This window comes from Mya arenaria, chromosome 3, assembly GCF_026914265.1.
Source record: "Mya arenaria isolate MELC-2E11 chromosome 3, ASM2691426v1".
In the NCBI taxonomy this organism is placed as follows: domain Eukaryota; kingdom Metazoa; phylum Mollusca; class Bivalvia; order Myida; family Myidae; genus Mya; species Mya arenaria.
The window spans coordinates 69,591,371-69,735,549 of record NC_069124.1 but is presented as its reverse complement, the minus strand read 5'-3'; the positions used below and the strand labels follow the sequence as shown (position 1 = coordinate 69,735,549).

Here is a 144,179-nt window from a genome sequence, read left to right as displayed (position 1 = left end):
TACCATTTTAATCTAAGTTATAAGTCAATGTTTTTAACAATTTCCAGCATGGCCGTATTTAACCCAAACCGATCAAGTCAAGAAAGCATGTATACATGTGTATACATTTTAAGGTTTTACTCGTTGTGCTTACCCACAAAAGATGATCTGTCTTACTTTTCTGGAAATACCGTTCGTGGGGAAATAAAGTTGTTCAAATTTTAAACAATCAGAGCTCATTTCCGATACGCCTTTATGTTATTTGACTTATTTTACAATGGTCAATGTGATTTCTAGTTTAAGTTTATAATGGCGAAAGGAAATCTTAATTGTATGTTATTCTTTTCCGTGAATTTCACAAGAAGTCAGAAAAAATCGAAATCATGTTTGACATACCACTATCTATTTTAACCATATGGTTAAATATAGAACACGGGCCGCGTTGCAACTTCCTAAATTACCATATTTATGTGCATATTTACGGTTAGACTGATTTTGAGTTAAAGTTTTAGATTTTTTCTATTTAACTGCTAAAAGTTCCGATCTGCTTTAAAAGAGCTGCATTGGATAAAACAATGCTCGACTTCATGTACATAAATTGTCGGCGTCTTGTGGGCCTAGGCAAAAGGGATCTGTTTATCATATGGCAAAAAGCAACATAAACATTGCGTTGCAGGTAAAATCTTTCTTTTTGTACTTAAAACGAAAGTGCGTTTTTGTTTTTTTTTAATTATCACAATGTTGCATCAACCATTTTGATTGGTACTTTGATCACCTAATAAGTGAGTGCGTTAAGTTACGTAATAAATGCGTTTTCTTTTCTGTATACAAATATGAAATAGTATGTAACATTACATACAATATTTATGTTTTATCTGCCTTTTACCACAGGTTTTACTGAGACAGTTTTGTTTGAACGTTTTGTGTGCGGGCCATGGGAGGAACATATAACAGAAAGGTATTTGTGCATAAGTGCAGACGATGTTGTGGAATTGCAGAAGTTACTACTACATGTACATTATAATGATAACATTATACTGATGACAACAAGAAGACGAAAAGACAGTTGCGTGAGGAAAGAGTTAAGGTTTGATAAATCTATATTATAAATGACGTCGCCGTTATCAATTACATGACATATTTCTTCATTTCATTATTATACTAGTGTAAAGACTTTATATGCAAAGTAACGGAATTCATTAAAAAATCAAACAATAAATATGGTTGATAATTTTCTAAATTATTCTGTAGGTGCTAGGGAAGTTACTTGACGACGACTAAGTAAATGTCAAATGATGCATGATGGACTTTGAAGTTGGAACACAATTTAATTTGCTTAATAATAGCATAATTGTTTCAACAAATACTGATAAGCTAATGTGTATTGAACTTCCAAGCGTTATTAATTTATTATCGAAAACCACTTTGACTTGTTCTGCAGTAATCAACCTGAGGCCATTATTGTCTTATTTTTTCCCATAATTGTATGTTTGAGGACTTTGGGCAGCACTCCGCTATGCATTCCCGTGGGCCTCGGTGAGGGGGTGTACATTACGTGCTGTGTTCAGGACATTGACGAGTCTTGGCCTGAAGACTACGTACGATTAGCGGCACTGTGTGTACTGGCTGGTAAGGATCCTTCCTGCCCTTTCAATTCTGCCACCGCAACACATAGAAAGCGAGCTCATTCGTCTTCGAGAAAAGGAAATAACCCTCAAACTAGAAATTATCTGTGAATACATAAGCGATCAGTGGGTGTCGAACTCTTGCTGGACGTTGATCGAGTGATCTCTCTGTCGTTAGTCTGTAAGGAAAAACAATGACTGAAAGGTAAATAAAAATCTCAACACTAACTGGTTGCATACAGCATTCTATTCTAGTAGCTTAACATTCAGTTGCCCCAACTTAAGATTATGTGCACCTGATAATGCAAATTTGATTATGTGCAAAACAAAATATTAAAGTAGAATATAAAACAAACTTGCGATCATTTGCCAGAACTCTTGATTGTTATGTTTATATATACAAATATATACAATGTATGGATGGCATAGATTGATAAACGTTCAAACGGGTCGCATCAATTTGGAGCTCTACATCCTTGTGCTATTGCTGCAGCGTGAAGATGAGACAGTCAGACGCCGAATACAGTTTGTGTTTGAGCACATCTTCTCCCGCCTAAATCGGACTGTATACAGGGATTTAAACGTGAAGCTGCAAGGCATGTTGACTGCATTTGGAAATGGGCTCTTCAGATTTTCTGAAGTCAACTGGGCAATGTAGATTTTCTGAAATCAATTGGGCAATGTATCAACCCATTTGAAAATGCCAAGCTGAGTATCACTTTTGTACATATTAAATGAAGCATATGTACTTATATAAATCAATTTACATTGTAATTGTCACTAACAACTTCACAAGTGTAACTGAAGTAAAAAACACAGTGTTATTATTATCTCGGGGGGGGGGGGGGGGGGGGGGGGTCAAGATAAAAACCCGGAACTTGAAAGAACCGTAACCGATCGACACAGTGGAACTGACAAAAAACAAATGTATTTAAATAAGAAAACAGCATTCCAGTAAACCTCTTCTGTTTCTAACTGCCAACATTTCACTTACTACTACACTTATGCCATGCCGAAATCCGTAACAATGTAAGACTTCAAAAGGAAGAAAAATAAAATTAACATTGTTAAAAGTTTATATACCCATTCATTTCAGATCCATTTGGTGCTTCTCTTAGATACACGAAGAATCGTACGCCTCGAGGGAAAATCAAATAAAGATCCAATCTTTACAAACGTTCAGGTTTATTCAATTGTTAACTCGAATGAAAACCTTCTGTATGATCTTATCATTTGTGAAAGGAAGCTATGTTGAAATAAACGAGCCATGTAACGACTGAAAGTGCGAATAGTTGAATTTAATTGTCAACTTTATCTAAATGATTACCGTATTTTGATAATCATGATTGCTTTAAAATAATTTGAATAATGTGCCGAAATGACTACGCTTTATATTGCCGAGTCAACCAAGTGCCGAAAATGTTGGTGCCGTATTGATATTGGTACCAAATTGTCCAAAAAAATTATTGAAACAGCCGGAAAGTAAGGTCATACCGTCTATATAATTTTATAATTTATGTTACTTTGGAGAGTTGTAAAATGTCATAATTCTCTAAAGTAAAATATAAAGTTAATATGTAAACAACCATACAAATGTATTTCATTTATTTAATATCTAACATTTTCAGCGTTACACCTTCATCTGTTGATCCGCTGGTTTGGCAAAGCATTGCGCACTACAACCACGCCTGGACCTCAAAGGTCGGGAGAACGCTTAGAGGTCAAAGTTTGACATAACACTTGTCCGGGCTGTATTTTGATCATGCATAATACGACACTTGAAAACTTACCTTGATGGCTCTACGTGCTGTTGTTGGGTGTAAAGCATAAACACCAGGTTAGTACCTCAAAGGTCAAGGTCACGCTTAGAGGTCAAAGTTTGAAATTATCCTTGTCCGAGCTGTATCTTGTCAATGCATTATAGGTTCATTTAAATATCTTGCAATGAAGGTTCAACATGATGAGGTGACGAATAAGACCAAGATCTGTACCCCAAAGGTCAAGGTCACGCTAAGAGGTCAAATGCTGTAATGACACTTACTGGACTGTATCTTCTCAATCCATTATAGGGATCAAATTACTTGCCATGAATGTTCAACGTAATGAGGAGGCGTTAAGCTTGATATTATTCTTGTCCGGCCTGTATCTTGAGTATGCATTATGGGATCTTGATAATTATGTTTATATATTGCCTTGAAGGTTTCTCATGAGGATGTGACGTGTCGCACTCAGGACCCCTGTTATGTATCTCAATGGCCAGTCATGACACTTTTCCGGTCTGTAACTTTTATGTTCATCAAGGTAAGGCAGTGTGTCGCGTACAAGTTCCAGGTATTTACCTCAATGGTTAAAGTCAAACTGAGAGGCTAAATGTAAATAAATGAGAATTGTTGACAGAATTAAGGTCCCGACTGAACCTTGTCCGGGCCGTATCTTTTCGATACATACTAGGATTTTCAATAATTTGCCATGAATGTTCACCATAAAACTGGCATGTCGCGAATAAGACCCATGTATTTATCTCAAAGGTCAAGGTCACACTTAGAGGGCAAAGGCTGAAATGATTACTGTTAATAGGACGGTACCATCTCCGGACCTTATCTTTAGCATGTATTTTAGAATTTTCAAGAAAGTTGAGATACATGTTCATCACGATGAGGCCGCATGTCGTGCACAAAATTCAGCTTTGTTTCTCAAATGTCACTCGTGTCAAAATGACAAGGACTGTATCTTGTCCGGTGTTCATCTTATATATGCATCATAGGAGACCCAAGTAGATGGACAGGATTACTATCCATAATGAGGCAGTGAATTAGACCTGAATCTAAATTGTCATGGTTACACTTACAGGTCAAAATGAGTTGTGTTCGGTAACTTGTCCGATCCACATCCAAACCATCCAATATTGGAGTTACTAAGCACAAATGGTCACCATAATGATGCCGTATGTCACATCCAAGAGCCAGGTCTGTACCTGAAACGCCATTGCCACAAAAGTTGATGGTAACTATTTTAGATTGTACTTTACATTTTCGTTGAACATAGAGTTACACGTCTAATGAACATAGAGGTGCACCTCTATTTTATATTTGACAACAAGTAGAGTGTAACTAATTGGTATGTCATAAGAACATGATAGTTTCGGTATCGTGATTATTTCGGTGTCTGTTTTTTTCATTGCGTTTCATGTGATTCTATGTTGCAGTTGCACAGAGGAATAATAAATGTGCGTCAAATTCTCGTTCGACGGGCTCGACATGTCGTCTGTTAGCGTTTATGTTGATATCAAGGCTATTAATTCATTATACGAGAAACATTTTGTTTCGGTTGCCCGATTAATTTTATATTACAGTTTTATTAGTAATAAACTTTATAATGTGAAGTACAATCTTTATCAAAATGCAAATAATGTAATAAACATATGACGCTACTTTTAAATTTGAAGCATATATTAATATTGACACAATGTGTGCATATACGCCTATAACATTTATTGGATGTAAGTGATTTAGTATACAACTTACTTTTTAATTGACAATTTAGTATATTGTTACGCCGACTGAAAGCCAAAATAGGCGTAAAATATACCGACATTACCTTTATCCGTAACTCTCAAAATATCCCAGTGTTCATGTGAAATTTTATTTATGTTTGGTACATACAGTAAATTGTATCTGATTTGAGTACTGTGTATAGTTTCATAAAAAATCATTTTGTGACATCTTCATACTCACATAAGCCCTTCTGCTATCAAATTTTATAATAGGAGAAGGCGGCATAGTGTGTGTGTGTGTGTGCGTGCGTGCGTGCGTGTGCGTGCGTGCGTGTGTGTGTTGAACATGTATTGATGACGAAAATCGTTTTCCTACCATTGCTTTTAAAATGTATTATTAACTTTAAACATCAAACACAGATACATGATATTGAGGCTAAAGAAGTACACAAGACCCGATCTTTGCTATTTGCAGAGTATTAATTGTCCATTGTTGCATTCAAAACTATTGTCGCAAGGCGAAGTTGATACTCTTTTTCCCTCGTTGGGGATATGGCAGTCAGTGGCTGTTCTTGTTTTATATATTATTCATATCCTCAAAATATTGTTTCAAATTAAGTTTAGACTGACTACATAATTCTCTTACTACCGCGATTTCGTAACATGAGAATGCAAGTATCATCCAGATGTATGCGGGCCGACATGTATCGTCAAAAATCAACTGCATGCAGGACAGGTTCGTTCAGCCGAGGTATCGGACTTACAGTCATTTTGAAGACATGCTGATCAATTGTGTGACAGGCGATCCATCTTTCGTTGCTGACATTAACTACGACGTGGAGTTATAGAAGGACAATATTGACAATATCTGTACTCACTCAGTTGGAAACCCACCACTCGGAGGAGGAAATCAGCGACGATAAGTGCTACGTTACAGCGTGGTGTGGAATATGAATCAGATATCTACAAAAGTGTGCCTGTTCTGATACTTGTGCTAGTAATGCCAGCCACGAACGCGACCAGTAAGCGTACGTTGTCTGCTCTCCAAAGAGTTAAGACTTATTTGAGTGCCAGTATCACACAGAAAATGCTGAAGCATCTCATGAAGCTGTATTTTCACAGGGATATGACAGACGAAATTGATCTGATAGAAATGGTAAATGATTTTGTCTGTTGAAGTTAGAAGTGGAAGTGGTAAGTAAGCAGTGCTGATGATGTTACGGTATACGTGTGCCAGTTATTGTTTTTCTTATGATTTTGTATCAACAACAAAAATATAATTACTTGTATGTAATTTTGTATTTTGAGAGTTAAAGGAGAGAGAGAGAGAGAGAGAGAGAGAGAGAGAGAAGAGAGAGAGAGAGAGAGAGAGAGAGAGAGAGATGAAAAAAATGTAAAAAGCAACAACAGTTTATTTATTATGTAATGATATTCATCTGTACTTGTCTTCAAAAAAGATAAGAAAAACAGAAAGGCTCAGTGTGTTACATATGTTTTTTTCCATTTATGGTAGTGACTACAATGTAGTGTACCAAGAATTTGGTAACCAACACTTGCTATAAATCCTTTCCATAAACCAGATTCCATTAAAAAATAGACGTTCTTTATTTTTTCCTGGATCAACCTGGACTCACCCCAGGTCGCCGCCATAAACATTTTTTTTTCTTTTCTACGCGCTTGACCGTACAAACATCTCGACTGACAATGCTGAATACAGGTCCCAAACTAACGCCTCTATTTAAAAGCCCGTTCCCAGTCGCCGCCTCAAACATATTTCGTTACGGATATCACTCCTGACAAAGCTGATTTTAATGCAAATCCCAAACTGACGACACAACTAAACTTCCTGACGTATTACCATAAAGGAAATTTTAACAAATTCCATTTTCTATTCAAACAATTGACTTTTACACAATATCTGAATTTTTAGTGAGATTGGTGTCTAGAACGAAAAGTATAAAAGAGGCGTTTTCAAATAAGTATGATTTTCAATAAGATAATAAAAATAAGTGGATTATATTCATTTCCTGACTAAAATACAAATATCTTTCTTAAATTAGCTGCAATCACAACAAAGCCTCAATACATTGTTGATTGGGTAGCACTGACTATTTTTACACAAAATCATATTCATTTTGTATAAAGACATTCCCGGAAAAATGCAAATGCCTTTAATTAGAAATCTGATATAATCTTCCATCGTAAAATTTGCTTAACTCCTAATTACAGCTACACATGTTGCAACGGAAATGATATTTGTTATGCATGCTAAATATTAAATCTCAAAACAAAAAAATAATTTTTAAAACATATTATTTTTATTGGTCATTCAAACGACTTTTAAATTAAATTTAACGGCCATCCACAATGTAATAGTATGTGTTAAAGGCCAAAAATTAAAACGTTTCAAAAGTTCATGTTTTATTTTGTTTTAAGAAACGTTCATTTTCGGGAGAAATTATACAATCTTTGTGACATGTTTTGGATAGTAAGGAGTTTACAAAATATTATGAAAGAAGATTTGATCAGGTTTTGTATCAAAATGCATTGACATTTTTTTGGAAAAAGTCTGTCGACATAATAACACTGTTTTTATGTCGAAATGCCCTAGGCTACTTAATCAACAATGTCTTGCTCCTGATGGTATCTTTCCAAATAAGGAAGATGTGCAATAAAATAATGAAAAATAGTGGATTAAATTAATTGTCTGGTTATAAAATTGCATTTAACTTTCTTAAAATAGCGGCAACCCTATCACCACATGACCAGTTACACATGTTGCCGTACTTTGATAATATCGTTATACAATGATCAAACGTTAAAGAACGAAAGGATAAACAAGAAATATAAAAGACGGCTACTTGGGGTTAAACCTGGCCCTATGCAGTTTCACAACAGAGTTTCGAGTTTTTATTTGACAAATCGCTCAACAAATTTAAACATATTAAATTCAATATTTTAGGGAATTCAATTAAAGATTACGGAATGTACTTGTGCATGGGATTAAATGTACGTGAAGACCAAGAGTCTTTTGCAGCGGAGCATAATCTCCAACATTCCCCATGACGAAACACTGCTTAAACGCCGGGTCACTAGAGAACATCAAACAAGCACCACCAGCAGCGCCCAGTAGGATATCGTACAGGCAGCGACAGTTATGCACATGAATTGATTGATTGTGTAAAGCTTAACGGCATGTATATATTAAACGTAAAACACCAGGTGGTATTTTAGGTCATACCACGTGCTGATCTAAAACTACGGTGAACTACTTTATTTCTAGTCCGAATTTGTTTTGTAACATAGTTAATCTATGTATGAATGAGTTTTGTACATTGCCTTCTGATGTTTGTTATTCAGTTAGCGTTGATCTTATATTTTGTTAGAAGCACACAGTTAGTAACGGACGTAATGGTTCCTAAATGTATAATGGGAAGTTGTGGGATGCTACCAAACCAAATGATACTTGAATTAGATAATTTGCAGCAGCAAAATAGAGTAACAGTGTGAATATCAATAATGCTGTCAATAAACTTTGAGGGGATTTTCACGACAGTGCCACATCGTTAAGAAGAATTAAACACAATAATAAAAAAACAACAACGAATAAACGCTTCTTACTTAATATAGCTAAGCAACTCTGACCCAAAGAGCTTTTGGAAATATTTGAACTCTGGAAAGCCTAACAACTATTATGCATCATCAAATTTAACAATAACAAGTTATCTTACCAATTCTACCTAAAAGTACATACTATAATGTTCACATTTGCGTAATATATTCTATATCTAGGTAAATAATAAATTACCCAAACCGTATCTATTTGAGGTAACTTCCAACTTAAAAGTATTACTTATGTTACTCAAGTACTCCCCCTTACATATTTTCTTCCCATTATATTCCCTATTTGTCTGTTGTACAGGTCGTTTGGTATGTAGATATCCCTCATCCATAGAGCTGTTTGATCCCAGTATGACATGTAATGGGCACATATCGAATAATGGTCGGTTCTTTCTGCTAGTATCTACTTATTAAATATTTAACTTAGTTTGAAAAGATTTGTTGGTTGTCTTTGCTTTTACTCCTATCCGGTGATGTTCTTGAAAATCCCTGCTCACCTCATCTCTGTCGACCTTATCTTCTGTAGCCTCTACTGCGGTTGATGGTAACTTAAGTAAATAAATTACAAAGGTTTTACAGCAAAAAACATTTTGTATGTTGACTTACATAGCATTGATATCTAAGCCTTTACTAAAATATGGCTCACACCTAACATTGAAACTTCTGAGTTGCTATATCCTGCCTTTCATACTCCTTTTAGAAAAGACAGATCTACATGGAGGTGTCATAGTCATTATTAAATCAATCATGTTTGTATTATAGCGACGTGATATTGAAGTTACTGATGTAGGATGTCTTTGGCTTGAATAACGCATTACTGAACTTCTTTTGGGTACCTTTAACAAACCTCCTAGTTCATTTTCATATGTACTTAATTCCAATACCATTTCCTTGCATGATTTCAATATTTCCCGCCAACATGTTCTTGAATAATTAAATGTTCTGAAAACTTGCAAGGAAACAGGACCGGACTCTGTAGACAGCTATATTTTACGGAAGATAGCGACTGAAATTTCACAACCCCTTCGAGACCTTTTTTGATTACTCTTCAATCTTGGTTGTATTCAGTATGTTATTTAAGTGAATCCTATTTTCACTTATCATTGACTTCATTCACTTTACAGGTCCGTTATTTATATCGAGCAATCCGATGAGCTACAACGTTATTGGATACAATTAAGATTTGTATTAGATACCACCCCTGGTAAAGTATCTTACCAGTGAAAATCGGCTCATGTCTGCGCGATTTTTAAGAACTCAGATCCCCAACATGTTGGTTAATACCGACCAATATCCCTGTTGAGTGTTAAAAGTAAGGTACTAGAAAGAAGTTTGCATAAAAACATGTTCAACCCCTTCCGTCATAACGACTGCTTTAGCCATTTCAGTCAAGATTTGTTCCGAAGAACTACACTGTTAATCAGTGTGTCTCTTTTTCTTTCTGCCTTGCTCTAGGTGAGGGTAAAGAATTATTCTTAAAAGCCTTTAATCGCGCATGGCATGAATGTCTTCTTTTCAAGCTCCGAGAAAGTTTTTTTTCCGATTGCCTATTATCATGGCTTACTGTTTCTTATTTATATAAATGATCGTTCATGAAATAAATACTCTCTTTTACTGATGATACTACCAAACATATAATTATCAATGACCCTTTGTTTGCTACTTAGCTTCTAAAGCATCTAAATGGTGACATAAAAAGGCCCCATCTGTGGGCAGAAAGGTGGCTTGTATCATTCAACCCAGCGAATCACGATTCACTCAATTAACAGACCGTCACCTATATTTTTAAACAACGTTCAAATAGTTACTACTCAAAACTGTCTAGGCATTACACTCTTCAGTAACTGTTAATGGCATGAACATATACAGTCCGTCAAAACCAAGGCCTGGCAACGCATTAAACTCATGCGATCATTCAAATACGTCCTGGATCGCAAATCACTACATTAACCATTAATTTGGCTAATGTTGGAAAATACAAATGTGATTTGGGAAATTTTACGCATGCTGACAAAGAGGATCTAGAAAAGGTTCAGCATGAGGCTGCGCGAAGCATCTCCGGGGCAAAAGGCCTTGTTTCTATTACAAAACTGTATATCAAAACACACTGAAGTTTTTACCTGGACAGGTGTAGTTGGTATAGATGAACGATTGGAAACTGTTTTTTCACTGTATCGGTCATCCGAATTCCCGTCAAACATGTCCGAACCAAATTCAAACTTTGGATAATCACTGTCAAGTGTCATTCACGATATAATTAAGCACTTCTTGCCCATTATATATACGTTTACTTTTAGCGTGATCCAAATTAAAACGAACACATTTGTCCAAAACTGAATCAAACTTTAAATGGTGGTAGAATTGTCATTTGTTGACGTAATTTTCAAGAATCAGGAAATGAAATGTTTTCAATGTTGCCAATTTACTCTCGATCATCTAGACGCTTGGGGTGCAGGACAAAGTGAACCATTGCCGTGGTACCCAGCTCTATTTCATCGATTAGCGAAAGCGGCCGAAGGGCGGGAACCACCGGAACACTCAACGCTTTTCCGATGGTTCCCGTCCTTCGGCCGCTTTCGCTAATCGATTAAGGCGAACCGGGTACCACGGCATTTTGACAGAACAATGTCTGACTAGCGCTTGTGATAATTCGCATTTTGAAGCATTTTCGTCGTATACTGTTTCTCTCGACAAGAATACCGTTTTTAACGTGTATATAACGGGCCACTGCATATATGAGCCAGGTATTTTGTTTGTAGCTTACGAAGAAGTTATAATTTTCGACGAGAATTGGTCTTTGTTTACATTTTCGCCGGGCGAACATTCTTCACTTGTTTCATATTACAGTATAGGGTATTTTTGAATTTTGTCAAATCTCGTTTTATGTTTATGGCAATGTATTATTTTGATGATATACATGTTCAAGTATGTATAAAATATAATTTTGGCTAGTTGAAATTATTTATTGTGACTTTAATGAGCCTTTGTCATCAAGCCACTGTGATTAGAGCGGCTGCATGATTGAGCCGGTGCTTTGATATAAATTGTTACGATCGAAAAACGCGGCTATAAGGGAAAAGGCTACATTCTACTAAACAAATTAACGCTCGTAAAATATTGTTTTTGCTTTTCTGAAGAAATAGGTGCGGGAAATCCAATGAATAAGTTATTAATTTGGTGTGGCCTAAAGTAAAACTTGTAACATTATAACATTAATTTGCTGAGTTATAGAGTAAAATACTTGTTGGTATAAGAGTGGGGCTGTAGTTTTTCACATAAATATTGCAATCGAAATATCATATCCGGTTTAATATGTGGTCAAATGAGTTGGAATTCAGAACTAACTATATATTAAAGTGTATTTTGTGATACAGCCTGGCAGCGAAATTTGAATAACAGTTCGAACGTATATAAACGCTGTTCTCATTCGAAGAAGTTTGATAAGAAAAAATATTTTAATCATAATCAAAGTTTTTTTAAATTCCGTTGGTAACATTGATAATATTGATGAATTATATATAAGTCATACAAAAAACAAAACTAGCTTTCGAAATGGTGTGACCAACTTCATGCCATTTTCATGGCATCTTGCTATGTATTCAATCCTTACGACGATATATGTACAATAGCGATACGACCCAGTGTTGTGGGGTCTTGATAAATAATAACAGTAATCTTACTTACCGCAGAGATTTTGACAATTGTTCCACGTTGGCCACAACTCGTGTTTAAGGACGTTTAGATGTATCACAGTCAAGAATACTTTTTAAGGTAAATTTCCACCACAATATGAGGTATCAAAGTATACCTCTTTTCTCTTTTTAAGCCATCATTGCCTGAACAATGATTATTCCTGTATGTGTAATGCATAACATTTATGATGCATTTGTATATTGTTAATGCTGTTTTTATTTAATTGATTCATGGCTACTCAAGTCATGATTCAATTAAGATTCTCTTTATTCCATAGAATTAGTCACATTTCGCGTACTTTCTTCACAAGTTGTTTCTAGTTCCGACATCCACCAGGCAATGACCTTATTTCATCTAGGTCAGGAAAACACTACTATGTTTGCCATACAGGCCGGCCACCGAACGGCTTATAGGACGACGTCTGACGTTAGCAAGTGTTGTGTGATTCTGTTCATATTTACCGGGTTTCGTAAACGGTAATCAGAATACATGCTACCAAGGTATTATACTATTTTCCAGCGCTACGAATGAGCGCAAAATACCAGGTGCTGACTTTCATTAGACTATGTGACAAGGTTGATGATGAGTAACATGAAGGGCTTTGTCTATATTGACATCAAATAACAGTAGTCGAGGTGTAGGCCGCCCCATAGAAATGATATCAGATAACGGTAGTCGAGGGGTAGGCCGCCCCTAGAGATGACATCAGATAACGGTAGTCGATGGGTAAGCCGCCCATAGAAATGACATCAGATAACAGTAGTCGAGGGGTAGGCCACCCCTGGAAATGACATCAGATAACGGTAGTCGAGGGGTTGGCCGCCCCTAGAAATGATATCAGATAACGGTAGTCGAGGGGTAAGCCGCCCCATAGAAATGACATCAGATAACGGTAGTCGAGGGGTAGGCCGCCCCTAGAAATGATATCAGATAACGGTAGTCGAGGGGTAAGCCGCCCCTAGAAATGACATCAGATAACAGTAGTCGAGGGGTAGGCCACCCCTGGAAATGACATCAGATAACAGTAGTCGAGGTGTAGGCCTCCCCAAGAAATGATATCAGATAACGGTAGTCGAGGTGTAGTCCTCCCCTAGAAATGACATCAGATAACGGTAGTCGAGGTGTAGGCCTCCCTTAGAAATGACATCAGATAACGGTAGTCGAGCGGTAGGCCGCCCCTAGAAATGATATCAGATAACGGTAGTCGGGGTGTAGGCCGCCCCTAGAAATGATATCAGATAACGGTAGTCGAGGGGTAGGCCGCCCCTAGAAATGACATCAGATAACGGGGGTCGAGGGGTAGGCCGCCCCTAGACGTAAGTGAGGATGTAACATTTATGGTGACAGCGGTAGGATCAGTTAGTCCAATAGCGAATCAGCTGATGCATGCTTTCGTTTCCGACATGTACAAGAGGTATCACATATGATCATTTGCATATTCGTTTCAAGTTCCTATTTTTAATGATTTCATAATGGCAAGGTAAAGACGGATGTAACGAACTTACAAGTAATAAATATATTTCTATTTCCTTTATAATATAATTTGGAACAACCTTTTATTAAATTTTCGCTGTTTATAAACAATGTTTGGCAGTAATCGAAGCACCTTCTACAGGTTTCCATGACAAAACTCGTCAATAAATTACGTCTCGTGTAACAAAGCTTGGACCCCTTGAGATACGGAGTGTTGACAAGAACCGATTAAATTTTAACCACAATTTTGATCACGAAATGCATTTATTTAATGTACTTCATCACTTGGATAATAGCATTCATTTTTTGCTTTACAAATGACATGAAATGGAAAGTGTTTACACGAATCGTTGAACATTTAACCATATTCTTTAATTTATTTTGTGAAAATCTTCCATTTTATTTGTTATTCACGTACCAGCATATTTGTATAAAGCTAAATTTCGGTCAATTACAAAAAAACATGAAAAAAGCTTATGATTTGTGTACAGGTAAAACATGTAAGCTATATTTGGGCGTTTATAAACGGGGGAGTGTGTTATCCTGTAGCTATAAATTGTTCTATCGACTTCGAACTATAGCCAATACTTAAGATCTGCGCATTGAGAATTTAAACGGTATGGCAATCAATGATTTATTTTTCAAATATCATTTTTGTTAGAGACATCAACTGAAACCCTGAAATGCAATGTTTTGTTCTATTGTCGGCAATATAGGCACACTCGGAGACGGTAGATGCTTACAAGTCAGTGACGTTGGAGCATGTTTCTTTCAACAACTAAGGTTTCATTGTCTTCCGTCTGTTTTCTTCTTAACCGAAAGTTATGTCTTACTCTCGTGTTAAAAGGATGCTCTCAGACCTAACATTTTTAACGTCAACTGATAATCATTCCGCGCTGTTTTTCTTCACTTATTGGCGCATTGTAGATGCCGTAATTCAGGTTACTACAATCGTGAATACACCTCTTAGGCTGACTTCTCTCCTTCGCCCTTCAGAGCAGGAATATCGCAATAATCAATATTGGGACCACTATATATTAACGACACACTTCGAAATACAAAAACATCAATCAGTCTTTTCGCTTATGACACCTACTTATTTGAGGTCGTATATATCGCTGATAATACTGCTTCTATTATGAATTCCGATATGGGAAGGATAAGTTCATTGGCAGAAAAGTAGTTAGTATCCTTTAATTCACTAAAGATGAATTCTATGGTCATCTTACGAAAATCCCGTCGACCAGTTTACCCCCCTTTGTCCATACGTGCGTGAATATCGACCAAGACTTTATCATCTATTTACAATCTTATGTTGCAAATAAATCCAAATTAAAGTCCGGTTTTAAACTAGGGAAAGCTGTTTCAATTTGGATATAAAATCTCCCGAGAGTCTTTATAGATGTATAGCGTCCACCCTACAGTACAGTGCCCCGCTCCCATTGGCCGTGGTAATCATTACGGTCATTAAATCTTTTAAATTGGTAATAACTAGTCTTGGGTAGATAGAAAAAGCTCTCTAGGATGTTTAAAAAAAGACGAACTCATAGACATGAGAGCGCGCTTAGGGAGGTAATTTTCCATTTTATAGCATTCCTGCATGGTGGCGCATCTGGAAACATCGAACATTGCGACATGCTTGTTAAAGAGCTAATCAAACTTAAGTTCCAATTCGATGCTGACAGCATAGTCTTTGACCGCTGGGGACACGTTGCGCATTAACCCCAACCCATGGTGGTCAAATTCCACAACTATAACTTCTGATAGGCAGTGCTTGTAAAAAAAATCGAATCGGACATAACACCCGATCTAAAAACAATGGCCAAGAAAGTGGTGTCCAATCACCAACGGCGTATCGTGACGCCATGAAAGCAATCTTTCAACTGGTAAATGTCGCCAAAGAGCGCGGACACACCACCTGAATGACTGGAAATAAACTGTACATCAACAAAACGCTGAACTAAAATATGTAAAAGGCAAAACTTGTGACCATGCTAAAATTTTGAGGCACTCAGAGGCTAAAGAAATATTTAACACTGATTTTTTAGGTATATATTTAATACATACTTGCCTATATCTAGATTTTAATTGTTATATATGTGAGCATATAACTGGAAATAAGGCACCTGTCATAAGAAATGCCAAAAGTGGTGGTTTATCAATATATTGTTTTCAAATGATAATAATGATAAATAAGCAAGCATTACGAAACTGTTGATAAAAAACAACATGGTATATTTTGAGTAAAGTTACTTAATGATATTTTCGCTTTCAACGAAGATGTGTATATTTTTAATACGTATATCCACTCAATTAATTCTAAACTGTTAAGATACGACCAATTTGACTTTTCTGTAGAAATAGAATAAAAGGCTTCGAGAACTGTTCCCCGCATGGTAAATGTTTTGTAATTGGTGATCTTAATAGTAGTAACAGATAACCAAACGACAATTAGCTGTCAGTAATTAATCACAATAAAGGCGGTATATGCTGTATAAATCACAATAAAGGCGGTATATGCTGTATAAATCACAATAAAGGCGGTATATGCTGTATAAATTATATAAAGGGCTTTAATAAATTGTATAAATTTTAACCTTCATTTACATGCTAACTACGCGGTTATTTTTGCCCAGATACCCATGGTCTATACTCTGGCCTTTTTGGATTCAAGGTAAACACTGCATACACTTTAACTAATGATAAAACAATTGTGCAGAAGTTTGTTTGCATTTCACCAAAATGTGGGTAATGTGCTTGCAAAAAATGGGGAATTAAGGAACAAAAAAATCGGCCAAGAAACGTGTACAGTCGAGTAACAACCATGAAGTTTAGAAAATAGGAATATAAACATACAAGCTCAGTTACAACTCGCACAGATATGTGATATTTGCCGAAAAATACAAAATATTGTGGAAAAAAATCAACAAGTTTATTTGTGAATATTGCCTCCTAAGCCACAATATGTTCAAAAACTTTTTATATCTCTAAAGTTATGCTACCGAACTAAGATGTCGATTTTTCTCACTTAATGTCTGCATGAAATTAAATTACCTCACTCGCTTGTTAAAGGGTGCATGTCAAAATCAGCATGGTCAAGTGTAGAAGGCCAGACACCATCAATGAATAATTCTCCCCCTTGATTTAAGTGACATTGAACATGCTTATAAATAAAGCACTGAACAGACTAAGGAAGCATGTGTTTTCGTCGTATGTTTCATAAATTGTTTGCCAAAACTTCAAAATTTTCACCCATTCGGAACTCCTCGGCCATTTTTATCGAAAACAAACTCGGATGTATGCCGGTACATCAGTTGAAGTAGTTCGTAAATATTTGAATTATACCATTTATCATATATAGTGTTTTAGAGTTGTATTTATTGATATTAGTTTAAATTGATTGCCTCTGAAGTGTGTCATTTCAAACATAATTGAGATTCCCAAGAGCTTTAGTTATAACGTTTAACTGCTTAATAAAATTACTACGCGATCTACTTGCAGCGGACTTAAACGTACCGCTTTTGAAGTATGCAAACCGTCCAAATACATCCGAGGTTGTTTTCGATAAAAATGGCCGAGGAGCTTCAAATAAATTTTCACCTTTTCTCGGCCATCTTGTCGACTTTCAAAAAGATGATTATCGTAAACCAACAGTTAAAATACAACTGTAATATCAACCGTACAAAGTGACGTATTTAATTTTGGAGGTTATTCGTTGCCAAAAGGCCAGACGTGTAATTCCCACAATGTGCTTCTTAATCGTACTAAATATCTCTTACATTTGTCAATGTAGACGTGCTATTTGTTGTTTCTATTCGTCAGTTTTTTTCCGTATTGATTTGTCATTTGTCATTATAGTAGTCAAAATGTATATTTGTCAGATCGACCCTGTATAAACTCACTAAAACATATATCGTATAACTTGCCTTTAACAATATGATGATGTAACTTAGAAAGCCGAATCATGCATATGTAAAACTGCAATCCTACAGTCGACACTCGCATTTGTCAGGGGGGAGAATCGAGCTTAACCTTAGCATTCAAAAAAGATGGCGGCGCCCAAGTAAAAGGTGAGTTTTTCGGCGATTTAAAATTTTGGAAGCCAGTTTAGACACTGGCATATTGTGAAAAACCTGCTAGAGAAAATACCACACCCATTGGTACTTGGATCTCCATGTAACATGCTGTAGTTTTGTCAAACATTCGGACATCGGCATCGACTCGAGAGGAAAACGAACTAAAAGGCACGGCTAAGGTTAGGATCCCTCGATAATATTGGCCTGTTTTGACGATTAGCAACACTATTCATGATTGTTGTGTCAAGTTGGTGCAATATAAATGTGTATTGATCAAAAGTTATCCGTCTAGAAACCCGTAATGACGTATTTGCTTCAAAATTAGTATTTATGCACAATGCTAAGGAGCAGTGCCCGCAAATAAGTGGCTAAGGTTAGGTGCCATTTATTGAGAGAGGCGTTCATTACCTACGGTAATTTTGTTTCCTGTTTGTATCTGTTCTTTCTGAGAGATTAAAGGTTTCCGTAACACTGTGCGACATCATCATTATCCAGATGAGGTATTTTGAAACTGCCAAATCTGATTTCGCTGTGTTTTCATCTAGATACAGTTGAGAAAAAAACTACAGTGACGCGATGTTGTGGATGAAAATCGTCTATTTTGTAGTTTTTGGTGTACCTGTTTAAATTTGAGGATGCATTAAAACAAGTAATAAAGAAATATTCACATTCATATTTAATCAATCGTTACCAGAAGCGAAACTGATCGCACTTAATTAGTACTTAAATTGTCAATGGCAGATCGGTCTTGTCAAAAATGTTGACAAAAGAGTGTAATGATGATAAAGGTTTAAAGTAGATGAATGATGTTTCCTGTATACTCGTATTTGAAAATAATGTCTGGCTCGATCAAACATAGTTTAAACGGTTACAGGCATAGGACGAATACTTTACAGGTTGTTAAATAGGGCCGATCTAGAACTGTTATGTTTGTTGTGTCACTAAACCCTAGTTTCTCCTGACATGATAATACTCTATTGTTTAGATCTTCATTTGTGATTTAAGACAGTCTTGCTGTACGTAAACGCAAACATGGCTAACGCTATTTAGCAACCCGAGACAAATTTACCGTACGCACAGCTGTCATTAGGTCTAGAAAATGACACAGCAGGATCCAGATAATAAGATTCTGAACTTGTCTCGGAGGCAGAATCGGTAAATGCCTAAAGTCGAGGGAGTGAACTGAATCTCCTTAGACCGAGCCTGGTACTGAACTGTTTTCCTCTGGCAGATTTGGCAAAATTAGTTCAAGGTCAGCATTATCCATTGATGAACTTTCCGCATCTGTCTGGCATTCAGGAGACGGTCCAGATAGAGGACGGGCGACTTTCACTTTTTTCTTTGCAGGTGAAAAATGCCGAGCTGTGTATAACGGGCTCTTGTAGGGAGACTTAATTGGTGTTTTGGTCCATTTGCGCTTAGAAACATTTCATAGATTTAGTACATCGCAAATATATACCTGATGTCCGAAACCGTCTATGTTTTGTTTTTTCTGGTATACCGCCCAAGAGACAACTTCTGGCGCACCATCGTTTACTTGTGTTTACACTGCAAAGAAAAAAGACACGTTTTAACTTATGAGGTTTGGTAACTTTTTTATAGTGTTACATACAAATGAATTTTAAAGGTGGTCTAGTAAGATTTATATTATTTGTTCAAGAGTCTGTTTATTAGATCATTAAGAACCTTCTACTTAAACATTACGGTTCAAAACAGACGATTTTCATCCACAACATCGCGTCACTGTAGTTTTTTCTCAACTGTATCTAGATGAAAACAAAGCGAAATCAGATTTGGCAGTTTCAAAATACCTCATCTGGATAATGATGATGTCGCACAGTGTTACGGAAACCTTTAATCTCTCAGAAAGAACAGATACAAACAGGAAACAAAATTACCGTAGGTAATGAACGCCTCTCTCAATAAATGGCACCTAACCTTAGCCAAATGGGTTATAAATCACCATATTATTTAGTCAAGTGCAGTTGGTTGTATCTTAGCTGGGCTCACGGACCCAGATTTATACTGCCACTGTCAGTTGTTTTTTTTTACTTATATACCCAAGCAAGCAAAAATTGTTCATTTATTTTATTTACAAGTGGACCATGGGCGGATCGTTCAGTGTGTGTGTGTGTGGGGGGGGGGGGGGCTGTAGGGCCTGTGTCCCCCCAGTTGGACCGCAAGTGAACATAAAGGTTATTTTTTTTTGTCAATATTTCTCAGAAGAAAAAAAACTTAATTACGCCATAATGCACCAATTCAGACTAAAAATATTCTAGGGGGAGTACCCGTAAACCCCACTTCCCACATTATAAACATATTAATGTCATGCCCACTCGAGGGATCATGTCCAAAAAGTTTTGCCCCTAAGTAACGCCCCTCTAACGCAAGTCCCTGTTCAAAACCTGCTCCAGCAAACCCACGAAACTTTTGATGGACATCATAATGACATCCACCTAGTTTTTTCTGATGTTATACATTTACTATCTTAATAAGCATGTATGGTGTAAACGTGTAATTTCAATACATCATTGAAACAAAATATACATGTGGATGGAAGAACAGCCCTCCAACCCACTTGTGTCCCCCAGTTATGAATTACGGGATCTGTCACTGTGAACCGTAACAATCAAGTGGGGGATTTCAAGAACATGAAAAATAGATATCGTGAGTCTTAGATTAGAAAAACAAACGCTCGATTTTCCCCTCCAAAAGGGCTAGGTCCGCTTCACCTTAATGTGAAAAAAAGCCCTGACTGTTGAGTGTGGGTGGGGTATAAAAGGTAGCAGCAAGTAATAATTGTTTATTAGCAATAAATTGACTTCATCATTAAAATACTTTATCAATTACCTATAAAATAATATTCGTTACAGTACAATGTACGAGTTACATGAAGTTGTAATCTAAGTGTAGTTTATCCATACAGTTCCAGAAACCTGGGGCATTTTAGTGAATAATTTCAACTTAATGAAACTTTAGATTTTTTTCTTCGTAAATTTTAAATGATCTTATATTACTTGCAATCTTAAACATTGCAAAAAGGCAAGAAAGTGTCCTCTAATGGTAGAATTTAAAATAGTGTTTATAGTAATTTAAAGCTGCACTCTCACAGATTGACAGTTTTGACAGCCTTTTTTGTCCCAGACTCGGCTGATTTTGGCAGCAATGCTTTCTATACAAATAATAAGATTACTCACACTAAAACAGATCTAAATTGTTTGGAAAACTGCCGACATTTTTCATTTTTCTTAAAACGTTACTGTAGTATCACTTTTAGCCATAAAAAAAAATCAGTTTGCGAACGTAAAACTGAAAAACTGTATCTGATCTTTTGTCAGCGGTCTTATACCACTGGTATCCAGACATATACGCAAAAATGGGCTAATTCCAAAACAAAAAAATAAAAATAGTTGTCAACACGGTCAATCTGTGAGAGTGCAGCTTTAAAAGAAAAATAAGACAATGGGACTTTTCATTCTTGAATTATAATTTAATGCTAATGACTTACATTTTGTTGTGTTTGAGTCAAGTATCATTTTGCGTACATCTCATTTCATCTAATCATTCAACAGATCCGCTTGAGGGCGCCTTACAATATTACGTAATCAAAAGATTCCCGCGCCCGCCATTTCGTTAAAGCATTTCATTGGTTAAAACTTAAAAAGAGATTCAGCGTATGCGTAAATCGAGCGCGCAACCCCACCGATTCACTTTCGTTCAGGCAGTCGAACCGAAAGGTCAGTTTTTTAAGAGCTAGGATTGCTATTTAAGAAAAATTCCCTCCCTCCCACCCAATTGCCGTGCCTTTTGCTTCTTAGCTCTTGATTAGTTTATAGTTATGTTCATAAATAGCGGCATGTGTTGCATTTGTCTGCGCCCGTTTTGCATATTTGTTTTCAGCAGAGCTAAAACAACCATGGTCATATAAAGCCACCACGACGAACTTGAAAAGTCGCTGACTACTACGCAAACACAGGTGCACATTCTTCACGCGTGGGACCTAAACTCTCATCGGATGGACAACTCGTGAATTTACCAGCGGCTTGGCTCCTATTAAAATCGTGACATTTTGTGTTTGTCATGTATATAATGCTTTATGAGTTGTGATTAGCGTTCGGCAGCACTTAAATTATGATATTTATTAAGCTATTGGAATTATATAAATACAGACAGTATACTTAAAGTTAAAATGCTAATTTGTGAGTTCCGGCCATAGTACACCTTGACGTAATTTACGTTCAAATACTTAAGTTTATTTCATAATCAAACTCGTAAAGCCCATTGGGGGCTATTCAAAACTGCTGCTTTGCCCTTTGTGGCGGTCGCCAGTAATACGTCAAGTTGGCAGGTGACCAGATTGCTTCGTTCGCTGTTCATGCTTGTGAATTCGTGCTTGTGTAAATAACATGGAGCCTCGCCATTAAATCCAAACTTTAAATGTAAATAAAACAAAATAAAATTTTGACAAGTTATTTGCTCTGTTGTTTTATATAGCAATAACGTATGGTTATGGTTGAACTTAGAGTAAGAGAAGCTAAGCGCTCCAATCGTTCTTGTAAGTTGAGGATTTATCGATAAGTGCGTATTAATTACTCAGACGCGTAGGAAAGAAATTGACATTGGGACCGTGGAACGGGTGGGCACGGGAGGGGTGTCCCCTACCGTCGATATTTTTTTCAATTTTAGGCATTGAAAGACTCAATTTCCAGTGAGTTCAGGTTTTATTTTCATGCTTTTATCTAAACCTTTTTCGGTTAAAATAGTTGAAAGATATAAAACTATTATCGTTTAGTAGCATTTATTCCTATTTGCGCAGTCCCACAATGTATGTTTATTAACAAATTAGCGCAGTTTACTTCTTCATAGTAAAGCTACGAGTGACTTTGGAACCATTGCGAGTTGAGTGCCATGCGTTCAGTTTTCTTAGTGCCAAACATCTCTTCGGAAATTTAAAACTTATAGGCTGATTTGGAACGTCCATTTTAATGTCAAACTTTTATGTGACCAGTTTGAAATAATACATATTGCTGGCTATTTAATGACAATTCATTTTTAACGAGTAATTGCAATTATCACAATAAACTACAGTTTTTGAAAGACCAAAAACGATACAAATAATTACCGGTATTGTCTTATTGCCTCTTCTTATGGAAAGGTCGTGTCAAGCTGTGTGGTATTGTGTATTTGGCTCTGTCCAATTTTAGGCTTTTTAACGGGTTTGTACTAAATTTAAAATTGAACTCTTGGATTCATAAAGTTTTTGCTGGATTTTCTGGATAGTAATTGAGTAAGTTTGATTTACTACAGATACATTTAAAGAAGTTTTTCTTTTTCCAATATACATAATACTTATCAATATGCTCGAGAAATTTGTGCGCCATTTTTACGGGTGAATAACTATGCCATATTAGCGATCGTCTGCACAGATCTAAGTTAACACCTGTTACAGTAGATAATCCCTAAAATACCGAGTACAAAATTAACTCGTTATATTTACGAATCTCAAACATTTTAATACAAGCAATTTCTTTTTGAAACTTGACTAGCCGTAAAGTTGTCTTTCTAGGATTGTTTTTTGTTAATATATGTTTTATTACCTGGTTAGCATAAAGAGCCAAATAGACACGCTTTTTGTATGTAACATATATACCTAACTATACCGTACATGTATCATATGTCGAATTATTGTTCACATACTGTACTGTCATTCTTATAACTTTGTATGGTAACATGGCAACCTCATCAAACAACAAGGGACGGACGACGGCGGTGGAGAGGATCCGGTCGGCTCTCAGCTCTGACTCCTCCATTGACGGCGAGCTTTCGTACCTCGACCTTGATTCGGGACGCGTTACGACCGCCGCCAAGAAGCCGGAAGGTGAAGGGATCACACTTACGACCCCGCAATATGACTCTATGATGTCTAAACTTTCAGTTCTTGAAAAGGTGCTTAGCAATTTAGAGAAATTAGACAAGTTGGATGAAATAGAGATAACATTAAAATCTTTAGATACAAAAGTAGATGACTTTGAACGACGGCTTTTAAAATCTGAGTCTGGCATGAAAGATCTAGAACATTCTGTACAGTTTGTGAGTGATAAATATGATGAAGTGGAGTCGCAACGATAGATGAAATTGTGAAAATAAACTGCATTGAAAAATCTTATAGTGATATTCGTCACGAAAATGATGAACTACGAGCAGCCATGAATGACATTAAACAGTTAAATACTAGTCTGAAAGATGATTTGATCGACATTAAAAGCAGAAATATGAGGGATAATCTTGTATTCACTAACATTGTGTTTACGCAGGGCGAAGACTGTGAAAATGTTCTGTGTAAATTCATATCAGAAGTTACAGATCACTGATAAAATCCAGTTTGAGCGCGTGCACCGCTCCAAACCCAACCCCTCCCGACCGATCCGTAATGGGCAGCCCACTCCAAGACCTATCATTGCAAAATTTAGTTTCTTCAAGGACAGGGAGCGTGTGCGCAAAAGTGGCTTTTTACTAAAGGATACCAACTTTGGTATCCATGAACAATTTCCTGACGAAATCGAGGCCGGACGCCGCCCACTTTATCCGATCCTTCGACAAGCCAAACGCGACAAGAAGAAGGCGGTACTGGTTCGAGATAGGCTTTACGTCGATGGTGTGGAGGTCAGAGCTGAGGCACCGCCGGCCGCTGGAGCGGGCCCCCAACACGGCAATAGGCCGTCCACACAGCGCCCGGGAAACCAAAGGACTTCCGGCCATACGCCCGTTTAGGATAGCCGCGGTGACGGATATGGAACTGTTTCATTCTGTTGCATTAATGTTTGTGGACTTGCGTCAAAATTATTAATTCCGGAATTTATTGATTATGTTTCTAATTATGATATAGTAACATGTTTTGAAACACATCTTAATGATTTAGATGTTATAAGTTTGGATAATTTTGAATGTATTTACAAAAACCGAAAGCAAAAAATATGCGAAAAAATCAGGTGGTATTGCAATTTTAGTTAGATCGACTATATCAAAGTACTGTTTAAACATTGATTCTGATTGTGAATATGTTCAGTGGTTCAAGTTATGTAAAAATCTCTTCAATACTGACGAAGATGTTTTCTTTGGTGCGATCTATGTTCCCCCAGAAAGTTCGAAATATTTTACGCAAAACCTTTACAATCTTTTTTTAGCTGAATACGAACAATTTAGTTGTAATAATAAATATGTCATTACAATGGGTGATTTAAACGCAAGAACTGGTACTTTAGATGATGTTACTTATGTTGATGATAGCATTTTTGATGTTATTGATGTTAACCCCAATACATTATTTGATATCGATTTAATTAATGAGCTAAGACGCTTGAACTTCTCACTAAAGCGATCATCGATGGATAAAACAGTAAATAAGGTTGGCAAAGATATAGTTGATTTTTGCAAAGGCAACGATTCCGTTATATTAAATGGTCGTGCTTTTAATGATAAAGATGTTGGGAATTATACTTGCCAACAAACCTCTGTAATTGATTACACAATATCATCGGCCCATAGCCTTAGATTACAGTTGATGATTTTAGTAATCATCACCTCCCTATTGAAAAGGGGCGATGGTTTAATATTGAACGTAATAATAGGAAATGTCATCTTTGTCAATCAAACGATGTCGGTGACGAATTTCATTATCTTTTTAAATGTACTCACTTTGTTGATGCAAGAAAACGACTGCTACCGCATATTAAAGGTGATAACTGTAACACAATTATGTATAAAAAATTGATGAATGAAACAGATGAAAAGAATTTGATAGATTTAGCGAAGTTTTTTAATATTATACTGGACTATTTTATTAATACACCAGGCTAACTAGCGCTTACCTCAATTTTTACTATAAATTGTTACAAATTAATATAAATATATTTATTATATTTGTCTTAGTTGACTCCAGAAGATAGAATATAGCGTTCTTCTTCTTCTTCTTAGTACCTACACAGCTTGACCGATTTAATTTGTGTATGTTTATTTGTTGTAAACCTCGTATCATATGTATTATAAGTGCAGAGTGTACAATAAACTTTGAAACTTTGATCCACTTTAATAATCCGCCCGGAATGTTTTCACGCCATTCACACGCCAATTAGCTAGATGGTCAAATGTTTAATTATGACATGGTGACCTGTTTATTCAATATCGTGTCAGACTGGTATTGATCTATATGCGCGTAGCTTTATTTAAATTGCGATTATTAAGAAAATCGGTATTTAATATTCGGGGCCCAATTGCCGTTACTAGCCAGAATATTGGGGCCGCGACCGCGGCCCCTGCGGCCCCAGCTCCTACGCGCCTGTTACTATTATATAAGACAAAAACATGTTGTAATATCATATATTATTTTATTCGACATGAAATAATTTATAATCCATCCTGTTTCCAAATCATAGTCCATAATGTCATAATATAGATGATTCGTAATGTCCATAATAACGTTTGCAATGTCCATTGTCCAAAGAATCCATAATTGGTTTAAATAGAGCCGAATGATAGCGGAAATTTCCGAAAGACGTAAGGAGGAGTTAAGACATGGTTAAGGCGGAGTAAAGACATGTTTAAGGCGGGGCTATCTATAAATAAAATTAAATTCATCTCGTTGCGAATGTAAAGTCACCACCATACAATGTACTTTGTAGAACTACGAACTGAAATCTGTCTTCTACACACCGCAATGTAAATCTCGGCATGTGACTTTCACATAATGACTTTATGAACACGACTGAATCGTCTGTTGAATAGATGCAACGGGAATAAAACTCCAATTGGTACAATGAAAAATGAAAATGTGCAGTGTAAAATGTAAACATACAACCGCTGAGTTGGCGGTTGTAAAATGTAAATTGGTAAATCATCAATGTTACAAACCTAAAATACACACATACACGTCTGGACTTTTGGCAACGAATAGCCTCCATATTTAATAGGCTAGTAATTTCAAATATGTTTTAAAGCTGCACTCTCACAGATAAACCATTTTACAACTTTTTTCTTTTTTTTTGTCTTGGAAAGAGCAAATTTTTGCTTAATGTCTGCAAACCAATGATAAAAGATTGCTGACAAAAGATCAGATCGCAGGTTTTCATATTTCCGTTCGAAAATTAATGTTTTATGGCTTAAACCATTACTAACGGTTTAAGAAAAATGAATAGAACATCAATTTTTGAACTTAAATATAAAAATCTGCGATCGAATTTTTGTCAGCAGTCTTATATAACTGGTTTCTATGGATTTTTGCAAAAAAAAATTCGTTCCAAGACAAAATATAAACGAATTGTCAAAACCGCGTTCAATCTGTGAGAGTGCAGCATTTAACGAGGCACACAATTTTCAAAACAGTCGGTAATAAGAAAACAAAATGGCTGCCTTTTAAAATAATCTCCAGCATATTTCTCATATTAGGGCGACTTTCGACAGCCAATGAAAATGGTCCATTTCCCTAATCCTGTATTTGGCGAGTGTTGTAGCCAATCAAAACGGAGGAATCTCATATTTCCCGAGTTTGGTTGATATTCGCTGAGTTTGGTCGATATTGGAAATTATTGTCGACAATTGTCTGGTATTGATACCGCGATTGTACCCGTATCGCTCAAATACGTAATGGTTGATAATTTAAACGGAATAAACATGGTTTGATATGTTCTCTCAGAAAAACATACTGCACAGAGAACGCTAGTAGGGGGAACAAGAAATATCTTTAGAGTGACTCGCTTTTGGTTTGTAAAATGCACTTTTTTAATTGCGAAATAAAGTGTGGCAAATCATAAGGAGTGTTAAAATAAACACACCAAAAGCTGGAATATTGATATTCGCTCAAAGTTCGTCTTTGAAGACCACAATTTTTATTAGAGTTTATAACGCGATTGAAAATTAATTACGGCTGTGGTGTTGGGTGATTGGTTGGCTGACATTATCACGTGATGTTATCAATGTATCGTTAACAGGTCAACATAATGATATCCATCACTTTTGTTTAAGTACCGTTGGCCGTATGGACTAGCCCACTGATTTTTTTGATTTTTTTCTTGAATTTACCGGCGTGGGTTCGAACACCACTAAAACAAAATATTTTTTTATGTTATAAATGCATTTTTTTCTGCAATCTCGATACCAGTTAAATACTGATACAATAAGTGTTTTCAGATGCATTACCGGGAAACTAATTTTGGTCCAAAAACATGAACGAGTCACTTTAAAGAAGATAAACGGCGATCAATTCTCAAACAAGCAGAGTGTATGAGAGAGTGGTATGAACGTAACATGCGCATTCTGTTTCATTTGAAGCAAACTATACAGCTACATGGCAATGGCAACAAACTGACTTACCACAATGATGAATCGCATTGAAGATAGGCTGTCAGGGGCGTACCTGAAGCGTTTTGAAAAGTACGCCCGTACACTTAAGCGTGGTTAAAAAGGTAAAGGTATTTCTATATTCTGGTCGCAATATGATATATGGGGTTTGAGCGGGACCGATATCCCCTCACGTGGGACTTTTACTGGCCTTTTCGCGACAACCTTAATTCATTTGTACGCCTGGGCTTACTTGAGGTACGCCCCTGGCTGTAAGTGTTGTCGGTAGGCTGTCACAAATACTATTTAAGGATCAGCAACAGCTAATTTATGTACTTTACGATTTATTATAAACGGCTTTGGGTTCAGCAGATGTAGTGTTTCATTTCTTCCGTCGTCTTCTGTTTAAATGTAGACAATTAACAATTCCTGAGTCGGTTTGGTTTTTCCAAACTTATATTTAGGCAAGGCCAACTCAAGGTAATGCAGAATATAAAACAAAATCAGAACCTTTCCCGGATCGTCCTGTGTCCGTAATTTAATATTTACTTATAAAAACAAAGTGGATTTGATTTTGTTTAGAATCATTTAAAAATGTATTGCTTTTTATTGGTGATTTGTTTTGAAAATTAGAAGTTACAGTGGATACTTTTTGGGAAGAAAAAGCAGGGCCCGTCGCGTGTTTTATTTAAATAATTTACCAAGGTCTTCTAGTGAGAAAGATATGTCACATCACAGGAACATACGAGGGACTCGCAAGGGAAACAATTATTTATATGTTGCACTTAAATATTAATCACATTTGTTTTCACCGACATTCATTTTATAAGCACAGCAATAAGTCGTCAATATCCTTGTCTTCTATCTAGGTAAAAACGGAGGCCAAACACTTATCGCAAAAAAGTACAAATAGGTTAATGAATGACTGCACAGGTTTAAACTAACAGATACGGCCTGTAAACGCCAGCTCCACCACTTTACGGTGGTGCAAAGAAAAAGAGCTGTCGACACTTCCGTGGTGGAGCTGTGCCCTATGTTTACATGAACAAACGTGAGCATGACTTATATTTTATTTGATAATTTCATTTAACGAACATATTTCGAAAATTGGAGAATGTGGTTCCGTGTAAGAACACTTCTACTGTAGGCTGGTTACTGTGTCGTTTCAATATTGTGCAAACTGTGGTGCCAGGAGCTTTTCTCCCGAATCAGACTTGTGCATATTTTGAGATCTGATTGCATAGCAAGTACATTTCGGTGCTTACACACCCCGTAAGAACATTATCACGCATGCAAACATAACTGTTATGTATAGTACCTATGCCGGAACACAACAAAACTAATAAGCACTTCTTAAAAAGGAAAAATGCACATATTTATAAAAGTGGTGGCGCTGTTGCCCTAGTGGTGGCGCTGTCGAGTAGTGGTGGCGCTATCGAGTATGTTTTGCTCTTGAAGTATTATAAAATGTTAACTCTTTTGGAATGAATACAAAAGTTGCTATGTTTATCATTCATTGAACATTATGCTGGTATGCATACTACTTGCGGAAACAAAACTCTTTGCGAATTATCATAACCTTACTTAAAACTATTTCGAAAACAAACGGCTAGGTGCTGTTAATTTTACCATAGAACTATAAGTATCTACCATGTGTGTCCGGTACGGATGGAAAAATCCGACCCGAGTGCACGCTCGTAAGCCGGTAACGAGGCTTGCCGAGTTACAGGCCACGCAGCGTGACCGAAGGACGGATTTTTCGGTCCGGACCGGAAAAACATGATTGATATTTTTTCTTGCAATTCTAAAATTATCAGCAAACTTCATACGCAAAACATACTCGATAGCGCCACCACTACTCGACAGCGCCACCACTAGGGCAACAGCGCCACCACTTTTATAAATATGTGTATTTTCCTTTTTAAGAAGTGCTTATTAGTTTTGTTGTGATCCGGCTTAGGTACAATACATAACAGTTATGTTTGCATGCGTAAGAATGTTCTTACGGGGTGTGTAAGCACCGAAATGTACTTGCTATGCAATCAGATCTCAAAATATGCACAAGTCTGATTCGGGAGAAAAGCTCCTGGCACCACAGTTTGCTCAATATTGAAACGAAATAGTAACCAGCCTACAGTAGAAGTGTTCTTACACGGTACCACATTCTCCGATTTCCGAAATATGTTCGTTAAATGAAATTATCAAATAAAATATAAATCATACTCACGTTTGTTCATGTAAACATAGGGCACAGCTCCACCACGGAAGTGTCGACAGCTCTTTTTCTTTGCACCACCGCAAAGTGGTGGAGCTGGCGTTTACAGGCCGTGAGATTGCAGCATTAACTAAATTGATCAGAAAACTATCAGCTTGATTAATGCATTATTGTGCCTTAACTGTTTGTCTTCATTAACTTGCGTCACATAATATATTTGAAGCAATTTGATAGTATTTTATCAACCATATCAGACATTATGGATGACATAATGCTAACAAATGTTTTGAAGTACATGTAATTTCAAAAACTTTGATCCTATATCTGTTTATAAAGGACTGAAAAATATGAAAGGAAATCGTGCAATTGTGTATCTTAACAGACTTACCCGTTGTCCGTTCATTACTTCATATTAGAAATAACCATAAATTGTTTATTATTGTGAAGCACCTGAAGATATTCGTATTAGTACTTGGTTGTTAGTTCGACATAAATGTAGTTTAAACATCATATATCTTTCACTGCATCTCGTTATGCATCAGTTTGATAAGATTTTCATATATAGAGACCACACAGGTATTTCGTGAAGAGCTCTACTATTGTCAAACAATAAACTACTGTTTTACACCCCGATTAACCAGGACCACACAGATATATCGCGCAAACTCACTGTTGTCTAGCCGGAAACGACTGTTTTACCTTCAAATTCACCGGGACCACACAGGGATGTCTCTTTGATTCTACGTAATACTGCAATATTTCAAAATGAACATTAGCAAACTTTACAGTTTGTCCTACTTTGAAAGTCAATGAGATTGCTGCATTTCGTTTTAAATTTGAAAAATATTTCCCATATTCTGCAATTCGTCCCTGATATGAACTCCGATACAGAGAAAATACAGTGATATTTGGCCTACGTGACTTTTCTAGAAAGTAGGCGGAGCCAACACGAGACCGCGACAATTTAATTCTTAGGTCTGCATGTACCGCACCAGACATCACGTGACATCAGAGAACCGGTGCCGCGCCACTAGATTATTTCCCTGGCTTGTCAATCAATTTTTGGGTGGAGTCGGCGTATGTCAGTCAACGTTTTGCCGGGTGTGCGGACGTGACAAACTGTAAGCAAGTTATCTTTCATATTTTTAAATGATACGGAACATATTGCTGCGCTCGCCTTCGGCTCGCTTGCAATATATTCCGTATTTTTACAAATATGAAAGATAACTAATACATAAAGATTAGCAATCAAACCTTTGTTGTGACTTTTTTGGAAGGACAAAACATATTATTCACAAAATTCAAATATGAGGAAGTTTATTTATAGTTGAATTAAACATATGATTGATTGAATTCTTGAAGGTTGAAAATGTTTACGATCGTACCATCAAGAAATAAAGTTAATTATTCACTTTACCATATTTATATCTTATTATCTACACTTCATTATGTTAAACGTTTGTTATTCTATATTTAGTGCGGACTAAAGTTAAATGTTATGCAATGTTTGTAATACTTCCATATCACATTCATCACGCTGTAACAAACAATTTGCAAAAGATTCGCGCTAAATTTCTGACAAGTTATATAAGCATTCTGAAACGTTCCCAAAAACGGACACTGAATATAATCTGCCTAAACAAACATTTATAAGGTCAGGTATCTGGGCTTAATATCTGTCAGAGTTTACGAGTTTAATGAATTGTTAAAAAACATAATTAAAACAGACACTCGCAATGGGGTATACGTTTCTATAGACGATAAATATTAAACTGATAATTAAATATGTAGACCATAAAGATAAATGGCATTTAATGTGCTTTTCACTGACATGTCCTTTATAAGCAAAGCATTTAGTAGTCAGCATCTATGTTTGAAATCTAGGATTAAACGGAGGACAGTCACACCATAAAAGTAGCCGAAGGGAACAAATAGGTCAAGCGCCTGAGCGACGCCGATTGCATTTAGTTTGAAACATACACCACAACTCGGTTTTATCGTCAGAAGTTGGATTTTATGTCATATTTTGATATTTAAACAATATCTAGATATGCTTGATCTATTTTGTTTATTTCTTTGTTGGTTTGCAAACGATTGGAGGGTAGAAGCGTGTGTGTGTGTGTGTGTGTGTGTGTGTTTGTGTGTGCGTGCGTGCGTGCGTGCGTGCGAGCGTGCGGGCGTGCGTGTGTGGTTGGGTGGGAGAAGAGGGTCAAACAACGCACCGGACACTTTAGGTATCGACTGAATCCAAATTTACTTTTTCATTTCACACTACCATTGTGTCATATATTGATCTAAATCATACTACACAAGCCTAGTTTTGTTAAAAATACACACAAGCGAAACAAATGGTAACAACACTCGCATTCTGTCGAATAAGTCACGTTGTTCACGTAAATTTTCTGTAGAAATTTTAACTTTTGCATTTGAAAATAAGCGGATTTACAGCTATTTGTTGTATAATCGTGTTTTTTAACGTCAATTCTTTTTAAAGAAAAAATGCTAAACACAGTTATAAATTTAAGTAATAAGGTTTCATAAAAAATTGTCTGAATTGACTGAATAACTTTTCAAAATCGCTATCCTTTTCCTGCAAGATTTTGATATTTGTAGTCAAGATGTTCTTGACTCAATAAAGATTCTGAAAAACTGGAATGACAACAGGACCGGACTCTGTAAACAGCTTTGTTCTAGGAGATAGCATTCGAAATTTCGCAGCCCCTTCGCCACCATTTTTATTACTTTCAGTGTTCTGGTAACGTACCTTACCAATTGAAAATTGCTCATATCCGCACGATTTGAAAGAAGTCAGATTTCCAAGATGTCTGTTAATACCATCCAATATCCGTGTTGAGTGTAATAAGTTAGATAGTAGAAAGAACATTGCATAAATAGTAGTAAATACATGTTCAACTTTTTTCGTCATTACCACTTCTTAATCCCATTTCAATCAAGTTTTGTTAAAAGGACTCGACGGTTTATCAGCTTATATCTATCACTACTTCAACCTTGCTCTTGATGAGGTTAAAGAAGTAAGAGCAGGTTTTTGTGAAAGTCCAAAAGCCTTTGATCGCGCATGGCATGAAGGTATTATTTTCAAGCTTCGAGAAAGTAGTATTTCCGGTGCCCTATTACATTGACTGATTATCGCAGTGAAAGAAAACATTACTATGTCAGATACGGTTTCAGTATCTGCCGGGGTTCAACAACGCCCAATTATTGGAGCCTCACTCTTTCTTGTCTATATAAATGATGTCGTTCGTGAAATAAAATTACACACGTCTTTTTGCAGATGACACTACCATGTTAATCATTGTGAATGAAAATGTGTTTGATGCTCAGCAACTTCATGGTGATAAAAAAGGTCCATATGTGGGCAGAAAGGTTGCTTGTATAATACAACCCAGCGAAAACCGTATCACTTATCATCTCTCGGAAAACAAACAGACAGGCTCATCCACCTACATGTATATTTATTGATAATGTTCAAATAGCGGACGTAACTACATATGCACCTTGGCGTCACGCTCTCTAATAATAATATCGGTCATGTGTTTCCGTTCAGGATAAAAAAATCCGACCCGAGGGCACCTGTGTTGCCAGGTAACGAGGCTTGCCGAATTACCGGCAACGCAACGTGCCCGAGGTCGGATTTTTCTATCCGGAACGGACACACGTGATAGATATTATTTCTAGCATACCTTAAATCACATTGTCTTGTGAAAAAAATACATAAATAGCGCATTTTTGTTCAATTCACCAAAAAGCGCGCGCGATTATGTTTACTGACGTCATGACGCGCAGTAATTTGTGTTTACTGCATACGTCAATAAGTTCCTACGATATCACGTCTTTTAAGGATTATTTTGTTTTGTTTTGAAGATATATTTATGTCAATGTAATGTTTATGGAACTTATCTATTGAAATTGCATAATAATGGTTCTATAAAGTGTATAATAAAATAAATCAAAAGTATTACGTCACAGCGCGTGACTCATCTGGCATAGTGGGGTGCCAGATGGAATTTTCCAGCACGGCTGAAGTCACCGGTAAAGCCTATCCGGTGTGATAGAATAACTGCTCATGGCATGAACATACTCAGTCCGTCAAAACTAAGGCTTGGAAACGTTATTACCTCATGCGATCATTCAAACACGTTCTGGATCACAAATCGCTAGAAATAATGTATAAAACATTTATTCGACCACTTTTGGAATATGCATATGTGGTTTGGAGCAATCTTACGCAAGCTGACGAAGAGGACCAAGAGAACGTAAATCATGAGGCAGCGCAAATCATCTCTTCGGCAACACGGCTTGTTTCCATTTCAAATCTCTAAATTGAAACAGGACTCGAATCTCTGAAGGAGAGAAGGAAGAAACATGTACTCACTCTTTTTTACAAAATGTTCAAATTTCTTACGCCTCACTACACTTAATCCGTGCCGAGAGTCTGTTAACTTTCGTAATAGTTCTTGTAAACCTCAACTGTAATCGATTCCAACTACACTTCCCTATAAAATGCACTTCTGGAATCAGTTCGTTTTCTCCTTGCCATCCTCCAAGTACAATCTTTACAAGAATAAACAATCAGTTCTTCATTTCTAGTATGAGGATGAACGCAAATTGAGTATCACACATGCAAGGTTGCGGATGTATTGTAGGAATCTTAATGAACATCTGTTCTTTATAAATAATTTTGATAACCCCAATTGCAAATGTGGTAATTTGAGGACACCATTTCTTCTTCACATAATCCCTATACCACGCACAAAGGCATCACATATAGGACCATACTCAATAGCTAGTTGCAGTACATGGACGTCAAGCTAATAAATTCAATTCAAACTAAATCATATAACATTATATAAAATTATGTTTATCAAGATCTGTGTTCAAATAGTTATTAATAGAGAATTATTTTGAGGAATTGGGAAAAAGGTTATTTCAATCAGTCTAAATATTTGTCATTTGTATCGATTACAAATAAGTTAATGCGCTGTATACATCATTAAATCATCCCATCCTGATTCCATCCTAAATTCTGATTCAGGCACCATTATTAGATGGAAATTGATTGGAATATTGGCATTATTGAAACAATAAGTGTACACTTACAGCAAAGCCAACCTGTCCATAATGTGTGTTCTAGCAGGGATGTATGGTTTAATTAAGTGTCTTTAATAATATGAGCTACTTTCTTTGTCGTATATGCTGCATAATCGCTTATTGCATTTTAAATACTAAATATATTACATAACTTCACTGTATGAGAAAACATTGAATCATGTTCTGAATGATACAAATTTAAAAGGAATTAATCAAAAATTTCATAATAAAATTTATTGATGTTTTTTTTTATTGAAATTTCTAATTTATTTTGCCTTTCACTTATACAATGCAATTTGATTTATTCTTGAGACCCATTTGAACTCAAATATCGCTCTGTCTCTGTTAATAAATTGGATAGCCTTTTGATGTGACATTTATGACCCTGAGGTCGTATGTTAAGGAAAAGTTGTAATTGGTGTGCTGAGTTCAATGTTCTAGAAAACAGACACGGACGAAATTACCACAGTATGATTGTTATGGACGGCAATGACGACGTCGTACTAAAGAAATTTATCCTGTCACCTGCATACAAATCGGTCCAATAACAAGGTGCCGTGTAAACTTTAGTTTATTGGGATAGTAGACCACGTGATGTTTATCTAGAGTCAGGTGGTCATGTGACCGCGAAAACGAACTTCTTTTATATATTCTGCAATGTCAGAAGAAAAGCAGAACTGCCGTTTCAGTATCTTATCAATGGACCACTAACAGCCGACCACAGCAATCACTCGCCCATAAAGTCCCATCATTATGCAAAATAATGACACTGGCAAAACAATCGACCTGAAATCTTCATGAGATGTGAAAATCTTACCCCACCCGCAAATGCTGGAAACTGTGAAACAGCATTCAACGATACTCGTCGATAGTTTATTCCATTTCTGTGGTGAATGACAAAATCTCACTTACAACAGAAATGAATGATCTCTTTGCCGGTGCAGTTATGATCATTCAACACTATCAACATCATTTAAATCCATTTAATATGTTGCGATTGTTTGTAAACACTCGTGATCTTGAATTTTGACCTGTGTACTGTACTCTGACTTGCGGAATAATTGTTACATCATCAGATAATGTTCAGAGACTGATCCATGCTTATGCACGTTTAAAAGTATTTTTATGTTTTGAATTGATATTGACGTATTAAAATGCAATGACTTTGAATATAAACGTACTAAAAAAGTTGAACAGTTTTACGAACTATTTTGGGGGCGATTTAAACATGGATACCGAGTGTGATGACGTCAACAGGGAAAAACAGTTGTCCCCCTTACTTTTAAAGATTCTTATTAATTTTAAGGTTTTATAGTGTTTAATTAAACAAAGTAACAGGATAAATAGAATACTAGGTTAGTGCCGTGGATGGAGAAAGTTTATCTGGCTCGGCTGCGGATTTTATCGGGTTCGCCTTCGGCTCACCCGATAAATTCCTCCGCCTTGCCAGATAAACTTCCTCCATCCACGGCACTAACCTAGTATTCTCTATACTACACCTCACTGAGGGTCAAAAAACATTACTGTGAAATCATTAATGTTCGTGGGCATGAAATTTCGTGGTTTGCCGAAAAAAAATTCGAAGATGCGATCGTCCTAGATCGTCTGCATAATATCCACGCGCTGGCCCGTGATTTCCGTCTTCTACGTCACTCGGTTTATGACACTCGCTAATGTGGTACGACATGCCAATTAGTGCATATACCCATGTCACTTAATCGATTTAATTGGGAATAAAGGTAATAAAAGAAGATGTACCCTGATCATAAATACAGATAGGGGAAGCCATTTAATGCTAATTAAGAATTTTGCAAACTGTGAAAACACCGAAAAGGTGCGTATATTGTCACGTTCGGTGCTTAGTAACCTTCAATGTACTAGTAATCGATTAATTATTTCATTAAATAAAAAAATCGAGTACAGACACTCATCACGCACATCTTGTAAACTTGGAGATTTTCATTAACAGCACACGTGCTTATAACTGTCATTTGCTGCATAAAACACATTTAATTGATTTGGTTCATTATTTGTTAAAGGCAGTTATAATATATTAACAGAATAATGATCGTAAGTTATACAGTGAGACAGGTTTTAACACACTATACTGCGACTTCTGTAAATAATATACTAGAGTATGTACGTAACAAGGCAATTGAAAAAGTGGATAAAGGGTTTATATTTCGTGGGATCTTGAATTCGTGGATCACCCAACCCACGAAAACCACGAACATTAATGCCCCACGAACATTAATGATTTCACAGTATATTAAACCTAACATAAATGTACCCCTTCTTTGTATACATAAAGTCGATCGGTCCGTATATCACTGTATATTGAAAATAGTCCAGTGTAATGACGTCAGCGGTCCACAAATATTTTTGCCGGTCCTGTTTTGAATGTTGATATAAAATGTTCGGTATAATATACGAAATATTCACACACCACTGCGAGCCATATTGCTTTATCCCTGACTGGCCGGTCAGTGAAAAATGTGACGTTTAAGCACATGTAGAGGATGGCGAATTAGCTTTGCACATTTTAAGAGAGAAAGGACTTCAAGTAATGGGCTTTTTTCTTCACTTTATATTTCAGGTTTGTTCATATGTCAGGTTTTGATCTGGTAGCTAAATATATATGTATATAATTCTGTGACCTTGGGCTCCGTTGAAAAATAGCTTGTCATGAAATCTGAGTTTAGCTAAACGACCTGATGTAGAAACACCAACTCGAACAATTAGAAACGCAGAAACACGTTTTCTTTAACCAAGTGGTGTAAATAACCAACTCACACACCAACTTACCTACAACAAATTTATTTTACCACATTGTGTAGATACACCAGGTGTTGATATTACAACTCACACATCAACATACCAACAAAAAAGTTCACTTTTACCACATTGCGTAGATACACTTACTCACAAACTAACAAACAAATTAACAAGTTAACTTTTACCACCTCGAGTAGACACACCAACTCACATATCAACAAGCAAATAAGTTGACCTCTACCTCCAGTTCTGTTTTAAATACTCAAGAATGCGCCAATAAAGATGTTAACTTTGACAATCGTGTGTTGATAAACCAATCCATAAACCAATACACCAGCAAACACGTTTACGTTTATACACCAATTCTCACACCATTCAACAAGTTAATATTTACCACTTTGTGTTAATGTACCAAATCACACACCAACACACCAAAAACGTTAACCCTTACCAACTTGGTGTTCATACATAACCCTAAGTTATTTTAGGCAAAGATTTTCGAATAATCGATGATTTTTTTGCTGAATAAATAAAATAATTTACCTACAACTATGATAGTGTGTATAAAATCCGTTTGTTTTGAATTTTACAATGATTGGCCCCTTATGCAAGAGGCGTGAATGTAACGACAATACACTCCATAAGCGTCATATGCAGGGATGTATCGTCGAGTACTATAAAAAGGCCCCGTAAGTTTATAATCACTGCATATGATAAATGTTTCATCAACCAATTAAAATTTCAATTTCGGTAAATTTAAATGACCGTGCCATATAAAGATTTAAGGAATCGGCCTTCACACCAAACTGTTCTCTCGGCTGCAAAATAAGCTGTGCAATATTGCTCATGTGAATGGCAAGAGCTAGTTATGTGCAATGATCCACTATAACGTTCGTGCTATTAAATGTACCTGTAAAGTATAGAATTTTAGGATGTACTTTCTATAGTGTTGTACTTTACTTTATTTTACTTGTTCCCGAAAAGGGTTGGTATTTCAAAAGATATATTTAGTTAAGGTAAATCCCAGAACGAGGTTGCTCGACCTACGGAGCGACCTACCGTTAGCGGATAATGTCATTCAACCAGGAATTTACATCTAAATTCGCATTGTTAACAATAACAAATGCAGTGGAATTGAAATTATTCGATTTAGTTCAAAATTTATTGATTTTTGTTTCTTCAATAATATATATATAATCAGAGGCTAATTTGGGTGAAATCAGGTTCTGTCGCGGGTACCGACTATGACAAAGGAGGTTAACACCAGGAAATACTTTTAACAGCGAACAACTTCTTAAAGATGTTTTCTTGTAATTTTAATTTTGCCATTCGTTTGCATCCCTACTTGATAATAATAAATAATCGGATACAGCTATCTTGTATATTTAATAACAGATATCAATACATGTACGTGTTTATATGCTTCGCAGTGCCTCCTTTATATATGTTGTTTATAAAACAGGCCAATACAATGATACAAACACTAGAAGCTCTGTTTGTTTCAGCGATTTTTTCATCAACTTTGTGGCCCTATACACAATGATATTAACATACACTTGTAATTTACATGTTACACAAGTAAATGTCATGAAAATTTCTGCCACTGCATACACTACGCTATAAAAATAGTCAATTTATAGATATCAAAAGAACTATGAAAGTCAATATATATGCTCATTTCATGTCATATTTAGTTAAAATTATATATGCTTGTATGGGCAAACCATTGCTGGGGGGGGGGGGAGGGGGGGGTAGGAGCGTTCTTGTTCGTTTATTAGTCAATACACAATAACTGACATGGTTATAAAACAACTTATAAGTAAACGAACTACATCACCAGTGGAGTTAGTATTTAGTTCCTTGTTGTCTGCGTGGGTTTAATTCAGAAACATGAATGGGGGTATTTTACTTAAACAAAAAAATGGATGTGCATTTGACTGTAAGGTACATGATTTAAGTATTGTTCGGATTAACCAATATAAATTTGTGTCTTTGTCTGTACTGTTTACATTTATCTGATTTTTTCTTGGCAGTACCGCGTGGGTTTGTTCCCTACTGAAACCAGAATATTGTTACTTTAATTGTATCTTTTTGCACGTTCGGTATAGAAAGTAAAATTATTTTAAAATAGGTGTTTTCAAATGCATGACCGGGAAAAATAATAAGAGGTCCAACACCACGAGCTAGTCCCTATATAGTTTATAATTACTTGTCTGAGTCATACAGTTGAGTTAGCATTTTTGTATATAAGCTAACCATTTTGACTTCAGTTCAGACTACATATCTTTCAAACTGTACAACTGGTATGTTGGGTAAGTGAACACTTACGCCGGCCATGCACATCAGTGCAAATCCGTTATGCCACAAAACAGTATGTCACATAATGGTACATTAAGGTAACTTAAAGCTGCCAAACATACCATCGTGCAAATCTGTGGTGATTAGAAATGTTAAACACATAATAGTCAGTCAGTCAGTCGGTCGGTCAGTGGGTGGGTGGGTCGGTCGGTCGGTCGGTCGGTCAGTCAGTCAGTCAGTAAGTAAGTAAGTAAGTATGTAAGTATGTAAGTAAGTAAGTTGTTTATTATAGTGACATGTGCATAACACAACTGATATTCACAATACAAATATAAATGATGATAACACCCAGCCCATCGGGCCTATAAGACACCTTAATGTTAATATTTCTCAAGCATTGGTACATATATTAACATAGATAATTATGTAAGTCGCGGTGCTGTTTCTCTTTAGCAAATAGTGTGTACTATTAAAAATAAAAGTAATCATAATAATTTCCAGAATACCGAACAGTTTACATGTTTATCTAACTTCCTTCAGTTAAATGCGGATACTTGGTCGTTTATACTATGTTGAAACATATAAATGTTAAATACAAAATGTAATGATACAAGGCAAAATAATAAAAGTATAAATGCTATGCATTTAGTGTACTTCTTAGTTTAAACATATTTATTTAACAACGATTGTGAAACAAGTTATTACAACATTATATTAATAACTCTCGTTGGCACGATTTTACGCGAGAGTGTGGTCTTGTGTTGTGGGGGAAACCGGAGAACCCGGAGAAAACCCACTTGTCCGGCTTGGTGACCACAAACCAAACTCACATGCGCCCAAGCCGGGAATCGAACCCGGGTCGCCTAGGTGAGAAGCGAGTGCGCTAACCACTGCGCTAACTGTACTTCTTCTTAGCGCATAAGCTTTCACAGTGTACTTCGCTAACTGCATTATTTTGTCATTCATTAGAAACGCTAATTTTTTCAACGTCAGTAAGGTTAGTGAAATGATATTCAGAAAGCACAGGACCACAGTATGAAATGCTTGTATAAGTATACAATACAAAAGGACACGTTTCTCAACCTCTTGGGCATCTCATAGCCTACAAAGTCTTTAATCCACAGGTTCAACGAGATACTGCCCAGTTTATATACCAATAATTGGGCCAGCAAAGAACGTTTATTTTTGGTCGCTTGAATACCGTATACGTTCTTAATTGCGACATAGATCTAACCTCTGCTGACCAAATGTTTATATACTGGTAACGCACTAGATGTTGTACTTTGGAGAGTTTAACAGGTGGTTTGCTATTGAAACTGTCTATTAGCCTTATGTGTGTCATGGTACCCTCCACTTCGCTTGACTAATTACAAGTTCACCTGTCATAGTCCATTTCAAACACCTGGGCGCACAATCTGTTTCGGTTCATGAGCACGAGCAAAGGCGTAGCATATTAATCCATCGTCGGTAATGGGTTGGGATCCAGCCAGCCAGTAAGAACCGGAACTGGGGCGAATCTATGTTCACCAAGTGCGTATCTCATTGCACGGGTTTGGACATTGTCTGAGGGTTTAAACTGCTTGAATCCCCACACCGAGCTACAATAATTCATGACACATACAACACAAGAATTATACAACTTCTCATATGGTTTGAAACCAAGGTGTTTCGGGTTATGCACTTTGTTGATTACACTTCCTAGAGCTCTACCGGCGCCTTTGGATAGGCCTCCAAATTAAAATCGCATTTGTTATAGAAAATAACTGTATTTGTTTACAAGTTCAAGTTCACTTTAATTTCAGAAATATCATATGCACTGTTTTCGAGATAGTGCATTCCGTTTATATTACTCTGTACTTATTGGGGTTAGGATTAAATGTCGAAAAACACAAACAATATATTATAAGTCAGACTGAATATGACATCGTCGGTTGATTTTGATCACTGGTAACAATGATTCGATCAGCGATGCGGTATCGAGTATTCTGAATACAGATGTGCCTTCACGAGAATCGTCATAACTTCGTTATTAAACATTGTATTTTTAAAATTTATGGACCGATATAATGCTGAAGAAATTACGTTAAATTATAGATAGAAAAAGAAAAGTTTCTTCAATAAATATATAATATTATCATGAACATACATTCGAATAAGCCAACAATGCCCACACTCCAATTCATATGATAGAAATGTTTGTTAGTCCCATTGTCTTTGTCTCCGATACAGCCATTACTTGAAGATGACGTGAACATGACATTCTTACTGATATCATTTCAGTACATCTCCAAATGTGTTCATGGAGTTTAAGTTGAATGTGACACATATGTGACTCAATGAAGAGTACATATGGTAGACTAATCACCCTTATTGGGCACATGTTGTACATATTTGTAATGCTCCATTAGAATTCTGAATATTGACTTTTCTATATGTATATAAAATGCATACCTCCTACAAGGAGAAAAAAAAGATATTGAATTGAATTGAATTGAATTGACAAGTAAACATTTAACCAAATCTACACATAATAAGGCGACAGATTTATTATAAAATTTTGTCTGTGCTTATCTATACCGCACCTTCGGTTTTCGCACAGGGATTGTGTTTTCATTGTGGTTTTATGCAAAAACTGTTTCAATTAGAAGAAGTGCAAAATTGTCTTTTTAGATTTAATGGTCTTTTGCGTTATTATGCTTTCTATTCGGGCTAAACACAATACCGAGATGCTTATAATTATCGACTATTTCTAATGTGTCATCGTCAATTTTAAATGAGTAGTTTCTCCTTGTTCTCCTATTAATTCCGAATATCATGAATTTTGTTCTGTTTATATTTATTTCAAGTTTAAATGTATAACCATATTCTTCAAAACCGTTCGAACATTTTTCAAATTCATTTGCTGACCTTGCAAATATCGTCCGCAAATAGCATAATCAGGATATTTAGGTAGTGAATTAAGCCGTCTTCAAAGTATTGAATTTTAACACCACTTTCATATATTGACTGAGAGAAAGCAAGTAAATCATTTGAGTAATGAGAAAAAAAGGACTCTCTCCCTCTCTTAGGCCAAGGATGCTAGCGACATTTTCCACCACAAAATTGAACACAATACTTTATTATTGCGTACATATTTTGGAATATTCTTAGTATTTAACAGTCAATTACTTCCGATATTATTCCGTTTAATAACTCAAATCTCAGAATAGGATCAAAACAACGTTTAAAGGTCTCCAACGAAATAGTTTTTTTGACGTGATTTTATTTCAGTTACAAGTAATATGGGAATATATGGTCAACGGTTGAACGGTTCCCTTAAAACAGCTTGGCCATACAGTATATCTTTATATTTGTTTGGAAATTGTATCAGTCTATGGTCAAGTACAGTTGTGTGTACCTCGGCATCGAAGAATAGTGATTGGTCTATAATGTTCTAGTGATTTTGAGTTACATTTGTATGCTCCCAAAAAGCATGTTTTAGCTGCTTTGTCCGTCCGTCAGTCCTTCCGTCCGTCACACCATTGTCTGGAGAATAACTAAAAAAAATACCGATGTGATAGAAATAAATCTTGGTTTATAAAAAGATTTCGATAAAAAAGTGCAGTGCACAATATTCATAATCCTATTATGTTTTTTATTAAATTATCTCCCATAACAATTGGTGCTTGTCCGGGCAGAAACTTCTGTTGGGAAGTACAACGTATAACATATAGATAGATGGCAATGTGGAAGTGCAGTGCACACGAACCATAATCCTGTCATGCAATTGTTTTAAATTTCTCCAATTAAACTCCGCTTATCTGATTTTTTTATCGGAATTTGTCCGGGCCTTATCTTAGATATTTGTGAATTTCAACTACTGCTTTTTTATTTCATTTCTTGAAATTTACTTTAAAATTTAATTTCAAACCTGCCAATGCCTTTCCTTCTTATGATTGTTAAGCTTTTATCAGCAAATTGCGTTACAATATCTGCCTTTTCATAGCAAATTGGCGTATGGGGAGTACCCGTCGCTTCCGGTGATATTCTATCGATACAATATATCCCTCCGAACCAACCAATAAATACAATTCTGATGTTCATCTTAATTGAAAAATCCGGTGGAATATATATAACGCCTAAGATACAATCATTTTCTATTGATTATAAGAATGAAAAATGGTGAACGAATAACGGCAACTTCAGACGAAAAACATGGACGTTAATATTTGTAAAAATAATCTCATCACTTATCAAGTTTGAAAAGTTTTAATCAAACAGTTTCCTTAAAGGATATGAATAAAATAAAGATTTACAAAAAGTTATTTCGGTAGTGTTTGTACTGTTTTGTATAAGTATTATTATTATTATTATTATTATTATTATTATTATTATTATTACTATTATTATTATATTATTATTATTATTATTATTATTATTATTATTATTATTATTATTATTATTATCACAATTATTATTATTATTATTATTATTATTATTATTATTATTATTATTATTATTATTTGAAGTTCATTTTAAACGAGGGTGGACAGTTGGCATTCTGCAGGTTACCAAGACAATAACCAAGATGGCCGCCGTTTGCTTAGCCCATGACTAGTCTTACAATAGTTGATATAACTATTTAACGCAAACATATATTGATTTAATGTTTTAATTAAGTTATGACCATATGCTAAGCTTCCTAACATACTGACCATCATGGTCAACAAAGGTCATTTCAAATGTGAAAAGGTGCTGAAATATCAGTTATTTACCTCTAATTGTTTTTAATGATTTGCAAACTAATGCAAAAATGCATACAAAGAACATAATTCTATAACATGGAATCATTTCCCATCAGAATAATTCAAAAGAGGACCGCATCAGATAATCTGGTAAGATGCACTAGCCAATTACGTACCACCTCCTTGTATCGACTTTTCTGAACAATTTCTAATTGTAATACTATTCAACAAGCAATATTCATTAAAGGTTTTTTGGCATTTAAATGTTTTAAATAATAAGTATACATTTATACTTCAAATTCTTATAAATGAATGATATGTTGCCATGTATCATGTATGAAGCATCTAACTTGTGAATCGATTACTGTTAAGGTCATTTAAAGGTTATATACCACCTGTATTGGCATTAATAGTTAAGTGTTTAATCAGTGGATTTTGGGGAAGGGTGGAAACAAAAGTGGTGGTGTATAAGCTTATTTATACTCGCACTCGGGCCTTGCCAAATCGGCGAGTGCTCCGTTAAGATTGTTAGTCATTTTCGATTTTTGGAGCAAAGTGCACAGACAGAATGTAACCCTGGTTAGAGCTACCCTGGTTCTTTAACGTGCACCAGTGTTTAGCACTGTCACACGAGACCCCCATTTAACGTCCCTCCCGGAAGACGAGTAATATGTTTTTATTGCGACGGGGAATCGAACCTGCGACCCCTTGATTGATAGTCAAGTGTGTTACCGCTAGACCACGAATCAGCCACCAAAACAAAAGTTAAACAAACAATGGTATATATTCCCAAATGGTTGGCAAAGCATGTAGATTACGGAGCTGGTGTCATTAATTGCCAACACGTGTTGAGGATCAAGAAATCCAAGATTGCGCCCAAGATAGCCACCATAACTTGCAAATTCAGTCAAAACATTATATCAGAATGTGGCAATTATCGATTAAATATAGGGGTAAATATTCACATTGATATTATTGCTTCCATATTGAACTTCAAATTGACATGTACCATTGACCACTTCAAGGTCAAGGTCAATGTCGACTGTGTTATTTATAACATCATTATATTTGACTGGATTTCATTTAAAAAAGTCACAACTTAATTAAATTCACAGAAAATTTTGAATTATACATCATCTCTTTTCCCATATCAAAACTTAATATAAAAAAGCGCAATTCACCTCATTACCTTAACAAACTACATAATTACTGTACTTCCATATAAGCCCATTTTGCCAGAAGTTAACGACCTATTCTGTAAATATTTTACAACCAAACAACCCCAAGTATTTCGGCCGAGGCTTAATGTATAAATGCTTAGCAAACCATATTTTTTCTACCTAAGCCTACCGAGTGCATTCTAAGTGCCAAGCCAGTTCAAAATTGTCTTTTTTTTAGATACAACAGGTCCCCAACAACTCTCAATATGATTGCAATACAGCCAATTTTATACATTACCTATTACAGATGTTTTAAGAGCTCATTACTCCCCTCGTGTTGTTTCAGTCGAGCCCACTCATTATAAACCACATTCCGCCTTATTGGAGACTATTTAGTGTCAAACAGGCCGCTGGGCCGCTAACTGCACGCCGTTAGGCCGCTAACTTTACGTACACCAGTTATGTCTTCATGTTTATTATCCAAGTCTGGATGCGTGCACTACTAGGTAATGTATTTTCTCATATACAAACTTAAGTTAGCAAAAGAATGACAAGCAAAAATGACCATACCGACAAATTTACCTTCTCCCAGTCACCGTTGCAAATCCTTGTTTATTTGTAATTTGTTTAACTGTACGGTATTACTTATTGTCCAGCCAAAATAAGGAGAAATATTTCTTGAATTCACTGTATACTATACTCGCTAGCACAATCTGCTGATAAATATTTACCTTTTATTTCCAACTTCCGCTTTGAAAAGTCAATTACTGATAAGCCTCATTCGAAAAGTCAATTTTGTTATGAAAATATGTTTCCTAAAACACTAATTTTCTACGCTTTCCGTTGTTTGGCGTTAACATTTGGCCACCTTTTGTTAAGAGCTTACCAATAACATCTTGCCATTCGTCTCTTGTTAACTCTTCAAATGGTTCTTCTCACGAACTGCAACGGCTAGAGCTTAGTCATTTTGTACTTAGCATTTTCTTGTGGTTCTCTGCCAAAGATGTTTAAATGGTGAATCTTGGTTCAAACTTTTATTATATACTTAAACAGGAAAATCTTGGATAAAGCTAAACTGTTTTGAATTAAGTCCTGTCAAGTGCTTCCCTCTCAAGTCCGTTTTAAAGCCACCTGTTTTACCATTACATGCTATGTATACACGTTGACATGATATGTATAAAATAATAAATGTATATGTAGAAGATTTACATTGTATAAGTCGGAATAAATTATATGTTCTGTTATTTGTAAATATTCATATGGGAAATAACTTGAAAATCTTCATCTCAGGCACTGCAATGGCTAGAGCTAAGATATTTGCTATATAGCATTGTTCCGTGATCCTATTTCAAGTTGTCTAATATTATTACCCGCCCCGGTGTCAAAACAGGCCGCACCCTGTGTGCCACCTCTATTATAAAGACAAATATTAAAAGAAGAACTTGAAATGAGTAAGGAATTTTGGCATTTTCTAGTGGGCTTCGAATGAAGACCCTGTTGTCAAAATAAGCCCCTCCCTAAGTATATGCAGTCGCGATACGCTCGATCCATCGTCTGTAGATCGCCAAAATGAATTCATTTGGTGATAACACTTATTTGACTTTTTGAAACAACCTTGAAATTTCAGATTTGCAAACCCAGTTATCATTCATAGGCGTTATATTCATAAAATCAGCGTCTGGCGATAGTAAGATGTCCATGGTTGATCTTGCCGCTAAAGCGAACACTCCGGAGGAATTTAATTATTTCGGCGATAACTGTTTTACCTCAGTTTTGACCAAAATGATAGACAAATGTCCTAGCTTGTTTATCACTGTTTTCTATATGTTTCAACGATAATTTTTAGAAACGAACTTGTGCACCGAATGAAGAGCAATTGCTCGTTTACGAAGACGCTTGTTTTAGATCAAAATAATGTCTGTATTAAAATATCTCGTGAAAACAATGCACGTTCTTACTAGGCTTCCCGACTCACTCAATGCCTATTTTGCTTCAAAAACAATACCAGCTATTAACTATAAAATAGCTGTTGTTATCGAGAATAATCAACCCGTTTCATCACCTTTATGTTTACGTTAGCAATACACATCTAATCATTCAACAGATCCGCTTGAGGGTGCCTTACAGTATTACGTAATCAAAAGATTCCCGCGCCCGCCATTTCGTTAAAGCATTTCATTGGTTAAAACTTAAAAAAAGATTCAGCGCATGCGCTAAATCGAGCGCGCAACCCCACCGATTCACGTTCGTTCAGGCAGTCGAACCGAAAGGTCAGTTTTTTAAGAGCTAGGATTGCTATTTAAGAAAAAATCCCTCCCACCCACCCAATTGCCGTGCCTTTTGCTTCTTAGCTCTTGATTAGTTTAAAGTTATGTTCATAAATAGCGGCATGTGTTGCATTTGTCTGCGCCCGTTTTGCTTATCTGTTTTCAGCAGAGCTAAAACATCCATGGTCGTATAAAGCCACCACGACGAACTTGAATAGTCGCTGACCACTACGCAAACACAGGTGCATATTCTTCACGCGTGGGACCTAAACTCTCATCGGATGGACAACTCGTGAATTTACCAGCGGCGTGGCTCCTATTAAAATCGTGATATTTTGTGTTTGTCATGTATATAATGCTTTATGAGTTGTGATTAGCGTTTGGCAGCACTTAAATTATGATATTTATTAAGCTATTGGGATTATATAAATACAGACAGTATACTTAAAGTTAAAATGCTAATTTGTGAGTTCCGGCCATAGTACACCTTGACGGAATTCACGTTCAAATATTTAAGTTTATTTCATAATCAAACTCGTAAAGCCCAGTGGGGGCTATTCAAAACTGCTGCTTTGCCCTTTGGGGCGGTCGCCAGTAATACGCCAAGTTGGCAGGTGACCAGATTGCTTCGTTCGCTGTTCATGCTTGTGAATTCGTGCTTGTGTAAATAACATGGAGCCTCGCCATTAAATCCAAACTTTAAATGTAAATAAAACAAAATAAAATTTTGACAAGTTATTTGCCTGTTGTTTTATATAGCAAAAACGTATGGTTATGGTTGAACTTAGAGTAAGAGAAGCTAAGCGCTCCAATCGTTCTTGTAAGTTGAGGATTTATCGATAACTATTTAATACCGTTCTCTTGCGTACATACCCCACGCGATGCTTTGTTCTGGGCATTCTTATATAAAAACCATTATTTTTTATTTATTTTTTAAAACATTACATGCTTTCAGTTATGTATCTTCTAAATAACCTTATAACACCCTTGCGAGTCTCTCGTAATCTCCAGCTATGTAATGTACTTCTTACTGCAAATCTTTTGCAATTTTTTTATAACTAACATGCGGCGGGACATTATTTTTCTCCTTCCCCCCTACCCCTTAAGTCTTCCGATATTCCTTTTTCCACAAAAACACCCCAACGAGAAGCAATATAGTTTTTTTATCATAAATCTTAATCAAAATAAAATATTTCCCACTGCGTTCTTCAATGTTAGTAACGCGGCGATTTAAAAGGAACGGAGGTAGGACGATCATCAATACTGGCCGAGAGGGGTTTCTGAATTTAATATTTTTAATTACTTTGCAGCCTCGCTTGACCTTACCTAAAACTAACTAACCGACTTTCTGTAATGACTGCCTGTTCGTTCAATAATGAAACACCAGTGAAACATTGAAACAAAGGAAAAGACAGAAATGTAACGTAGCTTTCACTGAACTCAAAAACTCCTAAAATTAAACTGTTAAGTACAAAAATTAGCTGTTTTTGACACTTACATATCATTTTTGACTAAAGAGAAACAACAACATAGCTTCAATGCCTTTTATCATAATGCTTAATCAGAGTATTGCCATTTCATTGATCTTTTATTCGTCGTGCAAATATTTTAGCAATAAAGGGTACTATTTATTTAAACGAAACTATTTATCGTGTTTTATGAATAATGATAACAAAATAATAAAAGAACGATTTAATATTGACATTGACATTGAGAATCGCGATCCGAAGATGTTGCGTTCATCGATCGATAAACACAATTGCCGAAAGGCAGTTCATTTAAGTAGTAGAAGTTGAGGTGTAAATATTCGTCGTCAAAATTGTTATCAAATTTATATTTTTGGTATGCAAGAAAACGTATTGTTAACCTTTCTGTGAGGCGTATGAAACAATTCCGACCCTCGGGCACGCTGTGAGCAGTAAGCCTCTTTACCGGCTTCCACACTTGCCCTCCGACGTCGGATGTTTCCATACGCCTGCATACATGTGAAAGATACTTTTATTTAATGCTTTTTGCTGGTGTATTGAAATATGGCGGTTAATTATTTATAGGATTATACATGTATTTTGGTTGAGAATCGTCCCAGTGGGGTGAAAAATTTCCCGAGAGCTTTAGCCATAAAAGCAAAAAATGCAATATATATCACCCCGTTAAAAAACGTTAGTTTAACTTCTGGTGCTAACTCTTTGAAATGTATTGCATATCTTAAACTAAAACTAACAATTTACCTCAAGATATTTATATATTTTTCACAACCTATTTTTTTCATATTTAACGGAAACAGGCTTGCGCTATCAACTTTAAACTTCTAGCAAATCATACATTGAATACACTCAGGGATATCCCTAACTTTATCATTCTACTTTATGATTATGATAATGGTACATTAAAAAAGAATATACATAAATAAAAACACACAATAAAACTCGGTGTGGTGGAATGTTTTTAATGCACAATGCAACAGCCATTAATTACATACGATGAGTTAAATATCTGGATGTTCGAACATTCGTGAGACTTTGATTGTGATCAATTTTCCAGCTGCAGTCTCAAGACATATTAAAAACGAAAGGTTATGCTCGGTGCGTTCCATGCTCCGTAGAATATAAACTCGTTTCAATCTATATAAATAAGAACATGCGACGAGACACAGTGACATTTACAACCATGGACATCTTACTGCTACTTGCAATTTTGCCTTTAGCTCTAGCATGTGTTTTTGCAGACGAAACAAATCTGCCTTTAGATAATATTTACAAAACACCAGAGGTTGCAAATTGTGAAAGAAGAGCTAAGGTACAGACTTGTTTTTTTTTCAAGATATTACTGTGATCTATTTTTTATCTTCAAATGGAGTCTAGAAAATGTAAATACTAAACTTTCCCTACTTGTTCATCTGATTTGCATTTATTTTTCATTTAAAGAGAATATGGAAATAATATTGGAGTAAGTAACAGAAAAATGTACACTTCTTTTACGCAAAAACTTGAATGAGACCGTGTGGTAAAACTTTTTAAGTCATTGTAACTTTCTTTTTAATGAAGTTTGTGTTGGTGAAATTTGCTGGATTGTATAATATTTGAAATTGAAACAAAAGTGTTTTTGAAGTCGGAGTCTAGACTTGGACATGAGACTGTTCGTACTTATGGCGTATTCGCGAACTGCTGTATGTATCATTTAAATTTTATCTTTTGAATTTTATAAAATATATCTCAAGCGTCATGTTCACAATGCCGCCCGTCCCTTTGATCTGTGGTATACAGGACAAAAACTGACTTTTTTTCTCCATATTAAGGCGTTTGGAAATTTTATGAGAAATAAAGTTTACCTTTCAAACGCGATACAGCTATTTCGTTGGCGAAGAAAGAAGAACAAGCGTTAAAGCTGCACTCTCACAGATTGAACGTTTTGAAAACTTTTATGCAAAAATCCATGAAAACTGCTGACAAAAAAATAGATCGCAGATTTTTATATTTAAGTTCAAATATTGATGTTTTATGCATTTGTCTTAAACCATTAGTAACGGATTTAAGCGATAAAACATTCATTTTCGAACGGAAATATGAAAATCTACGATCTGAGTTTTTGTCAGCAATCTTATATCATTGGTTTGCAGATATTTACGCAAAAAATACCCTTTCCAAGACAAAAAATAAAAAAAAGTTGAAGAAAATGGTAAATCTGTGAGAGTTAAGCTTTAGAACTCATATTAAGCATTATCAATAAGCGCGATTTATTTTGGATAAAAATACATCCATATCTAATGAATAAATGTTTTTATTCACCAGCAAATTTACTTTATATGGTATGGCGCTAAAGTAAGATTACTCCTCGGTTGTCATTGGCTCACAAATTGTGCGACCTTCAAATTTCATATAAAATTCATAACTGTTGCAAAACGTATATAAAGTACGTGTTCGGTTCACCGCTTTAGTGAACAGGTTAACTTAAACAGCGCCATAACTATGTAGAAGTTCACTAAAAGGGCTTGTCTAATGTGCGTGCATTAGCATACTTTATGTTGTTTATTGTGACTGTGCATTTCTTCAAAATCATGTTGATGTGTATATCATTGCACATTACTTGACGTTTTGGTTATGATATATCGATGTGCATATTATGCATTAAAGAAAAACATTCCGTTCTGTTTGATATTTATACACACTTATTACGTTTATAAGTATAGCCAAAATCCTATCTGACTGTTACGGTGACATATGGTTATCTCCACTTATTAAATCCATTTAAAATAGTGAGAGTGCTTTATTGGTCTAGGTGTCCGGCGTTCACCAAAGAAGTTGCATTACATATTCCAGTTGTTTTTACTGTCGAGCTAAAATCATTCTCAATAATCAGAGATTTGGTAATGATAAATCTACGCATACCATCATCGCTCTGGTGTACGAGAATGGCTAAAATAAAATTAATATAAACCTAAACCATTATAATGATCAACTGGCTTTAATGTCCGAATCTTTTCGGCGATTCTCTTGTCGGTGGCAACCTTAAAATATCGCCAAAACACCATTTAGTCGATGAGTAGCGGTTACTCAGTGGGTATTTAGTGATTTACGCATGCGTTAGTGATGCGCGCTGACTACTGTATATAAATTTGCGCCACCACTGAGATAAAGAAATGTTTTAACCGTCTCCATGGCCTAGTGATTAAGGCGCCCGCCTACTGAGTCCGTGGGTTCGATCCCGGGCCGTGTCATACCGAATGTCTGGCGCTCGGCACTTAAAGGGTAATGCTTGGAAAAAGTGCTGAACTCAGTGCTGGTTCAACCCAGGAAAGTTTATCCCGTTAAAGAACCAAGAGGTCTCTTCGCAAAGAGCTAGGGTATCGCACCCGGATCTCTTGTATCTCACTCTGTTTCTTCAAGTCTTCCAATATGTAGATTTGACTGCGAATTGCTTTCACTTAAATCTCATGTCACTTATGGCGTCACGGCGGGGTCAAGCCATAGTGCAGCCAATGGGCGCGGGCAGACCTTGATAAGCTCAAATAAACAAACGAGATAAAGAAATGCATTAAAATGCCGATTTAACAATTACATGTAACAAAAGACAAATAAGCAAAAATTTGTACATAATACTAGTTTTGTCAGTCAATTTTTATTATTTTAAACTTCATATTTTTAAACGATTATGAAGAATGGTATTTATGCTTAGTCACTGTCGTATAGAAAGGTAGTTATGCTTAGTCACTGTCGTGACGCTATTGCTCGAGAATGCAGTCTTGTGTTGTGTGTGTGGGGGGGGGGGTGGGGGGTGGAACCGGAGTGTCTAAAGAAAGCAAACTAGTCCGGCTATTCGATAGTTCAACCGGACAGCACATTTATTTAACAACAGATAGTCAGCGACGAACCTTTCTTTTGATATGCCCCAGAACATGTACTAAGATAATAGGAAAATATGCACTAACCTTCGTATCATAATAAGTGTTTTTTCAGCCAGTGGTAGATCACACTAGAAACAAGTAACGCCCCGTTATTCCAGGCGTGCTAGCTTTGTTTAAGTTCTATTTTTATTGAGATTAAGCATTTATTATTATTAATTATGCCTGTCAGTCTATATAATGTTGATGTGAGGTCCATTTCGTTTGTTCGCATTCTTCAGAAACTAGACAATGATAAATCTGGATTATGACAATGATTTCGGCTTGGTAATTTAACCGGGGGCCGCATCTTATCTTTTTCGGATATAGTGTTTTCTATTGATACAGAGAGCGACAACAAATTTATTTATTTCAATGGTTTGTCTCCTTCTACAATAAAATATGAACGAGGGCTAGGTAGTTAGGTCGTGTAGAACACTATAAAACATTCAATGGCGACAATTTGACTAGTGCTCAATTATCGCTAGTCCGCAAATAGGTCCGCAGTTGTCCAAAATTGATTGCATATGATTTTTTACTGACAGTTTTATTTTTATTTTCATGAAAGCTTTAAAATATGTGTGTTATAAAAATAACAATAATAATATCTGTATTTAAAGAAGATAACAAATGAAGACATAATATGATTACATAAATAATCTATTTACAATGTGGACTTCTAAATCAAACAAAAAAACCTTTGCAATAAACAATAATTGTAAACTTATAATTCTAATCATATAAATGTACTTAATTGATCAACACAATGCACCCTCAAAATACCCTCAAAATATAATGAACAAATGCAAATACATCCATGTAGTCAATAGCAAGATACATATTATGTAGACGGGAAAATAGCAGTTTCTATTCATTGGCTTAGCATTAGGTAGTGCCCGTATTTCTGCTAAATCCTGCCAAAGAGACACTATTTCTAAGACAAGTGCGGATACAATTCCATGTGTCCATTGCTGCAGTATACGAGAAGGATTTAGTACGAAATCGAGATTTTATTTTCACATTAAAAATATCGTTATTGGTGGTTGATCTCAAGGTGCATGATTTGTAAGCACAATATTTTTATGCCGTAAATAAGAAGGCGTTTGCAACTGTAAATACTTGTGAACCAGGATTGCTATGTGATAATTACAATTTAAAGTCTTTAATGTATTTGAAGAGCCTACCATCATACATATGGACATTTTAGGGTGTTCGGATGAACCAGCATGCAGGTGGTCAGCCACAGCGACACTATCAGACAGCAGTTGTGATTTTTACCCGATACCCTATAAAATGAAATTCAATATTTTCGATGGTTTTACAAATAGTAATCAACATAACAATGCTTTGAACTGTTGACCGGTACTGCCTCGGAACAATAGTTCAGAAGGCTCCTCTCCATCACGGGACAACAGTTTTGACAGATGACCATGTTGTATACAGTAGACATTTATTGTTGTTCCCTGCGGCATAAAACGTTAAATCATTTTGGGATACAACATCATTTATGTAAAAGTAACAAGAGAAAGAACCCTGCGGATCACCGAAATTAACATACATCGAAAATACAAACGAGGACTTGCTATTGACCCCTGTACACCTTGCCTGTGATTTGATAAGTAAGATTTCATAAGAAAAATACTTGAAAATGAGAAAGTCGCACTTTTTGCAGTCGCGATCAATTAGATCAAATACCTTTCTTATATCTCTAAAAATACAGTGTAAATACTTTCCTTAAATCGATGTCTTTGGTCTATCAATCTCGTATCAGCTGCCACTGTTCTAAATATTCTTTCAACCAATTAGCAACATGTCTTTCAAAGATCTTTGATTTAGTAGGAAGAATTGAGTTTGGCCTGTAATTGCTGTGGTCATCTATATTAGATTAAAACATATTTATTAAGTAACGTAAACATATTGTTTCTTGTTACATGATAAGTTAAATTTACATTATATATCACGTGACATAACCATTTCTAATCAATAAATTGCATATTAAGTATATAGATGAAAGAGAAAATTATTACACATATGTATGCTTAAATAACGATATCAAAAGAGGTTGGACTGCTACGTTATTCATCCAACAAAGAACAATTTAAATCCTATTTAGAGCCTTTATGGATTGAAAGTGCATATGCAGACTCTCGGGAAAATTACCTCTAGAAATACAATTAAATTATTAATGAAGTAATAGTGTGATTGCACATATTTTAATTATTTTGGGACTTATGCCATCAGCACCAGGTTGTCAGTGATTATTCGGCCGTCTGTACAATGTTAAATATGTTTAATGGGAAAGGCGTTGTTATATGCCGATTTGTCAATAAACTTTGAAGTTGAAGTTGAATTTGAAGCTTTACGCCGTCAGACGATATATATTTAAATAGAAAATATACAATCCCAATTTGCTGGCAAGCTAAGAGTTTAAAAGTTTAAGATGGTATTAAAGAGAGGTTCAAGTTATGTCTTCTGGACGAATGGATTTAACATATCGTGGTTTAAAATTTTATTGTTTTGCATATGTATTTAATAGCCCAAATAGTATTATGTAAATGTATTTATAAACGAATTTAAATGTAGAATAATAGATACATTTAAAGAAGAACGGTATGGAAATATTAGTAATAGTTCTGTTTTTGGCTATGTATAGACTTGTTAAAACTTCCTTTGAACATGAAACATATTAAGATTTGGGTCCAAAGAATTTACGTTTATACTTTGTTAGATTGAGAGTTTCTGCGCACCCGTTAAGAATACAACCACGACGATATGCACGTAATAATATACCTCATAACGGACGTTATTGTTTATGTTGTAATAGTTGGGACATAGAGGATGAATATGTATGATATGTATTTGTTGTTGTTATCGCCAGTTAGGTAAAACTTATATAAAACGATCTTACTATGTTAATCCATAACAAATTCAATCAATTATTGACATCATGTGATGAAAAGGAAGTTGTGAATGTTTGTAAATATTTAAAAGAAGCATTTGTTATACGCAACTCACTTATTGGTAATACAACTTAATATAGCAATTATAGCAAACTTTCCCTCACTGCCAATGTTAACATAATAATAATCTTGTATTCAATTTATATAAACCTTTTTTCCTAAGTTAAATTCTATTATATACTATATGTTGTTAATAAATACTTTTTTATCAGTTCATAAGTGTAATGCTTAATTTTATAATAATGCTATAAATCAAAATGCTAAAATGACTGTTTTATGCAAAATGGAAATCTCCGAACTCCGAAATTTGCAATACCACACTGTCAAATCACCTTATCAATTCAATGGAAACTACCAGTACAGGATTAAAGCCGAAAGATAGGCGTTAAATGTTACATTGTCAGAATTCTATACATTAAAATACTACTAGCAGATACTTTAATAGGACTTTACCCTTAGAAACGTTATGATATATGACACAACACACTTCACTGAGAACTTATTAGAACTAGTAATTAATTAATAATTTCAAATTGAATTACCAGAGTTTATTAGTATTATTAGTGTTTTATTATTATAAGTATCATTATGATTATTATTAAAAGTAATAATGGCCATCCAATTTCTTTGCAAGTTCTTCTCGGGTCAGTCAATGATAAACTTACCTCCGATCTTATTTTCCATGATTTGATAGCACATCTGGCTAAGCGCCATACGGGTGTTGAAGATTTCTCTGAGTCTTTTCAAAACTCTTTGAGTGCTGACACGGCTGCTTCCTATCTAAAACTGTCTTGCATGCTGATGACACTATTATTATGTCAGAATCAGCCACTGATTGACAGTGTGCATTAATTGCCATGTTATGTTGGTAGTGTAGCCAGTGAAAGTTAGAAGTCAATTCCAATAAAACAAGTGTTTTGATATTATCTTAAGGAAAATCTTGTAAGCTACCAGATTGAAATCATAACAGTAACTAATTGGTCTCAGTTGACAACTTTAGCTACCTGGGTGTCTGATTCAATTATAATACTAAATTTAGTGAAACGAAAAAGCTTTTGTTAGCCCCAGTGAGCAAAGCCAATTACTAAAACAAATCAAGGTCTTAGTTTATATTTTTATCAACAGCTTGATTTATTTGATGCTGTGATCACATCTATATAATTGTATAGCTCTAACGTAAGAGGTTTTGAGGATAATAGTATGGTTGCTAAATTTCAACTCAATTATTTAAAATTCATAACGAATGCTTAGATACCAACACCAAGTTTCAAGTTTCAAGTTTCAAAGTTTATTGGCAGATCGGCATAGAATAGCCTTTGGCCATTAACAACATAAATATGGCAAAAACATAAATCAACTATAAAAAGTAACGGAATAATAATAAATATACATCATGTAATTAACTATGAAAATATAAATTGTTAAACACTTAGAAGGAAAAAGCAGAAATTAACAAAAGTTAACATAAGGAGGATTACTATTGTACAAGGAAAGTATTTCTTAAATTCATGGCTCCTTTAATGTAGATTGCTATCTTAGTTTGTCTTTTGCTTAACATTAGTCGTTCAAACATATTTAAATTTGGCCATGATATATTTCCTAGGTATTTTAAGCGTAAGAGTCTAAATTTACTACAGCATAATACAAAATGGTATTCATTTTTTTATAACATTAGCGTTACAGCATTTGCAAAGTCTGTTTTCTCTTGCAATACCGGTGTATCTGCCGACTTCAATTTCTAACTTGTGAGCAGACAATCTCATGGAAGAAAAATGTTTGCGTAAATTATCGTTTTCAATTCTATCAAGATATTCTTCGTATTCAAAATTTGTTTTCAGTGAGCAATATGTTTCTAATTTAGTCATGCTATTTATCGATCCACGCCAATCTTGGATAAACTGGTCACGGAGTCTAGCTTTTAACCAACTAGTATAGTATTTAGTGAATAAGGTGTTCAGTTGATAAAAAGAAGAAACAATCTCTAATGTTTTTTTTGGTAGATTTATGTTGAACTTCATAGAAATAATACATAACATCGTCCATGGGTAACATTTGTCGGAAAATTCCTTCTGCTGTTGAGATTTTCAGAATTTGGGGAAAAAAATATTTTCCGTCTCCGCATATTTCTCAAAATATTGTAAAAAAACAGAATGAGGGATCATTATATTCAAATGAGTTATTGAGGGTTTTTTTATAAGCTAATCTTATACAAAAACTTGACTTTGTCAATCCGTCGGTTTAGAAGTTGTAGTCATAAGTTGTCTATTGAAAAAGATACATTTAATAATATTGATCGTAGTGATCGTAGTGATCGTAGTGATCGTAGTGATCGAAATATGTCACTGGTGCTTTAAACAAGCCTGAGATGATGAATTTCATTACGTTTTCAATGTACAAAATTTAATGACGATCGAAATAAATGCATTCCCCATTCCTAGGAAGCCAAATACTCTTATTTTTCAAAACTATTTCTGATTTTGAAAGCATTTTGTGGAAAAATAATGCAATTTGTTAATTAATCGCTACTGCCCACCTTCCTAATTCAGCAGTTAATGTAATTAAACAACATAATACTGTTTTAACCCGACTCCTTGACGTATAATTATCTAAATTGTACAGTTTCTATTTAAACGAAATGTATGTTAATATCCCTGCTCTTATTTACGATCATTTGTCTTACATTGTTGTATTTATTATTTGTACACATTTGTTATAAAACTGACGCCCAAGTGGACCTATAGTTCTTGAATAAAAAGGTTCCAAACCTATGCAGTGATTTCCTCTAACAGGCAGAATAGATCTCTGCCGCTACGAGCGAGTATAGGGCAAAGTACACCAAGTGCATACTCTTTGTTACATGGCTTATATTACAAACCGGATTCAAACTAAAGAACAAGTGAGAAAGGCGCCAAAATAAAGAAGGGCGGACAATTGAAATTTCTGCAATGAGAAAAAGTTCCATCCCTTAATAATTATTAAATTTCCTCAAAATTTGTTTAATTAACGCATCACAGGAAATCAAAGCATGGCTATACCATCTCAGACCATTGGCTACCTTCTATCTTTATGGGTTATGAAATGAATGGTTAATGCTTTTGTAATCAACCACAACATGCTGTGTATCTACTTAATTTTACTTTTTTGATTACATTTTTACCGCATTTTTGGTACTCGTACACCGGGTGTTGTCCACGCGCTGTATGACCTATGCCGTACTGCGTGGAGTTGGTTGTCCACACGCTGTATGAGCTATGCCGTACTGCGTGGAGTTGGTTGTCCACACGCTGTATAACCTATGCCGTACTGCGTGGAGTTGGTTGTCCACACGCTATATGACCTATGCCGTACTGCGTGGAGTTGGTTGCCCACACGCTGTATGACCTATGCCGTACTGCGTGGAGTTGGTTGTCATGCTGTATAATCTATGCCGTACTGCGCGGAGTTGCTTGCCCACACGCTGTATAACCTATGCCGTACTGCGTGGAGTTGGTTGTCCACTCGCTGTATGACCTATGCCGTACTGCGTGGAGTTGGTTGCCCACACGCTGTATAACCTATGCCGTACTGCGTGGAGTTGGTTGTCCACTCGCTGTATGACCTATGCCGTACTGCGTGGAGTTGGTTGTCCACACGCTGTATGACCTATGCCGTACTGCGTGGGGTTGGTTGTCCACACGCTGTATGAGCTATGCCGTACTGCGTGGAGTTGGTTGCCCACACGCTGTATGACCTATGCCGTACTGCGTGGAGTTGGTTGTCAACACGCTGTATAACCTATGCCGTACTGCGTGGAGTTGGTTGCCCACACGCTGTATGACCTATGCCGTACTGCGTGGAGTTGGTTGTCAACACGCTGTATAACCTATGCCGTACTGCGTAGAGTTGGTTGTCCACACGCTGTATAACATATGCCGTACTGCGTGGAGTTGGTTGTCACCACGCTGTATAGCCTATGCATTACGTTAGATCATCACTAAACTCTTCAAAAAGAGACCACTAAACATCGAACACATTTAAATTCCACCATGCCACAAGCGCGAAACAGTGCCTCCGGCTCGTTTACGAGCTGTATATAAAAAGAGCCAATTACACTTCTGAGCTAGAGCAAAAGAACAAATATCATATAAAAAGTGTGACTAGTTTTTACCTAATATCACTATTATGAGGGCTCTTTTTGGGTTGAGCATTTAGAGCCAAATTTTAGGGAGCATGAGCCAACGCGTGGAGGCTTAAAATATTTGGAAGACTTGAAGTTCTGTTTTTATTATTAGTATTAAGATAGTGCTGTTTACATGTACTTTGAAATATCTATATATTAATGAGAATTTAATGCAATTCATAAAATAATGTGCGAAGCAATTTCAAAAATGTCGATGAGGCTAAATAATCCTTTCACAGCTTTTATTTACTTTTATGGTTACTGTTTCTTGACCAGTTTTTAACTCAAATCATATTCTAAAAAACATGAAGTAGGTCATAAAAAGTCCTTCATTCAAGACGGATTCACTAGACGCACTGGTAAACTATGTGCACAAACTTTAAAATCAGCGGACCACTAGTACACTGATCGGATTGATTACTGCTTTTGTTAATTGTATGTACATTTTATTAATATTTGCTGTATATATTTTGGTGAAGTACAACATTAAACGCAGGCAGTGGAAACTAAAACGTATTCTTACAATAATATATTGGTTCCTGGAGCATTAAATTTTACTGATGAGCGCTCTGATTAACTGGAAACTTTAACTCAGGGGTTTTATAGCAAGACTTCGACGAATAAAACACTCTTAAAAACCCTCGACCTTTTTAAACTGCAGATATTGTCAAACTGTATCCTTGTATGATAGAAAAGCACAACAGCCGTGTCGGAAGCGACATTTCCTTCATGGATCACAAAAGCATGTTTTATTAATAGCTTTCAGTGATATATCACGGTGGATAACCGTACACCGGATATAGAAGCCAAAGGGAGACGTAAACAATGCTATTTGCATAGGAACGGAAAGGGTTTTACCTGTTTTTGTTATAAATAACCTAAGTCTGACATAATCAAGTATCATTTTAACGAGTATAGACATGTCAACACAACTGTGGTGATTTGCTTTAAAACAGTAGTAAACTGGTGGTAAAATAGATAGCTCATGACAAAGGCAGTGTTTTAACAACAATATTTTAATAATTTGGCTTGTAAACTTTAAATAACAAAAATTCAAGTCCATGAGTTTCTTTAGTTGTTAGTCAAGTTTCTCTGTTTCAAAGCATATTAAGAACTTGTTCGTAATTTCTGAGAAATTTACAGTTTAATTTTAATTATGGCAATGACAGTGGTAATGTACTGAGTATATACTTTTAACGCAAATACTGTATGGAGTATAGTCACTCGGTATATGTACTGGGGATAGTTGTGGCATTGCAGTGCGATCTATAACTATTCTTATCACAGGGTTAAAAACAATACTATACCCAGCCCATATAATGTGAACATATCAAGGCTATATCTTGAAAAGGTGATTATTTTCACAGACAAAATTTGGCATATAACTAACTTTTGAGAAAATGAATAATTCGTACAGTTCAAAAATGTATGTTTTTGTACCAGTTTAACTTCCAATCAGAGATATATTAAACATATGTGTAAATTTTGACCGAGCTGCTATTATTAAAAAAAGATGTGTGCTTCTAACAAACAAATCGGGGACTTATCGTATGGTTATTAGTTAGATAAAATATCTGACGCGTATAATCAATATCAATTATCATTTAAAATAAACAATTTGCAAAAATATTATGTAAAATCTTATCTGTTGTGCACAAAAATAATGCTTCGCTAGGGCTACTTTATCCGGTCCACCGTGAATAGTGTTGAGTAAAAATAGATAAAATTATAATAAAGTATAAACACTTTAATGTTAACAAGCCTTCTGTGATAGTTTTCATAATTTAAAACGAATCATGCGAATTTTTAATTGAAGAAATCATATTTAAAAGATCAGAAAAATAGCCTTTTTAAGATAAATATTATCTTTATACTAACGTACATTTTATATTACTACCTTATATACGTAAATTCGTACTTCCAGTGACAAAACTATATCAACGTGACACACATATTTCACAATCTGTCTTGTATATTATCCAAACTCTGAAGGCGATTATTCCATGTGGGAAGTTGTTTTATATGAACTGTTATCTTCCCTGTGATCGGCTGACAAGATTTCCCCAACATCCTGTGTCTATTTTGGCAATGTAACATGGCGTTGTTCGACCTCTTCCTTGTGGAACTTTGAATGTTCGTGTTTTTTAACTTGGTGATAGCGTCTTTCCAGTTACAGATGCCCGCGTAGATAATGCTCGTGTCTGTCTGGGTGTTGGCAATCTTTCCGTCCTTCATCCCTGCTGTACAGATATGAGAACATAATAAGCTCCGGACCGTTATAAAAGTTTTTCTATCTGTCCGACTCTATGTTCAGTTCTACAGCACATACACTATTAAATTAAGCTCTTCCATAAAATGTTCCCACTATTTGCCAGACTCCAGACTGTAACTACCGCAATTCTGCAGGTAAACCAATATACCTTAATGGGAATGTCCTCAAACTACCCAAAACCTGCACATGGGCCTCTGTATTTGACTGAGACTGTATTTAAATGAGACTATTTCCCAAACTTAAGAACAATCTGTAGATAAACCAAAGTACGAGTATATAAAAGGACTTTTTCTCAAACTTAAGAACAATCTGTAGATAAACCAAAGTATATAAAAAAGGACTATTTTCCAAACTTAAGAACAATCTGTAGATAAACCAAAGTATATAAAAAGGACTATTTCTCAACATTTAGAACATAACAATATCTGCATTTGGGCTCTTTTCCAAAAACCGGAACGTGACTATCTAAATTTTGCAAATGAGCTTGACCGATACCTTTTTACCTTTTCCAAAGCTTCTTAACGTTACTATCTTTAATTCGCATATGGACCACTTTATTTGACCCAGACCATTTACTTAACCCGAGAACGTAACATCGTACAATCTGGTACAACGTCTAATACTATATATCTTTTTTAAAGACAGAATAAGACTCCATAACCAAGCACAAGGTTTTCAAGAACAGATGGCATTTGGTCCAGTATGTGTATAAGTTTATTTTGATAAAATTATATGAAAACATATGTAATAACTTGCAGTTTCAATCTCAAATACCGCTCCATTTTATTCAACCTCAAATTCAGCCTGATTCAGTCATCCATATTTAGTTCACCAAAGCACGAAGTGCTCAAGGTGAGCTATTGCGATCGGTCTTTGTCCGTCGTTCGTCCGTCAGTCCGTCCGTCAACCATTGCTTAAAAAACATCTCCTCTGAAACTACCTGGCCAAATTCCATAAAACTTCACAGGAAGCTTCTTTGGGTGACCCTTTACAAAAATACAACAAGGGTCACGATTGATTAACAACAACAACAACAACAAAATGGCCGACTTCCTGTTTTGCTTTAAAAAGCATCTCCTCTGAAACTACCAGTCCAAATTCAATGAAACTTTACAGGAAGCTTCCTTGGGTGACCCTCTACAAAAATACAACAAGGGGTCGCGATTGATTAACAGCAACAACAAAAACAACAACAAAATGGCCAACTTCCCTTTTTGCTTCTCTAAAACTACCAGTCCAAATTCAATTAAATTTTACAGGAAGTTTCCTTGGGTGACCCTCTACAGAAATACAATAAGGGGTCACGATTGATCAACAACAACAACAACAACAACAACAAAATCGCCAACTTCCTGTTTTGCTTTAAAAAACATCCCTTCTGAAACTACCAGTCCAAATTCAATGAAACTTTACAGGAAATTTTCTTGGGTGACCCTCTTCAAAAATACAAGGGGTCACGATTGATCAACAGCAACAACAACAGCAACAACAACAAAATGGCTGACTTCCTGTTTTGCTTTAAAAAAGCATCTCCTCTGAAACTACCACTCCAAATTCAATGAAACTTTACAGGAAGCTTCCTTGGGTGACCCACTACAAAAATTCAACAAGGGGTCACGATTGAACAACAACAACAAAATGGCCAACTTCCTGTTTTGCTTTAAAAACACATCTCCTCTAAAACTACCAGTCCAAATTCAATAAAACTTTACAGGAAGCTTTCTTGGGTAACCGTCTACAAAAATACAACAAGGGGTCACGATTGATCAACAACAACAACAATCTGGCCAACTTCCTGTTTTGCTGTTAAAAACATCTCCACTGAAACTACCAGGCCAAATTAACTGAAACTTTACAGGAAGCTTCATTGCATGACCCTCTACAAAAATACATCAAGGCATTAAGATTGATCATCAACAACAGCAACAAAATGGCCGACTTACTGTTTTGCATTAAAAAAATCTTTGAAACTACCAGGCCAAATCCAATGAAACTTTACAGGTAGCTTCATTGCATGACCCTTTACAAATATAAAAAAGGCATCGTCATCAGTAAAGATATGTTTTAATTCATAATCGATTATTTTTTGGATTTTCGTTTTCTAATTTTAACTTGCCCTCACATATACTGATATAATGTCACTGTTAATTATTTGATAAACAGCGCATTCCTTTCCGTATATTGTATCCGAACACAAGCATACACAAAATTCGCATTCATTAGCATTCACCCAAAACTAAGATTACTACTTGAAATGTGCAATTGGAACGAATAAACTATTAAAAGAATGTAATTTTATAAAATGACAAAAATACAATTTATAAATACCAACAAGTAAGGGACCTTATTCCACACGTACAAATCATTTTTCAACCTTGAAACCCTTGATGAGCAATTCCATCATGATTGTACTACATAAAATTGAAAGTTTTTGTTCCACCGAAGATTAAAAATAGGCAAACTAATAGTTTTTTTCTGAAACCGGGCAATTTATCAGCAGTTTTAAATGTCACCAGATTCCGCAGAGGGTAATCGATATTTTACCTCTACACGAAATAAAAAAAAAACTCTATTTTTGGCATGTTTTAGATTGTAAAGAATTACAATTTTCTTAAGTGGGCAAATTATTGATACATTTCACTATCACTTTAGTGTATATTACTGAGTATTTTTGCTTCTTAAAGCTGCACTCTCACAGATTCAACGTTTTGACAACTTTTATATTTTTTGTTTTGGAACGAGCCAATTTTTGCGAAAATGCATGGAAACCAGTTAAATACGACTGCTAACCAAAAATAGATCGCAGATTTTTATATTTAAGTTCAAAAACTGATGTTTTATGCATTTTTCTTAAACCGTTAGTAACAGTTTAGGCCATAAAACATTAATTTTCGAACGGAAATATGAAAATCTACGATCTGATTTTTTGTCAGCAATCTTATATCATTGGGTTGCAGATATTTACGCAAACATTTTGCTCTTTCCAAGACAAAAATAATAAAGTTGTAAAAATGTTAAATCTGTGAGAGTGCAGCTTTAAGGTAATTCATATTTTTAATCTTACCATACTGATTTTCAGACACTGTGAAATTTCATTCGAAAATATGTTCAGTATTTATCAAGTTGTTCAAGAGAAAAAGGGACCTCTAATCAGTACCATAATTACAAGTCCAAATACAATCGAAAATTGTTCCGAGTTTAAAGACTACCTTAATAACACACATTACAAGGGCATATTCAGCAATTCAATCCATTCTCTGTGAATATGAGTTAATTATGGGAGACGAATATCCGTCGGAGTTGTTATTTCTGTCTTGTGTGGAAATACAGCCTGCAAAAACTAGTCCCCCTACATCCAGGTATTTAATTTGAAGACTGATACGGTTGTTTCTTAAACCGTGGTGTTAGTCTTATGGTGAGATTAAGGAATGGAATTAATTTATCTGTACACTGAAGCATAAAATAACTTCAATAGGACTGTCATTAGCACTGTTTACACGGGGAAAATTGAAGATTTGAATTTGCTGTACTCTTTCCGACTAAAAAAAACACGAGAATTGGACATTGAATTATGCTCGTTTGTCTAAAGACATTATAGATATACCAACATATCGCACACCATTTTAAAGGTAATTGACTCTTCTTTCCATGTCACTTATTTAAAAATGGACTGTTTATATGTTGGTTGAGAAATTTGCATAAAACTGGACTCTACCGTGAAATCGGGTAAGTTTGAGTTACATACCTTGTTTCTTTTTTGTATATCAAAGACACTAAATATCTTCAGATGTGTTGTTTATCTCATTGTATGTACCCAAAATGGTTTTAAACAACATTTAAGTGACAAACAATGATACAGATGCCTGTGGGTATGACGTATACCACTTTGTGAAAAATTCACACTTTGTGGCAAACTATACACCATGAATAAAATATAGCCCCCAAAATATGCAAGTAATGATACATATTATAAGGCTTTTTCTATAGTACCCACGGGTTCGACTATCGGACCCATTCCCAAAGCAAAATATAAGATATTTTTCCCAGTCTTCAGAAAAAAATCCCAATCCAAAAAAAATTAAAAAAAAAAATTATAAATTATTTTTACCTGTATTGGTTCATTTTCAACATCCTAATAAATAATGTGATGTGAAGTTTTTTTTGGTAAACTCAGAAATCATTGATTTTCATCACATTCAGAGATATGAAATATTATCTGTCATGATTTATTGCAATAGATATTTACACCCCAAGGATTGATATTTCAGCCATTGTGGGTCTTTTAAAGGGAAAATAAACTAATATTAAATAATTACCTAATTCACAGGATACTATACAGCTATTTCTTTTCACTGTAAAATTTCCCAATTTCCGCATTTTCACGACGCACAATTTCCCAAAATGTCTGGGGTCTTTTTTCCCAAAATGGGCAGAAAAAGCCCTGTCATAAGATGTTTATAGACACTCTTCAAAATCACTGATTTGATACAAACCGGTATAAAAAACACTGTTCATGGTCATAAAAGTAAGCATTTCAATGATATCTATCAAACCACAAAAAAAGAACATGTAGACTTTCGAAAAGTCTAAATCATATCTATACAGGCATATAAGTATCTATCATGTGTTTCCGGTACGGATAGAAAAATCCGACCCGAGGGCACGCGCGTAAGCCGGTAACGAGGCTTGCCGAGTTACCGGTCACGCAGCGTGCCCGAGGGTCGGATTTTTCTATCCGTAATTTTATCTGCTACTGCCATCTTTCGCCAGCATCTACCAGTTACATTGTTCACGTTGACCTTCAGGATACCTTACGATACAGATCGCGATTACAGATTAACGTTGATAGCATCAACGTGCAACATTTTCTCTCATACCTTCTTGACCATTGTAATTTAGTTCTTTTCACCCGATAATAACGTGAAATCCTTCAAATATTTTCAAAAGATTTTTTTATCTATGCGGTGACACATCGAATTGTAAACTGTGTGCAAGTCATCATGATTATCATCAGCGTTATAAACGGTTCTCGTAAAAACACAACAACAAGAGATGCCCCCTGAGCGCTGCTTTGTTAGGAACATTTGCTAGACTACATTAGGCCACACAAAATTGTTTTTATGTTTAGCGTCAACCCTTGATTAACAAACCTATCTAGCTATCCTGAAAAAAAAACGAATCCTCGAAAAAAACAAACGAACCAATATTCCTTCAGCCCATTGATACATACTTCCATTAAAGTGATTATATTAACCATTTTTGAACAAGATTATTGTCATATCTGTCAAAATATAGTGAATTGTAAATTCTTTTTGTAAATTATGGCAATTATTACAGAACAATACCGGGAACTTCGTGTCAACCCACAAAGTCTAAACTGGGTCGACAGAGTTAAAACTAACCTTCAGTCATCCGGGTTTGCGGACGTTTGGCAATTTCCTGAGTCTGTAAATGTATGTGCATTTGTCCCCATGCTCAGAGACAGATTACGAGACATGTATATAACCGGTTGGCGTGCTACCATGGAAACACATTCATCCTTGTATTTGTTTAAGGAAATCAAGGAAACGTTTAAAATATCAACTTACATTGTTTTAATGGAAAATTTCAAATATAGAAATATTTTAGCTAATTTCCGATTATCCTCCCATAATCTAAACATTGAACTTGGGAGACATAACAATATTCAAAGACAAGATAGAAAATGTACACTGTGTAATTTAAACGATATTGAAGATGAATTTCATTTTGTATTAGTTTGTCCAATGTATAATGATATAAGGCAGAATTATATTCCTAGATATTATGTCAGACATCTTAGTATGGTAAAATTTATATCATTACTCAATTCTGACAATAAATCTCTGTTAGTAAGATTAGCTATTTTTGTACCAAAGCTTTTAAAACTAGAAATGTGTCCATAGGACACGGATGCCCCCACTTCGATTTTTTGTCACAGAAAATAAGCCATAATGATTATTCAGGATAATCTGCACATATAGGATAAGTTGAGTTGAGTTGGGTTTTACGGCATCGCAAGACTGTATAGGTTATATGGCGCCATTCAGGCAGGAAAAAACTTGTTGGATCCACATCTCATTTACATCGAGATGATATTTTTTAAGTATTGTTTGGAAATAAAGGGCCCTAACTCCTAAATGATTAAAGCGATTTCCATGGCTATCGAACTTGATCAAGATATTATGGTCACAATCATGTATGTAAAGTTTGGTGAGGATTGGACACATACTTTTCAAGAATTAGATTGGAAACATATATTTTTGAAGTATTTTTGGCAAAAAAGGGCCGTAACTCCTAAATGACTAAAGCGATTTCCATGACTATCGAACTTGATCAAGATATTATGGTCACAAACATGTGTTTAAAGTTTGGTGAGGATTGGACAAACGGTTTTCAAGAATTAGATCGGAAACAATCTTCGGGACGTACGTACGTACAGACAGACAGACAGACAGACAGACGTACGTACGGACAAGGGCAACCCTATATGCCGCCACTTTGTGGGGGCATAATAAGAGACTTGAATGTATAAATCACCCCTAAAGACCTCCTCACATTCACTTCTGCTAAATTAGTATTTTTAAGTTTGCATTTTCTCTCTCGTGGTATTGTGTAACTCGATTGTAAGTAATAGAATGCAAATTATTCTTTTTTGTTTTTTCATGCATGCAATATTGATTTGATTATGAATATTGAATTGATTAGGTGTATTTATTTTTGTGTTTATAACGATGAGCTGTATATGCTTAAGTTGAATAAACATTCTGTTCTGTTCTGTTCTGATAATGTGTGCGCTGAAGTACCCATGATGTCTGGCTTAAATGTTAACAATGAACTTAAAAGTGTTGATGTCACACAAAACTAACACTTTTTCCATTTAATACTGGAATGCATATTAAATCACTTCCTGATCTTTATAACGCCTCGTGTGCGTTCTTTGATGTTCTTTTCATGACATGTTATACACAAACATGGTGGACGGACTGGTACATGGCTTTCAGCTCGGTTGATATTTCATGGAGATCACTAGAACCACAGTTATAACACACGGCAGGGAAACTTGCACGGCTTGAGTAGTAGTGGGCACAAACTGGGGCAGAACACGTAACACGTGGTTGCACTAGGGCACAATCAAACATTTCATGGTCTTCGGGAAACAGTGTAACACCGCAGGTGTAAATAACGTCCTCCTTCAACCGCTCAAGAGAGACGCGCTGATCAGCTGTGAGCTTCTTTGGGGCATATACACACCTTAAATAAATTTGAACAGGATTATTTTTAAGCAGATATATTATTTAATTCTTTGGAATATGCTGAAAAGCGTTTGAATATCAATCAGTGTGTAATAAAAATAAAACAATTATGTTACCAAATATTTCTGAAACATCTATATTAAAGTATTTATTTTTATCTCTGGATGTACATAAGTGTTTGAAATTGTGTGAAAACTAACAAGACACTGAAGGATTGTATTTTTTTTATTGTTGTATTTGTATACAACACAACAGGAAATTTGCTGATTCATTCCGGTCAGAGTAGAACCAGCCCTGGGCATCCAAACATAACTTTTTTAAAACTTAAGATTAAAGGAGTAAAGGAAACCTGTACATTAATTTCAGTCAGTAACATCCAATGCCTAAATTGAGCAAACAATACTTTGGCCTTTGGCAATCTGTACACAGGACGAAATCACGTGTAGTTTCTGCTGTCATCTTGATGTTTGGGAGATCCGTCTGATCACCCATCAGTGGGGATCTGCAGCATTTGTCTAATAGATGGACTCAGTGGTTGCATGGTCATACAACTCTTGGAATGGGCGAAATCTGGTTGGCTCATCAAGTCTGGGCTCTGGGTCTGAAAAAGTTCAAAGATATCAAACTTGTTTCTACTGTACATATTGTTTGTTGCAATTGAACAAAACAAGAAAACATAAACATTTAGACAAAACCCACTTTTTGAATTTAGTAACTTCAAAGCTAGCTAAAGAACTTCAGCGAACACGTTATATATTACCTTTTTGGACGTGTAAACATCAAAAAAATAAATATCAACATTTAAGTTATGGGAGCCAGAACTACTTCAAAGCTTGTTATGTTGTTTACATACAAACGTTTTAAATAGAAATTCATTGCAAATTGATGATTTGCATAGGGGTTCATACTTCAAATGAAAAGACTACACGTTTATTTGTTTGTAGGGTATTCAAAAGGCTAGAACAGTTTTATATTGATCAATTCACCACAAAAAAATTAAATTCAAACAGTTAAACGTTGTACTAGTGATTACGAAACTTACCAGGCATATCATGCAGTTTGTTGAATACACTGAGGTCAAGTCTTGGTGGTTTACAAATATCACAGGCTCTTCCACACTTGCGAATCAGGAAGAACCCGAAATAAATTTATTAAAGAAAAACCCGAGAAAAACACCTACACGCCCGAGTGGTATTCAGTGTAACAAAGCGCTTGAGAACGTAAAGCGGATTTGATCGGATTTGTCGGGCATTTTTCATGGATAATGTAGCGGAGTTGAAAATGTTTTTTTTTGCTTAGACAGCCGAAAACCTATCCGTCCGCGGACGCCAAACATAGAAATAATTTTGTATGGCCTTAAAGAGATATAAAAAGGAATTTATTGACAATAACCATAGCCTTGATATTGAACCAACTGGTCAACTTACATGTTCAACCAGCCAATAACCAATGGTTCTAAATCAACAGTTGTTAAGTTATCATTCATTCTATATTTTCCCGAACAACATTTTATGTGACCTTGACCTTTTTACCATTACTCACTAGAACAGCATTGATCATCTACAGACGATGAACAATCTACTAGGTTTTTGTTTATGTTCATAGGTCAAACTGTTTTCAAACAAACGTGCGGATATAAAAATGGAATGGCAATCGAAATTGACGGACTGATTTTACTGATGTGTTGTTTTGTGCTCTTCTAGGATGCACCGGTGGACCAAGACCTGGCGTCGGAGGCGTGCTTAAGGGTATTCCTAGACAGCCGGGTTAAGCCAAACTTGTTGACCGAGTCAGATCTACTTTTATTCGAAGAGTTCGCCAACAACAGGTAGACGAGCTAAATGAATATTTAAATATATCATCATACATAAGAACTAATTGTTTATACTTTGAATGATGTATTACACAATAGTGTTAGATACATGTCAAAATCGTGTTCGAATCAAAATGTACAATCACAATCAGTTTTCGAATCGGAAACAATCGCAACTTCTATATATTTCCTATTTCATAATAGGTTTGGAATAAAGGCCCCACGATCCGGTTTTCGAATGAGGAAAGAAGTACGCCTCCTCACTAAAGACGAACGGCAAAAGTTTTTCAATGCATTACTGAAGATCTACAAGGTGATAATTTGTATTAAATGTCTTATTTCCCTTATCCATAGAACTATACATGTAAATAAATTAAAAATCGTTTTATGAACAAATAAACCATTTCGAAGAACTGTATTGTAAATATATTTGAAGTATTCTGCGTGCTTGTCGAATGCTTATGTATTGTTACAAACATTTAAAGAATAAACATAACTCTAGAATGGCGACATGGCTCGGTTCGGTCGAATGCATGGACAACAGCTCCTGCGAAAACATAAGGGTGCAGGGTTCTTAGGTTGGCACCGCATCTTCCTCGCCGCGTAAGTCTTATCTTACGATTCGTTTTAAAGATGAATGGTTCCTCGTACATGAAGTTTAAAAGAGGTGTTGAGTTTCTCCTATAGAAAATATTAAAGATGCACGCATCATTAATCTTCGATGTTTTACCCTTCTCAATAACCTTTGACATTCCAATTTTAACTACAATCGAGTTTTCTTAGATTATGGTGTTTTTGTGTTATTTTAATTGGCTCGTTCTGAAGTGATGGGTTTATGGCATTTCATCGATGTGTTCTGCTGTTGGCTTCAATCTTCAGAAATACCTGCATGTTTTTAAGAAATAATCCTTTAGTCAAATTGTGGTTGAGCCAGGGGAGATCAATCAACTAGTAATAATGCTTGACGTATTTTCAATCTTAACACCCGCGAAAGCCAACAATTACGCAATGCAGTGTAACGCCGCATAGCGGCATCGCCGCATAAACGTGTTTTTTCCGTTTATGCGTTGATTTTCAACGCATAAAAAAGGATTTTTTATGGTGCAAAAAGGCACACTTTCGCTGCATAAAAAGCAATTAAAACATATACTAGTACAATAGTGGTTGATAACGTTTCATCAAGATCGGTCTTAGTTTTTTATGTCCACTTAACCAAGCTTTGAAGTCGACTTTTAGAGACGTAATTTTTGACAAAGATTTAGTAAGATCGGTTTAAAATTTAAACTTTAAATGTGAACCAAACCAATTGATCTTTCTGCGAAAACGTTTGAAATGACGTTTAACCCGACTAAAGGATGGAATAAATGTTACGACAAAGCACAGCACCGTCATTAGGGACATTCAGAAAACTGAATCGTCCTATGACGTAACATATATCCTTGCCTTATTGTCAGACTGACGGGCATGTACCCTTGACAATGCGCACTTTCAACATGTACGTGAAGTAAGCGGCCATGCGTTCTAGCGGCCAATCGGCCTAGCGGCGTGAAGTTATCGGCCTAGCGGCGTGAAGTTAGCGGCCTAGTAACTTAAAGTTAGCGGCCTGGCGGCCTAGATGCGTGAAGTTGGCGGCCTAGCGGCCTAAAATTGAATCCTATTTCAAAGCATGTATACATGCATTCTCTCTGAAAAAAATGACAGAGTAACTGTTTTTATGCACAAATTAACACATTGAAGCTATTATCAACATTTTTTTTCCAAAAATGTCGATAAAGTAGTCAGCTATTTTAAAGCATTAAACATGCCTGTTCTTCGAAAACAATGATATATTTACTGTTTTATGCACAAATAATCACTCTTAAGCAACTAACTATTTTTTTTCAAAATAGTCGATCAAGAAGTTCAGCGGCCTAGCGGCCTAAAATTGGTTTCTAATATAAACCATTTATACATGCCTTTCCTCCTCTAAAAAATGACAAAGTTATGGTTTCTATCACAAATCACCATCCTTTAACGAACGTCTGCATTTCGCACTAAACTCGACCAAGCTGCCTAAAAAATCCATTATAGCGAATATCAGTATTTTTATTTTTTGTATTGTATGTTAAAACAAATAGAAGAAGAGGCATGTTTACATGCTTTGAAAAGCTGACTGCTTGTTCGACTTTTTTTAAAAAATGTTGATAATCGCCTCAGAGTGAAAGTGTGTGCTTAATACTCAGTTAATATTTCTTTGTTTTATAAGAAAATATGATATCATTTTAGGCCACCAGGCCGCTAGGCCGCTAACTACATACTTTCAACGACATTTCGAACTAATAATAGGGTCATCATGGACTTCTTTCTTTCATTGATTGTGTTTCAATGCACTAGTCATTTGAGCACTCTAAGGGTTTATTTTCAACTTCCATTTTGGCTCAACTTGCCTGCCAACTTTTCCCATATTTTTTTTCATCACCACAATCACAACCACTACCACCATCATCATCCCCACAACCATCATCATCATCATCATCATCATCATCATCATCATCATCATCATCATCAACATCATCACCATCGTTTTTGTTGAAATATTTTTTAGCTTTAAATAAATGGTTAATAGGTTAATCCTCTTTATGTGGCAAAAAGGCACAGTTGCACCCCATATAAGCAATTTCTGCTTTATGCGTTGAGCGTCGCCGCATAAACGTTTAGGCGTTGAAAATCACCCCATAATCGAAAAAAAACACGTTTATGCGGCGATGCCGCTATGCGGCGTTACAAAGCAGTCATTTCCCAGAAATTGAGGAACCACTCCACATGTAGCTGGGTTTTTTTCGTACATGTCCTGTAAGAAAGACAAGGCGCGGTTTATAAAACAAAATAAGTTGAAGATTTATTAACAGAATATCCAGAAGACCGTGGCCAATTAGGACACATACATAATGTGTTTATAGCTGCATATATCATACGATTTAAACGATCAATATACAAAACTCGAGAAATAAAGAGCTAGAATGTTAAGTCATTGTATTTAATGAAAAACATTTTAATGAAATTTTAAAATTGATCGTGCCTTTTAATATATGCTGTTTTACGACTGCTTTCTGAGTAATAAACCACAACATAGTTTCCCAGGGCTTTATGAAGTATATACTGGTGTTATACTGAAGCCATACATTTGGCAGTCAACAAAAGAATAAAAGATTTCAATATCTCATTCATCTTGTTAATTATAAGTTTTTCACCAATTAAAACAATCAAAGCATCTCACATACATCTTTTTATTCAATTACTTAGAAGGAAACGATGGGAAATATGTTGTTTACAAAATTAGTTTTATGTAAAAGAGCCATGAAAAATGTTCATTGTCTCTGCGACGCTAAAAGTAAGTTTATATTAATAGTAATGTTTAATACGATTATAAATTGTCCACTCTTCGCTTTCACATACTTCGAGAAGAACGCTACTTCTTTTTAGTATTTCATGTTGTGTATTGCTATAAATATGTCATATTAAGTCCATTTTAACAATATACATTTGTAAATACACAGTTAATACACTTTCCTAACACACGTGCTTCCTCTTCAGTAGTGAAAAATAGAAATATGTATCTTCCACATGAGTATTAATTGGCCTACTAGTTTGTTAAGAACACACAACATATCTAGCTTCATGCTGGAAGGCCGCAATTACTTAAGCATCATGAAAGCTACATCGAACATGAACGCTCGGGTTCGCTATTCTTACTCCGCCCATCCTTCATCATTAATGTTTTACTTTAACTCATCTAACTATATAGAAATCAAAAACCTACTAAGACGGATATTTTTTCTATTCAAAAGTACGTAATAATAAAAACGCCGCGTAAATCATTGCAATGAATGTCAGAATAGCAATCTGGGTTACCCACTGTATTATTATACAACATTATTTAAATACAGTAAAAGTACACTTATATTACACTTTTTTTATTGTTTCCAGTTTTGAAGAGAAGTTACGAGAGGTAGAGCCGGGCGTTTCACTGCCATACTGGGACTACACAATGGACTCCTACCTGCCCCGACCCGCGGACTCCCTCGTCTGGTCACCCTGCTTCTTTGGAAATGGGGTCGGCAAGATCACAGAGGGGCCTTTCGCAGGCATGTTCGGGGGATTCAATGTTGATATAGTGAGGGACTATGCCCCTGGTGGAAAATGCCCGCCGGAGCTCATTAGCAAGAACGATTTTGACAGACTGATGAAGTTTTGTTATTTTAAGGTAAATACCTTTGGTCAGTATGTTGACTAAACCTCAATGTGGAGCAGTTTCCTAATTACTGCCAATAGTACTAATAGCACAGCATAAATATGCCATTCAAATAATGCACGCCTACCCTTACAGTGCTTTGTACTTTGTATGCCGTATCATTTGAATAGTTTAAACTGAGTCATAGACAGTTTGCAAACTAAATGTAGGCATTTGTTTTACCTAAATTCATCAATATTTTGAGAAGAAACAGTACATTATTTGTACCGAATAGAAAAAAATCCATGTTCATCCCAAACTTTTAACGAGTTATAAATAGTCTGTAACTCAGCTACTACCTGTTTCGTGTTTACCAGAATTGTTCAATTATTGTTGTTTTATTATTTTACGTCCAGAACATCACCACAGGATCCGGCCCATACTACGGTAACCCTAACAACCTAGAGCTGCTTCATGACAACGTGCATGACTGGGTAGGAGGAGACATGTCACAAATTGCCTTCTCATCGTTCGACCCCGTATTCTGGATGCATCACACCTATATTGACTACGTCTGGGAGCGTTTCCGCAGGCATCAAAAAAAGAAGTAAGCGCATTTAAAAAAAGCTATTTGTTTCGCCACGTAACGTTTTGTGTAAAACGTAAGTTAGAATACGTACTTTAATGTTCATCAATCATCGTAATGGTACGGTTATGAGGTCATCGAGTTTTGCCACCAGCTAAATCACCTCACAGCGTTTCTTCCCCTTTCAAGAAAATGCCTGTTATATGTAAAGTGACATCACTGCCTACAAAATTGTCCAAAAAAAGAAACATGCCTGTACAGGTAGGTGTTTCATATTTTCCAACAGCCGAATGCATTGTATTAAGCACGTCTGTATTTGCAGCTGCAAACATGTTGACGTCGAAAGTGACTACCGGCCGGAAAGAGACCTCTCCCAGAACAATGCGCCAGGCCATTCCCTCACTAGTCCCATGCACGGATTTGAGTATCTACAGGTGCGACAAGGACTTTCCAACATATGGACATCCCTGTACTACGATTATGAGGATCACCCAGTCTGCCCTGACTGTGGAAACTCGGAAAACCTCTATTGCGACAAGACTGTCGACCCAACCCGACCGAAGGGTGTCTGTGTTACCAAGACGCATTTTTTCTGTGTTCAGCCAAGTGTGCAGTTGTCGGAGACACTGGTGTGGAATCCTAAAAAGGAGTTGGACATGCAGCATCAAGGCCTACCAGGAGACGGCCAAACCGGACATGTTGGTCATAATAAGAGCCGCATACTTGCCTCAGAGCTCAGTAAGCACGTGTACTATTTGCTTAAAAGATGTCCATTAATTAAAGAGAACGATATGCATTTATTCATTTTATTAAAAAAAACATTATTAAGTTTAAATGATGATGAACATTTATATTGTTTTTTTTTCAGATATTGGATACCTGACAGTGCCTAATTCTTCCAAGACCATCTTTCAATCATTTGATAGTCGTCTGCTTGTGTTCTGTATTGTCACATGTTCTGTCTTTATCATTCTGTTAAACTGATACGCGATGTAAGTGTATCCTATGTTAGAAAGAGTACGCTATAATATATAAGTATACTTAAGACATACAATGTATATAATATATGTAGATTATAATGAAACATTTATCATAGTCTAGAAAAATGAATTTATTTTTTTACAAAATTGACATGAAGCCATTATTTTTCTACAATCAGTTAGTCTAGAAGGTCGTGAGGCAACTAAGATGGTCAGTCAAATGTATTATTCTATCATATCACCAATGTCTTGTTACACTGCCTTTCATCTTGTCAGCAAAACAAACATTTCAGATACAGCCGTATGCATTTATAAACACATTACATCAACACATTAATGGCTCAGTTGCAATCAATTCACAATGTAGTTCTTTCAATACTATGCGAATAGTTATAGTGTTAGTCTAAAAAATACCAAGTTGATCCAATCCAATGCAAAGAAAAGTAAGCCAGGGGCAGCTGTTGGGATCTGCATCATACATTCAAGTCTCTGTGATCCAATGTCCGAAATGACGACATTATTATCAAACCTGCTTTATAATTCACTTTACGCCTTTCCGTGTATCCCGTCCAATAAACATTTTAAGATTCCCGTACGTTTGCTGATTTATTTTTATTCACTCTTGCGCACAGTGGTCAGAAATTGACTCAGGGAGAGCAAAAATTTGATAAGCACATAGAGAGCTGAATTTTCTACCTTCTGTACCCTGTCCGTAGGAGTGTATTTGGAAATCATGAGGAGACTCCGCTACTGAAAGTGGACAATTTTAGAAAGGTACCGATTAGGAATTGTGTATTTCAGATTGAAACTCGACACTTTTAAGAGAGGTGCAGTGTGTTCAGTTGGTAAATCATGAGGAAACTTCGCCTTCTGAAATTGAATATTTTTGAGAGGTCCCAAATGGGGATTATGTATTTTGATGTAGTTCATACTGATTATGGACATTTTTTCGAGAGGTACAGAATTGAGATTTGATGTAGTTCATACTGAAACTGGACAATTTTAGGGAGGTTCATAATGGCAAATACATGTATGTGTGTTATTTATAGGTAATGAATTACAAAGTATACCAAACAGGATATAGTTTTTTTTGTTTCGTGTATGCACAAATTCCCATAGAACGAGGATCGTCCCAAAATAGCGAACAATTGTTAGTTTTAAAGACAGAATGAGGAGAAAATAATGAAAACTTTGAAAAGACGTTTAAAGCTGCACTCTCATAGATTAATCGTTTTGACAACTTTTTTATTTTTTGTCTTGGAACCAGCCATTTTTTTGCGAAAATCCATGAGAACCAGTTATATAAGAGTACTGACAAAAATAGATCGCAGAATTTTATATTTAAGTTCAAAAATTGATGTTTTATGCATTTTTCTTCAACCGTTAGTAACGGTTTAAGCCATAAAACATTTTTTCGAACGGAAATATGCAAATCTACGATCTGATTTTTTTATAATTAAACATGGTTTTAAACAGGTGTATACGCAGCTTACTCGGGAGGAATATATTTGAGATATTGTTTTCACCAAAAACCCATCGCTAATCAAGTCTTCAGACAGTATTCCCGGCATCGGTGATAATGCCATGGTAAAGACAGACTCTGGTGTTAAACAATTCTATAATAAAGTATTAGCAAGGAAAATATATTAATAATCATTGACAAGAAGACGAAACAATGGACCGAATTTAAAAAAAAAATAACAAAAAACTATGTAAAAAGGAATTTCATAAAGCTGAAGTATTTATGTTCAAAAAACTTCCAAGATGGGCTTGATAATGATAATTCTAAACCATTCTGGAGTTTCATTAAACCAAAGCTAAAAGATAAACTCGATGTTGCTTCGCTGAAAAATAAAGGGAACGTGTTGAACGACGGTTAAGACAAAGCCCATTTTCTGGTGGACAAGTGCAGCTCTGTGTTTTCTGCAAGAACCTCGTCAAACTAACCAACCCTGCCTAAAAAGTATAAATATGAGCTCCGGAACCTAAATCTCACAACAGCCGGGATTGAGAAACTTCTATTAGCTTCAAAAGGAAACAAAAGCTACAAGCCATGATAACATTTCAAATATATTACTTAAAACTTGCGTAAAACAATTTGCTCCAGGACTATCAGCAATCTCTCAACTGTCAATTTTAATGGGAAGCTGACATATAAGTGTATCAATGCCAATGTGTCGAGAGTTTTCAAGAAAGGAGAAGTTCATAGGCGAAAAATTATAGTCCTTTTTCAATAAAGTCAATTTCGTGCAAAACATTAGAACATATCATTTGTTAACATTAGAAAAGAACAATACCCTGACAAAGAGTTGGAAACTGTTCCCCTCGCTGAACTCTGCCAGAAACGGCGATTGTCTTCTATACAGTACAACTAGCTGCCAGAAGGACTTTGAAAAAATACAAAAAATTAAAAAGAACTTGAACTCTGGGCTGATAAATGTGTTATGTAATAACATGCGCTTTAACATGCAAAGAAATGTAACCTCATGAGCATAAACAACAAGAGTCCACATTTCTACAGCTTTTGTGACCATAGGCTAAAAACAGAAAATCCATATCATTTTGGACTGACTCTATCTGAAGATCTAACATGGACATAACACATTAACACATTTTTATTAGATATCAAACAAGCATTGGCTTTCGTACATAGAAACCTTGGCCACTGCCCAGCTTAATATCGAAATACTGCGTACCTGGCACTCGTCCGGTCAATTCTTGATTATGGTTACATCATTTATGATCCTTATAGACATTTGGATACCAACAAACTATCTAGAACAAGCTCAATGAGCAGTTCTTTTGTAACTACATATCTAGTAGTTATGTATTAAAATAATTTACTTCTTTCGAAACCTCATCAATATAATGTTGATGTACTTGCATGTTTCTGGTTTGTCTTTTTTCCCCTTTTTTCTAAATTTGTAAAAATTGAAATTCATGGATATTCTAGCAAATTTATATATACACATATTATTCATATAATGTCTCTTGATTGATATTATTGCATTACACATGTATAATTTAGGATGTTCATTTCATATTACATATTGGTCAATAAATGAAATATAAAAAATATATATAATAATAATAAGTAGTGGCAGTATTCCTTACGGTACACTATAAGACCCGCGAACGGAAGAATGTGTCTCTCGCATGTTACCGGCATCTGAAATTAACAAGCCTTCAAGAACATCGGACAGTAACACGTCTGACCTTCTTCTTCAGCCAACCTACCACCCGCAAAGTATATCCAACCAGCGAGGAAAAAGGGGCATATAAGACTTAAATTTTAATTGATGGTATTACATCAAATAACATTCAAAACCATGTTATAAACAATTCCGGCTAAATAAGGGCTTTCAAATAAGACATTATAATTCGGCATTCTTTGTGAAAACGCTAAGATAGTGAACTCAACTGTAAGATTGTTTTTGGTCAGCGTAGAGACAGTTGATGGCCCTCCAATTGTACAACCGCCGTCCTTTGGTGTGCAAAACGAGAAACGGTCCAATACTGTAAAGATACAGAAAGGACCGTTTTAAAGAAATACCGTTTTAACAATTAATAACTGTTGTCTGCCCCTTAGTAAACATTTCGGTCGCCGTTATATTCTATACACGTTCACGGTCTGACCACTGGAATCTATACACCCCCATTGAAATGTCGTACAATATATAAAAAATTCCTTATCCACATTTTTTTGAGATTTCAGATAATAATTAAGACAAAAGATGACAATTTTAAATAAAATAAAAACTTTGCAAGGACATAAACAATTGTATCTCACTGTTTCCAAGTTCAATCGACATTGGACTCTATACAGCTACACCGTAGGACAGACAATGGGACTCTTTTCAACTCCAACGTAAAACTAACATTGAACTGTATACAGCTTCATATTAAGACAGATATTGGAATCTAAACAGTTTCAAATTTGAGAGATCTTGGACTCAATACAGCCTCAAATTTGGACAAATATTGGACGTTATACAGCCTCAACTGAAGACAAACATTAGAATCTAAACAGCCTCAACTGAAGACAAACATTGGAATCCATACAGCCTCAACTGAAGACAAACATAAGAATCTATACAGCCTCAGCTTAAGACAAACATTGGAATCTATACAGCCTCAACTTAAGATACACATTAGAATCTATACAGCCTTAACTGAAAGCAAACATTAGAATCTATACAGCCTCAACTTACATGTAAGATAAACACTGGAATCTATACAGCCTCAACTGAAGACAAACAGTGGAATCTATACAGCCTCAACTGAAGACAAACAGTGGAATCTATACAGCCTCAACTGAAGACAAACATTAGAATCTATACAGCCTCAGCTTAAGACAAACATTGGAATCTATACAGCCTCAACTTAAGATATACATTAGAATCTATACAGCCTTAACTAAAAGCAAACATTAGAATCTATACAGCCTCAACTGAAGACATTCATTAGAATCTATACAGCCTCAGCTTAAGACAAACACTGGAATCTATACAGCCTCAACTTAAGATATACATTAGAATCTATACAGCCTTTACTAAAAGCAAACATTAGAATCTATACAGCCTCAACTGAAGACAAACATTAGAATCTATACAGCCTCAGCTTAAGACAAACATTGGAATCCATACAGCCTTAACTGAAAGCAAACATTAGAATCTATACAGCCTCAACTGAAGACAAACATTAGAATCTATACAGCCTCAGCTTAAGACAAACATTGGAATCTATACAGCCTCAACTTAAGATAAACATTAGAATCCATACAGCCTTAACTGAAAGCAAACATTAGAATCTATACAGCCTCAACTTAAGACATTTATTAGAATCTATACAGCCTCAGCTTAAGATAAACATTGGAATCTATACAGCCTCAACTTAAGATAAACATAAGAATCTATACAGCCTTTACTGAAGACAAACATTGGAATCTATACAGCCTCAACTTAAGATAAACATTAGAATCTATACAGCCTCAACTTAAGATAAACATTGGAATCTATATAGCCTCAACTTAAGATAAACATTGGAATCTATATAGCCTCAACTGAAGACAAACAGTGGAATTTATACAGCCTAAACTGAAGACAAACAGTAGAATCTATACAGCCTCAGCTTAAGACAAACATTGGAATCTATACAGCCTTAACTGAAAGCAAACATTAGAATCTGTACAGCCTCAACTTAAGATAAACATTAGAATCTATACAGCCTCAACTTTAGATAAACATTAGAATCTATACAGCCTCAACTCAAGGCAATCATTGTAATCTATACATCTTCAAGTTGGGACAAACATTGGTGTCTATACAGTCTCAGTATTGTCTTGTACATATACAGCTTTTAAAAAGTATTTAACAACAGCTTTGGTTCTTAATCTGTTTTATTGATCATATATAATGTATTATATAACATGAGGTACACTGAATGTCACAATCACATGCAGTACTACCCTTAGATATTTTGTAAGAAAAATGCTAAGTGTTGAGTTCTCTGTAGCCACTCTATATGTTTATGCATAAAGAACACCTTTTACAACAACGAATATATCTGTTTTATCTTGAAGGCTAGGAATGGACATGTACCTAGCTGTAACACCGATACAATATAATCAAAATAACAACACATTTAAATTTGTTAAAATGTTTGATAATATATGAATGGCTATTCAATGAAGAGTATAATAAAAACAGTTTAAAATGGTTAAACTAAAATGACACATTTGGTCTTGTTTCGTACAGAAAAATGAAGAGAATGAAGGTACACATAGTGTCAACATAAATGCATACATGTACTATCCCCAAATAAGAAAATGTTATGATAACCTCATAAAAATACATGTAGTTACAAGACAAATTTTAAGTATGTGGATGAAACAAATGGAACACATCCAAGTTAACTGAAGACTCTGACTATTACTATTAATATAGATATTCATTATTGTAGTGCATACAAGTTAAGTAAGTTAAAATAAGTCATGTTCAAATAACAAAGGAAACACATCCAGATTGTCAACTGTAGTGTGAACTTCATTATTTTTTTACTTTCTATGTTAAGAGAACCTTTCTTTCTGTTCTTTGCCTGAAAAAAATAAATAATAAAGATATAAATTAAAAGCATTCCCATTTATCAAAAATCAGCAGTTAGTAATTTTTCGGCAATCTTGGGCATTTATCAGTTTATATGTAATACAGGAATAAATGCTGTTAGCAGGAAATTACAAGAATTTCACATGTATAAAAAAACATTTTTGCACACAGTTTAGTTGTAGAGGATCTTTTAGGATTATGATATAGTAATACTGGCAAATTGAAATTGGAATGCATGATACTTATTTCATGGCAAGATTTAAAGTTTAACACAGTATTCACATATATATAGAAGAAAACAAATACAACATACATATTATCGTTCTTCAACGCTGCAAGCAAATCCTTATTCGCCAACGCTCGAACACCATTTTGCCACGAGTACATACTGCAATTAAATCATAATTCTATGAAAAATCTTTCTTTTGTTGATCACCTTCAAAAAATCCGTTTTAAAACCTATTGTGCAAATATTAAGATGTTTTTTTACAACAAAAGTATGCTATATGGATGGCCTGTACGATAGTATTAGGCAAAATATATTAAAACATACTTTGTGGTTTGCTTTACTGCCACGATATTATTTCAAATTCTGAAGCAGTTAAATATTCCTTAAAATCAAATAAAGAAAAAAAGTCCAATTTTAGGATCACAATACACATAATATCATATTGGAAAATCATGAGTAAAAAAAGGTGTTTTAAACATTTTTTGTTAACATTACCAGACTATAAGACTGGTACTTTTCCTGCCTTCCCTCATCAAGTCAAGTCAAGTCAAGTCAATATTTATTTATTGTCGGGTACTAGCATCAACAGTTTAACATAAGCTATGAATAGCTTTTGACCGACATTATAAATAAATAGCATAACTTATGTAACTAATATATCACACACATCAGTTCATGCCAATAATAATATTCAGAATGTACACTTGAAACAAATAAATAATTCTTATAGTAAAATCACATAAACATATTTGGCAGTTGAAAGACATTAGACTATATATAGAATGTAGGTAGATTAGCATAATTTATAGCATAAGTTAATCGAAAATACGAATCACAAGGTAATACGACAATGCATTTAGCATGGGAAATAAAACAAAAGAAGTCACAATTAATTAACATGAATTAAATCAAAGACACATTGAAAGAGACCAGCTGCCTAGGCAGTCTAAGCTCGCGAGGTCCCATCCAACATATCCTTGATTAAGACATTTTACAGCATGTTATATGACAGCATTCTTATATGCAAAATGAGCATTTGCAGTTATCTCCGCTCCATGCCCGGACTAAACTCTTAAAATGATTAAAATTAGTTCCTTCCCTAAAATGTTGTGGAAGGGAGTTCCAAAGTTCAGGGGCACCGGAGCGGAAAGAATTGCACCCATATGTTGTAGTTCTTACCGTTGGGATAGCAGCCATCATCTTATATCTAAAGTTAAAGGAATGTTCTTTTATTACCACTAAGTCATGTAGATACATTGAAATCTGCTTGTGGATAATTTTATGGGTTTCTATAGCAATGGACCTTAACCTTCTAAGCTTAAGAGTTGGCAACATTGATTTAGATAAAAGTGTTGGGTAATCAGATGTGTAATCATTGTATATGAATCTGAGGGCTCGTTCTTGTACTTTTTCAAGCTTCTTAGTATGCACCTCGCCACAAAAATGCCAAGTAATTGGACAGAAATTGAAACTTGATATGATAAATGAGTAATATATGTTTAATTTTCCTAGTTTACAAAGGTTATGACCTATTCACTTTAAAACATTAAGCTGTCTTGAGGCTTTCTTGCAAATGCTTGAAATATGGACTTCAAATTTAAGTTTGAAGTCTATTGTGACATCCAAGAGTTTGACACTGTCTTCATATTTTATAGTTGTCTCATTCAAGTTAAAGGTTATATTTTGGTCCTTAGTTTTCTGTCCTATTGCAATGGCTTGAAATTTTTCGGGGTTGGCTTTCATATGGTTATCTGAGAACCATTGTATTAATATATTACTATCCGACTCCAAAGTTTGGACAACGTTGTCTATGTTTTTGTCGCTATATGATAGAGTATTATCATCAGCATAATTATACAGATTGCTTCTATGTATAAAGTTGAAAATATCGTTGATAAATATATTAAAAAGCACAGGACCTAAAATGAATCCTTGCAGTACTCCTTTACAGATATGTTTCAGTGGGTTTATTTCTGTACCAAGTTTCACACATTGTTTGCGATTGCTTAAAGTTCTATGACTGTAAGTCTTGGTATAAAACCTTTCAGTTCCCACAGTCTTTGATATTCTTCAAGATATATTACAAAAAGAAAAGGAAAATCTTTACTGTGCATTATATCTGATCTATCTGCTTTCATTGACACAATTGATGGAAATAAAATGTGGACAAATGGGAGCAATTCTCTCAATGTGAATCTGACATTGCATTTAGAATGTTATGCACCAGTCATTTGTAACCACGCCCCGACCCAGTCCAGGGATACATGTAGTCAGGGAAATGGGCCTTGTTTTTACCTTCCAGATGGCCTGGCAGTGCCGGGTGAATAGTGTGGTTTTATCTTGGCGCAAAATATAGCTGAAATGGACCTTACCTAGGGTTCCCGGGATGTGGGAGCATTTGATTTGGTTTGACCATTAGTTCTTCGCTGCAGGGCGGAATTTTACCTTGGATAGGCTGGACCGAAAGTCAAAGTCCCCACTCAAGTCAAGTCAAGTCAATATTTATTTATTGTCGGGTACTAGCATCAACAGTTTAACATAAGCTATGAATAGCTTTTGGAAATAGCATAATTTATGTAACTAATATATCACACACATCAGTTCATGCCAATAATAATATTCAGTATGTACACTTGAAACAAATAAATAATTCTTATAGTAAAATCACATAAACATATTTGGCAGTTGAAAGACATTAGACTATATATAGAATGTAGGTAGATTAGCATAATTTATAGCATAAGTTAATCGAAAATACGAATCACAAGGTAATACGACAATGCAATTAGCATGGGAAATAAAACAAAAGAAGTCACAATTAATTAACATGATTTAAATCAAAGACACATTGAAAGAGACCAGCTGCCTAGGCAGTCTAAGCTCGCGAGGTCCCATCCAACATATCTTTGATTAAGACATTTTACAGCATGTTATATGACAGCATTCTTATATGCAAAATGAGCATTTGCAGTTATCTCCCCTCCATGCCCGGACTAAACTCTTGAAATAATTAAAATTAGTTTCTTCCCTGAAATGTTGTGGAAGGGAGTTCCAGAGTTTAGGGGCACCGGAGCGGAAAGAATTGCACCCATATGTTGTAGTTCTTACAGTTGGGATAGCAGCCATCATCTTATATCTAAAGTTAAAGGAATGTTCTTTTATTACCACTAAGTCATGTAGATACATTGGACCCTGCTTGTGGATAATTTTATGGGTTTCTATAGCAATGGACCTTAACCTTCTAAGCTTAAGAGTTGGCAACATTGATTTAGATAAAAGTGTTGGGTAATCAGATGTGTAATCATTGTATATGAATCTGAGGGCTCGTTCTTGTACCTTTTCAAGCTTCTTAGTATGCACCTCGCCACAAAAATGCCAAGTAATTGGACAGAAATTGAAACTTGATATGATAAATGAGTAATATATGTTTAATTTTCCAAAGGTTATGACCTATTCGCTTTAAAACATTAAGCTGTCTTGAGGCTTTCTTGCAAATGCTTGAAATATGGACATCAACTTTAAGTTTGAAGTCTATTGTGACACCCAAGAGTTTGACACTGTCTTCACATTTTATAGTTGTCTCATTCAAGTTAAAGGTTATATTTTGGTCCCCACTATCCATGTCGACATATTGGAAGTCCAAGTTATAATCCCTTAAAAGAGTTATTATACTAAAACGGGAGCTTAAAGTGCTATCCGGAAATAGAACTAGTTGAAATGGTCGCAGTCAACAGTTTCATGGTTTACTTTACGGAAAAATTTAAAGCTGTATAGATTCCAATGGTTAGACCGTGAGCGTGTATAGAAAATATAACGTCGACCAAACATTTCCTTAATTTTACTTACTTAAAAGTTTTAAAATACTTTAAATGCGTTGTTACTAGTGTAAGTAATCCCGTCATTTTGCATTTTGATTTACTTTAATATCACTCCATCCTTGATAGTTATATCCCCCAAATCGTAACCAAGTATTCACTATAATGTGTGTGAGGTGACTCAATTATCAGGTGTTTCTCACGATTATTTTAACCTATATCTTATCTATGGAAAAGGCATAAAACACCAATTGCGCAATTCTGACACAAGTTCGCAAAGCAACAACATCCATTCTCTGGTGGGACTATAATCTAACAATCCACACTGTTTTCAAAATCACATATATGGTTGAACCCTTTTAGCTGGAACTTGCTTGGTTCCATTTTTGCGGTCCTACTATACACTGCAAAGCCTAGCAAAGTCAAGCAAAGTCATTTTTTTCTAACAAAGTAAGTTAAAGTAGCACTTATAATCGTTATTTAATCCCGAAAAGATGACTTTGTCATATAAATGTGTGAACGAGAATAAGGCATATTTGCATGATATCTGCATGATACAATATCTGAGTCAAGTAAATTGAAGCAAAGTCAGTTTTATTTTGTACAAAGTCAATGAATTAGCACGCATAAGTAACATTCAAATACAAAATGATGTCTTTGTTGAATGAATGACTTTATGAGAACTAAAATACGGCATACTTGCACGATACAATTTCTAATCCAATAAATAAAAATAAATAAAAATAAAACTGACTTTGCTTGACTTTGCTAGGCTTTGCTTGAATTTGCTAGGCTTTGCAGTGTTTAGTAGGACCCCCATTTTTGAGTTGGCTCGAACTGGATGTAAAGGAACAGCTTCGTCATACTGAAGGTATTCATTTTCGCTTTGCTTGCATTATCTGAGGCGCAAGGTATTTTTGCCGGTCCATGGGAGTTTGAGCCAACGGCATTTATCACTTCTAGTGATACAATCGTGTACTATTTTTTTGACCTTCTTATATTCTATTTATGCATGGGTTAAAATGATTGATTTACTTAGCAGTCTTCCCTAAACATGCAAATGATTGATTTACATAGCAGTCTTCCCCAAACATGCCGATCAGCCAGACATGTTTCAGTCATCGAAATTAGACGTTTGGATGAACAAGCCCGAATTCTTATACTATTGCATGGAATCATATTTATGAACAAGCCCTGCTATATAAAATTCAGAATTTGGGCAAGCCCGGAAGACATTTTACCAGTGCAGGGCTTGAGGGCTTGTGCTAATTTTGACCACTGATGTTTGGCAAGTTTTGTACGGATCTTGCAGGCTCTTTTGTAAATGACAATCTGGATGACCGACATATTTTGAGGTGAAAAGGTAACTAAAAGCAAAATGTCTGTAAAAGCTGTTTGCTGATTATTTGCCCTTAAAAAGCTGTAGTTAGTCCATCCCATATTGATATTTGATGTCACATAACATCTCAAAAAGTCGGCCATTTCCATTTATATGAAATCATGATGTTCATTACAGGGAATAAACGAGTAAATACGATGCAACTGTTAAGGGGCATTTTATTACAACTGTTTTTATTCATTCTTGGTTTGCAACAAGGCACAATCAAAATCGTCAGCACTCGGTATGCCTTGTCTTCATTCAGTAGTGTAACTTAATGCAGATGACCTCTTCAGTGGTTGGTGGAATTACCGGAAAGCCGAAAAACACCTAAATGGCGGCGGTGTTGAAATATTTGTTTGCGAGAATAAGTGTGTTTAATTTTACCAACAAGTTCATGTAGTGTTTATATGATTGTTTTTGTGAATTAAATCAGGTAAGCATTAAAACCAGTTGATACAAAAAAAAATTAGGACAGGCAAATATTTTTTTCGGACAGGTAAAAACTTCCAACATGCCGGCAGATTTTACAATAACGGGAAAACTTACTTAGGCCTTCTTATGCATGCAATGCAAGACATCGGAGAAAATGTCATAGGGATAAATTAAAGCGAAATTATAAAATGTTTGTTTCATTTGGAATACAATTTGTTTCATTTTGGAATACAACACAAGCGATTCCTCACTGCCATTCTGATTTATGGATTTAAAGCAATCATCGAACATTGACATTGTTTTGATGTTTTAATGTTTAAGAGTATTGAGATTAATTTGAGTTTATGTCCTATTAAAGGTCGTTGATGTTGGTAACCTATATAGGTCATAAAATGAAAAAAATAATTGATGCTAGTAAAAACCACAAGTCACAATGAATACCTGACGTTGGTAACCTATATAGGTCATAAAATGAAAAAACTAATTGATGCCTGTAAAAACCACAAGTCATAATGAATACCTGACATTAATTGTCGCATTATATTGTTTGAACTATAATGCATTATGTAAGCATCTAATTACATGTATGATAAATAATGCCAATGTTAGGATTAAGTTGTGTATCTTTTCAAATTTAAGGTAAATAGATAATACATGTATGCTATTTATGGTACAAACAAATGATAGGATATACTCTGACTAGATATATGTCATAAAGTATTGATTTTCAAGCAAAAAGACAATTCCTGGTTATTTTTATAACAGTAAATTGGGTTATCCATAAACCTCCATTTGTATGAGTTGTTGCAATCACTTGTTTATGCCCAGGTACAAAGCTAGGTCAAAATCACATTCTTTGTGATGTTAAAATGTTTTTGACGAGCCCTCAGTGGCGGTTCCATGTGCTTGCGTAGTGTGTGTTAGTGAGCGTGTGTGTTAGTGTGTCTGTCTTGATTGAATTTGGTGGAGCTCTATCTTGATTTGCATAATGAGGTTGACCATGATGAGTCAGCATGTCACGCGTATGACCCTGGACCTCACAGGTCAAGGTCAAAGGTTGAAAGAATCCTTGTCCAGGTTGTATTTTTACCATTTGTTTTAGGATTTTCAAAAAAACTTGCATGGAAGGTTCATCATGATGAGTTGGCGTGTGGCACAAGACCCATGACTGTGCCTTAAAGGTCAAGGTCATGGTAGAAGGTCAAAGGTTGAAATGATCCCTTGTCCAGGCTGTATCTTGTCCATGCATTATAGGATTTCAATAATTTACCATGTTGGTTTACTATTATGAGGCAACATGTCACAAATAAGACCCTGGTCTGTACCTCAGAGGTCAATTTTAAAGGTCAAAGGTTGAAATGTTCCTTGTCCAGGCTGTATTTTATGGTAGGATCCAAGGAAAAAAGATGAGGCAGCATGTTTGGCACAAAACCCAGGTCTGTACAGGTTGAAATGATCCTTGTTTGTGCTGTAACTTGACCATTTATAATAGAATTTCAAAACAACTTGAAGGTTCACAATTATGAGGCTGTGTATCATGCACAAGACCTAAGTCTGTATCTCAAAGATCAAGCATGGTCATACTTAGAGGTCAAAATGAGTTCTGTGGGCTGTATCTTTACCATGTATTATAGTGTTTTTTTAAAACTTTCCATAGAGGTTCACCATGCTGAGGTGCAGGTACACATATTGTTAAACACCATGTCATTCTGTGTTGCATTTGCATAGGAAAGCATTATATCTGTATCAAAGGCTCTTTGAATTGGCTCGACTAGTCATCATTTGATGTCTTAAAATGTTAAAAACATGTAAAGTACAAGTTCTTATCAAGAGAACATTTAGACTATATTATATTGCAATAAAGATTGTATGTTAACCTCATTATAAACACTGTAAAATTCCTGTAACTTCCATGTGGAATATTGATTACTTACGTTCTGTTTTGACAAATTATGATGACATTGACATTTGTGATTTCTTGGAATACGGTTTTCCTGTAGGTTATGATAAATTGGAGCTTCCGGTCTCTGACCTACGGAATCACAAAGGTGTTATTGACTATCCGTCTCATGTTGACAAATTTATAAACACAGAGTTAGACTACGGTGCCTTACTTGGCCCATTCGACGACAATCCTCTCTGTTGCAATATGACTGTTTCACCTTTGAACACTGTTGAAAAGGATGAAAATTCACGTCGTGTTATTGTGGACCTGAGTTGGCCAAACAAGACATCCATTAATGATGGAATTTCGAAGGACATTTACCTTGGTGAGCAGACTTCACTTTGTTTCCTATCGGTGGACTCTTTAATCGTCATTCTGTTGCGGAAAGGACACGGTGCATTATTGTTTAAGACGGATTTAAAAAGAGCCTACCGCCAAATTCCAGTTGATCCTGGAGATATGCATTTGTTAGCATTTCTTTGGAATGGGCAATATTATATTGACACCCGTCTTCCTTTTGGACTTCGTTCTGCAGCTTACATTTGTCAGAGCGTAACTGACATGATAACTTATATTTTGCATTTGCATGGTGTTTCCGCTATCTTGACGACTTTGGAGGTGTGGAGACGCCGGATCAGGCTACAGCTTCCTTTGACGTCCTCAATCGCACGTTCCGTAAAATTGGAGTTGAGGAGAACTTCAAGAAGGCGTGCGCCCTGTCCCCGTGTATGGTTTTCCTTGGCGTCTTGGTGGACGCTGCTCTTCTGCAACTCAGGATTACGGATTGCCACTTGTTGGAGATTTTGCAGCTTCTTCCTATTTGGTTGGACCGGAAACGAGCATCTAGACGACAAATGCAATCTTTAGTAGGAAAACTCATATTGTAGGAAAGTGTGTTAAGCCAAGTCGTATTTTTATTTCTAGAATTCTTATTGTGTTAAGAAGTGTACAAAAAGCAGAGTACAAAGTGGAATTGAATAGTGAATTCAGAAAAGATGTTAAGTGGTGGTTTAACTTCGTACGTCAGTACAATGGTTTCTGCTATATAAGTACAAGCTTGGTCACAACCTGATGTAGTTTTATCTTGTGACACCTGTCTTGGAGGAATCGGTGGTATATGTGGAAAGGAGTTTTTTCACCGCACTATTCCTGCTTTCATTTTGGATAAAAAGATGACTATTGTGCATTACGAATGTTTAGCGGTGTTAATTTGTATTAAATCATGGTGCTCAAGATGGAATGGCAAGAAGATCACGATCTTCTGTGACAACAAAGCTATGTGTTGTGTTATTAATTCTGGAAGAACAAGGGATGATTTTCTTTTGTGTTGTATAAGAGAAATAGCCTTTCTTGCGTGTACGAAGGAGTTTGAAATTCGAGCGCTCCATCTCACATCAGAGGATAACGGTCTGGCGGATCTGCTATCCCGCTGGCCGCTTGATGACTCATTCTTTTCGTAGAAGGGGGGCTACATTTTATTTTAATGTTGGAGTCCCTGGAGAAATTGTTAAGCTTTTTGGAAACTGGAGCTCTGATTGTTACTTAAGGTACTTACGGATCTCTACTGACCTCCTTGATGCAGGCTGCTTCTAATGTTTCTAATGCGTTAAATAAATTTAAATTTGGCTGTTTTTGGGCATTTGGCCGCGACGTATTATTTTTTCTGTCTAAAGACTTACTTGTATAATATTTATTTTACTGGCGTCGCGGCCATTCTCTGCAAATTATTATTTATTTATTAAATGTTATATAATGTCTTGTCTTGTCTTTTTCTTAACGATTAATTTACCACATTTTAGCCTAAAATGTTATAATTATAGGAACTACTTTTATGCGCAGTCACCCATAGTCGCTTAGGTGTTAATCCGATCTCGTCATTGTTCAGTTTAATTTCGTCCTGTCCAGACGTCCAGTATTTGACTTAAAAAACCCCATCCATCCCTCCCTTATACTTATTATTACCAATATTAGTTTGTTTGTGTTAGTTTGCAATTTTCATGTATTATTAAATGCCTTGTTGAATGTATTACGGGCATTTGGCCGTGAAGTATTAGTTTTTCTGTCTAAAGACTTACATGTATAATATTTATTTTACTGGCGTCGCGGCCATTCTCGGCAAATTTTTATTTATTTATAAAATGTTATATAATGTCTTGTATTGTCTTTGTCTTTTGGAGTAACAATTAATTATTGTATGTTTTAGAAGGGAGTATTATAATTGACTACAGGTTGTAGTTACAAACCTAAGATAGGGACTGTCAAGAGTCTTCTGTTGAGGTTAATCAATTGTGTAATATATTATGACTAGTGTCAGAGTGTTTTCATCTAGCCTATTTGATGAAAAATACTGAAAAAACACCTACCAGGTGTTTCACCTTATGCTGATGAGCTGAACACCACAAAAGTTTGCATTTCCCATGCACCATGCATTGCTGCTTTTGAAATTTAATGTCAAACAAATGATATATCTAATACGTATTCATGACTCATAATTTTTCAGTGATCTAGTGATGTCCAATAAAAAAATTAATTGATCAGTAAAAATATTAACAAAATTTGCTTTGTTTTAAAGTCAGATACGGTTAATGGACAGAAAGACCTAAAGAAATCCCCGCCCCCACTTCCTTGAAGAAGGGGGTGATACAGATCAGAGACTAATATGACACATGAAAAGTTACATGGCCAAGTGCTGGCAATGAAAACATATTGTTATGACCAACAGATGATCCCTGAGATTGATTTTTAGGTAATGGTGACCTTGAACACAAAAAACTTGTCTGATTGATAACTATTGTATGCTTAGACATACAGTTCTCAAACTTGGTAGGTAGGTTGGTCATGACCAGCAGGAAACACTATGTGTCAAAGGTCATGGTCATGGTAAAACATAAAAAGATAACATGTACCAACCTTTTTGTGTGTAACATATTTCAATTGAAATGATACTAAAAACCTGACGATATTAAGACTTCACATTAAGTCACTTTCTGCTTGCCATGGTTCATAAGCTTTCAGTTTTGAATAGAAAGAAGTTTCTGCTTTTATTGTTGATTTTGAACTTTTCAGAGGCCATCGATGTTCTGGCATTTTTAGACAAAAAGAATTGGACAATTGGGCTTGGTTTGATCACTACCGATAAGAACTTTAGCTTGTGGTAGAGAACTGCAAACAGACCAGGTATGTACCGCTTAATGCCATTGCCAGATCCTTTTTTGTTTCACCAATCCACTGATACTTATTTAGCGAGACAAGAGAATGGTTTATTGCGATATAGGTCTGGTCCCTCACACAAGAATATAAGTGAACACATTTAAAATACAGTTTTTGTGTGCACATATAACAATAATCAATATTTCCACAGTTTAAACAACTTTTGCATTATTTACAATAATAATTATTCTTTTCTATAGACTAATGCAGAGTAAATATAACATGCTAAATGTTTAACATAGGTATCATTCCAGCTTGACATCAAAATATAAAAAATCATGATTGCTGGATTCTGAACAAACTTATATGGAATGAATGCAGACCCTATATCGTTAAACATTGGACATATCCGTGTAAAATGATATTCTGTTTAAACTTGATTTAAATAACAAACTTTGCAATATCTTTCATTCCGTTGGATATTATTATACCCACCTATTCCTAATTCAAGCTTCTGGTGACCGGAACTTAATTGTGCCCAACAGTGACTGTATTTCCGTATAGTCAAAATATCAAGGTATGGCTCTTGCTCATAGTTAGATTTAATTTGTTTATACAGTTCAAGTTTTGGAGACTGTCTAACAGTTTTTCTCTATGAGCGTACATTCTGGTCTTTGAGACATAGTGTGAAGTTGTTAATGAAATCATTTAGTAGTGATACACCTTGGTTAAACCAAACATAGCCAACATATATTTATAAACAAAAATATCCTTACATAACTACTTTTCTAGCATCTTTGTGAAATATTTCCACATTTTTTTAGCCTTATGCAGCTTTCAGTTAACCAATTTTGAGGCCTATTTTTTTTACACAAAATATGATAAGGTTTTTATTTAAAAATAAAATCATCAAAATTTTCTCTAATTATCAAATTTGACCTCTAGTTATTTTTTTCCCCATCAGACTTAACATTTTTGTGCACCAAAGGGATTTTTGTATTTGTAGAGAATCATGTGTAACATTAATAGGAGCTAAATCTAGAGCTACCTGACATGTAAATATCTGGACCAATAGTAGTCATGCAAATCAATCTTTTGGATGAACAAGCCTGAATTCTTACAATACTTTTTGGCATAAAAAATTGTAACATGCTCTGTTATAGTTGTAAAAGGCATGAAATTTTTGACCAGTACAAGGCTTGCTTATAATCTCTGTGCAACAATCACATTCGCCATTCAAGAAATGTTAAAGGGGTATCTTAAGATGCTATGAGTTTTAAGAAAACAGGATTTATTATTGTTTTACCTGCAATGGATGGACGGGCAGGCGAAGTCCAGTATGTTGTCTGCTCAATAACTTAAAAAGCCTTTTCCAACCTTCACCAAATTGGTCAGAAAGTGTATTTACATAATATCATTGACAAGTTTCATTACCAGCCATATCGTTCTAGTCACTCAAGAGTTATCACCCTTTAATTACAGAATTTACCTCAAATCATTCTTGTCCCATCAATAACTTTTGAAACCTTTGTCCAATCATCACCAAATTTACTCAGAATGTGTATGGGCATAATATCACGGCTGAATTTGATAAATAGCCTTATCGCTATTGTCACTCGAAAGTTATTGCCCAGTAATTATAGAAGTTATCTAAAATTGTTCTTGTCCGATCAATAACTATAGAAGCCTCTGTCTAATCATTACCAAATTTGGTCAGAATGTGTATGGGCATAACATATCGGATAGATTTGATAAATAGCTTTATCACCCTTGTCACTCCAAAATTATTGCCCTTAAATTATAAAAGTTATCTAAAAAATTTCTTGTCCGCTCAATATCTATAGAAGCCTTTGTCTAATCATCACCAAATTTTATTAAAATGTGTATGTGTATGGGTAGAATAACGTGGTTAGGTTCGGTAACCAGCCATATTGCTTCAGTATTGACCTTTGAATTAGCAAAAATATATTTACAGTGTTTATCTTCTAAATTTGGCTTTAGGTTCAACCACTTGTCACCAAACTTGGTTTGCTAGAAGAAGGACTAGTGTCTTTTGTGACATTTGGTGCTCATGTTAGAATTGTGAATGGCGGTGAATCCAAACTTTCTTAACTAATGTACTTTTAGATTATTATGGAGTGTGAGGATGGACCTCTGTGTGTTTGTGTGGGTCGACCAGCTGCCACTGGTAAACGAAAGAAACCACCTGGCAGAAAAAGGAGAAGAAAAAAGGCAAGGGGCTCCAATGCATCAGACAAGATGACAGATAGTGATGCACTGCTTTTAGATATAGAAACAGCTAGGAAGGATTTAACTTTTTTGAACCAATCAGATCAATCAAAGGAAACTGATAATGCTGTTGAAATTGAAGGCAGAAGAAGAGATAGGACTCGATTCAATGATAGACTTAAAGGATTAAAATTATCAGAAATATGTGCCAGTCCAGTTTATATTCCACAAATTAGTAGACTTCTTGAGGATTCCATTGAGGCTGACCCAAAGCCAGTTGATGACCTGCCTGTTGAGGATCCTGATCTTCCAGATTCCTCTCCAAAAACAGATAATGTATACGAATTGGAGGAGGAGGATGACAATGATGAAGATCTCCCTGATGTCCTTACCCCAGTTAAACCAGATGTATCCGGTATGCTTTATATTAAACCTTTATGCATTTACAATTCCTGTTAGTGTTGATATGTTCAATTTACAAAACAGTAATGGTTTTGGAATTATGAAAGTGTTTTTAACCAGGTTTTCAACGAAAATCGGGTTAATAGAATGAGGTTGTCGTTGGGCGGGCGGGCGGACGGGCGGGCGTCAAACATTGGTTTCTGTTCAATAACTTTAGTTAGCATTGATAGATATTGATGAAACTTGGTGTGTAGGTAGCTTATGGGAAGAGCTAGCCTGGGATTGCTTTTGAGGGGGGTGGGGCTATGGTCAAGGTCACTGTTACTAAAAACAGAAAAATGGTTTCTGCCCAATAACTTTAGTTAGCATTGACAGATATTGATGAAACTTGGTGTGTAGGTAGCTTACCGGTATGTACAGAGCTAGCTTAGGATTGCTTTTGAGGGGGGTGGGGCTAAGGTCAAGGTTGCATGTTACTAAAAATAGAAAAATGGTTTCTGCCCAATAACTAAAGTTAGGATTGATAGATATTGACGAAAGTTGGTGTGTAGGTAGCTTATGTGAAGAGCTAGCTTGGGATTGCTATTGAGGGGGGAGGAGCTAAGGTCAAGGTCACTGTAACTTAAAATAGAAAAATGGTTTCTGCCCAATAACTTTAGTTAGCTTTGACCGATATTGATGAAACTTGGTGTGTAAGTTGCTTATGTGAAGAGCTAGCTTGGGATTGCTTTTGAGTGGGGAGGGGCTACGGTCAAGGTCACTATTACTTAAAATAGAAAAATGGTCAAGGTCACTGTTACTTAAAATAGAAAAAATGGTTTCTGCCCAATAACTTTAGTTAGCATTGACCGATATTGATGAAACTTGGTGTGTAAGTTGCTTACGTACAGAGCTAGCTTGGGATTGCTTTTGAGGGTGGTGGGGCTAAGGTCAAGCTCGCCTGTTACTAAAAATAGAAAAATGGTTTCTGCCCAATAACATAAGTTAGCATTGATAGATATTGACGAAACTTAGTGTGTAGGTAGCTTATGTGAAGAGCTAGCTTGGAATTGCTTTTGAGTGGGGAGGGGCTAAGGTCAAGGTCACTATTACTATAAATAGAAAAATGGTTTCCGCCCAATAACTTTAGTTAGGATTGACAGATATTGATGAAACTTGGTGTGTTGGTAGCATGTGAAGAGCTAGCTTGGGATTGCTTTTGAGTGGGGAGGGGCTACAGTCAATGTCACTGTTACTTGAAATAGAAAAATGTTTTTTTGCCAAATAACTTTTGATAGCATTGATAGATATTGATTAAACTTGGTGTGTGGGTAGCTTATGTAAAGAGCTAGCTTGGGATTGCTTTTGAGGGGGTGGGGCTAAGGTCAAGGTCACTGTTACTAAAAATTTAAAAATGGTGTCCGCCCAATCACTTTAGTTAGCATTGATAGATATTGATAAAACTTGGTGTGTAGGTAGCTTATGTACAGAGCTAGCTTGGGATTGCTTTTGAGGGGGGTGGAGCTAAGGTCAAGGTCACTGTTACTAAAAATAGAAAAATGGTTTTTGCCCAATAACTTTAGTTAGGATTGATAGATATTGACGAAATTTAGTGTGTAGGTAGTAGTAGCTTATGTGAAGAGCAAGCTTGGAATTTCTTTTGAGGAGGGTGGGGTCAAGGTCACTGTTACTAAAAATAGAAAAATGGTTTCTGCCCAATAACTTTAGTAAGCATTGATAGATATTGATGAAACTTAGAGCGAAGGTAGCTTATGTGAAGAGCTAGCTTGGGAGGTGGGGTCAAGGTCACTGTTCCTAAAAATAGAAAAATGTTTTTCTGCCCAACAACTTAGTTAGAATTGATGGATAGTGATGAATCTTAGTGTGAATATAGCTTATATGAAGCTGCAGATTGAACTTGCTCATACAACAAATTAATTGGCTATAATTTCTGATTGCCCATAACAAAAACCTGGTTTCTTCGCATTGCAGCGCTTCTAGTTTTGCTTGTTATCTTAATTTGTAAGTGTTACAAACTTACAAGTGATCCAATCATAACTTCAATTTTTGACTTTTTAAGCTCAAGATTTCCAAGAAGGTCATTTGGTGTGGGTGAAAAGAAGGCCATGCATGTTCTTACCTGCACTGGTATGGACTATTGTTTTGTTGACATGATGATGATGTCATACTTATGAACCTATACTTAAAGCCTAAATAAAGGCTAAATAAGGAAAATTTTAGCCATTGTTATCTTATGTATTAAGGTTGATAAAGTGCGATACAGTAAATGTTTTATAACCTGTCTCAGGGTTTTCCGTTCATTTTTGGCTCAACTATTCAAAGACAAGTAGAGCTATACTTCTCCTCCAGTGTCTGTGGTGGTATATGTATCATCATCACACCTTGGTTACGGTTTTGCATGTCAGCACCTTTAAGTCATTATCTCACCTATTGCATTGAAACTTAAGATATTTGTTCCAAATTAGCCAACTTACTTCATTAATAGTAATATAACACTCCTTTGACTATAATGCAAATTATAGGCCTTTAATATTTGACAAAGAAATTCTGATTAAGGATTTGCATGTAAGCACACATAGATAAATATCTCAGCAACTACTTGATGTATTGCAGTAAGATTTATATAATATGATAACTCACAACAACCACCAACCTTCTTGAATTATCAAGTAAAATATCTGTATTTTGCATATAATGCAGATAATGGCCCTTCATTATTCAACATAAAGATTCTTGGTAAGGTTTTGCATTTAACCACATTTAAGTGCATATCTCAGCAAAAAAATCACATATTGCAAAAATTGAACCTTCATGAAAGGCCTCCCAACCATTCAACCTTTTTAATTAATATTTGAAGAGAACTCTTATCTTTCATAAAATATAGATTTATTATTACCGTAGGCTTAGAAATTCTGGTTTTGCACGTAAGCACGTCATATAAGTAAATAACTCAGCGACTACTTCATGTGTTGCAATTGAGTATGATTAGTCTATATCTTGCATATGTTGCAAAGTTTGCCCCTCAATTATTTGACTGAGAAACTCCAGTTAAGGTTTTGCATGTAATTTTAATTTTACTTTGAATCATGCATGTTTCACCAAAGCTTTGCTATCCTTAAACTTGAAAGTGGCTTTGAGTGGCGTAATAGTGGAGCACGCTGTCTCCATTTTACCTGATTGTCCTGTATTTCATGTATTTGAATGTAAAAAATAGATTATGGCATTAATCCTCCCGATTATACAGGTGATGCAAGTGAACAAGATGGGCCTGAGAGTAGAACTTTTTAACGAGAAGCAGGAGAAGTAAGTGTATTTATGTCAGCTGATAGAATGATGTACTTTATTTATCACAACATCTCCAGAAATTTGTTTCTAATTATGTATTAAAGCCTTTTCATTTTCTGTTCCTCATATTGTATTCATGCTGAATCACATTCATTAATTGTGGGTACATATACCATATACTTTATGCTGTTTTTTGAGGAAAACACACAACTGTGGCTTGAATAGTTATACCAATTTTAGACTGAAAAATATCAATAAAAGACAAGCGATGGCATCTGGTTTTGGTACTCTCGGTAAAATATTCATGGTAAGTTATTGAGTGACAATTTGTTTGGCGTACATTAGCATGTGACCTCTGTCATGTTGCAGGGTCTCCTTATCCTACCGAAACAAGAAAAATCTGCTGCCTTACCACCCAGCCAAAAGAGAAATACTGGTATGTAATTAATAATTAACTACACATTTTATAAGCATTGTATAATGTTAAAAACATAATTTTTTCCATTGCTTGTTTTGCAAACAGTTCTGTATTAACAATAAAACAAATTTTAAGCAAATTTGTTCATTGTAGGCTCTAATTTTTGGCCTTTGTTACATAGTAATTATAGCACAAGTGATATACATGTACTTTTCATAAAACAGTTTTTCATGGTGAATAGGATTCAACAGCTTTCAGATTGCGCCTCAGTTTCTGTTTTACATTAACAAATTTAGTAGTATTGTACGTGTGTATAAAAAAATAAACAGCTTTAAACCGAATTATGAAATAGACTTTTGTGCTTAGATGAATATTGAATAGTTAACCCTGTTGTTCACAGAAGAGTATTGAAAGCCTCCCCAAGGCAGACCAGGAGTATTTTAAGACATGTGTACATCGCGTCAATGACTTTCTAATGCAGCGGGAGCGAGACAGAATTCCTACTTCTCATCAATTGTCTTGTGACACTAGCACAACAGGTAAATACAGCCCCCAAACCAACTATTTTTTACTAACAGTTTGAGAAAAGAATAAATTTTATATTGGGGATAAGTGTTTGTTTCAGTAAGATATCACCTTTATTTAGTATGCATCCCAAAAGAGGTTCAAATTCATCACTTTATTTGAGGCAAAGTGATTGTAGAGGTTCATAGTTGTACACAGTTCTAATAATTTAATAAGCAGCAGCCTTATTCTTATCATTTCTTTACTGGTTCAGTTAGTAGTCCTTCCACTTTCGATAAGAGTTCTGCGATTTCACTTTGGTATTGTTCTTTGTCTGCAACAAAATTTGCTATTAACCCTTTGCATGCTGGGTAAATTGTCGTCTGCTCTAAAATGTCGTCTGGTTTATTCTAAATTTCTTTCAATTTACTTAAAAATTTGGGGATATATTGACTGAGTGGCAAACAGCTTGGAACCTGACCAGGCGCCGAGTTACTCGGCGTCTGGTCTGGTTCCAAGCTGTTTGCAAAGCCTTTAAAATCGCCATCAGCAGCCTAAGGGTTAAGTTTACCTTGTTGTTTGAATTTAGCTTGGTCATTCTCAGATTTCTCTTTTAGAAATTCAGTCACCGTTGTCAGCCATGGAATCATCCATTGAAATCTCATCATTTATCTCATTACAACAACAGTGTAATTCCTCTTCGTATTAAATATGGAGGAAAGGGGACTTGGGGAACATATAAAGAACTCTTTAAGATGCCATGGTAAAAAGGTTAATTTCACACTTTTCCACATTCAATTCAGGGGATTTAAAATTCCGTATTAATCTGGATTTAGTGGCTCCATTGACACTTTTGAGGTTGATGTAAATTTGATGAGTTTTTTCAGGGGGTGGTGGTGGGGGAGGGGCTGTATGAACCCCTGCAAACCCTGTTGAACAATTTCGAATAAATTGCAGGCAGATATAATATTGGGTATGCCAAACAAGTTTGCATAATAAGCTGACATACACTAAAATGAGTTTGCACTATATCTACAATTCATATTTTGTTTGCTTTATGTCAGTAGAATTAAAGCCAGATGGCTGCCCACTTGACGACAGCCCCTATCCAGAAGCAGAGTGTGATGCCTCTGAGTCGGCATCTGAGGGAGATGGGCAGGAAGAGGCCCCGGGGAGGAAGGGCAAGACCCGTGAACCTAGGCCCAAGGACATACTCTCTAAGAAGGGGGAGGAGAGGTACGGAATGATCAGTTCAGACCTCAGGATTTAAGAATGTTGGTAATTGTTATCACAATTTATTGCAAGATCACTGATGAGTTAGAGAAAACTTTTAAACTCAATTTTCATGCAGATATATTCGTAGACATTCTTCCAAATTTATGTGTAATAGCGCTTTTGAATAAGACAGACTTAACATGCAAAGATATGTGTGGTTACACGATGTTTGTGGGTTTTTTAAGGTTGCAGAAAATAAAAGAGAAGAATGAAAATCTTTTGCAGTTCCTATTGTCTGAAAAAATGAAGGTAAGACTGATGCAGGTTGTGTAACTTTTGAATACTCATACAGTCCATTTAGACTTGAAAATGAAGTGTAATTGCAAAAGGTTGCAAGTTCAAACTGAACAATGGCCACTTTCCCATGGCCTCATAATAGACACCAACGTGGGTTTTTTAACTAATAAAATAATGACATTGCAAGTTATATGCCAGGTTATGGGGCTTGCCTGCAATGCCGTGTTTTATTTGTTATATCATACCCAATTGTTGGTTTCAGTCAAGGCTAACATTCATTTCACACTTTAAATCAAATTTCAATTTGACAGCTTTTCATTTGTATAATTTCATGATTTATATTTAACTCCCAAGCAAAGAAGATTAACATGAATTTGTATTGAGCTTTGAAAGGTCACTGCAATCTTTACTAATGCTTGTAATATAAACTGACCTCATTGCAAGTTAAGCTTGCATTTTCTTTGTGAATATGTTGGACATGGAGTTCCATTGTTTCACTTTAAATACCGTTTTCCTACAAACTGTACTTTGTCATGTCAAGTTGCTTTAAACAAGTTATGAAAAAAAAAAAAACACATACACTTGGAAGCCCTTTCATTTCAAAGATCACAACCTGACTATTGCATTAATATTTAAGCCCGCAATAAAGGGTGGTATGTCTTCGTGGTATGTCTTCTCAATGAAGCTATAAAAGAAAGTAAATGAATGAAGTTAGACCAAAATGGCTGACTATTACAAGGCTGGTTTAAGTTGAGAAGCTTTATAGATAGCCGTATAGATTTTCTGTTACATTTTGACTCTAACTGTCTCATGTACATATAGGTTTTCTGATCTTGTTGCATGTTCTCTCTCTCTCTTTTTATGAAGGTACGTCTAAAAATGATCCTCAGAGGAAAACAGCCCAGTACACTACATGATATCTACACCAGTGGTTCAATGAAAGAGAGAAAAAAGATAATGTATCGAGGTTTTGGGCCTATCGAAAATGAGGATCAGGTATTAAAGTGTGATGTATATAAATATTGTATAAGTTGGTTGATATGTCAGATTGTATGACTTGTATTAAGTGAATATCACACAAGAATGAAAGTCAAGGGCGATGCTGCATCTATGTTAGAAATGAAAAGTAATGCAAACCCACAGATCAACCAAGTAACATAGTATTGCATTTACTATATAACTGTTTGTTGATGATGAAAATGATAAAAAAAAAAAGCCATAAGTATTATTATAAAGAGTTATGAAGTAACTATATTAGGCCACTTTTGAAGGTTATTTCACCATATTGTTTATGAACAATCAGCATGAACATTTGGTACTTCAGAGGTAAATCATGGCCATTTACCTTTTGAGAGTACCTCAATGCCAACCATTTTAAATAACTATTTTGCTTGTTATTTTTTAAACTGAAGAAAAATAAGAAGAAAATACAAACTGACATTGAAAAGCCGACATTGTTCTGACAATTCGCATAGCATTGTTTCAATGAGAGTGATTAATATTATAAAAATATTGACTGCCTTTTGGGTGACAGTGCATATTGTCTGTGATTCGCTTTATGTTACTGTGTGATTGGAATTCAAAAGCATTGTACCGGTATGTTATCGGTATTTGCAGATTCTGTATAGACAACGTCTATGTTTTTGGTGAATTGATGAATTATAAGACAGAATGATTACAGATATAAAAGATATATCATAGCAAAAATTGCAGAATGTTTATGATATTTTGCTTTGAAGAGTAAACTTATTTCAGAAATATCTGAAATATTTCTGTCTCAGTAACTAGTGGACAGTAGAATTACCTTTTCTGTTGTTTTATAATTAAGCTTGATGAATACCAGTAAAGTAAAAGCATGGTTATGGAATCTTAACAGATTGTCCACCTTGTAAATATAACCATACTTATCTCCTTGTAAATGTAGCAACACTTCTCTTCACTGATAGAACACTTTATATCTGTAACCATACTTCTCTTCACAAATTGACCACCTTGTAAATGTAATAGAACTTCACTTCACAGATTGCCTACCTAGTACATGTAACCATACTTCTCTTTACAGATTGCCTACCTAGTACATGTAACCATACTCCTCTTTACAGATTGCCTACCTTGTAAATGTAGCAACACTTCTCTTCACTGATAGAACACTTTATATCTGTAACCATACTTCTCTTCACAAATTGACCACCTTGTAAATGTAATAGAACTTCACTTCACAGATTGCCTACCTAGTACATGTAACCATACTTCTCTTTACAGATTAACCACCTAGTACATGTAACCATACTTCTCTTTACAGATTGACCACCTAGTACATGTAACAATACTTCTCTTCACAGATTGACCACCTAGTACATGTAACTATACTTCTCTTCACAGATTGACCACCAAGTACATGTAACCATACTTCTCTTCAGAGTTTGCCTACCTAGTACATGTAACCATACTTCTCTTCACTGATTGCCTACCTAGTACATGTAACCATACTTCTCTTCACTGATTGCCTACCTAGTACATGTAACCATACTTCTCTTCACTGATTGCCTACCTAGTACATGTAACCATACTTCTCTTCAGAGTTTGCCTACCTAGTACATGTAACCATACTTCTCTTCACTGATTGCCTACCTAGTACATGTAACCATACTTCTCTTCACAGATTGACCACCAAGTACATGTAACAATACTTCTCTTCACAGATTGACCACCTAGTACATGTAACTATACTTCTCTTCACAGATTCTCTACCTAGTACATAACATCATTCTTCTCTTCACAGATTCTCTACCTAGTACATAACACCATTCTTCTCTTCACAGATTCTCTACCTAGTACATAACACCACTCTACCTAGTACATAACACCATTCTTCTCTTAACTGATTCTCTACCTAGTACATGTAACCATACTTCTCTTCACAGATTCTCTACCTAGTACATAACATCATTCTTCTCTTCACAGATTCTCTACCTAGTACATAACATCATTCTTCTCTTCACAGATTCTCTACCTAGTACATAACATCATTCTTCTCTTCACAGATTCTCTACCTAGTACATAACATCATTCTTCTCTTCACAGATTCTCTACCTAGTACATAACACCATTCTTCTCTTAACTGATTCTCTACCTAGTACATGTAACCATACTTCTCTTCGCAGATTGACCACCTTGTAAAAGTAATACCACTTCTCTTCTCAATCAGACCACCTTCTTAATGTAACCATACTTCTCTTCACAGATTGACCATCTTGTGAATTGCTACCTTGACCTAATCCGACAAATGAAGCTGGACCCCCTAAAATACATAAACTATGTCCTGGATGTTTGGATACCAGAGGTAATAATTTGTCTTTCTCTGATAAGTAATACAACTTCATGTATTACAAAAACATAAGTCATGAAGTATAAGCCTTATGAGGTAATAGTACAATCATTCAGATAATGATTATAAGCATCAGATAATAAGGCTATAGTTACTGCTAGCCTTTAAATTTAAATAAGGTTTGAGGCTTTATGTACTGGTTTTAAAATTTCACATTGTTATACCCCCCGACAAACGAAGTTTGAAGGGGGTGTATTTGAGTCACCCTGTGTTCGGTTTGTCGGTTGGTCAGCCAGTCCGTTGCAATTTACCTTGTCTGGAGCATAACTTAAAAACTACTGGATGGAATTTGATTAAACTTCATACAATGGTAGAGCATTATGAGAGGAAGTGCAGTGTACAATAACCATAACTCTATTCTTGCTTATTACTGAGTTATTGCCCTTTGTTACTTTCTTTTGTTTGGAGTATAACTTGAAAAGTACAGGATGGAATTCATTAGAACTTCATATAATGGTAAAGCACAATGAGAAGAAGTGCAGTGTTCAAGAACCATAACTCTACTTAAGCTAATTACTGAGTTATTGCCCTTTATTTTATTTTTTTGCTGTCAATTTTTTTTCCAGGCAGTGATATATGGACTGACAAAATTAAAGGGCTATGGGAAGAAGAAAGCAGAAGAAATGTTCAACAAAGGTAAGGTACCTTTTTTTTTAAGGACCTTTTGTTTATTGCAAAGATTTATAATATAGCTTGTGTTATGCTCTTATGGAACACAAAAGTCAATATCAGCTTATAAGGTTAAGTAACTATTACAAGGCAGTTATTCAAGTTCATACTCTTTACTGTATCAAATAAAAATGTGTGAAAAGGCAATTTCCAGCTAACTTTCTCTCTTTATGTCATACCAACTAAAACAAAATCATCAGATACAAAAAAATGAACCTGAAAAAAGATTTTATTTACTTTTGCTTATGATGAATACATGTGTCACAAGAACAACGTTCACATATTTCATACATGTATATATAATGAGTATACAAATAACAATAATTTGTTAAGCATAACTTTCAATTACTATCACTATCACTAATTACTATCATGCAATTATGTCCATATGAAAGCTTTATAATTATTTCCAAACCACAATAAAAGGGATAGGGATAAAAAGTACACAGTTTCCCCTAATCACGGCAACAGGCAGAACCCTTGATGGAACCTGGTCAAAATTTGTTCACCAAATAAGGACAAGAGTTCAAGCCTTGATTTGTCTTTGTGCCGTATCTCTCAAACTAAACTGTTTTCTGCCCTTTGTAGGTTTTGACAAACAAATTTTAGTTTGAATATGCAGAGTAAAGGAAGTTTATAAGGTTAATTGGTTTGAACACTAGGGAGTGTCACAGTAGGTGACTGACTTGTTCCCACATTACTGATATTACTGTTAAGGTTTGTAAAGAAAAAAACAACAAAACATTAACTGAATTTTAATGAATATGTTAAACAAAATAGATGGCATTCTTCATTCCTGGGTCAAGTCGGTGTCTGTGAACATTTTCCAGAGATCTTTTGCTAAATGCTAGAATAAATATTGCTTCACTCTGACTCCTTTCCACAATATAATTTGTGGCTATTTAATTGCAGGTGTGCGGCGAACAAAGGAGGAGATACAAGTGATGAGGTACTGCGAGGAGCGTCACCGTGAAAGAGCAATTGACACAATACCCAATCTTGTTCTGCAGCCCACTGGGACATAAAAGAATTATGTTTGTGGCTGGAGATGTAGGGTGTAGTGAGGCAACAAACAACTGGAACAGTTCTGTTCATCACAAGAGGAGCTAGCGTGTTTGCCATGTCTTTAACTGAGGCCCATTTGCTGTTGTTCATAGATAATGCTTGCTTGTTTGACTTGTCTTCAAGCTAGGCCCATTTGCCAATGTTCATGACTTAGGGAGCTAGCATGTTTACCTTGCCCTATGGCTTGGCACATTAGCCAATGATTATGGCGAAAGCTAGTTTGTTTACCTTGTCTTCCTGCTAGGCCTTTTTGCCAATGTCCACGGGTAAATGAGCTAGCTTGTTTACCTTTGCTTTCCTGCTAGGCCCATTTGCCAATGTTCAGGGGTAAATGAGCTAGCTTGTTTACCTTGTCTTCCCACTAGGCCATTTGCCAATGTTCAGGGGTAAATGAGCTAGCTTGTTTACCTTGTCTTCCAACTAGGCCATTTGCCAATGTTCAGGGGTAAAGGAGCTAAATTGTTTACCTTGCCTTGCAGCTTCACCCATTTGCCAATGTCCATGAGTAAATGAGCTAGCTTCTTTACCTTGTCTTCTGACTATGCCATTTTCCAATGTTCATGGGTAAAAGAGCTAGTGTGTTTACCTTGCCTTCCAGCTAGGCCCATTTGCCTGTGTTCATTAGAAGAGAAGCTAACTAGTGTGCCTTGCCTTCCTGCTAGGCCCATTTGCCAATGTCAACGGGTAGATGAGCTAGCTTGTTTACCTTGTCTTCCGACTAGGCCATTTTCCAATGTTCATGGTTAAAGGAGCTAGCTTGTTTACCTTGTCTTCCGACTAGGCCATTTTCCAATGTTCATGGGTAAAGGAGCTAGCTTGTTTACCTTGTCTTCCGACTAGGCCATTTTCCAATGTTCATGGGTAAAAGAGCTGGCTTGTTTACCTTGCCTTCCAGCTAGGCCCATTTGCCTATGTTTATTAGAAGAGAAGCTAACTAGTTTGCCTTGCCTTCTTGCTAGGCCCATTTGCCAATGTTCAGGGGTAAAGGAGCTAACTTGTTTACCTTGCCTTGCAGCTTCACCCAACTGCCAATGTTGATGGGTAAAAGAGCTAGCTTGTTTACCTTGCCTTCCAGCTAGGCCCATTTGCCTATGTTTATTAGAAGAGAAGCTAACTTATTTGCCTTGTCTTTCAGCTAGGCCCATTTGCCTTAGTTAATGTGTTGAAGAGCTAGCTGTTTACCTTGCCTTCAAGCGAGGCCCATTTGCCTAAGTTCATGGGTAAAGTAGCTGGTTTGTTTACCTTGCATTCTGGCTATGCCCATTTGCCTTTGTTAAAGGGTTAAAGACCTAGCTTGTTTTTTTTTGTTGTCTTCCTGCTGGACCCATTTGCCTTTGTTCATGGGAAGAGGAGCTAAGTGATCACCGTACCACTGTCAAACACTTTGGTGCAGTGTGACCTTGGGTTGGTGATCACGGGTACCACTGTCAAACAGTTTGGTGCAGTGTGACCTGGGGTTGGTGATCACGGGTACCACTGTCAAACAGTTTGGTGCATTGTGACCTGGGGTTGGTGATCACGGGTACCACTGTCAAACAGTTTGGTGCAGTGTGACCTGGGGTTGGTGATCACAGGTACCACTGTCAAACAGTTTGGTGCAGTGTGACCTGGGGTTGGTGATCACAGGTACCACTGTCAAACATTTTTGTGCAGTGTGACCTGGGGTTGGTGATCAAGGAAGCTAAAAAAGTGCATTTTACTCATACAACAGTCAGACTAAAATCTGTCTATAATTATTTATGGTCATTATTGATCTCTGTTATTGTACATAAGATGCTTAAAGCAGCTTTCCGGTTCAAATTGTAATTATATCCATGTCTTTCCTGTGTTGATTAATGTCACTCTTGCCTCATACCAGTTGTTTGGTGTTGATGGATCATGTCATTGATATGATAATGTGTATGTTATGGATAAACATTCGCTACTATACATATATCACTGATAAACAGACATTACTACATGTGTGTCACTATTAACATTCGTTACTATATGTTTGTCACTGTTAAAGGGGCTATACTCCGTATGATGAAATAGTGGAAAAAAAAAGAAAATTGTCAAATCTGACATAAACTTGGTATCGATGTGTACAATGCATTGAAACTTACTAACTGAAATACCACATAGTTTACAATTAATTTATTTTTTGCAATGTTTTCGTAATTTTGCATTAAGAAAGATTACTAGGTATGTCTACCTAGTTGAAATTATTCCTTATGCGTGATTGGCTAGTCGATGTTATCACATGATATGACCAAGTCAGGTATATAGCTTAAATATTCCAAGGGTTTAGGGTAAGCCTTCGTAGCACAGTGGATACAACACTGGACTACAATTTTGGTGACATCGGTTCGAACCCAGTCTCCGACTCGATATTTTTATACATTTTGGTATATTTTTTTTTTACAATTTTGATATCAAAGAGTAAAACATTTTGTTAAATAATTGTCCTGAGATTTGTTACAGAAAAAAACTTGTTTTGGTGTCAATCTGGTGAATAGTCCCTTTAAACATTCATATTACCGTAGGAATGTCACTGATAAACATTTGTTACTATATGTATGTCAAAGATAAACATTCATTACTATACGTTTGTCACTGATCAACATTCATTACTTTATGTATGTCACTGATAAACATTCATTACTATACGTATGTCACTGATAAACATTTGTTACTATATTATGTCACTGATAAACATTCGTTACTATACATATGTCACTGATAAACATTCGTTACTACATGATGTCACTGACAAACATTTTATACTAAGCATATGTTATTGATAAACATAAATTTTGTTAGTATGCGTATGTCATTGAAAAATATTTATATCACACTGTCTAACCATATACAATTTACAGTTGCTTTTTTAATTTTATTTTTAAATTTGAAATCAAAGGCAGTAGACAAACAGGCTCATATAATGACAATGAAAATTAAGTTTGATATTATGTCCATTATGATCTGCTGATTTTAAACGAGAACACTTCAAAGGCAACGTTATTTTTTCCACTAGGACATGACTGGTGTTCCGCTTTTAGTTGACTTTAAACAGATTTCGTCATCAAAAATCCATCATAAATACAATTGATATGTGTTTCATTTATGGGTTTTCTAATTGCTAGTAAAATAACTATCATGTGATTATGTTGCTTTCAAGAAAAGTAAAAAATGATCATATATAATATATATACTATAGTCTGTGGAATATATATAAGATACATGTACCTGTTAAAGCTTTGGAACTTTATCATTATTAAGGAGTACGGTACTTTGAATATGACATTTTCAACAGGCTGAACTACTTGAATCAATGCAGATATAATTTTATGAAACTTTTATGTACATATCAATTCAGAGGTTTAACTTTGTAAGTAGTATTAATATAAGTATGTTAGAAAGTTTTATTTATTGTCATTGTTTTGAAGTGTGATTTAGAATCAATGTTTGGCAGCATACTTTTGTATAATATATGACAATTATTTTCTAATTTTGTACTTTTGGTTAACCATATACTTATGGGTGCATAACTTCAAAGTAAACCAAAGAAACTAGCCCCTTTGGGTAAACTGTTTCATCTGAGAAACATGAATCATTATGCAGATGCATTAGGTGAAAAGTGAATAAATAAATCAGATAATATGCATATATATGCAATCATGTTTTCCATTTTATATTTTCAGTATTATTCAATTCACATTCAGATTACAATACTGGATATTTTGGTTAACTTGAGTCTTTAAGCGACCCCATTAACATTTCTGACATCAAATGCTTGTTTCAAAATTTAATGTAGAGCTCAAATGTTAATACTCTGGAGAAAAAAAATGTGTCAGAAACTGCTCTATTTTGCCAAAAGTGTTGGACATGCTTTTGAAAATTGAACTACTATAGGCTTGGATTTACACAAATCTCCCATATAAGTAGTGTATTCATTGTTTGAAAGACCTTTCTATCTTATAGAGGCTGAAAACTGAGAGTACAGTAACTTCTGAAAACTACCTGTATTCATTTTAAAATACTTCATGAAGGCTAGCTCTTTTACCCATGAATATTGTCAACTGTGCATGTAATATTATATGTAAAAAATTGTTTCTTGCATTATTTGACAGCCTATATGCCATGCTTAAGTTACTAAGATTATCAAAACATATTCTAATATCTGCAATAAATCAAAAGCAAAACAATGTATATGTTCTTATGACTGTGTATGTGATATTATAAGACGCCTGGGTATTCAAATGAGCCAAATTTTTCATTACTGTACACTCTCATTCCAGTGTTGCCATGGCAACTTGGATATGATTTTGCATGCACACCTCAATAATCACCCCGATGATCAAGTTAAAACTTCATCAACATCTCAGGGAGAATCAGAGTATATGAAGTTTCTTATACAGTTTTGCAAGGTACCGGTACCATCATGCACATATGATTATAGGATTCATCTAAAACTGCATATTACATGTCACTGGGTGCATCAATCAAAACATGTTTTTTACCATAAGGCCTTTTTTACATGTGGTAAGTTTTGAAGGCAATCCACTGTCACCAAGTCAATTTTGCAAAGCTAAATGTCTGTTACACTCACACCCACACAGCAACATTAATGCTTAGATGTTTGAAGTCCATTTTATGCTTTTTCAACCCGGCAAAGTTAAGCTTAAGAAAAACTAGTCGTGAGCATAGGCTGCTCGAGATATTCTTATAAACTTTTGTACACGTGTAACAATGGCAGTACATAGTATCAAAGATCCCATCAAAATTACCTTTGATATAAAATTCATGCTGATGATGGCCCATCTTTGGTTGAATAATGCCCCTTGAAGTATCTTAATTAACTTTCCCCATAAAGGTGAACAAACACTTAAAACTCCCCTTACCAAGAATGGTGAAATGCCCTGTAAAGATAATAGGTATTATTTCATTGAGGTTGTTTTTTTAGTTTACTTGGGTATGATGTTGACAGCTTTAATATTTAGTTCACTAATAAAATTGTATTCCATTAAAACCAATAAGTAAAATAACGCAAATGGTTGGCGAGTTCAATCAATCCATTACTAACCTGAAACACCTTTGAACGAATTTACTGGGATTGTGTTCATTCATTTTAGCATAGATAATTTATGGCGTAGATTACATATACAAACGGCATATTGAAATTTATTCATAAAACTAACAACTAATAACATTCATAAAACAAAACGGAACACAAATTTACTTCAAAACATTAGATTACATCCACATCAATGAAATAGGTTGTTTTAACTCATGATCATTCAAATCATATAAGTTATATGATTTGAATGATCATGAGTTAAAACAAATCTCCCGAAAACAATATCTTTTTCCACTATTTTTCAATTAGTATGTTAAAAATCAAGTAATTTGTAACTTTAACTTGCCAAATTCAAAGACTTATAATAAATCATTTTACCTAAAGACTGATTGAAATTGTGACCATAAAAGTAATATTGACACAAGGTTTGAATATAATGGAAGTTTTAACCCATTTCTAAGGAGTAATATACTTCCAAACTTCCTTTAATGAAAGCCCTGAAATCATATAACACTTGAAAGGCAGTTTAAACATCAAGCGCTCCCCTGAGCGCCATGTTGTCAGGATTATTTGGACAGTTGAATGAAATATGCATGGACCGAAATGACAGCTGATTTGTCATTGGTATTGGATGCCTTTGAGTCCGGTTTAAGATTATGACCATTCAAAGTATGAGTCATAATAGGTACAGTTTAATCCTGTTAAGATGATGACTGATTGTTGCAGATAAAAATGTATCCTCTTAGCAGCAGGGAATAAGTAAATATGACAACATTTTAATGATGAATATGAGTTATGACCATGACTTTTGACCTTATGACCTAAAAATCCATAGGAGTCATCAACTGGTCGCCCAAAACCTGAATGTCAAATTTGAGGGCCATGGGTGCAGGCATTGTCAAGTGATCACACAGACAAGGTTTTTGTGTTCAAGGTCACTGTGACCTTGACCTTTGACCCCTAAAAAAGGGGTCATCAACAGGTCAGGCCCAACCCCAGGTTAATTTTGAGGCTCATGGGTGCAGGCATTGCTCAGTTATCAGTCAAACAAGATTTTCGCATTCAAGGTCCTTTGGCCTGATGACTCCTACAATCAATAGGGGTCATCTACTAGTCAGGCCCAGCCTCCATGTCAAGTTTGATAATCACAAGTCCATGCATTGATGCGTTATAACTGGGAAAAGCTTTGTTAACTTTTTTAAAGGTTACTTTGTCATTAACCCATTGCCAGATGACCCCCAAAATCAAAAGGGGTCATCTACTGGTAAGGCCCAACCTCCAAGTCAAGTTTGAGGGCCATGGGTGCAGGCATTGTCGAGTTATCACTGGGACAACCTATTATCACTCAAGGTCACTGTGACCTTGACCTTTGACCCCTTAAATCAATAGGGGTTATATACTGGTCAGGCCCAACCTCCAAGTCAAGTTTGAGGGCCATGGGTGCAGGCATTGTCGAGTTATCACTCGGACAACCTTCTACCATTCAAGGTCACGGTGACCTTTGACCCGATGACACATAAAATCAATAGGGGTCATCTACTGGTCAGGCCCAGCCTTCATGTCAAGTTTGATGACCATAGGTCTAGGCATTGTTCAGTTATCACTCGGACAAGTTTTAAAATCCTTTTACCATTAAAGGTCACCTTGACCTTTGACCTGATGACCCCTTTAATCAATAGGGGTCATCTACTGGTCAGGCCTAACCTTCATGTCACGTTTGATGACAACACGTCCAGGAATTGTTGAGTTATTACTCGGACAAGCTTTGGTCTACCTACGGACCGACTGACATGTGGGGCATTATAGTAATTCTTAAACAGTATATTTTCTGTCTTCAATAATACTTTTGTTCTAAACATATTTGGACAAGTATGATAGAATTCTGGAATTTGTTTAGTTCTTATATCTGTATATTATGTTGCATTCAGTAAAGAAAAGAAATTCATCTATCAATACATTACAAGGTGTGCAAATTCTTTGTTCAAAAACTGTATAATTCCACCTACCAATGTCTTTATAAAGCCCATATGATCAGATGATAATCTCTACTGACTAAGCAATTTTAAAGTTCTAAACATGAACAAACATAGTGAGGCTGAAATTCAAAATTGAATAAGGTTCTATAAAATAATGCTTTAGTTTTGTCCAATAAGCTGCTTTTCATGTTTTGAAGAAAGACTTAGACATCTCTAATTCTTTGTTTCATACATAACCTAAAACTTGAAAAACCTACATCTTGTGTGTTAACATCCCAAATTACTTGATATATAGTTTTTTTTATGTACAGCCCAGTTTTTTTTTTATATTTCACAACATCATCATGCATTACCTGATAGATGATACTTACAATTTATCATTTGGCAAAATTATGACTTTAAACAAGTATTTAACAATATTGATAATACAATGTGACATTAAATCGAGTGTTCTATATTGTGTATGGTGTAAATTGCCTCTTATAGCTCAGATGATACGAAGTTTATAATGTACAACTCCTAGTCTGTGTTCATTTGAAATGAAACAAGAACATAAGTAGACCCAACATTCCACTTTTTATTAATAATACACAAATTGACTGATAAAAGTGTTGTTAAAAACAATTTATTTAAAAATGAGAGGGAAAGCACAATTCCAACCCATAACCCAGAGATTCATTTGTTGCATTTAAAGTTGTCCACCCTTAAAGATGCACTATTACTCCCAAACAAGATTTACCACAATGAATAATATTGTTTTAATATTAAAATATTAAAAAAAGGATGAAAATATGTCAAAAACAATGGTTCTTATGAAGGAAACTGAGTTTAATTTGAAAGAAATGAGCATTAAACACGGTATTTCTACCTTATGAGACAATAGTAGACCACAGTAAATTGTTTATTATTCACCAATCATTTAATACTTTTGCACTTCCAGCTATTAAATACACAGTTATAAACTTGTTATCAGTTATTGATATTTTCCATAAATGCATTATTTAGTAAGTGAAGGTTTTTCAGTCAAAATTTATGCTTGTTATACATGATAAAGTATTAATTTTGAATAAGAGTGACACTGTAATATTCACCCTCTGAAACAATTTTGGAATCCCAGTGAAAAATATACATTGCAGTTATAAGGTCGATGATTGGGCTGACAAGAGAGGTCACTAGAAGATGATATCCAGTATGCAGTTTTAATCAGGTTGTATTTCACTGTACAATTAATTGTAATCTTCACAAAGACAACAAAACATGTCATAGAACCTGTAGACCAGACTGACTTACAATGAACTGCCTATTGCCCTTCACACAATCCCCTCCAACAACAAAGCTGGCTTCCTGGTTCCCGGTCTCACCATTCTTAGCCAGCACAAGTCTGTGACTCACAAATCTCTGCCAAGCTTTACACATGAATTCTGCATGGAAAAGATCAAAGTCTTCATTCAGCAGGGACTTAACCCTTTTGCTCTTTTCACCATTCTGTTCATTATCCTCAGCCAAATCTGACCCTTTCTTTTTGAACACAGCTGACTTTGAAGCAAACAGAACAAGGCTGTAGGTATTGACAAGCCTTAACAAGGCCTCTGTAGCCAATCGCATATTGGCCTCCTGAATTGCAACACTCTCACCACCTAGAGCTCGATCTATCCAATAAAATGCTGAGATAGAGTCAATCATTATCACTGAAATATCAGGATCACTACAAATTAAGCTTTCCAAGTTGTGAATTGTAAACACTAATTGTGTACTACTTGTACACTTGACAACATATAGTTTCTCAAGGCACTGAGTGATAAGGTTTTCTATGGCTTCCGAATCTACTGGAACATCATCTGTGCTATTTCCCTGATTATTGGCTGCAGCCTTGGTCACATGTCTCTCCATGAGGCCAGCCAGTCTCAGAATGGAGAACTTGTGATCTGTGTCAATAAAAACAACACCACCTCCATGTCCACCTAGGGTAATGTTGTTCCAGGTCTCGGGCAGGATACAGCGTACAATAAGGTGAACCATAAACTCAGTTTTTCCTTAAAAATAAAAACAACAATTGATGTACATGTAGTCATTATTTTCTTTGTTCATTATAATTTATCATTTTCTTACTCAGTATATATCTTTCATTGGAAGAGAACATGGAAATTTAGTTAAACATTATCTTCATGCATTCCAATAGAGTTCAAACAAGTTTTACATTTATACCATTAAAATGCAAAGAATTTTTTTCACATCAATTATCAATATCAATTCACATGCACAGTACCAGTACTTACATTTTTTTTAAATTAATCACAAAATTACAATTTCAGTTAAGATCTAACCAAAATAAACCAATCACGCAAGGAGATTTAAGTCACCTGTGCCTTCCTCGCCATATATTTCAATGGCATCCCTGCACTGTGGACCATTACCAAAAACTGCTGGTTCCAGGCCCTTCACTGATGGCCGGCTCCCAAGACGGGCCAATAGCTGAAGTAAGAAAAAAATGACGATCAAGGGTATATTAAATCATGTTTCACATTAGATTTTTTTCTGTTATAGGTCTGCCACCTTATTTGTTCGTTCTTTTTAACACTTTATACCGGGGTACATCAGTTTTTCTTTTAAAATCTATATTTGTCTTTGAGGTCTAGGTTATGGAGATATCAATAAGGGTGTTAGATTGTCATTACTCTTTGGGTATTAAAGGATAGGCTAGAGGTACATAAAAAGTTGTGGGACAATTGTAAAACATTCTCATTCATCAGAGGTTTGATAAAAATAAATCTAATGCGTTATTGTTCTGGTGCACGAGAATGTTGTAAAATCACTAGGGCCAGTTTTTGAATTGAAAAACAAACTTATATGAAACCCTGCAGAGAAGACAACAGCTTAAAAAATTTCATCATGTGTGTAAAAACAATAACTTTGTTAAGTGATTTTACTTGTTAGAAAGCCGAAAGGATCAAAAATGAAACTTAAATTGAAAAATTCAGTCCTCAGAGCATTTGATTAGTGTTTTATTTTTTTAAATGCACAGGTGCTTGACACAAACTTTTTTTAATGTTCTATATGGGATATATATCTTATTATAGTATATAGCCCATATAAAACATTAAAAAAAGTTTGTCAAGCACCTGTGTTTTAATGTATACGATTTGAGACGGGTAAATGATTTCTAAGTTTAAAATTAATTTAGATAAATGAATTTTTGCTTTTCAATGCTAAAACCCTTAATCAAGATTCAAATTATGACCCAAACCTGAAATCTTAGAAGAAATATTTAGCTCACCTGTATTCCAGTTTCCTTTTTAGCCATAATTTCCCGCCATCTGTCAAAAGCTCATTCGGAACCCCTCGATGTTGCTTTCGAAATAGCCGAGGAGTTCCGAATGTCAGATGCATGATTTCAGTTATAATGGCTTTTGCCACTACGGGTTGGAGAACGTTAATATACAATGTATTCGTATTATGCTGGGATAACAACTAAATCCTTGGAAAAAAACATGGTGATAAATGGTGGAATACCGTAGTTTTTTGGGTATAAAAACATAAAGCATCATAATGAAGTTAGAATACAATTATAAAACCACCAAATATAATATAATAATATTTCTTTCACTGAACCCCCTACCAAAGGGCCATAAGTTCAAATCCTTGATAAATGTGTTAAGTATACGTACGTTTCTCGCTTTTGTTATTGCACGGTCCACACACAGAGCAAATGTATAAGGATGGGATAACATTAAAATTGGTAGTAATAAATAAATGGTACATGTACAAGAACTGAACTACACAGAACTTTACGGTCTGTGACGCCACCAACCGGCTTGAATACGCCCAACGTAGAGGAACCCAGCTTGTGTGTAACAATCATTTGGTCAGACACCGTGGTTTTGACACCAATACGTTGAAAAATATTGAATGGCTGCCATAACAACAGTTGTGGAAGGGCCGAGGGCTTACTGTCCTTTTCAAGATCAAAATCCAGCATATTGAAATGGATTCGGGATGGCTCCTCTAGCTTAGCGACAGACGGAAAAGAGCACAAACCATATTCAACCAATCTACAGCTGTGTCAACTACATGTGCCTACATTATTTTTTTATTTCATCCTATTCAGGACTGTTTTAAGCTGACAGATACCATCACAGAAAGGTATCAGAGCGGCCTCCGCATAGCGCTGTGCCATCGATCAGTGCCTCAAACATAGTTCTAAATTGTAAGCATACGTTTCAGAATGTTTTCAATGATAAGGAAAGAAATGATGGCTGTCTCACCTGCTTAGATAGGTCTGTCAGAAACGTTTCATGGTGCCATATTCAAAAAGCATCTTAGTGAATATTTTCAACTTAGAGAACATTTCGTTATTTTTGGCAACGGTTATTTTAAATACCTTCTACATTTCATAAAACTTATTCATTATAATTGTTTAGGCCATTTTCTTGCTCTTTCTTGCTCGCTATCACATTCTTGATGTACTAATAGTGTAGGGTTTCTTAAATTCAACTTATAAAAAGGCAAATTTCCACTTAGGTGAACATTTTTCACTAACATATGTTTTATGAATATGGCCTCCAGACCTCCATTTGTAAGAAGACACGTGTACACTGTAGTTGACGGTCGTTTTATGTGCATTGCATCAAGCTTAAACTACCATCAAGGCTTAGTGAAACAAGTTTGGAATAATATTAATTAACACTGTAAATACATCAGGCAACTAACCAATAGTTTCTAGATTTTTTTTATTTCTTATATCAACAACAATAACATGGCATATAGTGGTAAAATTAATAAAATATAAGAAATATTCAACAAAAACAGTGCTGTGTAAACTGAAAGATTTTGTTGTGCAAGATCTCAAGGGCATATTGTAAAATGTACAATGTAGTCATGACCCCCCCCCCCAAAAAAAAAAAAATGAATAAATAGACAAACATAATTACTCATTATTACACTTATAGCATTTGAAAAAGTCAAATATATATTGGTGTTGTGTTAACCATCCAGTGGTTGTTTTCGTGCATGATGTTTACAATACACAGTAGTATGAAAACATAAATTTCTATCAATTTAAACGCACTTTAACAAGCAATTATAACAAACAACATGTTCCAACTGCCAACTGTTCAATGTACAATACAAAAAAGATAATGATTAACATTTATGATAAATATGTACTTTAATAGGAATGTAAAACATCACATAATATCATTCATGGACGGATATGTATAATATTATATTAATCAGATTATCTTCACGCCAAGTACATGAAAAAAGCTTCTAAATGCATGGTTGTTTTCATCTCTATTTTATAAGGCAAAAACAATAAATTGTCTGTTTTAAGTTTCACGGCCAAAAAATATAGGCTTAGTGGGTCGATATATATATATATATATATATATATATATATATATATATATATATATATATATATATATATATATATATATATATATATATTATTTTTTTCAGTCAAGTTGATTCTGATATCAAGTTCAAACTTAAATCTGATGTGATTTCGACTGGCTATATTAACATGCCTTTTCCATGCAAGAAACTACTAAAAATGTGTCCCTAAAGCGAAGAAAAACTGTGAACTTTTTTTATTCGAGCAAAACAATAAGAGGCAGAAAAATGGAATCAAACCTTTGTTTTTGATATGCCTAACACAATATAAGTAAAACAGACATGAGTGTCTTATAACAACAACAGCTCCACCAGTCTATTACTAAAGCAGTGTAGTTAATAGCAGTGATACTATTTCTGGTCAACATTTGCAAATCTACAAATCAGATCTACAGTATATGTAAGTTGAGGTGTAAATATCATACAATATTTTTAAACAAGCTTCTTTTACAAATATTGACAAAGAAAACACACCTAAAATAAATACATGTTCTTTCATTTCTTCAAAGTGGCGGTAAGGCTAACAATGATAATTCTAACCCCGTCTATAAAACAACAATCTAAAAAATAAATAAAAAAAGCATTATCACAGGTTCAGTGAATGTAAATAAATTGCATACAACTTTTCATCAAACGACTCAAAGTATCAACAAGAGCTGTCACAGAGAAAGCACGCTCCACCGCTTTTATGTTTAAGGATACCAAAGTTTTGGTGAAATATGCATGGATCACTGTTAAATTGTAAAACACACAAAACCTTAACAAGTAAAAAATTAAAGGTCCAATCTTTCATTATATGCAAGAAAGAGTTATCATACCTGATCATATAGAATTTCAGTGCAATACATAAAATAGTTGAAGACTTATTGACTTATATGTGCTTACATGCAAAACCTTTACCTGAATTTGTATCTTGAATAAGAAAGGAGCAAACTATTTTGTATGCAAGTCCAATAATAAAGGGCAATTATTTGCATTCCATACAAGATGGAGTTATCTTACTTCATTTATCAAGTAGGTTGGATAGTTGGGAACACATGTGTAATGTTTCAATGCAAAATGAAATGTATTTGCTGAGATTATGACTAAAATATGGTTACATGCAAAACCTTAACCGGAAGTCGAATAATAATAGGCCATTATTTGTATTTTATGCAAAATAGAGTTTTCAACTTGGCTACTTAGATTGATAAATGGCTGAGTACCATTGTATAAAGTCTCAATGCAATACATCATGTAGTTGCTGAGATATTAACCTATGTGTGCTTACATAATTTACATTATTCAAATTAATCTTATCTACCATCACTTTATTATCTAAATAGGTTGCATAGTTAGGAGCAAATATCTAAAGTTTCAATGCAATACAAGATGTTTTTGTTGAGGTATTGACTGGAAGGTGCTAACATGCAAAACCTTAACAAAAATGTGATGCCGATGCCCAGGATAGGGTGAGTAGAAAAGCTCTCTTTTTTCTTCGAATAGTCAAGCTAAAGATGAGTGATAATAGCAATGTCATATTAAATTAAGATTGATTGATACAATTTTGAAAAAAAAGGCATGATAAAGTTAACAAAATTTATGTCACTCAATTCAAGATTTGTGCTTTAATACACACATGTAACCATTTTTCAAAATCAGAAACATGGTAGTGATACCTAACAACAACAAAAATAGATATTTTCTTTTACAAATCTACAGGTTACAAAACCAATAGGATTCCTACTTATTTTATGTTTAAAACTAAACAATGAGGAAAAAATGAAATGGCATGTCATCAACTTTGTCTTATGTATCATTGCAAGTGACTGAAATATTTGCATTGCATGAATAACTTTTATAAAATGACAATTAATATACATTTATTTCAACGTAAAAAAGAGGAACCCATTTCCAGAATCATTGATGATAAACTGTGAAAAGCTTTCTTACAAAATAAATGGTCATAGCTATATGACCCTGTAGTCTGAGAGATGTATGTTGCAGCATAGCTAAGTAAGGCCCTACGCCAGTTGTTTTGAGTGGTGTTTCAGGCGAGCAGACTTCGATGACTTGCTACTGTGGGGACGACTGCGGGCAGTTTCAGGATCATGTGGGTCATGGGAGGCTTGGAAGATGAACACATACAGCAGACTGTTGACCTCTAAGGGGGCTTCCATCATAACCATGTGACTAGCATTTTCTATAACCTCCAATTGGGACATTGTCACTGTCTAAAATACATAGCAATGTGATATGGTTAAATTCAAATGTAATTTAGAATCCGTGTATTTTTTAATAAAGATTCTTGATTTTATTGTAAAACAAAAACATATGGAACTATAATAGTTACTATTTTAGTAAGTATTGTTTCTAACAACAGAATTAATCCCTATATATACATGAAGATATTTGAAAAAAATAAAAAAAACATTGAATTTTTTTTGCATAATTATACCATTATTGAATATTGAAGGAGAAAGTAACAACTACTAAATTATTTGTACAAAACCTTTTGATATGATTAGTTGTTTCAACAACAAATCATTAATGCCTTATGATATGGTATCAGCAAGGCATAAGCAATCTTGTAAATTGGGGATAAAAACCCCAAATATAAGCACAAAGTCAAAATTTGTCAGTACAACTACCTCTTCCATTTCCTCTTGTTCCTCGAGGGACACAAAGCTGTCATGTTTGCCATGCAGCAGAAGCGTTGGCATGGCAAGCCACTGGTGGTAGAGTGCATCACCATCTAGCCAGTCCTGCCCTTGCATCGTGTGGGACAACACACGTGCAGGGACATCAAATGCCACCTGACGTGACCCATCATTAGTGGTGCTTGGATCATGGAATGCATGTCTGAAATAAAAATAACCTTAGAATAAGTTTTCATTTTAGGTGAGCTCAAGACTACAAAAGTTACATAAAGATTGAAATCATTTATCAACAATAAACAAATTGTTTACAATTAACACATCTGAACATAGGCAACAAAGCAGAGTACTTAAGAGTTTAACCTACAAGAGTTCATTTCCAGCATATGGACAAACTATTGGTCTTTTATAAGTACCGCACCAAACCACTAGCTGAAAAATGGTTATAATCTGAGCATATCTTGTTCAAGACTAAAATCAGACTCGCTCATTCTGCCATTCTTTATTGTTAAGATTTCATGTCCTTTGATACAACTATTACCTAAACCTGAAAAAAAATCATAAACCTTTTTATGCCATGCTTTAATTTATGTCAGATAAATGTTTGTATATCAGATACTTGCAAAAGTTACTGGTATGACTTACTTTTCAAACCTGCTGAAGAGACAAGGCCTGATGCAGGAGAGCATGCATACAGGCAGGGAAAACACACCAGGCTGTGGGGCAAGGGGTATTGGGGCCCCACCACTGACTAGCACAAGCTTGCTCACCCGTCGAGCTCGCCGACGACCCAAGGCAGCTGCAAACGCACACCTAAAACAGGTATACAGGGATCTAATTAATAGGATTGTTGGAATATTGGCAAATGTTACATTGTAACAAACTTTATCAGCTACTAGACTGTGTTGATGAATAATTTAATCAAATTATGTTGAAGAAATACATTAATTGTATAAAAAATTCGGGAAGAAAAAACAAGATGATGAATATATTATTACCCGTAGGAATGTCCAATAACGATATTTTCTCTTTTACAATATTTATCAAACACAGCTTCTAAGTCAGCAAGTATCTCTTTGAAATGATATGCTTTAGCATTGTCAGCAGCTGGACTTAGACCATGTCCAACTAAATCTGGAGCTATTATCTCAATTCCTAGATGACCAAAGAAGTCAATCTGTGAATTCCAGATATCTGCACAACCTCCTACACCATGAAAGAAAAACAGAGTCACATCTTTAAATGGTGAATCTTTATGATCAATGTTAAAGTCATTCAAATTAGGCATATAGTTTGTAATTTGTTGTGTTTCCTTTGCACCAACTGATGTTGTTCTCTGCCGAATACTTCTTGCACTGACTGGCCGGTGTCCCTTTGTTTTTCGAGGTGACTGTGATTTATAGGGTAGTACTTCATGCGATTCCTCATCTGGTTTTTCAGTAATCTCATCTAGACGTTTTACAAGTGAGTTTGGTCTAATCTCAATTTGAACATTGGAGATAGATTCTGTACTGGCAGATTTAGAGGATAATCTTGAAGGGGACTGAACATGCAGGCCAACCCCTGAGCTTACACCAGTATAAGCATTATCTAGGTTCTGAACGTCCAAGTTAGTTGTAGAAATATTATTCAGAGTATTACTATTACCCGAACTGTTTAAGTTACCTTCATCATGATTAATGAGATTAGGTGGAGTAGAAGATTGATTATCACGTGATCCAGAACTGTTTTTATTCAATGTTTTGCCAGGAGTATTGTTCTTTTTGTTGAAAGACATTGGTGCAGTAAGGAGAGCACTTTCTTTATGCAATAAATATGACTGCATTTCCCTTTCAAATTTCTCATCTCTCTGCTTCTTGTTAACATGTCTGATGTGCAGATACCTATTTGGTCGCACTTGCACAATCTCTTTAATGGAGTCAGGTATGGGAGCAATTCTCCTAGCACTGCGAGCAGTCCTACCACTAGTGTGCTCTTTGCTATGATCACTCATGTCACGAATAGGTGAAGTACTGTTAAAATGACTAGATGCCACATTAACACTATCAAAACTAGATTTTCATGTAGTAAAACACAGCTAAGGACAATGTCTAAGTAAATGTACATGTACTCCAAATCACTGCCACTGCCAGTGCTACTGGAAATCCTGGTGCCCAAGAATGAGATAACTGAATCATATTTTATTTGTAATAATGAATTTAGAAGAGAATGCTTCAAATCAAAATTTGATGGTTAAATAGGGTTATAAAGAAATATAAAATCTATAATTGGATATAGACTATGAAGCGTTTATTTTTCAAATCATGGTTTGTTTACGTTGTTGTCATAAAGTTCTCAGTAGCAGGCAACAGTTTGAACGGCGATATTTCCCGGTCTCTCACCGTATTATCCGGTCTCCTAATTCCCGGTCCTTAGGATAGATGGCTTTGGGCAACGGATTGTGTTGGCGATTTTTGGTTAACAAAATCGACAATTTTATTTGCTTTTAATAGGAGTAAAAATGGAAATATATCGTTTTCGAATTTAGTCGATATTAAGATGATATTTACTAGTATTTGGCTTTATTGACAGACTTGCTATTTTTAAGAATATTTTGGCGAAAAAAAGTATTTGAGCAAAAATAAGCAAAACATATCCATTCATTATTCATTGTTTATGTTCAATATCTTAAATATTAACACTACATTCGTAACGAAACTGAAAACTTAATTTGATCATTAGTTTTTGCTAAAGCCCGGCACCCGGTATCGATAATTTCGTTTCGTTTCGCACAGTTGGTACCGGGTAATATAATATTCTCTAAAGAAATCCCGGTATAGATATCCCCGGTATCAATGTCTACAATAATCTACTACGACATTAACTTTGCTAAAATTACAACAACAGAATAGTGAGTTTGAATCAGAATAGTGACTTTAAATCTGTAAATCTCGAGTGCAGTAGATATTAATTAACTGGTAATGATAATTGTCATTTTATGTTTAAACGTTATACTTACATTATAGCAAAAGAGTTGATAGAGTTCATTCACTTAATAACACTCAGTGTTTTTACTTAAATGAAATAGTTTTTTTCTTTCTTTAAAGCTGCACTCTCACATATTGAACGTTTTGACATCCTTTTTTTATTTTTTTGTCGTGGAACGACTCAATTTGTTGGAAAATGCATGTCTATTAGTCATTTAAGACTGCTGACAAATAAATAGTTCGCAGATTTTTATATTGAAGTTCAAAAAATGATGTTTTATGCATTTTTCTTTAACCATTAGTAACGGTTTAAGCCATACACATTAATTTTAGAATGGAAATATGAAAATCTACGATCTGATCTTTTGTCAGATGTCTTTTATCACTGATTTGCAGATATTTGCGCAAGAAATAGCTCATTCCCAGACAAAAAAAAGTTGTAAAAATGGTAAATCTGTGAGAGTGCAGCTTAAAAACACAAGTAACATACTGTTATAAGCTATCGCAGAGTTCTGTTTTATTCATTTTGTAGTTATATTCAGAACACCATTTAAAGGATAAAGAGTTTAAAGGGGTAGCTATATTGGTCTGTATCTTGGTATGTTTGTTCTTTCTTTATTTCGGGTTACACTCTTGGTTAATGGCATGTATGACACGTTAGCTAGGTATTGGGCCCTTGTTTATGGCCCTGTTGACATAGCACAGTGGACCAACTAGTTTATTCTTATTTGTACAACCGATAACTTCATGTCGCTGTAAAAGCGGTAAGGATGAAATGTATAAAAAGCAGAAATAAACATATAAGAACTAATTCAGGTCATGGTAGGTCGGTTTTAGGAAAATATTAGGAGGGGGGGGGGGGGGGGGGTAACCCATATTCGGTGATCTTAATTGATCTCCATGTTTATATAACATAAATGAGAACAAAATGCATGCCAGTCCTGATTAAAGGTTAATATACTTTACAATACAATCTGATTTTAATGTAAATGTGGAATGCAGTTTAATGTTAATAAAAGAAAGTATTGCTTATGTTAAGACAAAGTTTAACTCGATGATTGCCCCAGCCTTATGTAAGGATGTGAGGTTTGAGGAATATATGGTATGAAAGAAGTTGCAAAAACTTAATCTCAGGTTTACACTTAAACATATTCTGTGCGTTCGTACTCAAACGTCAACCCTTCTTGAGCTGGGTCGTTTTCCTTTATCTACACTATGTAAAATCAGAGCAGTTAAGTTTCTGTGCAAGGTAAAAATTACCCAACCTCGCTTATAAATCACATGTTTAATGCATAAGTGAATCATGATGCCACTTTTCCATATAGGAGACCCAAAGTTAACTGGCATAAATTTGTTAAACGCCTAGTTTAAGGAATGTTTGGCATAATAATCCCCTGCTGTGCATATTCTGCTAATTGCACTGGTGTCACAGTAGGGGTCAATTTCCTGTATATTGGTTTATTGGCTTTGGACCATTTAGGGTCCAATATTATAATGAAACCTCCAAAACTGCACAGCAGGATACTCAGATTGGAGATCTGATAAGAGGGATCAAGGCAAGTAGATTAAGATCAATACACAGAGGTATCGGTTCAGGTAGTTTTTTAAAGATAACTTTCTAAATATTGGGAATTTTTGTCATATGAAGACAAAAAAACCCGCACTTAAGAACCCTTTCCACAGCTATATAGAACTTTCTCTACAACCCTTAACCTTTTCTGAAAACTGGACAAACTGATTTCTCGGAGTTGAAAATTTCGGGAAAGTACACGGCTTCTGACAAATATTATAAGTATTACTAAAATTGGGGTTAGCCGTAAGTAATTCATACGATACTCATATTTTCTTTATGTTTTATGCATTTTTAGAGGCTTTGTTTTTATCTCTAATAGTTACTTTAATGGGAAAAATGAGCAAAAAAAAGATAAAGCACATGGACATTTGATGTTAGATAAGGTACACGAACGTTTAACAATCTACCTATGCACAAAATACGTGTTAAATGTACATATACTTAATACTAACTTAATGGTAATCGTCCTGCATAATACATTTTACAAGTTTACATATATACATGTTCGTTTCTTTCTGCTATTATCAACATTAAAATGTTTCATTTATGACGAAAACAGGGTTATATTTTTCATAATTTGTTTGTGAACTTAAATATCATGTATGTCCAAATCATAACATTGCTCGAAAATGGGTATTGCACTGCTATATACTTCTACACCATTTTAGACATACGGTTTTGAATGAATATTTTAAATCCGAAAATCCATTAACTCTCATGATCTCATGAGATTCCAAACACGTACACGGCTGTTACAAAGTATGCATTTTATTATAGTTCAATAGCATACTAATTAATTTAACTAGAATTTAACTATGTATTTATACCTTTTATCAGGGACTGATGGAAGCTGACACTACATCCATTTCATCTACTGTAACAGCGTAATGTATCTGAACAACGACCCGGATTTCTGATTTAAAATTAAGATTTAAAGTATCTAAACGATATCTGCTGGCCTTGTTGACGTCGCACGTTACAATAACATCGAGTTTGAACAACTTCACCATGTATACTTCATCATATACTTTTTTTAACTTTCAGTGAGTATACATATAAAGTTATTGACATGTTAAATGTAAAGACTGAGTGTTACCACAATAGCAAGAAATAACATAAGCATGCTTTTTCTGTAACAGCAATTTCTCTTAGAGTTACATAATCCCTAACTCACCGATTGTCAAGGCTTATCGAAGTTCGAAATATAAAACATATATCAGGCTATACATATGTTAGGGGATTTTTTACTTTTATATTTTGGCAACTCCTTGTGATTACGTCATGTTATATAGAAATGAGAAAAAAAAACACATTTGAAATAAGGACAATTGCACATTACAGTCGTTAGTACACATTAACCGTTTCATATATGAATTTGAGCGTTTTATTCAGTAATACCCTCTGTATGTAATAGATGTTTTTTTTTTTACAAAAAGATACTTGCATGTTTCTAATTCAGAAAAAAACATGGTCAATACATTATGTACTAATACAGTACTTAATTGTTTTCAACCACAATGCAGTTCAAATACGTTTACATCTACAGAGGGTTACAATGTACCTTCCAACCGAGCATATTGAAAAGTATTTATTTGCAAAACAATGGGCACAATTCGGCCTAAAGTTCATATCTTTATGAATATTTCACCTAGCTACAGTAGATATCGCACTCCAGTCATTTTAAAAACTGTTGTGTGCTACTTCATGTAGCACCATTTCCATGTCCTTCAAATGCTTCCCACTAAAATGTTGCGAGGGTTCGTTTCTCGGGTACTTGGTGTAAATAATTAGTAAGTTATTTATGTATCTTAAATTTGATTTAGTTGGCTTGTATGATTTTGTTGTTTATGATATCTTTTTACGATATGGATAAAGAAGATACATTTCGGATGAAAATATCCGGATACTCTTGGCGTCTTGCTTTGATTTATAATTTCATGATAACTGGAGAGAAGAATAACAGAAAAACTTATAGGAGCACATACGCTTCCATGTTATTCATTCATACTGACTGACTGCAGCACTTTAATGTCTTTTGGAGAATGAACAGAGCTATCTCCTGACGCGGCCAATGATTGTTATCACAGACACCCGAATGTATGATTGAAAGCCACATTTTTGGCTGTTTATCATGTTATTAGACATTTTACAACAACCGATCATGATTCCATGACAACATTTTCATATACTAGCAAAGTTAAATATCCTCTATGGTTATCATTTGGAGATTGAAACTTCACATTTTATGAAAAATGTCAACACCTGTCATATCTATATAAATATGAATCATATGCATATGCTGCTTTCAGTGCAATGAATATCTAAAACTACATTTAACAGGCACAACAATCTTAAAACCTTATCCTAACAGTAGCAGAAACTGTCAAAACACAAGTACATTGTCGGCTATAAGTGCCATTGCATGCACATTTTCGGTATCATCATATGTTTTTAAACAGAGAACCAAAATTTCAAAAACAGAAATTGTCAAGCAGTTGGGATGTGGTTGTTGAAGTCGATCCTGAGCCTACCAAAAATGGCCGATAACTTCCATGTTTTGGTTCTATTTTTAAAAAAAAATAATAATCTGAGTGCAGTTTGACCTCAGGACATGCTTATCTTTTTCACTAAGTACCGAGAATCCGAATGGTCAAAAAATTTCTCAACAATTTTTGTATTGGTCAAGTTTGTAATAACTTATGAAGTTACAGAACATTTGCATTTAATTGAGTTGCATAAAAAATAGTCCATATAAACCGACGCTTCACAGTCTTTGACGATTTTTGATTTGGCGACTCTATGTGTCCATATCCCACTTGTTTTCCTAGCCAAGAATGACAGATCCCAGTGCTAAGGAAATTGAGCAGAAAGATAACGGGCACCTGCTAGATTGTTTCAAAATGGCGTTGCTTTATTGACAAAAGTCGATCTGAATTAAACTAATTATTTGTGTTTTATTAAACACTTAAGTGTAGTAAGTAAAAGGTATTGGCTAAAATAATTAAAGTGTAACTTTTGTGTTTTTATTTAACAGTGAAGTGTTTAGTATTGTGGAGTAACAGTTGAAGAAAATAAATTATTTGCTTTTGATAGTTAATGTCTGTGTATAGGATTTCCCCCTAGAATTCCCAAGAAAAGAAAGGCCTGCATCTTATCAAGTATGGTATTAGACTTATAACAAAAGAAAACTCAAGGTCGATTTCAGGCTAAATTTGGCTCTTCAGATAAATCAATGGGGAAAAAATGAAGTTTGTTTACGTTAGGGCTATCGGTAGTTTTATCCACAACGGTTGATTGGATATTCACCAAAGGAGTAATTGTGTACCCAAAATGCCATCAGACCTGTGATGAATGACAGATAGAGTGGTTCCACAGCTCTGACTATTGGACATGGTTTCATTTCTCTTGTCTTAACTGGTTGTGATTTCTAAACATCATATTCCAGTTATCTTAAAAAACACACATTAATTTGTAAGAATCAATGGTATATTTTAAAGGATAACCAAGACTCTTAATCAGCTCATTGACAAGAAGGTTTTGTGAAAATGTTTCGTCCAATATGTATGAACTGACAGCTTTGTTGTCGATGCTCTACTATGGCATCACTATTAAGATATTGCAATTTCTTCAAGACCAGAGAGTGTATTACCGGTTGTTTTATTGTTTTCTATCCCTATTTTTTTCAGTTTATTATTATTGTGATTGTTTTATTATGTGTTGTTTTTTTGGTGTCAGGTTTTTTTCCAGCCCGTGCCCACCACCTTGTATCAGTCTTTGTCTTAATTTTTTTTTCAGCACTTGTCCTTTCGGGCAAGTAATTGAAGAAAACCACTTGCCCCAAAACAGTTTTACTTGCCCAAAAAACAAATAAAATAAATTAAAACAAACAAAAACAAGAACGAGAGAAGTATTTAATTTATAAGCGTCCAAATGTCGGGCAGACGCTTAAACGCTTATAAATTGAATACTTCAAATGCTGAGCACGTGGAATGCTGTGACGTCACCAATTTATGTGTAAATTTGCGAAAGCCAATATTTAGAACATTTATTTAGGATTTGTGAATTGTTGCTGAAGAAAGTATGAAAACTGAGGGATTTAAATTTCGGAAAAATGCACTTGCCCGTTCGGGCAGCCATCTGGGAATTTTGACTTGTCTGAAACATTATTTACTTGTCCCTGGCTTCGGGCATTCCAGTTACAACAAAGACTGTTGTATAGCATGTAACAAGTATCATGACATGGACTTCTAATAATACTATGGGTGTGTCCCCCAAGTATTTCATGGTTCAAATTATTAGATATTATGTCTCTAATCTTTTAATCGTACCTAAATGGTGTCTATTTTCTGATTCTGAAGAAATGAGACATTTTTATACTTTTTGACAGATTATACCGATGTTGTTTTTTAGCTCGACTATTCGAAGAATAAGGAGAGCTATCTTAGTCACCCGAGCGTCGGCGTAACCACTTATGTTAAAGTTTTTGTAAGAGTTTTGTACCACCTCAAATATTTTCAAAGTCGATTGACATCTGGCTTTGAAACTTTGCACACTTGTTCACCATCATGAGGAGGTAACTCTTTCAAGCATTTTGAAAAAATTATGCCCCTTTTTCTACTTAGAATTTACGTTAAAGTTTGCGTACCACCTCAAATATTTTCAGAGTCCATTGACATCTGGCTTTGAAACTTTGCACTTTTGTTCACCATCATGCCCCCAACCTGCACACTGGAGGAGGTAACTCTATCAAGCATTAAGATAAAATTATGCCCCTTTTTCGACTTAGAATTTACGTTAAAGTTTGCGTACCACCTCAAATATTTTCAAAGTCCATTGACATCTGGCTTTGAAACTGTGCACGCTTGTTCACCATCATGCCCCAAACCTGTACAGAGGAGGAGGTAACTGTATCAAGCATTTTGACAAAATTATGCCTCTTTTTTGACTTAGAATTCTATTTTAAGTTTGCGTACCACCTCAAATATTTTCAAAGTCCATTGCTATATGGCTTTGAAACTTTGCACGCTTGTTCACCATCATGCCCCAAACCTGTACACAGGAGGAGGTAACTCTATCAAGCATTTTGAAAAAATTATGCCCCTTTTTCGACTTAGAATTTTCATTAAAGTTTGCGTACCACCTCAAATATTTTCAAAGTCCATTGACATCTGGCTTTGAAACTTTGCACGCTTGTTCGCCATCATGCCCCCAACCTGTACACAGGAGGAGGTAACTCTATCAAGCATTTTGACAGAATTATGCCCCTTTTTTTACTTAAAATTTACGTTAAAGTTTGCGTACCACCTCAAATATTTTCAGAGTCCATTGACATCTGGCTTTGAAACTTTGCACTATTGTTCACCATCATGCCCCCGACCTGTACACTGGAGGATGTAACTCTACCAAGCATTTTGACAAAATAATGCCAATTTTACGACTTAGAATTTACGTTAAAGTTTGCATACCACCTCAAATATTTTCAAAGTCTATAGACATATGGCTTTGAAACTTTACACACTTGTTCACCATCATGCCCCAAACCTGGACACAGGAGGAGGTCACTGTATCGAGCATTTTGACAGAATTATGCCCCCTTTTCGACCTAGAATTTACATTAAAGTTAACGTACCACCTTAAATATTTTCCAATTCAATTTATGTAAATATCTCAGCACATCATGTATAGCATTGAAATCTAATATAACAGTGATCAATGCATGTTTCGCCAAAACTTTTCAGTCCATACACAGAAAATCGGCGGAATAGTCGAGCGTGCTGTCTCTGTGACAGCACTTGTTTATCTTTGCCATGTTCTTTAATACTTTGCTGAAGGTGTTGACATGTTCATATTCAAAGAAACATACTTTGTTGTTGTATTTAATATCGCATGGTTAACATAACCAATGCCGTTTTCACAATGCATAGAAATAACGGTACTGTAAACAAACATCATTGCTTTCTGATTTGACATTTTTCACTGCTTGCCTTTCTATGTTATTAGAGGTTTTAAGTTTTTTCTCTCTCCATTTTTCACATATATTTTTGCCTGCGTCCTGTCTATGGATGCGTCTTATACATGGACATTTACAGTAAATGATATATCTAAAATATGATTAAATCTTATATTGTTTTACTTAATTGCAAAAGATGTTGACCAAGTCAAGTTACCATCATGGTAAAAAAAAAGATGCAGGACTTTTAATGGACTTAATGTATAAGAACAATCTGGTATTCATTTATTAATTTGTAAAATATATATTTGTTACTGTTGTTGAACAATTTATATTCCAGTGTGATGACACAGGCAAAAAGCCTTTCTACTGTGGCTACGGCAGGCCTGAGGAGCAGCCCGCCTTGCAGTCATCTACCCTACAGACATTCAGTGGCTTCTTCACCTATGCCGATAACCAGTCCACAGCGATCACTTCTTGACAGAATAACCAGTCAAGTCCCAGCTTTATACCTGATGTGTACAAGGCATAACTACAGGTCATATAAGCCTAATGCATTGAAAAGAATAAGGAAACATGGACTTGAAAAGCGCCTAAGTTGTCAATCTCAGAGAGAAATACTGATGCGGAGGTTTATCAAGGGAAAGTGGAGATTATCAGTGTTTGACAGGTTTTTGAATGAAATACCGGAGAAAAAACTGAAAAAATCACAGAGAATCAACCTGTTTGATCCCAAAAAGGGCTACAAAAAGTTTATCAAAGAAGTAGAATATTACAAATTTCAGTGATTTATGTTCATTTTCCTACAGTGAAACGGGCTATATTAAATTAGAGCAGTGAGTTCATATTTTGATTCACTGTTTTAAAAGTAAGAGTTTATCAGGATGTATTCCAATGTTACAAATGTATTCTGCAATAATCCACCGAAAAGTATAAACTAAATCAGCATAGTTTTCCAATACATGAGTAACATTTATATGATCATGACTCTCCAAAGTTTTCATTCTGAAGTGATGCATTTTTAATTGACAGAAACCTTGAGATAGTAATGTTATTATAATATTATAGTTTAGGCTTCTTATTTAATGCAATTTAAGTGTGACGTTGAGATACCTGAACTTTTGGTTATTGTACTGATTATCTCTTGAAAATTACCTCAGCTATACAAAACAAACTTCTGTCTGACAGTAAGTTACACTTAACAAAATGCAGACATTGTGAACTCTTTATTACACAAATAAAAACAGTTGAAGAAACTACACCTACTGTGTTTTTATGGCATCAATGTAATGTCTCACTCATTGAGGGAGAATATACATGTATATTCTGTATACAAAAATGTATAGTTTAGTGTATTTTTCGTTTAAGGATTATATTTATGAAGCAAAAGTTTATCATGTAGCACATTGCCTCAAGCACAAATTAGTTTAAGTAGAATGTTCAACTACAATACATGTACATGCATACCAGTAATGGCAATACAATAGAATTTCACATACATTTTATATATTATTTCAACGAGGTACATTTGAGACTAAAATAACTTAGTCCAAGGGTACAATAAGTCATTTCACAGCACATTTAGTGTATACATGTATTGATAGCTCCTTGCGTATGTCTTTGAAACAGTTGTGTACATGCACGTATTTGTCGTTCAAGATCGGACCTCAGGATTCAACTTTTAAACATGTCACAGAGGAGTTTCTCCATGGGTGTGTTTCCAATGGAGCGGCCAAAGAACACCTTCTCAATGGCCCCCGATCCCACGAGCCTCAGCGACGGCAGCATCAGCAGCAGCCGTCCAAACCTGGTGAAAAACAATGAAGCTTGGGGTGAATTAACGTTATAATCTGTGGTCCTGTTTGACTTGAACTGTCACGATTTTCACACAGCCTATAACCGGGTATGCAAAATATTGATACCAAGGACAGTTTCTGATGTCAGTTAAAACATCATGTTAAAACACAGAAACTTCATTTTAAAGTACTGACCAAATGTCATGAACGTATTTAACTAATATCTCAATATCTTGAATGAACTCATTGTTTTCATTTGTTTTTAAACCGCATTTTCTAACGTATTTTCTAACTACAATTGTAGTTTTTAATGTAATAAATTGACGATCGTACATTTCCCCATAGCTGGGTGAAAATGGATGTGCTCCGTACCTTACGGGCTGTGTGGGATGCTGGGCCCGGATGTGTTGGCCCAGCATTACTTGCGCCTGGTCCTGAAGACTCTCCACTTGTCGCGGATCCTTTAGGCCCCGGGTCTCTGTAGTCGAACACGAAATAGTTTTATGCATGTTAAGAGCATCATAAGAACCAACTGAATGGATTATTGTTCTACGAATTTTGCTGCGCCTGGCAAAACAAACAAAATCAGTTTCTGTTTATATCTAGAAGAGACGCCAAATGAATAGAGATCGGAATCGTGATTGATTGTACAAATGTACCGGTACTTACCTGGTTTGAATAGAGAAACTGCTTTGAGGCATGCAAACTCGCCCGGGTCGACACCGATAGACTTGAACCTCGCAAACATCTCTTGGAGTGCACGGATGTCAGCGGCAAGCGCACCTGACTTAGCCTGGGCGTGGTCGTGGGCGCCGAGGAGCGGACAGGCGTCCATGGGCATGGACCACTGGATAGAGCAGAGCATGAAGAGCTCTCCCCACGTCTCCTCCAGCAAGATCACCTACAAGAACACCAGGCGGATATTTTACTGCCATATCCTTTTATTTAAATGTCAGAGTATGTGGATACTATACGGCAATTTGTCGAACCAAAACATTGTCTCATAAAAATCTTAGAAAGTTAGAGAAAATACTAAGATAAGGCTCACTGAGTGAACTGGAACCCGTAGTTAAATTAGGAACACGAAACGTTTATGATATTTCGTGGATTATGATTAGGTGAATACAGATTTGTGGATGTACCTGGTCTCGAAATGGAAGGTTCGCGAATGACGGGAGGTTTTTGGCCCAGCGGACGGCCATGAAGAGGAGGCGGGCCGAGCACTCGTACAGCGTCTCTTGGCCGCCCAGGGGATAAAAAACGTCACCGTAGTTACTGTAGTATGGCGTCACGTGCCGCTCATTCGCATCTGACGTCACGTCTATGTTCTCATCTCCATCTGAAAATAATGAAGCAATGGAGTATATCTAAATGATAAAAACAGTAATGGACCAGTCCTATACAATTTACCATACAATTGATTATAACCACGTCAGTTTTTTTAAATAACATTATTTTTAAAACATAAATTATACTGTCATTTAAGCATTGCTCGCGATGGTACACGTTATAAACAATAAGTTCAAAATGTCAGAGATTACTCAGACAATTCTCCATACTAAGGCAAACTGATACCTTCAGGTAAGCTGTTTTCTGGTTTAGTTGCTTGGTCGTGAGCCATCATGCCAGGTAGGATCCGGCGCTTGGCTGCTGGTGAGAAGGCGGGATGGGTGGCGGACACGGTCGCATAGGGGGCCGCTAGGCCGCTGTCCAGCCCGGTATCCAGCTGGTCGTTCCGCACCTGGGCCGTGTTCCTTGGTTGCCGCTCGTTCTGCACGGCTAGAGGACATAAAGCATAATCAAATTTCAAACTAAGGGTGGGCGTTTTGAACAACCGTGAATGCTGCTTATAGATATAATGCATGATATCGGAATATATTAAAAAGGTTCAGAGATAAGGCATTAAAACATGTGTATGAAAACAGAAAATATTTTCAATTATTAAAATCCTTAAAAAACATCCTAACGTTTATGAAGGGACATTCTTTCAGATCAAAAGGAAAGTGATTCACAGTTTCGAATATAATGTTGTATTAAATGTTAAACATACCGTTTCTATCACTTCGTACACACGTATCCCATGCTGAAAACAATGAAACTAATCTGATTTTCAAGAATGTAGAGACATAATTTGAACGGAACACACAAGCGTTGGCCGGTCTGAAAGAATGTCCCATAAACGACACGTAAAAGTAAAGAGCGAAACGTACGTTAAATGTAGGTATTTTGGCCAAGTAAAATGCATTGATAATTAAAACGAATAAGAACAGCTGCCATGCACACATTTTTCATGTTTATCTGGAGGGTGGCAAGCCTTGTATTCGACTTGGGTTGCGATAGGCCTTCAACACTTACCGTCCTTGTTCATGCCCAACTGGAGACATTTCTTGAGGCGGCAGGCCTGGCATTGGTTCCGATGGGCCTTGTCAACCACGCATAGTCCCGTCCCCGCCTGGCATCTGGGGGTAAATTGCAATTGGGGGATATAAAACGCAAACAAATGAATAACGAAAGCAGGGTTTGACTACTTAGTCTCAGACGTATGTTTTTAAAACACCTAAATACCCTAATATTTTTGTGTGACTACTTTTAAATATGATAAATTGACTTTTCCCGACCGTTGATCTGTCAAAATAGTGACGAAGCCGACGAACCTGTAGATGAGTTTCCTGCGAACACTACGCTTGAAGAAGCCGCTGCAGCCATTACATGCCAGGATGCCATAGTGCTTCCCGCTGGATGTGTCCCCGCACACCACACACACAAGTCCAGGTGACATCCGCTTGCCCGACCCACCGGGCGGTGGCGATAGGGCCTGTTCGGAGTGCTGGGGCACGGACACAACGATGCCGGGTGATGGGGCGATCAGGTTGGAGATCTTCAGGGGAGATGGGCATGGCGAAAACCGGGGCGGCGAGGAGGCCTCATTGATTGAACCTGCGGATATAAAATATACCGTAGTTGTCTTAGACTATCTTTTTAATATTTTATGTACTGTGTTTATCTTAGCAAGTGCGTTATACATGTGCAGATAACAACGTTTATTTGTTTCTCAAAATGAAAAAAGAGAAATCTGTACTGCAGCAAACGGACAATTTCTGAGATACTTTAAATGCAAAAATATTTTAATACACACGATCGAGTGTTTCATTGAACATTGAAAGTTAGAAGATAGTTGATCGATGACGCCTTAGGTCGAAGCGTCTTAGACCTTTCTTCGCTCTAATACTGATGCTCTTTGAAACACAGCACATTCGTGGCCATATTCCGGCCACGCACAGAAAATTGAAATAATGTTTAGTCTGATTTTTCTGCTTGTCCAAAATCGTTGTTTTGGTCAGAATTTGTTCATAAAATAAGTCAGTTAATATCTCATGTCAGCCCAAGATTCTGTGGGCCAATGGAAATTTAAGTATTCTTAAAAGCATAGTTTACATCAAAAGCGCCTTTACTGGAAGGCATTAAGTACAGACTGCAAATTGAACACACTCCAACTAGTTCGAAAAGCCAGTTTAACTGTTATAGGTGAGATTGCGTCATTAACTATGAATGACGACCAGTTAGCAAACAAACAAGCTTATTGTAATCACAACTCATTGACGCCACGATTGACGCCTCAAAATGCACACACTGTCGATATGAAACAAGGACTTATGCTAATAAAACAGTTATAGTTGCAGGAAAGCTCAAACCAAGCGAATTCATTATAAAGGAAGTGTTTCAGTCGGATTGCGTGCAGCGATTGTGTTGCGACTCTCATCACCCTACTCAAGAATCTTCCACTTCGGCAAAATAATTACCACGTGAATTTTTTATAAACTAAGGCCATTGTAATTAAAGATCGTGATATATGTCAGTACAAGTTAAGCCAATGGTTTAGAAGCTGACATGAAAATAAGTTTCTTACAGTCATTTATTTAAACATTTTAGTGTAAGCACCTGAGTCAGGAAAGATGATTTTTTGCGCTTCTGTATAAGACCTACATGTATCAACTGCGCGGCGTTTTAACATATTTTATATTGTAAGCGGGGAGGCACCAACTTAATGTGTCTTGTCAACCAAGTATTTTATTAACACTGAATGTCAGTGCATGGAAGCATTAAATATATCATGTTTGTATGTATTTTTGTACCAAATTTCTTAAATTTTGTAGTTTCAGCTTCCAATAAAGGGCGAATCTTTCGATAGCGAGTCGTAACACATCGGCCTGCCTTCCGAAGATTGCCGGAGACCGAGTTGATACCCGATTTGTAGAATATTGCAGATGTTGTGTTGTTTTGAAGGGTTCAGGGAGGTTCAGCATAAGGTAGGCAGTTCATATATCTATTTTTTATCCCTTTACTCGTAGCGGCAACAGAGCTGTACGGGCACGGTTTCCTCGTGCACATTATGTATTGCATACCACTGGAAAAGGTATTGATTCATTATATAAGTATCCAAATTTAAACACGTTTTCCACGTGCACAAGTAGTTGAATATTAAAAGCAACATAACATTCCATACTGACTGAAATATGGCTGATTCTGGCAAACTTTTCCGAGATGGGCAAAACATATTTTGTAAGATTCGCGGCTTACTGTATAAAATCGCATTCGAAATTTTAATTATAACAGGTACAGACAATACCCGGTCGACTGATTCCGGTGGACTCTGACAAAGATATCGATACTGTCAACTCAATAGTAGAACAAGATGCCCTTCTTACCGTTCGAAGAGATATGGTACAGATAGCAATACATTTTCAGCGGTATATTGGATTATGGAACAATTAAAAATGCGCAAGGCTTGGGCACGTTGGGCATTGTTTGACCCTAAATCAAAAACGGACGTACAAGGATGCGCGGTGTCAAGTTGTTGCACGATAATTCACACGCGCATCACTCTGCACTGGTGACAGAATATTTGCAAAATCACAATTTTCAAGTTTTCAACATCCACCATACAATCTAGACTTATCACATTGCGACTTCTGGTTGAATCCCCGCATCAAGTCACGTCACAGTGGACGTCGTTTAGAGATACTCGGTGCCGTTGGAAGTTCCTCATACCAGTGGCATTGTATAAACAGTATACCGAAATAAGAGTTTGCATAAAGCCATTTTCATACTGAATTTCATGACTCAAAAGTATGCGGATGCGAAAGGGGATCGTGACATTGAGGGACATACATAAACACATCCTTTAATGCTCAGCCAGAACATCAGAACATTTTAAGACCAATTATCGAAATCCATAGATTGTTACATGATAGGATAAATGGTATGACGTCAGATTTAAAAAAAACTGATTTTTGGTAGCAAGTAACGTTTTTGGTCACCCACTTACATCAAGTTTAAAATATTTGTGGTTTAAAGAAAAGCAATTCAAATGGCCATTGTATGACAATATTGCATACTGTTTAATTATTTATTCAATATTTTAATGTTCTATGCAAAATGGGTGTCATTAATTTATGGTTTTGAAAATTTGTAAATTATACATACAATATATATTTCTGTACAGATAACAAAATCATTTATCAAACTTTGCCGTTATAACCCTTAAATTAATGTCAAAAGATATTTGAAAAAAAGAAAATACATATGTTGTTTTAGAGCCCTCTTAATCAGAGGTGTAAGTAAAGGTAACGTAACTGGTGAATATCTCTAACTCCCACAAAACTTGGCTGTGAGTATAATCATTCGTCATTGAAAGTGACACCTTAATTTAACATGTACTATAACTCAGACTTATGCCTTCGTCAAAGGGATCTATGGACAGATTCACATATCATTAAACATTCAGAGGAGCTCTGACAACAAAAATTCAATTCAGCAGATTACAAAATTATCAAATTTCCATTTAGTAAGGAAAGCAACCGCCAATGACCATTAGAACATTATTTGGCGAATTATTAAGAGGCTTAACATACGCAATGGCTAATATAAACGCATTCGCGTGGTACATGTGTATTTGACAGGAACATGAGAAACGCGAATATATGCAAAAGGGAGTTTTGCAAGGAAAAAAACATGAATATTGCAGAAACTAGTACAGGGAAAAGGTGTCACTCAAAATTCTAGTTGAAGACACTCAACGACCGTGTTCTGTATACACTTACCTGATTACAAAAAGTTTGAAACAGTTCTAGTTACTGTTGTATGTCGGGTGTCTTGCGACTTTTGTTTTTTATTCAAGATGTGAAGAAGACTTAATTTTTGACGAAATAAAACTATGGTACTGATATTTCGTTTTAAGAGAATTACTCACATAGTTTGTTGACATTGAGTGTTGTCATCTTTGTTGAAATATGCATAGTTTACTTACTTTTATGAACACAAAGACAACAATTGGCAGATACTCATTTGAAGATAATTCCATTAACCATTTGAAGCCTAAAGTTATTTGGATTTTCACGGACGTTACTTACGCATTTCCGCAAAAAACGCATTCTCTGTCACATTTGAACCTTTTAAATAATTAAAAACAATAAAGCTCTAATTTGATGAAAGTTTATCATTGAAACAAGCATTTAAACACGGTCGATGCTCGGCCCTAGCAAACGTGAACGTATCCCTTTAAGACATGTTTTGTTGTTGAAAGTTGTAATGTCAATGTGGGTGTAAAATAATGAAGAATAACTGTTTTCAGATCGCCTAAAAACTATAATTTAGCTATGGCATCACAATATTATAGAATAATTGCATTTCAATAATATGGATGATCGCTGTAATTTAAAACGTTTGTACAAAAAATAGCCGAGAACTGTAACATGGTAAACCATTGGTTAAATTATGTCTTGCAAAGCCAATCAAAGCGCAATATCGAAATAAACAATGACGTAATTCCGGATTATACAATTTAAGCGTATACAAAGACTAGGCAAATGTAACATTGGTGTAATGTTTTTCAAGTTTAAAAAATAACTCAATTAGCATCCTCATAATGCAAGGAAATTGTTTGGGAAATTTCATATTGCGGTAATTTTCTCATAAATTGAAATCATATCAATCCGAAATCAAAGCTTTCTTAAGAAACTGCGCAGTATGCTATTGATCCTTTTTATGACATATTACATTTAACTGCAGTGATTTAATTTCCAATCGCCGTATCAAGATCATATTTTTATTGTTTCAGCAGTTTCATCTATTTCCTTTGCATTAATTATTCACGAAGAAATGCGACGATAAAGCCGCCATTTTCACGGCTGGTGCGCACCGTGCCGTGACGTCGTCCGGTGGTTTCCAATTAACAATCATTTGTAATAATCGCAACTGGTTGTTCTCTCACAAAAATAATAAGCGGTCTATAGAATTAATATTCGAGAAATCACACGAGCAATAAAACAATGTGTATCCAATTTGACATAACAAGATATGCTGGCTGGTTTCTGGAACGGTGGAGCAGGTGATTCCAGGAATGAAGGGTAATGGCAGCAATTTGTCCTGCCACGCTCATTAATATCTTATTTATTAAGAAAGCTTTATATCGTTTTTCTTTACCCAGATGTAAAAGCGCCTGTTCTATACTGATGTTTTTTTTGCCCTACGAAATAGGCGCTGTGATTAACCGAGGTTGGAACACACTGTGGATTCTGGCGCAACATGTTAGCTCATATAGGTATACGTTAAAAGAATGCACAAAGACTTAGTACAGAATCTGTTTACTTTATGGTCTTCAGTTTTTTATGGGAAAAGGACAATGGTCGTCCAATCTAGCTTTTAGTAGACTCTCTCTTTAGGCCACGTTAATTGCCGCGATATAATACAAATGTACATATTTTTGAATGCAAGAAGAAGAAAATTGCTCGCTTGAATTACCGAACATTGTCTGAAGACACTTGCTGACGTTAA

At 35.4% G+C, this 144,179-nt stretch overlaps 5 protein-coding genes and 1 long non-coding RNA gene across 10 annotated transcripts in view; 2 read left to right on the top strand and 4 right to left on the bottom strand.

Moving 5' to 3' along the window:
• Positions 1-51,324: 51,324 nt before the first annotated feature.
• On the top strand, positions 51,325-79,062 carry LOC128227484 (putative tyrosinase-like protein tyr-1). Its single transcript, XM_052938081.1, has 8 exons — positions 51,325-51,636; positions 72,586-72,710; positions 72,900-73,008; positions 73,198-73,298; positions 76,662-76,938; positions 77,322-77,512; positions 77,814-78,229; positions 78,360-79,062. The coding sequence occupies exons 1-8, from the start codon at positions 51,478-51,480 to the stop codon at positions 78,473-78,475; spliced, it is 1,494 nt and encodes a 497-aa protein (XP_052794041.1). The 5' UTR covers positions 51,325-51,477; the 3' UTR covers positions 78,476-79,062.
• A 4,789-nt stretch (positions 79,063-83,851) lies between these two features.
• LOC128227486 (uncharacterized) lies at positions 83,852-88,502 on the bottom strand. The gene is made up of 2 exons (XR_008259822.1): positions 84,889-88,502; positions 83,852-84,567 (listed from the first exon to the last, which is right to left on the bottom strand). It is a non-coding gene; the product is annotated as an uncharacterized LOC128227486 (long non-coding RNA).
• A 91-nt stretch (positions 88,503-88,593) lies between these two features.
• On the top strand, positions 88,594-113,186 carry LOC128227485 (PWWP domain-containing DNA repair factor 3A-like). 4 transcript variants are annotated; one of them, XM_052938083.1, is made up of 14 exons: positions 88,594-88,689; positions 95,444-95,554; positions 96,039-96,104; positions 97,655-98,171; positions 100,218-100,285; positions 101,403-101,461; positions 101,813-101,879; positions 102,262-102,400; positions 103,430-103,601; positions 103,826-103,889; positions 104,745-104,873; positions 107,122-107,220; positions 107,832-107,901; positions 108,847-113,186. In XM_052938083.1, exons 4-14 carry the CDS (start codon positions 97,661-97,663, stop codon positions 108,957-108,959), a joined length of 1,491 nt encoding a protein of 496 aa, XP_052794043.1. In that variant the 5' UTR covers positions 88,594-88,689; positions 95,444-95,554; positions 96,039-96,104; positions 97,655-97,660; the 3' UTR covers positions 108,960-113,186. The 4 variants fall into 4 exon arrangements, with proteins under 4 accessions (XP_052794043.1, XP_052794046.1, XP_052794042.1 ...); XM_052938086.1 differs by lacking the exon at positions 96,039-96,104 and having other exon boundaries at positions 103,433-103,601; XM_052938082.1 differs by lacking the exon at positions 96,039-96,104.
• A 3,159-nt stretch (positions 113,187-116,345) lies between these two features.
• LOC128228407 (DNA repair protein XRCC2-like) lies at positions 116,346-119,389 on the bottom strand. Its single transcript, XM_052939710.1, has 3 exons — positions 119,309-119,389; positions 118,395-118,506; positions 116,346-118,067 (listed from the first exon to the last, which is right to left on the bottom strand). The coding sequence occupies exons 1-3, from the start codon at positions 119,333-119,335 to the stop codon at positions 117,295-117,297; spliced, it is 912 nt and encodes a 303-aa protein (XP_052795670.1). The 5' UTR covers positions 119,336-119,389; the 3' UTR covers positions 116,346-117,294.
• Positions 119,390-121,496: 2,107 nt separating this feature from the next.
• Positions 121,497-126,480, bottom strand: LOC128228204 (uncharacterized). Its single transcript, XM_052939369.1, has 4 exons — positions 125,060-126,480; positions 124,707-124,874; positions 124,056-124,266; positions 121,497-123,638 (listed from the first exon to the last, which is right to left on the bottom strand). The coding sequence occupies exons 1-4, from the start codon at positions 126,052-126,054 to the stop codon at positions 123,429-123,431; spliced, it is 1,584 nt and encodes a 527-aa protein (XP_052795329.1). The 5' UTR covers positions 126,055-126,480; the 3' UTR covers positions 121,497-123,428.
• A 9,737-nt stretch (positions 126,481-136,217) lies between these two features.
• LOC128226474 (photoreceptor-specific nuclear receptor-like) overlaps positions 136,218-144,179 on the bottom strand; it is a 12,577-nt gene continuing 4,615 nt past the window's right edge. Inside the window, exons 2-9 of one of the 2 annotated variants that reach the window (XM_052936357.1) lie at positions 139,001-139,283; positions 138,702-138,805; positions 138,397-138,429; positions 137,922-138,125; positions 137,489-137,685; positions 137,016-137,247; positions 136,719-136,824; positions 136,218-136,357 (exon numbers count right to left, since the gene is read on the bottom strand). In XM_052936357.1, the coding sequence (XP_052792317.1) occupies positions 136,225-136,357; positions 136,719-136,824; positions 137,016-137,247; positions 137,489-137,685; positions 137,922-138,125; positions 138,397-138,429; positions 138,702-138,805; positions 139,001-139,283 (1,292 nt within the window). In that variant the 3' untranslated portion in view covers positions 136,218-136,224. The remainder of the gene's footprint in view (positions 136,358-136,718; positions 136,825-137,015; positions 137,248-137,488; positions 137,686-137,921; positions 138,126-138,396; positions 138,430-138,701; positions 138,806-139,000; positions 139,284-144,179) is intronic. The other variant, XM_052936358.1, reaches the window with a different exon arrangement.

What these genes read in the sequence shown, in the direction of transcription:
- LOC128227485 (XM_052938082.1), top strand. Translation starts at nt 97,661, where the DNA reads ATGGAGTGTGAGGATGGACCTCTGTGTGTTTGTGTGGGTCGACCAGCT. An exon ending in AGTTAAACCAGATGTATCCG is followed by an intron (nt 98,172 to 100,217) that starts GTATGCTTTATA and finishes TGACTTTTTAAG; the next exon opens with CTCAAGATTTCCAAGAAGGT. An exon ending in TGGATGTTTGGATACCAGAG is followed by an intron (nt 107,221 to 107,831) that starts GTAATAATTTGT and finishes TTTTTTTTCCAG; the next exon opens with GCAGTGATATATGGACTGAC.
- LOC128228407 (XM_052939710.1), bottom strand. Translation starts at nt 119,335, where the DNA reads ATGGCTAAAAAGGAAACTGGAATACAG. An exon ending in AAAAGGAAACTGGAATACAG is followed by an intron (nt 118,507 to 119,308) that starts GTGAGCTAAATA and finishes TTCTTACTTCAG; the next exon opens with CTATTGGCCCGTCTTGGGAG. An exon ending in ATATGGCGAGGAAGGCACAG is followed by an intron (nt 118,068 to 118,394) that starts GTGACTTAAATC and finishes TTTATTTTTAAG; the next exon opens with GAAAAACTGAGTTTATGGTT.
- LOC128228204 (XM_052939369.1), bottom strand. Translation starts at nt 126,054, where the DNA reads ATGAGTGATCATAGCAAAGAGCACACTAGTGGTAGGACTGCTCGCAGT. An exon ending in CTCTTCAGCAGGTTTGAAAA is followed by an intron (nt 124,267 to 124,706) that starts GTAAGTCATACC and finishes TTTTTATTTCAG; the next exon opens with ACATGCATTCCATGATCCAA. An exon ending in AACAAGAGGAAATGGAAGAG is followed by an intron (nt 123,639 to 124,055) that starts GTAGTTGTACTG and finishes TATGTATTTTAG; the next exon opens with ACAGTGACAATGTCCCAATT.
- LOC128227484 (XM_052938081.1), top strand. Translation starts at nt 51,478, where the DNA reads ATGCGACGAGACACAGTGACATTTACAACCATGGACATCTTACTGCTA. An exon ending in GAAGAGTTCGCCAACAACAG is followed by an intron (nt 72,711 to 72,899) that starts GTAGACGAGCTA and finishes ATTTCATAATAG; the next exon opens with GTTTGGAATAAAGGCCCCAC. An exon ending in CATTACTGAAGATCTACAAG is followed by an intron (nt 73,009 to 73,197) that starts GTGATAATTTGT and finishes ACATAACTCTAG; the next exon opens with AATGGCGACATGGCTCGGTT.